General features: G+C 45.4%; 2 protein-coding genes across 6 annotated transcripts in view; both read right to left on the bottom strand.

The window, feature by feature from the left end:
- Positions 1-35,194, bottom strand: part of BRIP1 (BRCA1 interacting DNA helicase 1) — a 445,923-nt gene extending 410,729 nt beyond the window's left edge. For 2 of the 5 annotated variants that reach the window (XM_073573207.1, XM_073573216.1), the window contains exons 1-5: positions 35,051-35,194; positions 32,511-32,619; positions 31,287-31,398; positions 7,681-7,845; positions 5,637-5,752 (exon numbers count right to left, since the gene is read on the bottom strand). In XM_073573207.1, the coding sequence (XP_073429308.1) occupies positions 5,637-5,752; positions 7,681-7,845; positions 31,287-31,398; positions 32,511-32,603 (486 nt within the window). In that variant the 5' untranslated portion in view covers positions 32,604-32,619; positions 35,051-35,194. Of the gene's footprint in view, positions 1-4,254; positions 4,408-5,636; positions 5,753-7,680; positions 7,846-31,286; positions 31,399-32,510; positions 32,620-33,695; positions 33,715-34,631; positions 34,654-35,050 lie in introns of those variants that run through there. The other 3 variants (XM_073573186.1, XM_073573198.1, XM_073573190.1) reach the window with 3 other exon arrangements.
- Positions 35,195-52,043: 16,849 nt separating this feature from the next.
- On the bottom strand, positions 52,044-142,865 carry INTS2 (integrator complex subunit 2). Its single transcript, XM_073573184.1, has 25 exons — positions 142,604-142,865; positions 140,870-141,019; positions 137,656-137,959; positions 135,618-135,756; positions 134,186-134,288; positions 133,979-134,092; positions 122,833-122,963; positions 122,566-122,739; positions 122,208-122,428; positions 121,419-121,544; positions 114,026-114,097; positions 113,803-113,917; positions 113,093-113,161; positions 112,781-112,915; positions 97,555-97,837; positions 66,901-67,005; positions 65,413-65,577; positions 61,217-61,418; positions 58,962-59,087; positions 58,675-58,879; positions 58,408-58,590; positions 57,549-57,656; positions 57,189-57,294; positions 56,495-56,671; positions 52,044-54,173 (listed from the first exon to the last, which is right to left on the bottom strand). Exons 3-25 carry the CDS (start codon positions 137,946-137,948, stop codon positions 54,001-54,003), a joined length of 3,525 nt encoding a protein of 1,174 aa, XP_073429285.1. The 5' UTR covers positions 137,949-137,959; positions 140,870-141,019; positions 142,604-142,865; the 3' UTR covers positions 52,044-54,000.
- Positions 142,866-144,179: the final 1,314 nt, after the last annotated feature.

Genomic DNA, 144,179 nt, shown 5'->3' with positions numbered 1-144,179 from the left:
CCACAATTGTGTTTTTGGTTTTGTTTAAAAAGTGTTCGTTTGCAATCCACAAGCGGCTGTTAACATGCTAAATTCCAGATTGACAGCGGTATTTAACATACAATACAAGAGCTGTAAGCGCATCACAACCAACCCATCGGCGCTCCTCTCACATTATAGCGGGGCGCCAATGGGTTGACGTGACAACCAGGGGTCTGCAGAAGACCCCCATGCTATGGCTGGTGTTCTTAGCAGATGATCATTTCTGCTACACATATCAGGGCTCTGTAGCACAAACGATCAGAAGATTGCAGCTTCAATTCTCATAAGAAGACTACTGAAGCAAGTAAAAAAAAAAAATAAAAAATAGTTACAAATATGAATAAATTTGTAAAAGCTCAAATCACCCCTCTTTTACCACATTCAAAATACAACAATAAAAATACACACACTTGGTATGGCTGAGTTCAGAAGTGCCCGAACTATCAAAATATAAAATTAATCCGATCGGTAAAAGGGGTATCAGGAAAAAATCAAAACTGCCAGAATTACGTCTTTTTTAAGTTGCCACAACACTACAATAAAATGCAACAACGAGCGAACAAAACATCGTATCTATCCCAAATGGTATCAGTAAAAACGTCAGCTCGGCGAACAAACAATAAGCACTCACCCAGGTCCCGAAATATGGAGATGCTATGATGCTATGAGCCTCGGGTTTTTTTGTATGTGTTTGGTATTTGCAAACTCATAATGACCTGTAGAATCATAATGGCAGGTCAGTTTTAGCATTTAGTGAACAATGTAAAAAAAAAAAAAATGTGGCACTGCAGCATTTTTTGCAATTTCACTGCAGTTGCAATGTTTTTTTTTTCCCCATTTTTCGGTACACTATATGGTAAAATCAATGGTGTTGTTCAAAAGTACAACTTGTCCAGCTACAAACAAGCCCTCAAATGGCCATATTAACGTAAAAATAAAAAAAAGTCATGGATCTGGTAAGAAATGGAGCAAAAAACTCAAACTGAAAATCCCAAGGTCGTGAAAGGGGTTAAGTGGTGAAAAATAAAAAAGTGAAATCATTAAAAAGTCAATGGTGTTGCCGTTTTCTGAGAACTGTAAAGTTTTAATTTTTGGTCTATGGGGCTCTGTGAAGATTTGTTTTTTTGCATCATGAGCAGACATTTGTATTGTTACCATTTTGGGATAATGTTTTGCTCTAAACACATCTTTTTTCAAGCGTTACAGTGACCAAAGAACCATAATAGGGTAAATTAACTTTTATGCTATCAGAAGGAAGAGGAATGCGGCACTCACCAAGTTGAAAACATTTTTTCAATGTCCTTTATTGCGCCATTTGCGGCCTAGACAAAGTATCGGGCGTCCAGTTTCAAAGAGGTATGTCCTTTCTCCCTGCATGCCTCTTTGAAACTGCACGTCCGGTACTTTGTCTAAGCCGCAAATGGCGCAATAAAGGACATTGAACATTTTTTTTCTACTTGGCGAGTGCCGCATTCCTCTTTCTTCTGATTGCATATATATATTTATATTTTCTATGCTGAGCACCAAATACTAGTGGAATGTTACCACTTGTCTTCTGTCAAAAAATATCAATCTACTGCACATGCATAGACTATATTCCTCTGATGCCGTTCATTTGTTTCCTTCTACTTTGAATATGTTAAATTAACTTTATATTTTCATAGATTGAACTTTTCGGCACATAGCTATACCACATGATTTTTTTTCTTTTTAATTCTTTATTTTTAATGGGAGAACAACGGCATGAGTTGGACGATTAGACTTTAAAAAAAAATCATATTTTTAAAAACTTTTTTGCTTTCTTTTGAAAGGTTTTGTAGTTTCTTTAGGGGACTTGAACCTGAAATTCGCTGATTGATTGACCACAATACTGCTGTGCATAGCAAAACTTATTTCCTATGAATGCCAGCCACGGACTGGCTTTCATAGGAGTATCGTCATAACAAGCATTAGGAGTCTTCTGCAGACCCTTGGTTTTCGTGACATCCCATGGTTGGGTGGCACCGATGGGGAGTTAGAGCATCACATTCCCCTGGGCTGTAAATGGCGCCGTCTCAGACTGACAGTAGCTTTTAACAGGTTAACAGACACGGGCTCCGTTGTTAGACATAGATGTTGGTCACAAAGCTACGGCTCAGTTACTGAGCCCGCAACAAATGCAGGGAGCCGACGTGACCTACCAGTACAACCTATATTTGTAAGGGGTTAACAATCAAAGACCTCACAGCTGAAATAAATTTGACCATCAAGCCGATTTGTATCAGCATGATTTTTTTTGCAATGTCCCCTCTATAAGAGCAGATAGCAACAGATTCGGCTCATTTATTAGCAAAAAGGCTAAAAAGTAAACTAAGCGTTCATTTCTTCAAAGATATTGTATATAAATGGCTTTCAATCAGCTGCTTTTTCCAGTTTATTTGCTTAACTTCAGCTGCATTGATAACAGAACATACTAATTTGGAGAATTGACACTAGGAAAGAAAGGGTCAGCAGTTGTGTGCAAGCTTGTCAGACTCCTCATTACGTATTGTATAGTATACCTTAAAGGGACGCTGCGTGTAGGATCAACCCTTCTAAGGGAACGTAGATCATAGCAAGCAGAATAAAATAATACCTTGATAGCTGCGATCAAATGTCTTGTTCCAGAGAAACCCATGTTTTTCTTATATTTAAAATGAGCTGTTAAGTTCTATGGGTCAGATACTGATTTTCATGAGAATCTGCCTCCAGAGATTATTTTATATGAAAAAGGCATTACCAATGTAAGAGGTGTAACTAACAGTAAAACTGAGCTTTGTCCCCTTACAAACAAATTTGCTGAAGCTCTCACAGCCATGCTGTACTGCAACACTGGATGCTTGTGAGATGGAATCTGGAGAACTGAGAGGAACCTGCAGATCTGTTTAATGTTGTCATGTGTCAGTTATAATCAAACACAGCTCTGCAGTGAGATCAGTAAAGCACAGGGTGCTAGTGGAAGTAAATCTAAGGGCTCATACTCACTTGCGAGTCTCTCACATGATTCTCATGCGAGTCTCTCGCATGAAAACCCGACACTGCCGCCGGCACTCGGAACGGAGCGTGTGGCTGCATAGAAATACATGTATCCGCACGCTCCGGTCCGAGTGCCGGCGACAGTGCCGAGTTTTCACGCGAGAGACTCGTGCGAGTCTCTCGCAACTGAGTATGAGCTTACCAAATGGCTGCAATAAAACAAAGAGTGAAAAATTTAAAGGGGTCTGAATACTAAGGCTTCCATTACAGATGAAATCAGGCTTGGACAAGTCTGCAACAGGAGATTGCTCTGGTAAGACCAACATTCAAGGGAAGGGGGAAGGGCAGAGACACACTGGTGTATTTCTCCTGCGATAATCGCATGGCACTGAATGGACTGGCCGGCACCTCTCATGACCTGAGCATGACAGCATGATGGATTGCTATGCAGCTGTCAAGCTCAGGTCAGGAGAGGAGACAGCCATTGCGAGTTTTACAATGCGATTCTCGGACTAAAAATACGGCAGTGTATCTCTGCCCGATGACACAGATACTGACCCTTTCACTGCCATCTTCAGTACAAAAAATGAGCATATTCTGATATCAATGCATCCAAATAGATTTACAAGGGAAATCAGGTAAACTTAAGAAATCTCTCCACATATCAAACACAGTTTATGAATTGCCAGCTAAAAGCAGTACAGAAAAAATTTCAAAATTAGCACAAAAAAAAAAAAAACACTGTCAAGTATCATAGCAATTATTATTTTAAATATCTAGTATCTGTGCAAAGACTGATCGATTGGCTTTGCCACACAAAGAAGATCTAACATAACATAACACAGCCTACAGCACCCTCTTGTGCCATCATGCAAGATATTCAGGCACTTTTTTAAAATTCTTCAATTCTATTTCATAGCTTGGTAACAAAACTAAGAAGAAACATGACTTTCTTTTATCACCAAAAGCAATAGAATAAAACACAGAACAAGAGAGACACATTTTTGCATTTACAATTTTGAGCCAAAAGAAGTAAATGCGACGTTAAATGTAAAATCGGTGTCAGGAGGTCCATTTTATGAAAATTTTTGATCAAAATGAATCATTCAGATGCACTAGTTTAGTTTGCTGATGAATTTACTCACCTATGAATGTGCAAAAGTTGCAACAGCTGTCACTTCATAAGGCCCACTAATCATACTGTTTATGAGGATTCAGTATTCGTAAGTTGCTACTAACCTGCTTCGAAGAAGATGGCGCCGAATCATCTGAGGCATTTGGAACAGCAGATTTTTGCTGTTTGCAAAAAGTATTGGCTAAACTGCTATTGCCATTATTTTCATCTTCATCAATAAACTGTACGCCTTTCTCAAAGCAGGGTCGCTTTCGCATCTGCCAAACAAGTATTTGCCAGAATTGTAATCATACGATTGACATGTCACATAAAACCCTAAAGGTACTGTCACACTTAGCGATATCGCTAGCAATATCGCTATAACTTGTGACGTTATAGCGATATTGCTATGTCTGATACTTACCTACGACCCGCTCCCCCACTGGTTATGACTGATCACGCGAGAACGTCCTGGACTGTTTCTCGTTGTCAGCTTCCTGCGGCGCTTCCTGTGGATAGACGAGCGACGAGCGTGGAGCCGGGCGGGAGGACGCAGGATCGCCTAGTGTGACAGGTAAGTAGCGACCCCCGTCCCCAGCGATGTCGCTGGTGAGATCTGCCTGTGTGGCAGCTCACTAGCGACCACTTAGCGATGTACCAGCGATCCTGACCGCGTCATATCGCTGGTCGGGATCGCTGGTGCATCGCTAAGTGTGACAGTACCTTTACTTAAGTTTTTATCTACGGTAATAAGAAGTTGGCCTTTGCATTTGCCCACATCATGATACTGCATGAGGATATACTGTACTATTTTGAAAGATATACTGCTCAAAAGGAACAAAGAATAAACTTTTACAGTCAAACAGCCAGCTTCACAATTAAAGCAGTGGGCAATGAGTACATTTTATAAAAGAAATAGACCACTGATGCGGAGAGAGGAGACGCCCTTTTTATCTTGAAGGTTTCCTGTCCTTGAAGGGCGGATCCCCTCTCGTTGGTGCTGTCATGGGTGACTGGAAAATGGTGATAGACTTCATACAGCTGCGGGCTGACAGCTGCTTCTTGGCATGCATTTTCAATGAATATAGGAGAATAGGCCAGTGCCATCTTTGAAGAGGCATGGCAAAGTTTTTAAATGAACACACATTTTATTATATGTGTACACTAACAGGGATCATAACAAGTGACAATTGTCCCATTATAAGTCATTGTGAAACTGACTGTATCACAAATGTCATTTTTTATTTTAATTAAACATTAGCAAAATAATGTTAAGGGAGTAACAATTAAGATATAGGCTGCGGTAATTCACCATCCATTGTCAAATCCAAAGTCGTTAGTCTCTCTGACACATCAATGTGCAAAGCAATAATGAGGTCATTTATAATTGGGAGCAGTAACTAAATATGACAGATGAGGTGTGGCGTGACCCGAATAAACCACAAGTAACCAAGAAATAAAGTAACACATTTATTATATACTCTCCTGTGAATACCATGACTATTACCTGCTGCTCACTGGGAGAAACCCGGCTTCGTTTTCTGTCAGCTTGAAAATCATCGTCTTCAGCTTTTCTCATTGCCGATAACTTTGAAGAAAGTGAAAGTGGGCTACTGAACGATTCTACAAATAATAACACAGAATATATGATTATTTTGACTTTAAAACACTAAAAATGCGTAATGTACACAGCATCATGATTCACTACAAACATACTGCTCTTAGGTTGTACTCACGCCTGTGTTTCACAGTCTGAGTACAGAACGTGATATCTGGACCGGCTGTGGCATCCCTCACCAGCCTCATATCCATATAAGAGGCTGTTGAGTTCAGGTCCGGAGACCAATGACCATCTAGAAATCATGATCTGTACACAGACTATGAAACATGGAAATGTAAATGCGGGCTTACAAGAACAGCTTATTTTAAAGAAGTTGTTCACTACCCTGACTCAGTTTCTGTTTTGCCATAAATGCTTAAGGATGATGCCCCTAAAAATCCCCATGTACATTTTCTGCTAAGTTTCATGTAGCTTTCTGCCATTCTGCTTCACTTCTTGCTCCTTGGCCCCAGCTCTACTCTCACAGCCATCACTTCTTCAGAATCCTCTGCTTCCTTGTGACTACATTTCCCATCATTCCTTGTGCTGGGCTGCAATCCAGAAGTGAGCACACCACCATAACTCTGCTTAAACACCTCCCACTCCTCCCTCAGGGTCACCAACATCTTCGCCATGATCTCCTGCACAGGAAACTGTTACAGGGAATAGAAATAATGCACAAAGCACCATAACAGCAGACCTGACAATAATCATCCCTTACTCCCCATCAATGACTGACTGACTGAAGGATGGATGGATAGGTAGACGAATGAGGTAAGAGAAATGAATGTATTCATATAATAAAGAGTATACAAAAGGCTGTATATGCCTTACACAGGGTATATAGCAATGTATATAGACTCTGCTATATACATACAGATACTAGCGAGAGCTGGGTCTGCAGCAGCATGCACAGGAACAATGTGAACTCAGCGGAAAGGAGACCCACCCACTCATGCCATACTGCTAACCATGCCCACCCATCAGTTTCTAGAGCCCGGAACGGAGGAAGATGTTGATGTCATATCACAGGAAGCCAGGAAAGTCTTAGGCAGGGATAATGTGACTAGGAACGAAGCTGAGGTTGCAGAAGGATTTGTAGTATTTAGCAAAGCGAGTCTCTGTATCAGTTAGTTCACATGAAAGGGACATGTAAAGTAGTGGCCAACTTCTTCAAGTAATACAATATTAAATGGTTACAATTCCGAGGATTTTAGACAAGTTGAGTGCTACCAATAGGATGGAATTAAGAACCTTAAAGAAAGCTTTATTCTAAAGCTAGCTATAAGGGCTCATGCAGACGAGCGTATAAATCAGACGTGTGCCATTTGATTTTTAATCTCACAGTACACAAAAGCACATTAACTCATGTTATTCAATAGGACTGTTCAGATGAATGATTTTTTTCCTCGGCCCTGCCGTCCATGAGAGAACAGTCATCACATGCACTATTCTCTTCCAGGTCTCCGATGAGACTCACCTATTCAAGTCTATGGGTGCGTAAAAAAAATATCTGAGTGGCATCCATTTTTCACAGATACTTTTCTATTATAAACCTAAGAAACTGTATTTGATCATGTACATTTTTTAGTATAGATGCATGAAAACGGATCAAACACCTAGGCCGAATGGCAATATTACTGTTCCTTCCAATGCAGAACTTGGTAACTAAAGATATACAGTAACTTATTCTACAAAGATTCTTATGTGATAATAGCAGAGTATGTACATTTTCCCAGATATTTTTGGATTACTTAAAAAAAGGTCATAATTATTGTCATGTTAAATAAAAGTATATGCAATGTCTAAACGCAAAACACCATAAACTGTACCTGTATGAATGTTAGAACAAAAAAAAAACAAAAAAAAACAGTAGGGGTTTGTAATGCGCTGTGGAAAGGATAATGTCAACCAGTTCAGTACTAACAAAAGTGCAATTGAATTTTATTACCATTTGCAGTTGATGAAAGACCACTTGAGGATGAGCCAGCTTTACCCCCAGATGTAGAAGCGGATGCTGCACTGGAATGGGGAGTCTTTGAATGACATGTGCAGCTACAATGTGAATACTCCTCTTTTTTCCATTCTTTTTCACTTGCACTGTCAACAGGCTTTCCTACAAGAGAAATATACAGAAACAATTATTTTTCGAGCAACGTATAGAATTCAGAAGCTGTTCAAAACAAGTAAAAGATAAACGAGCCATCTTTATTTCTCAGAGATGTCCTGGCTTATTCAAGTAGGTTTTATAAGAAACCCAAAAACACTCAATAGCAAAGGTATAAACCCCTCCACCCCGAACCCCCATACAAAAAAATCATAAAAACATTTATTTTTCCATCTGAATTTCCTATAGGGTTGTCATGGTTCAGTGTACAGAGTCTGGTATTTTCAGAGTCTCTATTGTATTGCAGTTTTTTGCAGGCTACTGGGTGTTGGATTAAAGAGATTTCACTTATGATATGTTCTTACTATAAGTTCAAAGGATGTAAGGGGTTCGCTTACACAAGTAGATAAATGTTTAAACGAAAGCTTGTAACACAACCAGTGAATGATATCAGGCAAGTGTTTATACAGGATGAAAATTTTGAATAAAATGATTGAATAGCGATTGTTACATTGCAACATCGAATATCATGGAGTCTTTTTCACATACACATATAACCTTATTTAGGACTTGAATTTCCACTTTTCCTTTTTGTTGGTCAAAACGTTGAACAAGCGAACAATCTCCATCTGCATTACCCAATTTCATAGGTCAAATAAGAATGTTTCAACCAACTAAACAATTTCATTAACGGCTAACCTGTTTACGACATATGACATACATTTACGTCATACAGTTAGGTCCATATATATTTGGACAGACATTTTTCTAATTTTGGATCTAGACATTAACCCAATGAATTTTAAACAAAACAATTCAGATGCAGTTGAAGTTCAGACTTTCAGCTTTCATTTGAGGGTATCCACATTAAAATTGGATGACGGGTTTAGGAGTTTCAGCTCCTTAACATGTGCCACCCTGTTTTTAAAGGGACCAAAAGTAATTGGACAGATTAAAAGTCTGAACTTCAACTGCATCTGAATTGTTTTGTTTAAAATTCATTGTGGTAATGTCTAGAACCAAAATTAGAAAAATGTCTCTGTCCAAATATATATGGACCTAACTGTATGTCGTATCCCTGCCTTTGATATGGGCAAGACGAGCTCGCATCTTTCCTGGCAGATGATGGCTGATTTATTCAGCCATCATCTGCATCTACCAGCCGCAGGTGGACCAATCATGTTAACATGTTAAAATGTTGCTGTTTATTTCTAACAGCAGTATTTAACACCCACTGGTGCACCATTTCATTTGCGCATTGGCACACCTGTGACCTGAATGTTGGGTGGCAATGGGTTGGCACGATAGTCAAGGATCTGCTGAAGACCCCCATGCCTGTAGTTACGATACTTCAGCGAAAGCTAGCCTTCAGCTAGTGTTCGTAGCAGATCGTGATTTTAGCTACACACGGCAGTGCTGATGTAGTGCTATAACTAGCACAAGCGATCGGATGATCACACCTTCAACTAGCCTAATTGGACTAACAAGTACAGTAAAAAGTGAGAAAATTTTTTAAAATAAAACAATTAAAATAAAAATACACATATTTGGTATTGCTACATTCAAAAAAGTCCCCAAAAGCCCGCTCCGATGCACGAACAGATTATTGCACCAAAACTTCTATTGGTGATCAAAGAATAACCAGATTTCTACAGTGAAGGTATCTATTAAATAAGCATCACAGTGCCATTATCCTGTGCCTTTAGTTTATCGACTTTTAATGTTCGGCATACCAGCCTGTGCTATGTCTTGGAGTTTGCAATAGAATACAATAAAGGTTCTATGTCTATTCCTCTACCGTTTGCCTGTTTCGCTATCAGAATATTTTGAGCTCAAGTCCTTTTTCTTGCTAGCACCTATTCCTGGTTTTAATTTGCTTTTAACCCTGCTATTCTGTTCGTTTCCACTATACACTTGTACTACTCTGGTCATTTTTGACCGGACCTATTAAAATGCTGTTTTAGCTACTTAAAAAAAAATTTTTGAATACCTGTTGCATTATTATACTGTATGTGAACATGGTTGGTCATTATATAAAAAAAAATACACAAAAAAACTCTATTTATTTTGTGTTTATAAAGGTTACAAGGGCTTATTGAATTCTGCACAGAAATTACAAATTTGAGCTTAACTAACTAAAACAACTACTACTGCTACTATAACAACTATAACTAACTATAACTAAAATTATCTATAGTATAAAATGCGTGCAAACATTTTGAAAAAAATAGTAAAAATAAAAAAAATCAGTTTTTTTTCAGAAAATCTTCACATAATTCTATTGTTCACAAGAAAAAGAGAAAAAAAATTGCACAGAACTGTACTGAAAACCAATGTGTATGGTTTGTACTGAAAGCATGTGTAAATCTGCACCTAAAGCAACTGTTTACTTCATAAACAATAGTAGATGCAATAAGTAGTCTCAAAAGAAATTATAACTCATTTGTTTTACTCAAAAAATGGCTGAAATTAGCATAAAATGCTATTCGGTCATTTTTGACCGGGACAGTACAAGTGTAAAAAAAAAAAATGTGGTGCAAAAACTAAACAAAAAAAAAAAAAAAGTACCCTTAGAAAGAACCCCTCAAATTAGGAAAATATAAGTAACCACAAGTTTCAGAACCGCATAATGAATTTTTTAAAAAATATCAAAGTTCAAAAACGGTCATTTTTGACCGAACAGAACAGCAGGGTTAAATTAATGATGATTTACTAATAAAAATGTAAGTTTTATAAATGATCATGTGTCACTTTTAGTTGTTACCATGGTGAAACCAGACACCTGTGAGCTTGCATTTAAATGTAATATTAAGTAGCAGCGCTGCCCATATATCAAGGGCTATTTGGTATTGAGGACAATTACTACTATTAAACTTTAGTTTATCATGCCTGATCTACATGACAGGTTCTCTTTAAAAAAAAAAAAAAAAACTATACATGTTTAGTATCTGCATAATTGTTCTGTCCTGTAGAATCATATTGCCAGGTCAGTTTACCATATAGGGAATGTCGTAAATAAAAAAAAAAAAAAATTGTGAAATTCATTTTTTATTTGCAATTTCAACGCACTTGGAATTTTTTCCCCGCTTTCCAGTGCATTACATGATAAAATCAATGGTGTAATTCAAAAGTACAACTCATCCCGCCAAAAAGCAAGCCCTCATAAGGCTATGTGGACGGGGGAAAAAAAAAAAAAAAAGTTATGGCTCTTGGAAAAAGGGGAGGGAAAAAAATGAAAATGAAAAAACTGAAAAGAGCTAGGTCATAAGCGAGTGTTTCTGGACACATCATTTAGTCGCTCAACACATTCACATCACACAACTGTCATGAATGATGGCTCATTATCATTAGTACCAGACAGATTATCGCTGCTGTAAAAGGACCTTTAGTTTTAACACAGCTGAGGATTTGCTAACCTATTTGAGAACACATACCATAAATGTCTGGCTGTAATCTAGCAGACAGGTTGGGTGCCTGGCTCTCAGAGACAACTGGCTTTCCAAGGAGAAAATAGAACTGGTTTATAACTGTTAGTGTCCTCCCTTTTGCAGCTTACATAGCATATGGTGACCACTGGAATTATTAGTATTATTTATTTGATAGCACCCTCAACCCCCTTCATGATCTTGGGACTTTCCGCTTTTGAGTTTTCATTTTTCGCTCCCCTTCTTCCCAGAGCCATTGTTGTTTTTTTAAATGTTCTCATCAATATGGCCACGTGAGTACTTGTTTCTTGTGGGATGACTTATACTTTTGAACGTCACCATAGACTTTACCATATAGTGCACTGAAAAAGAGGAACAAAATTACAAGTGCGGTGAAACTGCAAAAAAAACCTGCAGTTCCACAATTATTTTTTTTTTATCATGTTGACTAAATGCTAAAACTGACCTGCCATTATGATTCTCAAGGTTATTATAAGTTTGTAGACACCAAACATGTCTAGGTTCTTTTTTTATTTAAGCCCTTCACCCCCAAGGGTGGTTTGCACGTTCATGACCAGGCCAATTTTTACAATTCTGACCACTGTACCTTTATGAGGTCATAACTCTGGAACGCTTCCATGGATCCCGGTGATTTTGACATTGTTTTCTCGTGACATATTGTACTTCATGTTAGTGATAAAATTTCATTCAAATAACTTGCGTTTGTGAGAAAAACGGAAATTTGGCGAAAATTTTGAAAATTTCGCAATTTTCCAACTTTGAATTTTTATGCCCTTAAATCACAGAGATACGGCACACAAAAAACTTGATAACTAACATTTCCCACATGTTTACTTTACATCAGCACAATTTTGGAACCAAAATTTTTTTTTGTTAGGAAGTTATAAGGGTTAAAAGTTGACCAGCGATTTCTCATTTTTACAACACCATTTTATTTTTAGGACCACATCACATTTGAAGCCACTTTGAGGGGTCTATATGATAGAAAATACCCAAAAGTGACACCATTCTAAAAACTGCACCCCTTAAAGTGCTCAAAACCACATTCAAGAAGTTTATTAACCCTTTAGGTGCGTCACAGGAATTTTTTTGAATATTTAAAAAAAAATGAATATTAACTTTTTTTCATAAAAAAAATACTTCAGGTTCAATTTTTTTTATTTTACCAAGGGTAACAGGAGAAATTGGACTGCAAAAGTTATTGTGCAATTTTTCCTGAGTACGCAGATACCTGATATGTGGGGGGGAACCACTGTTTCGGTGCATGGCAGAGCTCAGAATGGAAGGAGCGCCGTTTGACTTTTTCAATGCAAAATTGGCTGGAATTCAGATTGGACGCCATGTCACGTTTGGAGAGTCCCTGATGTACCTAAACAGTGGAAACCCCCTACAAGTGACCCCATTTTGGAAACTAGACCCCCCAAGGAACTTATCTAAATATGTGGTGAGAACTTTGAACCCACAAGGGCTTTACAGAAGTTTATAACGTACAGCGGTACAATTAAAAAATCATATTTTTTCCACAAAAATGATCTTTTCACCCCAATTTTTATTTTCCCAAGGGTAACAGGACCCTAAAAGTTATTGTGCAATTTGTCCTGAGTACGCTAATACCCCACATGTGGGGGTAAACCACTATTTGGGCGCATGGCAGAGCTCGGAAGGGAAGCAGCGCCATTTGACGTTTTTGGCTGGAATTGAGATCGGACACCATGTCGCGTTTGGAAAACTCCTGATGTACCAAAACAGTGGAAACCCCCCACAAATGACACCATTTTGGAAACTAGACCCCCTACGGAACTTATCTAGATGTGTGGTGAGCACTTTGACCCCCCCAGTGCTTCACAGAAGTTTATAATGCCCGGGCGTGAAAATAAAAAATTCGTATTTTTTCCACAAACATGATCTTTTAGTCACCAATTTTTTATTTTCCCAAGGGTACCAGGAGAAATTGGACCCCAAAAGTTGTTGTCCAATTTGTCCTGAGTATGCTGATACCCCATATGTGGGAGAAAACTACTGTATGGGCACACGTCGGGGCTCGGAAGGGAAGTAGTGACGTTTTGGAATGCAGACTTTGATGGAATGGTCTGCGGGTGTCATGTGTGTTTGGAGAGCCCCTGATGTACCTAAACTATTGAAACTCCCCACAAGTGACCCCATTTTGGACACTAGACCCCCCACGGAACTTATCTAGATGTGTGGTGAGCACTTTGAACCCCCAAGTGCTTCACAGAAGTTTATAACACTCGGACGTGAAAATAAAAAAATCATTTTTTTTCCACAAAAATGATATTTTTGCCCCCAATTTTTTATTTTCCTAAGGGTAACAGGAGAAATTGGACCCCAAAAATTGTTTTGCAATTTGTCCTGAGTAGGTTGATACCCTACATGTGGGGTAAAACACTGTTTGGGCGCATGGCAGAGCTTGGAAGGGAAGGAGCAACATTTGACTTTTTCAACTCAGAATTGGCTGGAATTGAGATCAGACGCCATGTTGCATTTGGAGAGCCCCTGATGTGCCCAAACAGTGGAAACCCCCCAATTATAACTCCAACCCTAACCCCAACACACCCCTAACCCTAATCTGAGCCCTAACCCTAGCCCTAACCCTAACGGGAAAATGGAGATAAATACTTTTTTTTTTAATTTTATTATTTTTCCCTAACTAAGGGGGTGAAGACGGGGGGTTTGACTTACTATTTATGGCGGTTTTTATATTTGGCAGCTGTCGCACGCTAAAAGACGCTTTTTATTGTAAAAATAGTTTTTGCATCACCACATATTGAGAGCTATAATTTTTCCGTATTTTGACCCACCGAGTCATGTAAGGTCTTACTTTTTGCGGGACGAGTTGACGTTTTTATTGGTATCATTTTCGGGCACGTGACATTTTTTGATCGCTTCTTATTCCTATTTTTGGAACACAGAATGAACAAAAACCAGCGTTTCATGAATTTCTTTTGGGGGGGTGCGTTTACACCGTTCCGCGTGCGGTAAAATTGATAAAGCGGTTTTATTCTTCGGGTCAGTACGGTTACAGCGATACCTCATTTATGTCATTTTTTTATGTTTTTGTCGGTTTTATGCAATGAAAACTATTTTATATAAAAAATAATTATTTTTGCATCGCTTTATTTTGTGAGCTATAACTTTTTTATTTTTTCGCTGATGATGCTGTGTGGCGGCTCATTTTTTGCGGGACAAGATGACGTTTTCAGCGGTACCATGGATATTTATATGCGTCTTTTTGATCGTGCGTTATTACACTTTTTGTTTGGCGGTATGATAATAAATCATTATTTTTTGCTTCGTTTTTTATTTTTATTTTTTAAGGGGTTCGCTAAAGGGGTTAACTAATGGGACAGTTTTATAGGGCGGGTCATTACGGATGCGGCGATACCTAATATGTGTACTTTTATTGTTCTTTTTTTTATTATTTCCAAAAAATTGATTTATTGGGGGAATATTTTTTTTTTTTTTCTAATTTATTTGGCGATTTTTTTTTAATTATTTTAACACTTTTTTTTATTTATTTTTTTACTTTATTAAATAGTCCCAGGTGGGACATCACTGTCCAGTGACAGATCGCTGATCTGTCACATCACAGATCACTGTGACAGATCAGCGATCTGACACAGGCACTGCAGAAGGCTTCCTCATGCCTGCGCTTTGCAGGCACTGAGGAAGCCAGCTTCCTCAGGCCCCCGAAGGCCCCCGTCGCCATCTTGGATCCGGGGGCCTGGAGGAAAGGAGTCCCCCGCAGCAGCGCTGCACATTGCGCTGCCGTGGGGGGCTCAGGGAAGCACGGAGGGAGCCCCCTCCCTGCCGATGCTTCCCTTTAACCCCCGGTACACCGCGATCATGTTTGATCGCGGTGTGCAAGGGGTTAACGTGTCGGGGGCGGTCCGTGACCGCCCCTGACACATTGTGCCGGGTGTCAGCTGTGATAATCAGCTGACACCCGGCCGCGATCAGCGGCGCTCACCACGTGGGCGCCGCTGATCGCGCTAGACGTACTATCCCGTCCATGGGCATAGGGTCCCGGGTCCCATGGACGGGATAGTACGTCTCATGTCAGGAAGGGGTTAAGTGGTGAAAAAAAAATCCAAAGTTTGTAAAAAAAAAAAAAAATGCCTTATTTTCGTAGACCTGTAGCATCTCCATTTGTCAGGATCCAGGGCTTGGCGAGAGCTTACTTTTTCATGCTGAGCTGACATTTTATTCATACTATTCTAGGTTAGATACGATGTTTTGATCGCCTGTTATTGCAATGTTGCGTTGACCAAAAAAAGGAGCTCTGGCGTTTTGATTCTTTTTCACGTGTCGACGTTTACCAATCGGATTAATTGTTTTATATTTTGATAGATCAGACGTTTCTAAAGCGATACCAAGTTTGTGTATTTCTTTTACTGTTTTATTTTGAATGGACAAAAGGGGGTTGAGTTGAACTTTTATTTTTTTTAATATTTCTAAAAAAAAATTTTTTTACTTTTTACTTGCTTCAATAGTTTTTTTAGGAGACTTGAAACTGATTGCTTGTGCTACACATACCAGGACTTTAGCCCTGCTATGTATAGCAAAAATCTTCATCTCTTGTGAACGCCAGCCATGGGAAGGAGTTCATAGGAGATCTGCAATGACAAGCACGGGGGTCTTCTGCCAATCCCCAGTTGTTATGCCAACCCATCAGCTCCCTGCGTTCATGTGATAGGAGCGCTGATAGACAGGGTTTGTAACGCACTTCCTGTAAGCACGAGTTAAATGCCACTGTCGGAGCTTGACAGCAGCATTTAACATGTTAACAGCTATGGCCAGATCACGATTTCACCCGCAGCTGTTAGGGGCACCTAACAGCTGATCAAATTAGATATGGGATTAATCTGCAGATTAATAGCATTCTGAACGCATGCGTCATGCGTCCCCTATCTTTATCACCGTGCGCAGTATGCGTTTGGCGGCGCCTGCGTCCTTTTGACGGTGCGCCGACCAGCGCCAAACGCAAGCTGTTGCAATTTGGTTGCGCTCGGCGCACCGTCAAAAAGACGCAGGCGCCGCCAAACGCATACTGCGCACGGCCTGCGTCCTCAGTGATAAAGATAGGGGACGCATGCAGCGTCATGCGCCCGGAGGCGGAGCTACCAGAGGAGGCGCGGCAGGGGCGGGGCTTAGCGGCAGCAGTGCGCAGGCCGACTCTGCGGCCCTAAACGCAAATGTGAAACCGGCCTAACTGAGGCTCCTGCTGATGACTCAGTTAGAAAAAAAATGAAAATAAAAAAAAGACAAAAAGGTGACCATCAAAGCTTTTTTTATTACCTCATGGGGACATATTATAATAAGAAAAAAAATATATATAAATTGATATAGATACACACAGACTTACAAAAGTAGTACAAAAAAAAAAACAAAAAACTAAACATGGCAGCAGAAACTATATCACACCAGACTGATTCACCTGAGAATACAAAAGACATACCTAGAAATAAAAATAATACTAAATAATATAAAAAGGTAGAAACGCTAAACCACCACATGCAAAGTTTTAAAACAGGCTGTTTTTTAGGACCAAAGCACTCTCATTTCTCACTTTCATATAGCAATATGATAAAAAAAAGCTCGTCTTCAAATCCTCTGCAATTTCAACACAGTTGTTCCAGAATTCAGTAAGCGATGATGTGACATTCAACTTCACTTGAACACATCAGCCAGTAACTGAACTTATGGGAGCTATCACAGCACAGCACACCTATTAAGGTCCGTTATTAGCTACAGATAAAGCACATAAGATCACATTTGCTGACAAAAAAAATAAGATGTGAAAGTCAAATTATGATTATTTCTCTTTCTTTTTATATTGACCGCGGTTGGACAACCTTCACAAAATAAAGTCAAACCCCCTTAATTAGCTAATGAGTCAGTCTATATTCGCAATGCTAAGTACATTTACACGTCTTTGTGAGTCAGCATATTAACATATACAACAATTAATCATACCCAAAAGAACTGTTCTGAAATGGTTAAATGTAGAGAACTTACAGGGCCTGATAATAACAGTGCAGAACATAATATCAAACCCCAATGTACCAATAAAAGGGTGACATTCTTCTGTTTATGATGTGATTGAACTTGAAGGCAGAAAGGTGAGCATGTAATCTCAGATGTTTCCCAACAGCTCTTGAGATTTAGCATGTGTTGGGCCTGTTTGGTTCAAGTCACAGTAAGATCTCCCCACTACAGGAAAACATCTGAGGATATAAGGTCCACTCATTAGGTAGATGCCTACACACGTAATCCCCAAAGCTGTCATAAAATGTAACACGTGTAGCCTCCTAGTAAATCTTAGAAAGAGAGAAGACAAGAAAAAAGCCTATGACAACACATATCTTCTTGCCTTTAGTTCAGGAAACCACATTCCCGCATTTCACCAGGTTTTGGGGTATTTAACTAGGGACAACTGGATAAAAAAACAATACAATATCCCATTATCATCATACATACTGTATATATTCAAAGTGGAATAAATTAATACAATTTCCAAACTTTGGATTTTTATGCCCTTAAAAACAGATGGTCAGACTACACAAAATAGCTAATAAATATTTACATGTCTACTTTACATCACCATTTTTTTTTTTAAATTTCTTTTACGAAGTTAGAAATTATTACCCTCACCCGCAAAGCCCTCCATGGCTCAGCACCACCCTACATCTCCTCCCTTGTTTCAGTATACCACCCTACCCGTGCCCTCCGTTCTGCTGATGACCTGGGGTTAGCATCCTCAATAATCAGAACCTCCCACTCCCGTCTCCAAGACTTTACACGTGCTGCGCCAATTCTTTGGAATGCACTTCCCAGGTCAATACAATTGGTCCCCAATTCCCACAATTTTAAGTGTGCCCTGAAAACGCATTTATTCAGACTGGCCTATCGCCTCAACACATTAACCTAATCTATCCCTGTGTAGCACAGCCAAAAGTTTTACCATAACCAGGTTCCCCGCATCATGTTCCCACATGCTTTATGCATCCATTAGCCCTCTGTGTCTGTACAGATACACACTTAACATTATGGCTGGTCCATACAATCAGGGCAACTGTTACCACCCACCTTTCGTGTCTCCCTTTTTTTTTTTTCCCTTCATAGATTGTAAGCTTGCGAGCAGAGCCCTCATTCCTCTTGGTATTTGTTATAATCTATGTGATTATTGTTATGCTGTAATGTCTATTGTCTGTACAAATCCCCTCCGAAATGTAAAGTGCTGCGGAATATGTTGGCGCTATAGAAAATTTATTATTACTATTATTATTATTATAAAGGGTTAAAAATGTACGCAATTCTTAATTTTTCCAACAAAATTTACAAAACCAAATTTTTTTAAGGACCACATCACATTTGAAGTGACTTTGAGAAGCCTATGTGACAGAAAATTCCGAAAAAAGCATTTTAAAAACTGCACCCCTCAAAGTGATCAAAAACACGAAGAAGTTTATTAACCACTTAAGTGCTTCACAGGTATTAAAGCAGTGTTGAAGAAAAAAAATAACAAATTTCTCACAAAAATGTTGATTTAGCCCCAATTTTTGCATTTTCACAAGGGTAACAGATGCAAATGGAGACCAAAAATTTGTGCAATATATCCTGAATACGCAGATACCCCATATGTGGTGGAAAACTACTGTTTGGGCACACGGAAAGGCTTGGAAGGAAAGTGGCACCATTTGACTTTTGGAGTGCAAAATAGGCTGGAATAGTTAGCAGATGCCATGTCTTGTTTACAGAGCTGCTGATGTGCCAAACCAGTGAACACATTGACCCCATTTTGGAAACTACACTCCTCAGGAAATTTATCTAGAGGTATGGGTGAGCAAGTTGAACCCACAGATGCTTTGCTGAATTTTATAACGTTGAGCCGTGAAACTGAAAAATTAGATTGCTTTAGTTAAAAAAAATGTTGCTTTAGCCTCAAATTTTCAATTTAGAGAAGGGCAACAGGACAAAATGGACCACCCAATTTATTGTGCAATTTCTCCTGAGTACGCTGATGCCTCATATGTGGGGGAAAACTACTGTTTGGGTGCACGGAAGGGCTTGGAAGGGAAGGAATGCCATTTGACATTTTGAGCGCTGATTAGGCCGGAATAAACTGTGAACACCACCTTGTGTTTGAAGAGCCCCCAAAGTAGCAGAAACTCCCCACAAGTGACCCCGTTTTGGAAACTACACACTTCAAGGAATTTATCTAGGGGTGATGTGAGCATTTCGAACCCATAGATGTTTAAAACATTGGACCGTGAAAATTAAAAATGAATTGTTTTCCCAAAAAATGTTGCTTTATCCCAAATTTTTAATTTTCACAAGGGTAACAGGAGAAAATTAACTACCCAATTTGTTATGCAATTTCTTCTGAGTATGCTGATGCACAATATGTGGTGGAAAACTACTGTTTGGGCACACAACAGGGCAGATTTGGCAGGAATAGACTCGGCATGCCATGTCGCATTTGAAGAGCCCCAGACCTAAATAAGGTTCACCAAGACACACAGCTGGGTCTTGGTATTAAGACATCAGTATTGCTAAGACTTTGACTTGCTCCATACACCTTGATCTTCTCCACTGCTCTCTGCAGTCTCCTGGGTTTCTACCCCTGCCAGCGATTTCCAGCATTCCTCCTGCCTCCCTGCAGTCTCTCACCTGTCACAAACTTTTATACCATTGGGAGGAAGATTTTATGGCTAAAATACTGATTTAGCACCAGATTTTTCATTTTCACAAAGGGAAAAAAGTAAAAAGGCCCTATAATTTGTTATACAATTTCTCCTGAACATGGCAATACCCACATATGTGGCTGTACAATACTGTTTGGCGACACGGCAGGGATTGGGAGGGAAGGAGTGTTATGGACTCAACTTGGGACTTGGTTTTTGTGAGTTGAGTTGAAGCTTGTATTGGTAGCATTTACAAAACATTTTGGATGAGTTCATATTTATCTTGTGCTGTACGCTGAGCATATACAATCAATGTTTCCATTAAAATCTCTGATGTACCGTAAAAAATTATGTTGTGATACCGTGTTAGCCAGAAAAAAATCGATGTAAATACCTTTATGCCCAAAAATGACAAAAGTAGTCTAGGAGTGACACCTTTATTTGCTAACCAGAAAAGTTACAGTATATTTGCAAGTTTTCATAGCACAGAAGCTCCTTCTTCAAGCAGGTTTACAGAAAAAAAACGACTTCTTCCAGACCTTGATTCCCAAATGAGGGCTCTGGATACAGAAGAGAGATGGTAATAAACTGTCTCTGCTTGCGCTACAGGTAGTCCAGCTGTCTTTGACAGCTAGCACCACATTCTGCAACTGCACAATCTCTGTGCAGCTGTTAAATCCAAAATGTCCTTAAATGTTGGGTAGTCTGCAACAGGAAAGATATATATCTTTGTGCCGTGTTAGCCAGTAGATAGAAGAATATTTAGAATTGAGAGTCCTCAATGGTTGACACCTTTTAATGGCTAACTGAAAAGATGGTAAGGCTATGTGCACACGCTGCAGATTCACCTGAGGTTTTTTCGGCGCGGAACCGCAGGTAAAACCGCAGGTAAAGTGACCTGCGGTTTTGTCTGCGATTTTGCCCTACGGTTTCACACCTCTATTATGTTAAAGGTGTGAAACTGCTGCGGAAACCGCCCAAACAATTGACATGCTTCGGTTTGCAAACCGCAGGAAAAACCGCACCGCCAGCACAGCGTTTTTGAAAACCCATAGGGTTTCATTGTACTGTACTTGGTCTGAGGAACTGCTGCGTTTCCGCAGGACCAAAACTGCTGCGGAAACGCAGCAGAATCCGCACCGTGTGCACATAGCCTAACAAGATGCAAGCTTTCAAGACTATGCAGGTCTCATCAGGCTACAATAATACAAAATCTGAAGGATTACATATTTATACAAAAGACAGCACAGAAATAACCCAATAGCTAAAACAAGTGATGTGAAGTGGAATAGTCATTATGGGGGAGTGATAAGCATAAATATTCGAACAGTTCATAGATAAGCAGTGTGAAGGTTTTATTGCCCTCTGATTACATCTGTCTGGTTCTGTGTTGTGATGACCCCAGAAGATCTAAAGAGCAAATTCCTTAATTGATGTAAAAAGACATAAATCCGTGTGACACATTCAATCATTCCTGCATATTAAAGCTCTGTAATTCTTAACCCCTTAAGCCCCAAGGGTGGTTTGCACGTTCATGACCGGGCCAATTTTTACAATTCTGACCACTGTCCCTTTATGAGGTTATAACTCTGAAACGCTTCCATGGATCCTGGTGATTCTGACATTGTTTAATCGTGACATATTGTACTTCATGTTAGTGGTAACATTTCATTCATATAACTTGCGTTTATTTGTGAAAAAAACGGAAATTTGGTGAAAATTTTGAAAATTTCAAAGAAGCCCAGTAAGTGATAGTTAGGTCCAGAAATATTTTGAACAGTGACACCACTTTTTGACATTTTTACTTACGTTTAAAGCGCCACTCTAGAGGTGAAAAAACAAAAGGCTGGAGTGAAGCTTTAAATATCCAGATAAATTCTAGAGAACACAGGCTAGCTCCAAGCTGGCTAGTAAACACAATCATGCCTTATTCCTGACGCTACCAGAACTACCAGCAGATAAAAGGGGTTGTCTATGACTGGAAAACCCCTTTTGAATAGCTCTAAGGATCATAAAATTAAGAAATTCTTCACTTAGTTCCTGGACTGGCGCCATACCGCTGAAATCAGCGTTGTGCCAATTTATATTACATGACCACTATTGCCAATCGGCTAGAGCCTCCACTTCTGCGTCAGAAAATATATTCTTTCATTTGCCACAGTGAGCTAAAGACTGCAACCACACACTGCTAATATCAGAAGAATGGCACTGGTCAGTGTGGCAAGTATAGCATTTTTTTAAATTTTTATGATGAACTGAGAGATTCAGAATGCGTTGTCCAGTAGTGGAAATTTATTTAATGCTAGGAAAAGGAGTTGAGTGAGGCAGTCGAGCATACTGTGCAGCTTGTCTAATTGTGGATCTAACACCAGATTTCACAATATTAACTGTATGCATTATTGAAAAGATCTCTTAAACCTAATGAGGCTGGTGTACTAATTGTGAAATCCGTGTCAGAAAGACTGTATGTTTTTTTCCATTAAAGTTTACACTCAAACTCTGGCCATCTAGCCTGATTAGCAGTTTCTTAGTGTCCCTCCTGCTGCTGAGATCTCACGCTTGCAGCTACCAGTCAAGGAGGGCGGACAGAGATTGCATATAGTTGGTATTGAGCAATTTAATTCTAAAGCCAGACTCATAACACACTCATCATAAGAGCAGCGTTATACAGCAATTGTGAAGCCGACACCTGCTTCAAACAGCAAAGCTTAGGGTTAGCTCCAGTCACTGATATTTAACCACATGGTGTGCTAAAGAACAAGACCATTCTGGAAACCATTGCCCGCCAATACATACACGGTATGCTGTTGTAAGGAAGGTGACCTGACGGACGGACTTATTAGTAAGAAGGAAGGAGGGTTTTGCACAGTTTAGGCAGATAGCAGTTATGACAGTGGGGAAACAGCTAGGAAAGTGTAGATGACGTGCAGTACCTTGGGTTGACCACTAGATGGCAGGGAGGAGTGTAAGTTCAGGACTTAAAGGAAAGGTGCCGCAATTTTATATAATTTGCAAAAAAAGAGTAAGTAACAAAACATGTTACAGCAAATGTTGTACTAACTAGGATTTATGGTTTGTTTGTAATAATGTTTTAATGTAGCCACTGGGCGCTGCCATCTTGATTTGCAGATCTGTGGAGGACTCATACAGTCTGCAAATATGGCCGTCCCTGGACATAGGAGACTGCGGACGGTTCCCGACCCCACCATGCAGCCTCATTAGCAGTGAACTGGGCACGCCCCTGTGGGCTGCACCATTCACTGCTGTAGGTGTGGCTGGGCGCCATTTTACTGTAGCCCAGTGCTATCTGCTGAGCTCCAATTTCTGCACCGTGCTTCCTGCTCCACTGTCCTCCTGCTCTGTCTCCGCCTCCTCACTCACACACAGCCCCAGTGATCTCCGGTAATCTGATGCCTTCCTTTTTATGACAGCTTTTATGGCTGTCTGAGGAGGACAGTGACATATACAGCCCATAGTCTAGTGTATAATTGGGGGGGGCTGGAAGATTCACCAGTGTGGGCATATCTGTAATACTGTCTCCTGTGATACTGCCTGCCGAGCCATGTATCTAATCCTCTCATGTGTGATACTGCCTGCTGAGCCGTGTATCTAATCCTCTCCTGTGTGATACTGTCTGCTGAGCTGTGTATCTAATCCTATCCTGTGTGATACTGTCTGCTGAGCTGTGCATGTAATCCTATCCTGTGTGATACTGTCTGCAGAGCCGTGTATCTAATCCTATCCTGTGTGATATTGCCTGCTGAGCCGTCTATCTTATCCTATCCTGTGTGATACTGCCTGCTGAGCCGTGTATCTAATCCTATCCTGTGTGATACTGTCTGCTGAGCTGTGCATCTAATTCTATCCTGTGTGATACTGTCTGCAGAGCCGTGTATCTAATCCTATCCTGTGTGATACTGCCTGCTGAGCCGTGTATCTAATTCTCTCCTGTGTGATACTGTCTGCTGAGCCGTGTATCTAATCCTCTCCTGTGTGATACTGTCTGCTGAGCTGTGCATCTAATCCTCTCCTGTGTGATACTGTCTGCTGAGCTGTGCATCTAATCCTATCCTGTGTGCTACTGTCTGCTGAGCTGTGTATCTAATCTTATCCTGTGTGATACTGACTGCTGAGCTGTGTATCTAATCCTCTCCTGTGTGATACTGCCTGCTGAGCTCTGTATCTAATCCTCTCCTGTGTGATACTGACTGCTGAACCGTGTATCTAATCCTCTCTTGTGTGATACTGACTGCTGAACCGTGTATCTAATCCTCTCTTGTGTGATACTGACTGCTGAACCGTGTATCTAATCCTCTCCTGTGTGATACTGACTGCTGAGCCGTGTATCTAATCCTCTCCTGTGTGATACTGACTGCTGGACCGTGTATCTAATCATCTCCTGTGTGATACTGACTGCTGGACCGTGTATCTAATCATCTCCTGTGTGATACTGTCTGCTGAGCCGTGTATCTAATCCTCTCCTGTGTGATACTGTCTGCTGAGCTCTGTATCTAATCCTCTCCTGTGTGATACTGTCTGCTGAGCCGTGCATCTAATCCTCTCCTGTGTGATACTGACTGCTGAGCCGTGTATCTAATCCTATCCTGTGTGATACTGACTGCTGAACCGTGTATCTAATCCTCTCCTGTGTGATACTGTCTGCTGAGCCGTGTATCTAATCCTCTCCTGTGTGATAGTGTCTGCTGAGCCGTGTATCTAATTCTCTGCCGTGTGATACTGCTCTCCTGAAATACTCTGTGCTGCTGTCACCCTGCTGGTTTTATGTGTGATCTACATGGTGGTATTGTGTATGATCTATATGGCGGCATTGTGTGTAAAGTATATGGCGGTATTATTTGTGATCTGCTAAAAGGGGACCCATTCTAGGGTGGTTCTGGCTGAGCACCTGCACACGGGTCAGGGGTAATAGGTGCAGTCAGGGGAGGGCTGGTGAGGCAGCGGTAGAGAGGGGTCTCATTTTTATCGTTACTGTATGGCTACATTTTCCCCCCATCCTGCTTCCCAGCGTCACCCCGGACTGCGCCTGTCGCCTCGCTTTCACACATCACCAGGACAGGATCTGAGGAGGGGAATGGGGTCTTTGCATGCAAAGTCTGGATCAGAACAGGCCATCAATCAGCAGAAATGTTTCCTGGATTTCTGTGCTGCTGTCTCCCTGCTCCTCCCCCATATATCTCCCTCTGTGCCCCCCATAGACCAGCCACTGCTCTCCTGAAATACTCTGTGCTGCTGTCACCATGCTCCTCCACCATATATCTCCCTCTGTGCCCCCCATAGACCAGCACACTGCTCTCCTGAAATACTCTGTGCTGCTGTCACTCTGTTCCCTCTACCATATATCTCTCTGTGTGCCCCCATAGACCAGCACACTGCTCTCCTGAAATACTCTGTGCTGCTGTCACCCTGCTCCTCCCCCATACATCTCCCTCTGTGCCCCCCATAGACCAGCACACTGCTCTCCTGAAATACTCTGTGCTGCTGTCACCCTGCTCCCTCCACCATATATCTCTCTCTGTGCCCCCCATAGACCAGCACACTGCTCTCCTGAAATACTCTGTGCTGCTGTCACCCTGCTCCCTCCACCATATATCTCTCTCTGTGCCCCCCATAGACCAGCACACTGCTCTCCTGAAATACTCTGTGCTGCTGTCACCCTGCTCCCTCCACCATATATCTCTCTCTGTGCCCCCCATAGACCAGCACACTGCTCTCCTGAAATACTCTGTGCTGCTGTCACCCTGCTCCCTCCACCATATATCTCTCTCTGTGCCCCCCATAGACCAGCACACTGCTCTCCTGGAATACTCTGTGCTGCTGTCACCCTGCTCCCAGAATCCTTGCTGCCTGCCATCCTCGGTGACCGAAGACCCCATTCCTCTCCTCAGATCCTGTCCTGGCGATGTGTGAAAGCGAGGTGACAGGGGCCTGATATATGGAGGAAGGAGCAGGGTGACAGCAGCACAGAGTATTTCAGGAGAGCAGTGTGCTGGTCTGTGGGGGGGCGCCCTGTTCGGTGCCAGGGAATGTACATAGAGTGCTGTGCTTTATACACATGGATGGACTGTCTGCTCCACAGAAATCCAGGAAACATTTCTGCTGATTGGTGACCTGTTCTGATCCAGACTTTACATGAAAAGACAGTCAGTAACTTTGCAGGCCCCATCAAAATGGCTTCTCACTGTGTTCCTAGATGTCATCCTCTCTTTTCCCTTAGCAAACACCCAGAAGGGGAGGAGAGGAGTGACACCACACCCATGTCAGCAGATTCCGCCCATACAGTGTCCATTTTAGGGCATGATCATATATCAAAATCAAACATCATGGACACTGTACGCCCATAATTACTGCAGGACAGTAATGTGAGCTAGTTGTACACTAGGTTTTTGTGCCAAATTTCAGTATCTGCTCCCCCTAGTGTTAACAAGTGGAAATGCCAAACTTTGTAAAATTATTTTTCATATTTTACAAAATTAAAAACAAATGATAATATTTTTTAAGAAAATGTAAACATTAATTCTTTACATTTTTTTCAATTGCTGAAAAATTTTTTTGGGGATGGCACCTTCCATTTAACAGCAGCTTAGGGCTTTAGAAACCGTTGGTCATGGAGGGCGGAGTTACAGGGAATCGTGAAAGTTATAAATTTGACAGGAGGGTTCCAGAAAGTTCCAGTCCCCGGGAGGTGCTCAAGAGACAAGGAGTCTGTGACAGTTTGTGTGCTGTGAGGAGAGCCAAACCAGGGGACTGAGGAGAGAGAAAGTCAGGGGGGTGGTCCTGACAGGGAGTACCGCAGTACAGACGAGGCCCTGGAGAAAAGCGTACCGTATTGAAGGCGATAACTGACCAGTAAAAGTGCTGATAGTGAACGGGCCTAAGGCAGCCACAGTGACTGCGCTGACAGGATCGTCACTAAGTGAAAAAGGGACGGTACGTATAATTACGTCCCTGGTGGAAAAGTACGGTGTGTGAGTGTGTAACGGGGCCTGGACACGGAGGGCCGTGAAGAGAATTGTGGTGTATCGTGAGGGCCGTCAGTCGGACGGCGGAAAATAAACTTGGACCTGTTGCACCTGAAATCTGCCTCCATCTTTTGTCTGTACGTCACTGCGCGGTATACAGAGGGACCACCCCCCCAGCCCAGCCCACGACCCTACACTTGGCGTAGTCGGCAGGATCGCCGCCGCTAATACAATATCTTCTGCGGCAGGCCTGCCTCTGAGGAATGGAAAAGGATTTGGACTACTCGGTTTGGATTATAAACACCTGTGGATTACAAATTACTAATCTGTGGATTACAAATCGGGAACGCTGTGGAGGATCTGTGGTGCTGGCAGAGGATCCTGGGCGGTACCAGGTTCTGTGCAAGATGGCGGTGTTGCTCCAACACAGGAGAGAGATCCGGGTGTTTGCAGTCGTCCCGGATGGACTGGGGCCCCCGCCAACGTACCCCTGGGAGAAGCGATATGTACCAGGGAGCCGATGCTCCCACATACTGGGTGGAGAGGCCTGCCATCGCCCCACCCAGAAGAGGGAGTGACGCGGATTAAGAGATTGGCTGTGGCTGCTTGGCGCCATTTGATTGCTGCCCACCGGACGGGATGCGACACTGTGGTTCTCGAGGCATCGGGCGCCTGGAGTGGCGATGGCGTCGGGAGAACGATCCTAGCCGGAAGACTTATCTCTGACTCATGGGCAGTCGCTCGGATCTCGGGCAGAGAAGTAGAACAATTGCGGGCCCCGTGGGAGTGGCCGCCAAAGTGGACATCGGAGTGCCTCCATGCGGAACCCCCGTGCCTGAAGGCTAGCCCCGCCAGACGGCGGGGTGAAGGACGGAGATTGCGGGAGGAGCCGCGGGATGTTATGACAGAGGCAGCGGTGCCGAGGAAGGTGAAAGTTCCCCCGGCGGCTCCACAGGCGGCTCCCACCACTCGGCCGCAGCACGCGGCCTCCGGTGTTCCTGAGGGCCTGACTGCAGAGGGCCCTACGATCTATGCTGAGCTGAGTAAGGCCCCTCGCTCCCGTCCCCGAGCCACCCCGCCCGGTGTCACCAGTGCGGAGCTTGTCCGCGGAAGGCGCTGCTGCGTTCCCCCTGCCAGTAACGACCTCATCACAGAAACCGGCTGATATTCCGGCCCCAGCTGCAATTACAGGTGCGGCCTACCCCGCGGCCACGTCTGTGCCGGCGCTGGAGACGATCGCGGCCTATTTGTCAGGCTCTGCGGCCTATTCAACAGGAACTACGGCTGATCCTCCTCGCCGTCCAGTCCCAGCGGCTGCTGGGCCGCTGACATCTACGGCCGCCTCTGCCCCACACTCGACCCCGGCTGAGTCCCGCCCACCGGACTCCAGGGCCTATACCGGACCCTCCGTCTGGGTCGCGGAAGTCATCAAAAAGAAAAAGGCCAGGGAGCAGGAGATTTGGAACCTGCTCCATGAGAGGGGAGAGGCTGGCATGGCGGCTACACGATCTTTGGAACGGATTGTATACACCAATATATCAAAGGGGTACGGGTTTATCCGAGACCTTGCGACCGGCCAGAAAGTATATATCAACGTGGCATCGATCCGCCATGGCCGGGCCTTGCAAGAGGGGGACTTGGTATCCTATTACAAGGAATATTGTCCTCGCGGCTACTATGCAGTAGCCGTGCTCGCTGAACCCGAAGATCACGAGCCCCCGTAGAAAGGACTTTAAGGACACTCCCTGCATCCCGGGAGCTCCACGGCTGTGGGGTCCCTTGTTACCGGCCACCAGGAGATGGCGTGGACTGTCAGGAATTCGTTGTAACGTTAGGCAGGTCATTGGGACAGTTTACGTTAAGAAAAAAAAAAATTGTTTTTGTTTTGCTGAAATTGTTGCAGTTGGTTTGCCTGACATGGCGGGGGTGCATATAAAAAAAAAAGAGGGAGTGCCAATGTTAAAGGAAGGGGGAGAAAGCCTGTTGGCTAAAAGGAAAAAAAAAAAAAAAGAAGCAGCAAATGAAAAAAAGGGGTACTTGTGTCATATTATAAAGTTTGGTTTAATGTATAGTATGCATAAGAAGATTGCAACAGGTCCGAGTACGGGGGGGGTCTGTGTGACCAGAAGGAATGTGAGACCAAAGCGGTCTACGAGATAAGAGGGTCTGTGTGACCGGGGCGCCGACCATGACTTGTTATTGAAGGAAAGGTAAAGAGATGGAAGATGTGAGATGGATAGAAGTCACAAGTCAGGTCCCTAACACCACGGACATTCCCGAAGAAGGAAGCGGACGCTGGCAACGATCTGGTAGGTGTAAGACCTCGATCATGGCGTACCGGATAGTGAAAGGTGGCAGAAGGGGAGAGTAGGGGAAGGTACACGCCGTAGAGAGAATCCGGGTGTACCTAGCCCACTTTGAGAGACGTTGTCATATAGCGTGCGCGCTGGCAAGTGGCGGTAGGCTGCTCGGAGCATGGTGCTCCCGTTTTGGTTCAGCCCCCGCGGATGGCGGGTATGGCCCAACTACCGGTCCGACAACAAAAAATAGGGGAAGTTTTAGAACGACTAAGGCAGGGACGACAATTGTCGAGGACGACAACAGACAAAGGAAGGGAGAGTGTAGGGAACGTGACCTGACGGACGGACTTACTAGTAAGAAGGAGGAGGGTTTGCACAGTTTAGGCAGATAGCAGTTATGACAGTGGGGAAACAGCTAGGAAAGTGTAGATGACGTGCAGTATCTTGGGTTGACCACTAGATGGCAGGGAGGAGTGTAAGTTCAGGACTTAACAGCAGCTTAGGGCTTTAGAAACTGGGGGGTGGTCCTGACAGGGAGTACCGCAGTACAGACGAGGCCCTGGAGAAAAGCGTACCGTATTGAAGGCAATAACTGACCAGTAAAAGTGCTGATGGTGAACGGGCCTAAGGCAGCCACAGTGACTGCGCTGACAGGATCGTCACTAAGTGAAAAAGGGACGGTACGTGTAATTACGTCCCTGGTCGAAAAGTACGGTGTGTGAGTGTGTAACGGGGCCTGGACACAGAGGGCCGTGAAGAGAATTGCGGTGTATCGTGAGGGCCGTCAGTCGGACGGCGGAAAATAAACTTGGACCTGTTGCACCTGAAATCTGCCTCCATCTTTTGTCTGTAAGTCACTGCGCGGTATACAGAGGGACCACCCCCCCCAGCCCGGCCCACGACCCTACACTGTTAGGTTGACATGGCAGCCAGGTGCCTAGTGAAGACCCCCATGACTGCTATCATTACACTCTCAGACTGGGCTTCATAGGAGATCGCTATTGCTACTATATACTGCAAACTATTGCAGGTTAAAGTTTCCTAAGGGAACTAAAAAAAATAAAATAAAAAAAAAGAATAAACGAAATGTTTTTAAACAAGCCTGTTAAAAAATTCCCAATTTATGTTGAAGCTAAACTGAATACCAAATATGAGTCATTGTTAGGCCTGTTTCACACATCCGTTTGTCACCATCAGTCAAAATCTGCCGTTTTGCAAAAAAAAAACGGATCCGCCACTTTTGTTGGTGGATCCGTTTTTCCCCCATTGACTTGCATTGTCGGCGGATTTTGACTGACGGTCGGCCGTTGCATCCGTATTTCTGCGGATCCGCCAACATTTTGCTGTCCGCTGACATCACTGGACGGACAATGCAACGTTTTTTCTGTGGCCGGATCCGCATTTTTGCCATTTGCTGGAGAATTAACCCTAAATCCTATTGTGGCTGCTGAGACGGAGACTGAGACTCTCTCTCTCTCTCTCTCCTCATCCCACGATATCCCGGCTCTCGTCTGCTACATCGCTGGTATTTTTTTTTCAGCGCGCCTCCTTTAACTTTCCCAGATCGGCGGATCCCGGCGCACCAATGGTACAGTGATTCCCGTTGGTATTTCGACGGCTACGGATCCGTTCTCCGCCTTTTTGGCGGATTACAACTGACAAGAAAAACGTAAGTGTGAAACAGGCCTTAGTGATGAGCGAGTATACTCGTTGCTTGGGTTTTCCCGAGCATGCTCGGGTGTCCTCGGAGTATTTTGGCGTGCTCGGAGATTTAGTTTTCGTCGTCTCGGCTGCATGATTTGCGACTTGTAGACAGCTTGAATACATGTGTGGAATGCCTGCTTGTTAGGGAATTCCCACATATATTCATCCTGTCTACAAGTCGCAAATCATACAGCTGAGACGACGAAAACTCCATCTCCGAGCACGCCAAAATACTCGGAGGACACCCGAGCAACGCGTATACTCGCTCATCACTAGTCATTATATTTACAAAGAAGTATAAAAGAAACTGCTCACCATACTGAGACTGCTGCCATGCAAGAGCAGAGCACAATAATGCTAAACTCTTCCCACTCCCCGTCGGACTTTCCAGCAAACAATGCTGTTTGCAGTTCAAACCCCTCATAATCTGAAAAAAAAAAGAAACATTTTCAACACTTTTGGCTCTAAAATGCTGTCATATACAAAAACAGAATGAGATAAGTTTGGTGAAATTCTCATTTTCACCTATAGCAAAAAAGGGTAAATGAAGGGAAGGATTCGGTAAAAGTTGGCAAAGCTAAAACAAAATTAGAGGAAACCTGTCATGCGTAAAAATTACTATTTCCCTGCCCATATAGGGGTAATCTGCGGTTAGTTTAAATCCTGTTTAGCCAGCTTATTGGAGCTGCGAGTACAGGGAGAAAATGAACTTATATCCTTCTTGTAGCCGCTCACGTTCAGTTACTGGTAGTGCAGGGAGGGGTTAGTCACCGTTCACTATAAAGTGAGAATAGCTGTCATCAGTTCCTGGCAATTTGATTGACATCCTGCTTTGCACGCACACACACTGCAGAGTAGTTTGTCAATCTAATGCTAAGGAATGATTACATCTGTGCTCGCAGTATAGTGAGCATTGACTGTAACTGCCCCAATGACAAAGCAGCTACAGGGAGCACATAAGTTCATTTTATCCCTCTAGTTGCTGCTCCAATAAGGCGGCGTGGCAGGATGCGAATGCTATTTACTTGCCGATTAACCTTAAATATGTAGGTAAACAGCATTATTAAATATGACAGGTTCCCTTTAAAAGAAAAGTTGTCACTATCAGATCACGATGTTGGAAAAAGTATGGCCACTTCATACATGGTTTCTCCAAAAAATCTCAGAATACCTTTATCGCTGCTTTGAAGCTGCAAAACCGATCATTTGGCATGAGCTGCTGTGTGCTGATCCATCACTTCCCCTCCTATCTGCCTAAACTGCCCAAGAATACTTGTGCTGGCATCCAAGCCAGCATTAAGAACAGCCACTGTACAGAGCACCCACCCGCCCAGAAGTTCTACATCAATTCAGTAGTAACTGAGCTGCTGTACCCTGCAGTGGTCGGTAAACAGTCTATGAACCTACAGTGTTCCCGGTCTGTACACTGTTGCTTCTATCCGGCCGCCGGGGGAGTCGATAATAGTTGATTACTTATCCTAAGGACAAGTCATACATTTTAAAGTAGTAGACAACCCCCTTATAGACAAAAGTACTTACTGAATTCATCATAGCAAGCTGGGAGGGATATGCCTTGCATGGAAACAGAATCTTTACTCCACCAATTGTATATTCAGAACACGTGGATGACATTTTGCCTATAAGGAATCTAAAACAAAAATGTAAAAATAAACTAAATCAATTCATACATTAAGTTAAACAAAGTATAGTTAGCACACAGGCCCAATTATCTGCATGACCCATCATTTGTGCATCATCATGGCAACATTTCTAAAGCCTAGCATCCAAGAGTCTAGAAATTGTAATAATCTAGGCATTTATTTCTAGTAGAAAACTGTATAATAATCTGGATTTACACAAATCTCTTATGGCAGAATGATGGCAGATATTAGCTAGGACACGTGCACCTGTCTTATAATTCAATATAAGGCAAGGATAAGTGGATATTCACTCAGAATTGGGTCAATTATAAAATTCACACTGATCAAAGTTTGATCAGAGTGGGATCCCAGTGTGCTCTGATTTTCCTGCATAAGAAGGAGAAAAAGAATTCTCTATTCTGTCAGTCCGTCGATATCGGACTGCACTCAGATGTCATCTAATTGCAGTCCGATGGTTTCCACAGACTCTTGTTGCTTGCATTGCTGAGTGTGAGACAAAATCAGCAATTTTTATCCTTGGACAGCCTCTGAGGAAAAAACTGACATGCTCACATTAATAGATCTGGGTACAATCTGATGTTCTATTGGATCGCACTCGGACAGAAAATACGCTTGTCTGCACCTGTCCAACCTGATAGGTTTAAGTGACACTTAATGAGAACCTGTCACCTGATTCATGCTGCTCAAACCACAGGCAGCATGAATCAGAGCATGCCGGTATGATTGCAGACAGGTATGTTTTCCTCTGAAATGGCTGGATACCATATGCAGAGATCAAACTAGTCTGGTTTATCCCCTGTCCAGCTTCTCCCCGTACTGTTCTAGTTGATTGACAGGTCTATCCCACGACATCGGGAGGGACCTCCAGTATTGTTTATCTCCTCCGCTTCAGAGAAAAATATCGGCTGACATACATGCTGCCTATGACTTGGGCAGCATGAAACAGCTAACAAGTTCCCTTTATAGTCTATGGGTATAAAAGAAAACACTAAGTGCCTCTTACTCGGTCCCATATCAATAGGCTTTCCAATCACAGCACATTACTAGCATATCTTACACTTACATATAGAGTTGGTGCAAATCAGTGTTGCAGGATCCGGCCCATCGGCTATGTCAGTAATCTGTGGCCATTGGACAGGAGCCCTGTAACCTGCCTCTTACCTGCATCCACTATTCCGCTTTTGATTAGCTAGTCTTGGGCAAAGTTGAGGCGCTATGTACATGCAACATTGCACTGGCTAAACTAATTAACAGTGGTGGATGCTGGTAAGTAGGAGGCAGTTCTCAGAGATTCCTGACGTGGCCGACGGACAGAGCCCTACGGATCAAAAAGCACCATCTCTACTGACAGTTAAAAATGTAGAACTATAAACATTTCTAAACTGCCCCAAACCCTGTTGATTTACTAATAAAATAATATTAATATGACAGGAGACCACCAATAATATTGCTGATGTACTTCCGTCTTCGGGGCATGTCAGGAATGCATCGTACTACATTTCCAAAACACTGTTCCAAGAACAGAACTTACGGTACTAACAGTAGTCCTGCTACACTAATCATATGTTGAAAACTAGCCCTGTCCCGGATACCCCACATATGATGGCGCATGCATTGGGGCAGTGGGCACACCTGATGGCTTAGTCAAGTCGCAGAAAGACCGTTTAAGGAGATCCTGTCACATTGCACATGCAGTTCAAGCTGGAGACACGGCAGAAAGAAAGGAGCTGCGGAGCAGAATGATATATTTGGAAAGGATTCCGGATGACTTGTATTTCATTCATTTCAATACTTGGTGTCTATATATACATACAAGTCCAGTGGGCGGTCCTGCGAGTGACTGACAGCTGGCTGCATCCACAGTCATACAGGGAAGACTGTCAATTACAGAGAGGACCAGCCACGCTTGTGCATAGAAATACCAGGGATCTCAAAAACTAAGATGCAAGATCTACTGAAACTTTTCCCCCAATATATAAATCTGATCAGCTGCTCCTACCTGTAGATCAGATTCCATTCTGAGCACGCCAGGTTCCCTATGTAAAAATGCACTTTCAGGAACCAAAGGCACCATAGAGAAAATTAGGGATGTATAGGGGAGGGGGAGAGACAAAATATTACTATGGTAACTGCACTATGTTCCTTTGTATTCATTGGATAAATTGACTTTAAAGTTACTTTATTATCAAACACTACGTTCTCTAGAGTAAGAATAGCAGCTGCGAGCATCTGCTGGCTCCTGACACAATGCTGGCTGTTATAACCTGCCATGCTTGCTGCTGGGTTATACTAGTCCAGCACAGCACTGTATTCATGCCCAGCATGCTCCCTAGCAGGCAGCCATCGTGTAGCATGCCCAGCTGCACACAGACACTGCGCGTGTACCACAGGTGGAATAAATGACAGGTGCTGTCATACCTCGCACGGATGGCCGTACCCGCTCACGGAACTACCACTATCACGGAACCGATCAACACCACCCAATTCTTCCCGGGTCTCACTCAACACACCCACTTTCCGTCTCACAGCCAATAGACGTCCTGGTTTCATTCAACCAATAGTTGTACAGAATTTCCGAGCACAGTACTTTGAAAAGCGGGCTCTTATTGGCTGGGTGTAGAGCCTATAAGAAGTCGCTGCTGCAGCGCTGTGAGGTAAAACAAAAATGCGCGGGAACAGCTGGAGGAGGAGGGAGGCACTGGCAGAGGAGGTGTTAATTGGCGCTGCACAGTCCTCACAATGCGTCTATGTGCGTTAACGTTTAGCTATGAAGAAATTCGGTTTTTATTTTACCATGAAATGCGTTAAACTCCGGCCTCAAATACTGGTGAACTGCTCAGTATGGATTACCCCCTAATTTTGCCTTTAGGGGCATAAACTTGCAGCTGGCATATTATTATTATTATTAAGCATTTATATAGCGCCAATTATTCCATGGTGCATTACATGTGAAAAGGGGAAATATAGACAAGTACACTAGACGTGTAAGACAAGGGACACACAAGTACATAAGGAGAGGGGACCCTGCCCGCGAGGGCTCACAGTCTACAGGGATGGGTGAGGATACACTAGGAGAGGGTAGAGCTGGTTGTGCAGTGGTTCAGTAGACTGAGGATCATTGCAGGCTGTAGGCTAGTCGGAACAGGTGGGTCTTCTGGAAGGTTTCCATTGATGGTGAGAGTGTGATGTGTTGTGGCAGAGAGTTCCACAGTATGGGGGAAGCACGGGAGAAGTCTTGTATGCGGTTGTGGGAGGAAGAGATAAGGGGAGAGTAGAGAATGAGATTTTGAGATGATCGAAGGTTGCTTGCGGGTAGGTACCTAGAGACCATGTCACAAATGTATGGAGGAGACAGGTTGTGGATGGCTTTGTATGTCATGGTTAAGGTTTTGAATTGGAGCCTCTGGGCGATAGGAAGCCAATGAAGGGCCTGGCATAGCGGGGAGACAGGTGGATTAGTCGGGCAGCAGAGTAAGGATGGAGTGGTGCTAGAGGGGAGGCCAGAGAGTAGGAGGTTGCAGTAGTCGAGGCGGGAGATAAGAGCATGCACTAGTGTTTTCGTGGTTGAGGAATGAGCGGATCTGGGAAATATTTTTGAGTTTGAGGAGGCGAGGGCTTGAATATGTGGTTTGAAAGAGCGCAGCGTCGAGGATCACCCCGAGGCACCGAGCGTGCGGGACTGGGGAAAGTGAGCAGCCATTGACATTGATGGATGAGTCTGGTGGAGGGGTAGAGTGAGATGGGGGAAAGATGATGAATTCTGTTTTGTCCATGTTCAGTTTGAGAAAGCGAGCAGAGAAGAACGCTGAGATAGCAGACATTGTGGAATTTCAGTCAGTAAGGAGGTGAGGTTGGGTCCAGATAGGTAGATCGGCGTAGAGGTGATACTGCAAACCGTGGGATACATACAGATAAGTCACATCTGAAAAATAGCAGCATAGTCTGCATAATATGGCCTTCCCCAACTTTGACTCTTTTCTGTATAAAGTACTCATCTATTTTTGCATTTGGGTCTCTTTTATCGTAATTTTGGTATTTTGTGCCTTTTTTTGGTCACACCAAATTCACCTTTCATTTCTGTTTTCGCCTGACTAATCTGTGACTTTTCAAGAAACTGCTAAATTGCTCCAATTCCCTGACCTAGAGTGAGTCTATGGACACCAAATATGTTTTCATTTTTTTTTTTTGCAAAAATGTGCGACTTTTTATGCAAATTGAAAGGTGGTTAAAGCCAGAAAAGACACAAAAAAAAAAATGAGCCACATCAGGGAACACAACAAGGCAAAAGAAAAGTAACTTTAAGGCTATGTGCACACGATGCGTTTACGTGGTGTTTTTCTCCGCTCGGAAAAGGTCCAAAAGCGCAATGAAATCCTTATGCAAGGTAATTCAATGACAATCCTGAAGTGTTGTGCACGTGATCAGCAAATTTCTTTTTGTGTTTTTGCAGCATTTCCGCATCTATTGACTTCAATTGAGTCAGTGAAATCCGCAGCAAAACCACAGGTAGAAAAATGTTTGCGGATTTGATGAGTTTTTGTATTGCGTTTTACCAGCTTCCTATGATGTTTCCCATGCTGTCATCTGTGTGACAGCGTGGGAAACACAGGCGCAGTGGTTCTTATCGGCAGTAACGTTACTGCGAGTCAGAGTGCTGCAGGATCATGCTGGCAGATGTCAGCATGACCCCGCAGCTGTGACTGTCACCCACGGTAACGTTACCGCAGACTGTCCGTCAGAGAACGGCGGGATCATGCTGGCAGATGTCGGCGTGATTCTGCAGGTGTGACAAAACAAACTAGTGATGTAAATGAGAGAATCAGAATAATGAAGATGTATAAAAAATAAAATAAAACATACATAATAAAATAAGCCTTTATTGTAAATTTGGCCAGACAACAACAACGGCAATAAAAATATATGTGTATAAAAAAAGGCAAGAAAAACCGCTCATTGAATTAATCAACAAGTATCTATGCTTATAATAATATCACCACTGTATAGCAAAAATAGTTCAGATAAAGCATATGTAACGTTCCCCATGTTGAACAGCAAAGAGACATATATAATAAGTGTAATAAATGGTGAAGTGATAATAATGACAATAAACAATAAACATCATAAAAATAAAAATGAATGTATGTGTATATATAAATCAATGTTAATAAATAGTGCAAAAAATGCTGTGAGAAAATTGTGTATAAGAACGCGCACCGACGCGCGTTTCGGAAAATCTTCGTCAGGGTAGATTTTCCGAAACGCGCGTCGGGGCGCGTTCTTTAGGCACACCGCTCTCACCACTGTCTGCCTTATTGCTTTTCAGGTAATACATTATGTTGCATTGCGCTGTATATCTTATTGTATAGGCATTGTATTAGGGTATGTCCCATTAGTATATCGGTCCCATCATTGCATGGTCAATTGCCTTGTGGGCAGCACACTGCGCTGTATTGTGCTGGATTATTCGGGCCGGTTCCTCGTTTCTCCGGTTTCCAACAGGCGCCTTATTATCTTTTGCGCTTTTTTGTGCTGGGTCTGTATTTGATTCGGCCCTTTTCCATTGTGCAGCGTTGTCCAGCGTTTGTGCTGCCTGATTCCTGTCTTTGGCCCATTTCTACTACATAGCGCCTTGCATGATTTCTTTCAGTGACCTTTTGTATAGTCATTATATGGTGCACATTTACTATCTATTTTATTAGTGCGCCATTATTTTAAGAATATTGGATTTATCCCTATATTCAGCTTATTGTCTACAGCGCTATTTTTATTATTGTTTAGCGTATTTTGTGGTTGTTCAGCGAAGAGCCTTGTCGTTATTATTATTGCTTTTACCATCACTGCTTTCACTTCTTTTTTCATTTTTTCACCGATACGGTCTGTCAGGGCGCTGCAGGATCATGCTGGCAGATGTCAGTGTGACCCCGCCAGCTGTGACTGTGACCCGCAGGCTTGGGCCGATGAGACTACTGCTCTCATTGGGCTACGTCTGCTGTCAGTGACAACAGGTGTAGCTGATGGGAGTAGTCTCATCAGCCAGCACCTGTGCTCACAGTTAAAAAAAAAAAAAAATTAAATTTCATATTCAAATAAAAACCCAACACCCAATCCCTGATGCCCTTGTCTCCAAGAAATAACTTAAAATAATAAACCAACCTATACTCACCTGTCCTCTGTAATCCGAGTATCCCACGGCGATCTCACGTGTAGAACAGTCACATCGGGAGATGTGAACTCTTATGGCAGCTCAGTGATACACTGACAAGAGGTAATCGCTCCCGCAGTGTATCGTCGGCTGTCTTTGAGAACAGTCACATCACTGATGTGACTGCTCTCAAAGTGATCAGGATCGTCGTGGGACATTATGGATTATCTTCACAGCGGTCAGGTGCGGAATATTTGTGGTTTATAATTTTCTTTTTGTTATAGAAGCCGGTGGATTAGGCGTTCGGTAAGTATGGTTTAATTAAGATTATTAAAGGAGTCTGTGTCATTATTTCAAATAAGGGACTATATTCTGTGTGTGTTTTTATACAATATCACTATGGGGTTACTAATGGATAGGTGTCTTATAGACGCCTCTCCATTACTAACCTGTGGGCTTGATGTCACCTGGCAATACAAAGGTGACATCAACCCCACAAATATGAAACCCACTTGCCACTGCTACAGGGCAAGTGGGAAGAGCGAGGCTAAGCACCAAAATTGGCGTATCTCATAGATGCGCCTTTTCTGGGGCGGCTGAGAGCTGATGTTTTTAGACTGGGAGGGGCCAATAGATTATTATCAGCCTTCAGCTGTCCGCATAGCCTTTGCTGGTTATTAATTATAGGGGCACTCCACATCATTTTTTTTTGGGGGGGGTCCCTCATTTTAATAGCAAGTAAAGGCTAAGTATACAGCAGTGAGATGATATTAATAGCCAGGGATGTTCCATGGGTATTACCACCTTCCCAGGCTATAAACATCTGCCCCTAGCCATCGGCTTTCCCTCTGCTGGTTATTAAAATTATGTGGGAGCCCACACCATTTTTTCATTTTTTTTTCTTTAAAATTAACAGTTGCTGTCTGGTTACAGCCAATGTACGTTCAATCTGTTAACGCTCCTACATAGGCTGGTGACAATGTGAGTGTATCGGCTTAGTAATAAGGTCCGTTGGGCTGACGCCATTTCATTAATAAGCCTAGAGATAGGTGTCATTGACAGCTGCTGACCCATAGCCCTAATTCCATTATTCTGATGCCACTGCATCAGCATGAAAAAGATGGTGTTGAATCAATAAATTACATAACAAAACTTTTTTTAAATATCTTTGTTTAGCTCAAAAACGCATTCATTGCTGTACAAAAACGCATACAAAAGCATACAACTGCTGCGTTTTTTTCAAGCATTTTTATGAGCATGCATGAAAAAAACGCAGCGTTTTTATGCGTTTGTATGCGTTTTTAGTGCGTTTTTACCGCGTTTGCGTTTTTTCCCAACATTAGGTGGCCCCTCACACTAACCCAAACCATGACTTTACTAACCCTAACCCTGACCCTAACCCTTAACCAAACCATACTTAACCCTAACCCTGACCCTAACCCTTAACCAAACCATACTTAACCCTAACCCAAACCCTAACTAACCCTAACCCTGACCCTAACCCTTAACCAAACCATACTTAACCCTAACCCTTAACCAAACCATACTTAACCCTAACCCAAACCCTAACTAACCTTAACCCTAACCCTGACCCTAACCCTTAACCAAACCATACTTAACCCTAACCCTGACCCTAACCCTTAACCAAACCATACTTGACCCTAACCCTGACCCTTAACCAAACCATACTTAACCCTAACCCTGACCCTAACCCTGACCCTAACCCTAAACCCCCTTAACTAACCCTAACTCTAACCCAAACCCCTAAATTCCATGGTTAACAAAAAAAAACGCATGTGCAAAAAAACGCATACATAAGCATGCCAATGCGCACATATGCGCACCCATAGACTTATATTGGGTGTCTTGCTGTAAAAAAACGCATTGCGCGCATGCGTTTTTTTGAGGCAAATCGGACTCACAAAAAATGCAACAAGTTGCATTTTGTGCGCCCGAGCGCATACCGCAAAAAAATGCATGCGCGGTAAAACGCGTACAAACGCATGTGTATGCGCACATAAGCGCATCCCATGCAAAGTATAGGAAAAAAAAACGCATGCGCTATTTAGCGCTAAATTACCGCGAAAAAAACGCAAATGTGAAACCAGCCTTAAACGCACGTTTTTGTCGCAGCGTTTTTCCTGCCAAGAGATGCAGAAACCTTGCAGAAATTTCTGCAAATACTCAACGTGCAAACATAGCCTTAAGAATCTGCTTACAAAAAGCAGGTTTTTGGTGCTTTTTTCGGCGTTTTTTGCCACGTTCTTGTGTAGATTACACACCTTATTTGTCATTAGTATATATTTAATAAATTTAGGCCACATTCCCACGATAAGTGTTAATAGCGTTCTGGACTATTTTTGCTGTGTCCAAAATGCTGCATTGCACAGTGGATGGTATTAATATACAGTTAGGTCCATATATATTTGGACAGAGACAACATTTTTCTAATTTTGGCTCTAGACATTACCACAATGAATTTTAAACAAAACAATTCAGATGCAGTTGAAGTTCAGACTTTCAGCTTTCATTTGAGGGTATCCACATTAAAATTGGATGAAGGGTTTAGGAGTTTCAGCTCCTTAACATGTAAATATTACGTCATCGCGATCAGCGGCGCCCACGTGGTGAGCGCCGCTGATCGCGGCCGAGTGTCAGCTAATTATCATAGCTGACACCCGGCACAATGTGTCAGGGGCGGTCACGGACCGCCCCCGACACGTTAACCCCTTGCACACCGCGATCAAACACGATCGCGGTGTACCGGGGGTTAACGGGAAGCATCGGCAGGGAGGGGGCTCCCTCCGTGCTTCCCTGAGCCCCCCACGGCAGCGCAATGTGCAGCGCTGCTGCGGGGGGCTCCTTTCCTGCAGGTCCCCGGATCCAATATGGCGACGGGGACCTCCGGGGGCCTGCAGGAAGCTGGCTTCCTCAGTGCCTGCAAAGTGCAGGCATGAGGAAGCCTGTGCAGTACCTGTGACAGATCGCTGATCTGTCAAAGTGATCTGTGATGTGACAGATCAGCGATCTGTCACAGGACAGTTATGTCCCCCCTGGGACATTGTAATAAAGTAAAAAAAAAATAAAAAAAAAGGGTAAAAATAATTTTAAAAAAAATCGCTAAATAAATTAAAAAAAAAAAAAAAAAATATTCCCCAATAAATTCATTTTTTGGAAATAAAAAAAAAACAAAAAAAAAAACAATAAAAGTACACATATTTGGTATCACCGCGTCCGTAACGACCCGCCCTATAAAACTGTCCCAATAGTTAACCCTTTAAGCGAACCCCTTAAAAAATAAAAATAAAAAACGAAGCAAAAAATAATGATTTATTATCATACTGCCGAACAAAAAGTACAATAACGCGCGATCAAAAAGATGCATATAAATATCCATGGTACCGCTGAAAACGTCATCTTGTCCCGCAAAAAACGAGCCGCCATACAGCATCATCAGCGAAAAAATAAAAAAGTTATAGCTCGCAGAATAAAGTGATGCAAAAATAATTATTTTTTATATAAAATTGTTTTCATTGCATAAAAGCGCCAAAACATAAAAAAACGACCTAAATGAGGTATCGCTGTAACCATACTGACCCGAAGAATTAAACCGCCTTATAAATTTTACCGCACCCGGAACGGCGTAAACGCACCACCCAAAAGAAATTCATGAAACGCTGGTTTTTGTAAATTCTGCATCCCAAAAAACGAAATAAAAAGCGATCAAACAATGTCACATGCCCGAACATGATACCAATAAAAACGTCAACTCGTCCCGCAAAAAAATAAGACCTCACATGACTCGGTGGGTCAAAATATGGAAAAATTATAGCTCTCAATATGTGGTGATGCAAAAACTTTTTACAATAAAAAGCGTCTTTCAGCGTGCGACAGCCGCCAAACATAAAAACCGCCATAAATAGTAAATCAAACCCCCCGTTATCACCCCCTTAGTTAGGGAAAAATAATATTAAAAAAATGTATTTATTTCCATTTTCCCATTAGGGTTTGGGCTAGGGTTAGGGTTAGAATTGGGGGTTTCCACTATTTGCGCACATCAGGTGCTCTCCAAACGCAACATGGCGTCTGATCTCAATTCCAGCCAATTCTGCGTTGAAAAAGTCAAATGGTGCTCCTTCCCTTCCAAGCTCTGCCATGCACCCAAACATTGTTTTTCCCCCTCATATGGGGTATCAGCCTACTAGGACAATTTGCAAAACAACTTTTGGGGTCCTATTTCTCCTGTTGCCCATAGGAAAATAAAAATTTTGGGGCAAAAATATCATTTTTGTGGAAAAAATTTTTTTCTTTATTTTCACGCCTGGGCGTTATAAACTTCTGTGAAGCACTGGGAGGTTCAAAGTTCTCACCACACATCTAGATAAGTTCCTTGGGGGGTCGTTTCCAAAATGGGGTCACTTGTGGGGGGTTTCCACTGTTTTGGTACATCAGGGGCTTTCCAAACGCGACATGGTGTCCGATCTCAATTCCAGCCAAAAAAGTCAAATGGCGCTGCTTGCCTTCCGAGCTCTGCCATGTGCCCAAATAGTCATTTACACCCACATATGGGGTATCAGCGTACTCAGGACAAATTGCACAATAACTTTTAGGGTCCTGTTACCCTTGGGAAAATAAAAATTGGGGGTGAAAAGATCATTTTGTGGAAAAAATATGATTTTTTAATTGTACCGCTGTACATTATAAACTTCTGTGAAGCCCTTGTGGGTTCAAAGTTCTCACCACATATCTAGATAAGTTCCTTAGGGGGTCTAGTTTCAAAAATGGGGTCACTTGTGGGGGGTTTCCACTGTTTAGGTACATCAGGGGCTCTCCAAACGCGACATGGCGTCCGATCAGAATTCCAGCCAATTTTGCATTGAAAAAGTCAAACGGCGCTCCTTCCCTTCTGAGCTCTTCCATGCGCTGAAACAGTGGTTCCCCCCCACATGTCAGGTATCAGCGTGCTCAGGACAAATTGCACAATAATTTTTGCCGTCCAATTTCTCCTGTTACACTTGGTAAAATAAAAAAAATTGAACCTGAAGTAATTTTTTTTGTGAAAAAAAGTTAAGTTAATTTTTTTTAAATATTCAAAAAATTCCTGTGACGCACCTGAAGGGTTAATAAACTCCTTGAATGTGGTTTTAAGCACCTTAAGGGGTGCAGTTTTTAGAATGGTGTCACTTTTTGGTATTTTCTATCATTTAGACCCCTCAAAGTGGCTTCAAATGTGATGTGGTCCGTAAAAATAAAATGGTGTTGCAAAAATGAGAGATCGCTGGTCAACTTTTAACCCTTATATCTTACTAACAAATAAAAATTTTGGTTCCAAAATTGTGCTGATGTAAAGTAAACATGTGGCAAATGTTACTTATTAACTTTTTTGTGTGCCATATCTCTGTGATTTAAGGGCATAAAAATTCAAAGTTGGAAAATTGCGGAATTTTCAAAATTTTCGCCAAATTTCCGTTTTTCTCACAAATAAACGCAAGTTATATGAATGAAATTTTACCACTAACATGAAGTACAATATGTCACGAGAAAACAATGTCAGAATCACCGGGATCCATGGAAGCGTTTCAGAGTTATTACCTCACTTTTCGGGATCTGAGGCTGGGTGAGGGCTTTTTTTTTTTTTGCAGAGCTGAAATTTTTATTTTTACCATTTTTGTGTAGAAACAATGTTTTCATCGCCCATTATTGCATTTTAATGCAATGTTGCGGCAAACAAAAATATAATTCCTGCATTGACTTTTTTTGCTATGCCGTTTACCGATCGGATTAATTATTTTTATATTTGTTGAACCTGTTGCATTTTTGGTCCGTCCAACCTGTGTCAAAAAACCACATGGGCACGGAATGTGCACAGAATGCGCCAAAAAATCACATTACAGTCTATGGGAAAGCAGGTGTGCGCATGGACATGCGCACGCCTGCGTTTAAAATAACATGCGTTTTAAGAGTTAACATGGCTAGAAACTGGATAAAACGCATGCGCCTAAAAAAAGCAAACGCATACAAAACGCATGATGCGTTTTTTGCATGCGTTTCTATTGCGCACGAAGCGCTGTGCTAAAAAAACGCTATTGTGAAACTAGCCTTAGTGACACACTTCCAGTGCAATCCCATTAAATGCTGCTGTCAGAGATTGACAGTGGCACTGAACAGGTTAACAGCTGCGGGTGGATAGTGATAGGGGCACAAGTCAGCTGTTCATCACCAGAGCCCACATCAAAGGGAGAGACACGACATGCACAGTACATGAATGATGCATGTCGCGAAGTGGTTAAAGGCATTTACCTTGTGAGAAAGTATTCTAGTACAGGCTGTTATAAATGCAGCGATACCATGTAATGTAGGGGTTGTTTTTTTGTCAATTAACAACGATTTTTTTTTTCTAGAATAATACTTAACAGTCCTGCAAGGGGACTTCAACACATGATCCTTTGATCACACTGATAGGCTAATGTATATGGCAGACATGAAGGCTGCGGTTAGGCAGTGATGTTTTTCTGTCAAACTCCTCACATGCTGTTGCGACTCTCAACAGCAGCATCTGAGAGATTAAAGGGCTGTGATCGGAACTAGGTACGGTGCCAGCAAACACAGCAAGAGCTTAGCTGTGTATAAGAGACGGAGTGATGCTCTTGCTATTCCTGGGATGTCAAAGTATGTTGGATTGACGTAAATTTCTTGAAATCTGGATGCACAGTTATGTTTATTGGCAGGGAAGAGGTTACATTTGTGTCCTTACACATAATATGAAGAACAGAACTCCCAGACTGGAGATGCTGCAGTCATAAGTATTTTTGAATGATTGTGAATACTACATGACTAGAAATATGCAAATTTCTCATTCGCCTTATTGGGAGACACAGAGACCTTGGGTGTATGCTGCTGCCACTAGGAGGCTGACACTATGCACAAAAAAAGATAGCTCCTCCTCCGCAGTGTACACCCCACCGACCAGAGAAATCCCCAGTTTAGCTTAGTGTCAGTAGGAGGTGGACACGGGTCTTTTATTAGACCCATATCTACCTCGTCGTGCGTCGTTCCTTTTCAGGTTCTACGGAGGGATACAGAGTGAAAAGTCACATCTGTACTCCCACATGGAGTCTGCAAGTACGGCGTGTACTGCCACCCCGTATCCTTGCAGTTCTCCGCGGCAGGACCAGCCAGACGGACGCCGACACCAAGACGTGCCAGCGACTCCAGGGGTCCTTGTCGCCAGTCTCCCTCCCACTCGCCTACCAGAGCCTGTCGGTTGGATGAGACGCAAGACTTCTTCAGACAGGTAACGGATCGTGGATGGGTGAGTATTAGGCCCCGGCTTCATATTTATTTACCTGGCTGCCCATTCCCGACGGTCACCTCTTCAATGGTCACAGGGGTAGGCGCTGCGGTCGCTCGCAGTCGCCACAAGGCTATAGGCAGCTCAATGTTGCTGGGAATCCCCCCCCCTTCCTTCCCCCCTTTCTGGGAACAGGGTTTTTTCCCATGGGGAGCGACTTGCGACTGCGGCGTCCCACCTTTTCGGACCTCCGCGCCGACCCCCTGCTGACAGGCGGCCGCCGCAACTAATTTAGGCCCCGGCTTCAGTTCGGGCCTACCGCTGCGCCGCGGCCACGCCCCCCGCCCCTTTCTTCTAAGCGGGCTTCTCTCCCGCTCTTCCCAGGCCCTTCCACCGCCTGTCCTTCACCTGCCCAGCCTGTTATTGGCTAGAGGGCGGTGAATCGTTAACCCTGCGTGGTGCTCCGCCCTCCCTCCTCTCCTAAGGCGCGCTTTATCTCAGGACGGCGCCATTTTCCCAGCCTGTTAGCCGGGCACCAGCTCCTCACTGGACAGCATCTTCTCCAGCTGGTTTTTCAGGTGGTCTGTCGGCCGGATTTCGCTCTGACCTGCATCCACTGACAGGTCGCAGAGCATCGCTTCTGGGGACACCGGACCGTGAGTAGCTCTGCACTGCAGACTGACCCTTCTCCGCCCTCTGTCCCCCAACCTTCCGGCATTACCTCAGCTTTTCACTATGTCTAAGTCTGATCGTACCCGCTCTACCGTCCCCCCCTGCACTTTAGTCAAGTACTTTGCATGTTCTTCGTGCAATCGCAAACTTCCCTCAGGCCAGTCCACTCCCCTCTGCCTGGATTGTAGCAATCCAATTCAGCCTGACGCCGTCCAGGAGCCATCTGCGGCCCCAGGTGAGAGTGAGCCCCCCATGCCTGGCTGGGCCTCCTCGCTATCTCAATCAGTGGCAGACCTCACCAGGGTGTCTCAGTCCCTGGTGGCCGTTCTTGATAAGTTGCCCCTGGACTCTTCAGCAGGGCCAAGCAGGTCCCAAATTGTTCCATCTGAATCAGCCAGCGGTAGTCGCAAAAGACCCAGGCAAGATTCCCAGCCGGAATCCTCTCCTAGTCCCTTCTCACCGCATAGCCCTTCTCACCAGTCTCCCTCTCGGGCCTCCTCTCCCGAGTCAGGGGAAGCGCTTTCGGACAGGTCATCTGAGGGGATTTTAGAGCTGGATTCAGACCAGGATGCAAGCATGAAGGTCACAGTGCAGGACCTCATTGCTGCGATCCATCATACCTTCGATATTGCTGACTCCCCTGCGAAATCCTCAGATCAGGAGGTTTCGTTCAGACGGGCAGAAACTCCCTCCAGGGTTTTTCCTTTCCATTCCCAGTTTGGGAAAATTTTTACCAAGGAAAGAGAGGATCCGACCAGACGCTTTCAAAGAGGAAAACGTCTCGGCATACTCTACCCATTTGCTAAGGAGCTCACGGACAACTGGTCGGCCTCTCCCTCGGTCGATCCGCCCGTGTCCAGGCTATCCAATAACACGGTTCTCCCGCTTTCAGGCGTGGCGTCCCTAAAGGATTCTAATGACAGGATTATAGAATCCCTGGCGAAGTCTGCCTTTGAAGCGGCTTCAGCGGCGGTGTGTCCAATCTTTGCTTCATCCTGGACAGCAAAGACCATAGCCACGTGGGCAGACGACCTTCGGCAGGGCATCTTAGATAAGGCGCAACCGGAGCATTTGGCCAATCTCGCCAATCAGATCTCCCATGCTGGGGACTATCTTCTCTCCGCTTCCTTGGATGCTGCATCCTGTGCAGTTCAGGCGTCAAGCAACGTTATTGCAATTCGACGTACACTTTGGCTAAAGGCATGGCAAGCGGACTTGTCTTCTAAAAAGTCCCTCACTAACCTGCCTTTTCAGGGGGTGCGCCTCTTTGGGTCCCAATTGGACCAGATTATTAAGGACGCCACCGGAGGCACGAGTTCACTCCTCCCTCAGTCCAAGCCTCGCAGACCCCCACTAAGGCGTCAGTTTCGACCCTTTCGGACTTTCCGCCGTTTCAATACGGCGGACAACTCCTCCAGCCAACAGAGACCGCAGGCTCGCCAGGAGAGAAGGAAAGTTTCCTTCAGGCCCACTCCTTCCTGGCGACCCCACTCCTCCCAGGGCAGACCGTCCAGATCTAGATCTGGACGGTCTACTTCAGCATGACTATCATCGGGCACGCGAGGGTCCTTTCCAATTGGGAGGTCGACTTCTTTCCTTCAGGGACGTTTGGCTGGCCGCCGTGGAGGACGCCTGGGTCAGGGAGGTCGTATCCTCAGGATACAAGATAGAGTTCGTCTCTCTCCCACGGGATCGTTTCTTCGAATCCTGGCCTCCAAAGGATCCAGCCTTGATCCCGGGGTTCTCTACAGCTATCGCCGCTCTCCTCAGTTCCGGGGTGATTGTGCCCGTTCCCGAATCGGAGCGCTTCACGGGGTTCTACTCGAACCTGTTTGTAGTGCCGAAAAAAGACGGCGCAGTTCGACCCATCTTGGATCTCAAGCTGCTCAACAAGAGGGTCCGCCTTCGCCACTTCCGCATGGAGTCGCTTCGCTCGGTCATCGCCTCCATGGAGGAGCAGGAATTCATGTGCTCAATAGACATCCAAGATGCCTATTTACACGTTCCAATTTTCTCCGGACATCAGAAGTTCCTGCGCTTTGCGATTCAACAGCACCACTACCAGTTTGTCGCACTGCCCTTCGGTCTTGCCACCGCTCCCAGAGTCTTCACGAAGATCATGGCTGCGTTGATGGCCTTGTTGAGAGTCAGAGGCCTCGTTCTTTTCCCGTACCTAGACGATATTCTGATCAAGGCTCCCTCATTCCAACAGGCTCACCAAAGTTTGTCAATCGTCCTAGACACTCTTTCCAATTTCGGGTGGATCGTCAACAGGAAAAAGTCCTGTCTGGTTCCTACCCAACGCCTGGTCTTTCTAGGTCTTCTGTTCGACACTCGTCGGTCAAGGGTCTTTCTCCCACAAGAAAAGATTCTCTCTCTGCAGCAGGAAGTACGATCGCTGCAGACCTCGCGATTCCCATCCCTCCGTACAGCCATGAGGGTCCTGGGAAAGATGGTCGCGGCGATAGAGGCAGTTCCCTTTGCCCAATTTCACGCCAGGCCTCTCCAGCAGGCCATTCTGTCGAAGTGGAACAGGTCGCCTCGGTCCCTGGATCGCCCTGTCCATCTTTCTTACCGGATCAAGCGGTCTCTCAACTGGTGGTTGTCGTCACCTCTCATTCTATCGGGTCGATCCTTCCTTCCCATTCACTGGCAGATAGTAACCACAGATGCCAGTCTCCTCGGTTGGGGTGCTGTGTTCCGCAACCACACTGTTCAGGGTCGATGGTCGGATCGGGAATCAGCGCTACCGATCAACGTTCTGGAAATTCGAGCGATCCATCTTGCTCTGGTCCACTGGGAAAGGCTCCTCAAGGGACTGCCGGTACGGATTCAGACAGACAACGCCACAGCGGTGGCATATGTCAACCGCCAAGGGGGAACACGGAGTGTTTCAGCCCTGGAGGAGGTGTCCAAGATTCTTCGTTGGGCGGAGATTTCCGTCCCGACAATTTCCGCGGTTCACATTCCCGGCGTAGACAACTGGGCCGCCGATTTTCTCAGCCGCGAGGGTCTCGCGGCGGGAGAATGGTCCCTACATCCGGAAGTGTTTCATCTGCTCTGCCTTCGGTGGGGAACCCCGGATGTAGACCTCATGGCGTCTCGCCTCAACAGGAAAGTCCCACAATTCGTGTCCAGGTCTCGGGACCCTCTGGCAGTGGGCGCCGACGCCCTGGCCGTTCCTTGGTCCCAGTTCGAACTTCCCTACCTGTTCCCTCCTCTGCCTCTTCTTCCCAAGCTGTTGAAGAAGATCAAGGCAGAAGGACTTCCGGTCATTCTCATCGCCCCGAATTGGCCCAGAAGGTCTTGGTTCGCGGACATTGTCAACCTTCTCGCGGACGCCCCCTGGAAGCTTCCAGACAGAACAGATCTGCTGTCTCAGGGTCCGATTTGCCAATTCTCGGCCGCTCAATTTAACGGCGTGGCTGTTGAGACCGAGGTTCTGAAACGAGCAGGATTTCCCGACCACGTAATTCAGACCATGATCCGAGCCAGAAAGCCATCATCTTCCAAGATTTACTACCGTACTTGGAAGGCCTATTTCACTTGGTGTGAGACCAATGACGTCGCGCCCATGTCCTTTTCGCTCCCTTCAGTCCTAGCGTTTCTTCAGGCAGGATTGGATGCGGGGCTTGCCCTCAGTTCCCTGAAGGGTCAAGTTTCAGCGCTGTCCATTCTGTTTCAGAAAACGTTGGCTTCCCGTCCTCAGGTTAAGACCTTTCTTCAGGGCGTGGTTCACACGGTCCCGCCGTACCGGGCGCCCGTGGATCCATGGGATCTTAATCTGGTTCTTGAGGTTCTGCAAGGTCCGCCCTTTGAACCCCTCAGGGATATTTCCCTTTCTCTCCTTTCTTGGAAGGTAGCCTTTCTGGTGGCCATCACCTCCGTCCGGCGCGTGTCGGAATTGGCAGCTCTTTCGTGCCGCTCTCCCTTTCTGGTTCTCCACCAGGATAAGGTAGTTCTGCGGCCTCTGCCCTCGTTCCTTCCGAAGGTGGTGTTCTCGTTTCACCTCAACGAGGATATCGTGCTACCGTCCTTTTGTTCGAATCCAACTCATCCCCGAGAGCGGTCCTTGAACAAGCTGGACCTGGTTAGGGCGGTAAGAGTCTGTCTAGGACGACTTCCTTGCGAAAGACAGAGTCTCTTTTCATTATCCCTGATGGAGCGCGGAAAGGTCACCCGGCGTCATAAGCCACCATTGCTCGCTGGATCAGATCGGCTATCCTGGAAGCTTACCGTGTTAAGCGTCGCGGAGCCCCTCCGGGTATCTGGGCCCACTCTACTCGAGCAGTGGGTGCCTCCTGGGCGGTGCGCCACAGAGCTTCCGCACTGCAGCTTTGCAAAGCTGCAACATGGTCATCGGTTCACACGTTTGTGAAATTCTACGGACGCCAGCCTAGGTAGACGGATTCTGCAGGCCGTGGTGGTGAGTCCGCTGGCCTGATGGAAGTTTGTTTCCCACCCCAGGGACTGCTTTGGGACGTCCCAAGGTCTCTGTGTCCCCCAATAAGGCGAACGAGAAAACAGGATTTTTGGGTTGCTTACCGTAAAATCTGTTTCTCGGAGCCTTCATTGGGGACACAGCACCCTCCCATGTCTTACAGCTCCTGTTCTTACTTTGGTTGAATGGTTACAGTTGAGTTGTTTATGTTGTCAACCTATTCCGTTACTTCTCCTACTGCTTTCTCACTAACTGAGGATTTCTCTGCCGGTCGGTGGGGTGTACACTGCGGAGGAGGAGCTATCTTTTTTTGTGCATAGTGTCAGCCTCCTAGTGGCAGCAGCATACACCCAAGGTCTCTGTGTCCCCCAATGAAGGCTCCGAGAAACAGATTTTACGGTAAGCAACCCAAAAATCCTGTTATTTTTACCCAATTTGCTGTGCAGATGCATTCGAAAATTAATTCTTAGGCTTGAGATCGGCTTACGGTAAATTTATGGAAATATATTACTAATGATAATAATAATTTAATTGGCGCACCACATACCGTTCATTCAGCTGATCTGCATGGCTATCGAGAGTCGTATCCTAACTGATCAGATATTAATGTACTGAAGACCTTTAGAATGTTACACATAGTATAGTAACCTAGCTAATACACAGCATAGTTATACAAAAGACAATTTCATCAACTTGATGTAAAATTGGATCTTTTAAATCTAAAAATAACAATATGAGCAGAAATATTGATACATTTGCTGGTATGAGGAGTCCTACAATTGGCTGTATTTTATTAGTGAAGATTTTTTTTCCCCCCCATTTTCCATGTTCAACATAGTACCAAACAAAAAATAAAGATACAAAATTACAATAAAAAATATAAATTTATTTTACAATGCTTCACATTAGATTTTCTACATGGTGGAAAAACTGAAAAAAAATTGTTTTTGGTGAAGATGTGATGTAACATTGTCATATTTATAAAGTTAAATACCAAATATCAATTTATTTTATACATACCAATAAGAAAATTTAATGAAATGCAACATAGTAGGCATGGTCAACAACTTCAGATTTGGAAGACACACTTAATATATTCAGCTTATATCCAGAGTGCAACTTTAAATTGCATTTTGTTTTACCCATTCACAAATGCATAACAAACATACACACGTGGTCAAAATTGTTGGTACCCCTCTTATAAAGACAGAAAAACCCACAATGGTGACAGAAATAACTTGAATCTGACAAAAATCTATGAAAATGAACAAATGAAAGAAATAAAAACAAATTTTTTATTATTACTTTTGTCAGACAAGTTATTTCTGTGACCATTGTGGTTTTTTTCTGTCATTAAACGAGGAGTACCAACAGTTTTGACCACATATGTATATATACAGGGAAATATATATAGAGAGATATTATTGCATGAATTTAGCATTTGTTGTCAATTGGTTTCCATAAAGCATTTTGCTGCAGCATTCGCTGTAAGGCCAGGGTCACACTTGCAAGTGTGATGCGAGAAACTCGCATCAATACCCGGAACTGCCATCAGCACTCGGGACCGGAGTGTGCGGCTGCATATATCTCTATACAGTCGCACACTCTGGTCCCGAGTGCGAGTTTCTTGCATCACACTCACAAGTGTGACCCCGGCCTTACAGTGAATATTTTAAAAGGCAAACTGAAAGATAAATTCTGCTATGAATAAAATGGTTTCCTTCTCAGGTTGTTGGTGCACATGTAAAGATACTAGTGATATTGTTATTACAGCACCCATGTGTTTAGCCAAAAGCACAGCTAGAAGGCTATGGTAGTTGTAAAATGTTCACATTACACAAAATAAAAGCAGATCTTTCGTGATGTCTCCTACTATGCTGAATAAGGAAGGATAACTTAGAAAAAAAAAGTTTGGTAACTTTTTTTTGTAATTAATAATTTTGTCTAGTGTGGAAATTAGGAAGGTTTGCAAATCACTTTTTAATGAATTTTATTAAGGTAAAAAAAAATAATAATTGCACACAGGTGTCCTTTTTTCCTGATTTGCCTGCCATTAGCTGATGGCAGTGAAAGGGTCATCTTGGTACCTGTCTCTCACCAACTCTGGGGATAAGTCCTCAGAGAGATGTAATTCGCATTGCACAGCCTGAATGAGTTTCTCCTGATCCAAACCTACAGCACAATACAGATTTATGAAGCTGCAACTCACATCCAGTTCATATATTGCGTTCCGTATACGGACCATGAAATATGATCGTCTGAATTCAGCCTAAGCCGAGATTGTTCTGAGTGGAGGAGACAGGTGCCATCACCAGTACTCCAAATGAGTACGTTGTGATATCAACGCAGCTGAAGTCAAATAGACTGGGAAAATGCAGGCGTTTGTAAGACACTCCCATGCATATTTCCTTAAAGGAATGAAAACAAATTCCCCAATAATGCGATTTGTGAACTTAACTTACCATGCTGGACAAAATTACTCTTTAAAAGGAATGGCTACATACTGTGCTGAACCAGGAAAGTTTCAGTTGCATTTTGGAGCAAAACATAACAGGTTTTCATAGCTCTGCTCCATGGCTGTGGGCAAGAAGGGGGCAGCTTATATAAGCTGATAGGAAGATTCAATGCAGGATTCAATGCAGAAGACAGTATTTCTGAGATGTAAATGAAATCACAAATCTCCAGCGTGTCGCTGTTCTCAAGCATCACTATGTGATGAGCTACTGAGAAACATCGTGCCAGCACTCTTTTCTGCATCGATCTTCCTCATCATTTTCAAGTCTAAAACAGTAATGGAGTAATAAAATCTAAAGAAAAAAACTTTACACGCCAGTAACACTCATATTAATTACATCAATGATAGTATTTTCCACTTGATGACAAAGCTGGACATCTGGATCCAGGCTCTCCAGATCCTTTACTGCAGAAACCGGAAGTGGGAAAAGGCTAAATGCATCTGCAAGTTCCTTTGGTTTCTCTTTAAGTTGCTGCAAACCTATTGGGAGAAAGAAAAAAAAAAAAAGATGACGCAACATGAACAAAATAGATCCATAATGTATTGTAACAAAGATACTGAATGAGCGACCTGACCATCCCACTAAACATTTCCTAGATGCATTTACAAGATCTTAGCATTATACTGTAATTGCATTGTACCCCTTTTGGGTGTTCTGGACTTCTATCCTAAAATTATTTTTCAATTAAAGTTTATGTTGAACCTTTATATACGGTAACTGTAATAGATCGGTAAGTGCATTGTTGCATTGTTTTCGGCAGCTCGAGTCCTATTTACACGTGATGATCTGCTGCTAAGAATGATAACCTTTTGAGCTGCAAAAAAGATAGTTCAGCTGATGAAAGAGTACTTTGCTCCATCAGTGGGTGAAGGGCAGCCTGTTTACAATTGATGAATATTGTTTAATGAGAGTTCATAGGAATGTTAATTCACAATAATCTTGCATTGTGAATGCACCTTAACATTACCAAACTCATCTTATACTATTTCATGTGTCAGATATTATAGGTGCACTTCACAAAAAAGTAAAATAACTAATGCAAGATCTAGACCCAAGAATAAATTCACAATTAAAATTCTAAATATCAAATACAATTATCCTAATGACAAAGAGAGCTTGAAGTGATAATATGAGGCTCTATGGCATTCAAAAAATAGACTTGAATCCATAGTGGCATTTGCAATTTTTTTTAATCCACAAACTTTCAAGCACCACTGGTGAGTCATTGAACGTGGTATATCTTAATTTTTCCAAAGTGTTTGATACCATGCCACACAAGAGGTTGGTACACAAAATGAGAATGCTGGGTCTGGGGGAAAATGTGTGTAAATGGGTAACTGACTAAGTGATAGAAAGCAGAGGGTGGTTATAAATGGTATATTCTCCAACTGGGTCGCTGGGACCAGTGAGGTACTGCAATGGTCAGTGTGGGATCTATTCTCTTCAACATTTTTATTAACGATCTGGTAGAAGGTTTACACAGTAAAATATTGATACTTGCAGATGATAGAAAACTAAAAAGCAGTCAATACAAGAGAAGATAGTATTCTGCTACAGATGGCTCTGGATAAGTTGGAAACTTGGGCCGAAAGGTGGCAGATGCGGTTTAACAATGATAAATGTAAGGTTATACACATTACACCCTGAACGAGAAACCTCTGGGTAAATCTGACATGGAGAAGGACTTTGGGATCCTAGTTAATGATAAACTTACCTGGAGCAGCCAGTGCCATGCAGCGGCTGCCAAGGCAAACAGGATCATGGGGTGCATTAAAAGAGGTCTGGATACACATGATGAGAGCATTATACTGCCTCTGTACAAATCCCTGGTCAGACCGCACATAGAGTACTGTGTACAGTTTTGGGCACCAGTGCTCAGGAAGGATATAATGGAACTAGAGCGAGTACAAAGGAGGGCAACAAAATTAATAAATGGGATGGAGGAACTACAATACCCAGAGAGATTAGAAAAATTAGGATTATTTAGTCTAGAAAAAAGACGACTGAGGCGCAATCTAATAACCAAGTATTTAAGCGGACAATACAAATATCTCTCCAAGGATCCTTTTATACCAAGGAATGTGATATTCACAAGGGGGCATACTCTGCGTCTGGAGGAGAGAAGGTTTTTCCACCAACATAGAAGAGGTTTCTTTACTGTTAGGGCAGTGAGAATCTAGAATTCCTTGCCCGAGGAGGTGGTGATGGCGAACTCAGTCAAGGGGTTCAAGAGAGGCCTGGATGTCTTCCTGGAGCGTAACAATATTGTATCTTACAGTTATTAGGTTCTTTAGAAGGACGTTGGTCTGGGGATTTATTCTAATGGAATACAGGCTGAACTGGATGGACAAATGTCTTTTTTAGGCCTTGGTAACTATGTTACTATGTCAATGTATGTGTCAATTCCTTTTGTGAGGACTGTGATGGTGAGGAATTGACACATCCTTTACTACACTACCGCCTTACCTAATTATCTTAAGCAGTCGGACTGACGAAGGCCAGGTTGTTGGCCGAAACGTTTTTGCAGACTGCCTAAATACAATTCTTCTCCAATCTCATGAATACTACAAGTTGAGTGCCAAGTTATTTTCATTATCACTTCTTGGTTTGGGTAACCTACTTGTACACCCTGCAGCAGTGCCACGCTATACTTCACAACACTATGTCAATGTATGTCCGCGTAGAATTAAATTAGTATACAATTTACTACAATCTATGCAGTTCTATAAGGCTGCCATTTATGGATCAACCACCACAATTTTATTTATATGCTAAATCTCTCTACTATGATTGAACTTACGTGCAATAATTGGGTCAACATCTCTGGTCTGAGTGGCCACATTTGATGCACAGACCTGCCCAATCTGTATTAGAAGTGACATGATATCTTCATATAATGGAGGGAATGCTTGGCAGAACGGTACCAAACAAGGCAATGTAGGCATAAAAAACACAAAACGCTTGGCTTGAGTTAACACTGCAAGAAGAAATTAGAATACAGAAAAATTGTTAGTTTGCAAATTCCAGATGATCCTATAAAAAAAGTGTGCTTAAGTTAGAAAATGTTTCTAATTCTAAACAACAAGCTCTCCAAGCATGTTTTGTGGTCTACAATAACTGAAGTGACATTTTATTTTGCACTGGGCATTACAGGGAATAGCAAGGTGATTAGTGTTACCGAGCTGTACAGTGTAAGTTGCCAAATTGGGCCTTTTCTCTAACATCGCTTCCTAGAATGCTGAAAATACTGAGTGATCTGCACAATTTTATCTACTTTTTCTAGAATTTGGAGCAGAATGTAGTGAATTACCAGCCAGGAGTCGAGTGCTCTTGCTACAAAAGCAGTATGTGCAGACTACGCGGTACTACTTTACCCAGTAGCTGCAGAACTGAAAGTAATGTGGCATATTCTATGGTACACAACAGATTAGCTGTAATATTTATTACATTTGTTGCATTATAAGTTTACTTTTTATAAATGTAAAACAAATTACCTGTAAGGAGCGTTCCCATTACATTTACAGCCAGACGAGCCATACTGAGAGATTTGGGTAATGCATACTGAATACACAAGTGTGAAAGAAGTTGGATTGCAAATATCTGAAATTATAAGAATAATGACCTCCACATAAATCTCTCTAAAATAACAAAAGAAAATGAATTGTGTGTATATAGGAATAGTCACCAGATGTGTCATATATTAACACTGTATATATGGAATGTAAAATACATATAATTGTAAGCAATAATACAAGAGCTACACAATAATTCTGCAACACTACAGAAACAAATTTTGTTTATATAATAGCAAATTGTTGCTTTTTTTGTTAGGGACAATATTCAATTCTTGTTACCTGTTTCTCCAGTTCTGGCTGAGCAATAAGTTCAGGGATAAAATCAAGACAGATGTGCATAGATGGGATTCCTGCAACTGTCAGAGACAGAAGTTGACAAGGGTAACCCTGGTGGAAATGGTGGAAACCGGAAAGAAAGTTTAGTTGAAGTTTACTGTAACATTTCAGCATCAGCAGAAAATCTATCAAATTGAGAGAACGGACCACATTTAATAATATTGAAATATCATATGCCAGTGTGTTTGGTTAGGTTAGTTGGAAAGAATTATGCTAAATTTAAAGAAAGCTGCAAACCTCTTAATAAATATTGCACATCTGGAAATTTCTACCCTTTGAATGTTTTTATTCTCTACCAGCTTAACGTCTTCCAAGTACACTACCGTTCAAAAGTTTAGGGTCACTTAGAAAATTCCTTATTTTTGAAAGAAAAGCACATTTTTTTCCACTGAAGCTAACATTAAATGATTCAGAAATACACTCTATACATTGTTAATGTGGTAAATGACTATTCTAGCTGCAAACGTCTGGTTTGTAATGCAATATCTTCATAGGTGTATAGAGACCCATTTCCAACAACCATCACTCCAGTGTTCTTATGGTACTTTGTGTTTGCTAAGTGTGACATGCTCCATTGTGCAAAAAAACATGCAAAGCACAAAATCCTGATGACCAAAAAAAAGTGTGTGTGTGTGCGTGTAAGATTTCTGAAATCTCAGACATAGCTAGTACAGTAAAACACAGCTGAAAATTTGCATTAATAACCGCATCAAAAAACGCTGCAAAAACGCCTAGTGTGAACTTAACCTAAATCTTGTGCCAACAAGTCCATTTTTCTGATAAAACATCACACTGTACATACCTGAAAATGAACAAGTTTTGCAATGTTTGGATCGGCTATGAACATCTGATGCAAGAGACAACAAATGAGACACTGTACTTCTCGAAGATTGCAGAGCAGACTGTCTTCTTCGTCCTGTAGCTCCTGTTTTTTTTCCTCTGATGGAAGGCAGACCTCCAGCAAGATTTGCACTGCGGCACTATCCTAATATGACATTTTTGCATGTTTATGAAAGAGTAGTGCACATGATGATAGACAGTAAGGCACCTTGTAGTTGTTGCTTATTACCTGGGCTGAAAGTAGAGCATTTTTTAACTCTTCTCTAGTAACTTCCATAGTTTCCGTCTGACCTGTTAGAGCCGCCATTGCATTACTGGGAGAAGGTTTAATATCTTGATCTGCAGTTTCTTTAAGATAAGAGTTCAAGTAAGCTTTGGATGCTAAAAGGTAGCCATTCAACATGTGTAATGTAATATCCATCAGAGGTGGGCACCTGGCAACACAGAAAATGCATTATGACATAAATCCAAAAGAAGCAAATAACTTATGCCTCTAAAGAGAAAATAGAAGCTAACCTCAGGACCCGGGCATCACAGCGCAGGACAATTAGAGGGTCAATCATCAGATCATTCTGAGTGTACTTATGACTCCGAACTAACTTCAGTGAAGGCTGTAATGCATTCACAGTCATCACCCACAGCCTGAAAATGAAAAAGAATGGCAAAAGTAGGTCCTATTTTCTTACAGCTACAGATACACGAAGACTAATACATTTGATACGAAGACATAGCATCCTGTATTTACTATCCATTAAATAGCACACACATAAATCAATCACTGAAAAGGTGAATACACTGAAAGAATAATTAAAAACTGTTCTTCATTAGTATGCAGTAAAGTGGCAAGACACCACAAGGTCAGTAATCAGATAAAGACTCCGTAACATGGGGTACAAAAACAAAACATATCATGCAATATATTCATAAGCCACAAGATGGCACCATAGGGCAGGGAAAACGAAAGTCAATTTAAATTCAAAGAAGCTCAGAAATGGACAGGTACAGAAACTATCGACCATGAGAACCAGGGCTAGTGGCACAATCTTATATATAGATTAACCCACTCTCTTGCATGCTACCCAATGATCAAGACAAATGGCAGTATCAACCAGAAACAACACTAAAGAGAAGTACAAGTACAACAAATGGTGAGGCAAGGACCCTCCAATTCTGGGTGTATGTATCATATATACAGTACATAGTATCAGAAATCGCTGGCCATTTGGGTTAATTATGCATTAGAGAGAACCAGTCATCAGGGTTATGCAAAGTAAACTAAAGGTATGCCCATAATGGTGCGGTTATACTGATTTAGTACATACATTCAGTTAAGTAGTATGTATTAAATCAGTATAACAGCGTCATTATGGCAATGCCTTTTGTTTAATGTGCATAGCCCTGATGACTGGTTCTCTTTAAGGATGCGTAATCAAACCTAGGTTATGCATGGATACACGTCCTATTTTTTTCATATCTTATGTGACTGAGTAAATGGGCAGTAGATTTAATTTATGGGGGAAAATATATATATTTGAATTGAAGCTTAAAGCGTGCCTAACATTGCAGGTGTAATTTCTGGATGTGCCCTGTGTGTACTTGACTTTCTAAACTTAATGTCACCTTTATCATGTATTGTTTTTTTCCATCAATTTCTCCCCTTTTCAAACTCCATCACTAATTACTTACAAGCTAAACTTCAGAAAAGGTGAGCATTACTGTCTATGAAGTTTTTCTAAACTGCACTATACCCTGCCCCAAACATACAATTCTGTGTCCTCTACCAGTGAGCTAGTAGTCTTCTGATATATTCCCAATAATGTGATAAAATCAATTGTCCTAACATATGAGAACTGGCCGCCTGTTTGGAATTTCCTTTTATTGCGCTCTGGCAGGAAGAGCAACAATATAAATCATATAATGTTACATGGAAAATACTGAACACTCTTCCTCACCAATACCTGGCCACAAAACTAATATACTGGCACCTTACACAAGAATTATCCGTGCTCATCTATAATACTAAACAATCACTCTTGTCATGGAGAATTGATGTGCGAACGGTCGTTCATCAGTATTTGGAACATGTGTTATGTCTGTCTATGCTACATCATGCAGAACATTGGTATTGGTAAGTCTGGCTGCATTTTTTCTTTGTTTATGAGTTTTTAGTTTTAGCATATGGACTCAAGACAATGAGGACCCTTGACAGGAGTTGTAAGCGTGCGTGTTTTGTCCAAAGTATCAACTAATACCTGGTGCATTTTGTAATTTTTGCAGGATGAAGTCAGTCCCTGTAGTTTTAGTGTGAGGAATTAGGGTGCTTGTCCTTGTGAAGTGCTTTTTTAGAGTGCTGGGCATCCACCCGATATATTAGTAAGGGCTGGAGCTTTAGGACTGGTGCACTACACGTATCTGTGTGACTGGTACCTTATCTGTGCACATAAGTGGTTGTTTCTCAGCCTACTGCATACATGCTACTTCTTTCTTATGATGGGAGCACAGCTGCATACTGCAGTACATTAGTACCGTGACCTAGTATAAATAAGTATGGCTGCTTTGTTTCCAGCTAGGTTCTTGGATTTCATGTCCTTTTTGGTGAATTCCCTCCTCCCACACATTACCACAGTTCTGTTATGTGTACATGGATTGGTACACTTTTTTCCCCCACAGTGTGACTATAAAGCAAATACATATATAATGATAGCTTAGAAAACAGTCTGAAACAAACACAATACTCCTGTAACCTAAAGTTAGTAATCTAGAATCTTTACCTTCTTGGCATTACAGTGTTCAAGGTCATCCAAAGCTTGTTGATTGTCTGTAGGATCCTGCGTGGGACACCAACATTTAAGAGTTGGCTCATATTGGCAGTGATAACTTCTGCATATGGGATAAGGTCACTTGCACTAAGAAGGGTCAAGTGCTCTAGAATTTGCATCACCTGCGTATGGTTGCTTTGCAGCTGCAAAAATGCTAAACAAAAAACCCCTTTACATTAAAACACATTACTAATGACCACAAAACTACAAAAGGTATCATACCATTTGATGATACAGCACAGCATTTGAAAGCGATTCATAATATAATAAATATGTAATATATAATTTCTTAAATTAAGCCAGGTTGATCATGGATGGACAGAGACCCTTGAAAAGCCAACTTCATAATTCAAACGTTTAACAAAAATAGAAATATAAATATACAGTGGCTTGCAGAAAGTATTCACCCTACTTGGCTTTTTAATATATACTGAGATTAAGAACACATTTCGTGTTCGAAACACAGCCGGTTATTTTTATACCCACTTCTCTCCTCTCAGGCTATCCTGTGCTCCACACACGGACAATGTGAAGTCCTTCATGAGGGTGAGCTGAACAATACTTTGTTTATACAGTGAATTAGTTATACGCAATGAAATAATATATATACACACACACACACACACACACACACACACACACATACACACATATATCCACACACACAGTTACCGTCCAAAAGTTTAGGGTCAATTAGAAATTTCCTTATTTTTGAAAGAAAAGCACAGCTTTTTCCATTGAAGCCAACATTAAATGATTCCGAAATAAACTCTATACATTGTTAATGTGGTAAATGACTATTCTAGCTGCAAACATCTGGTTTGTAATGCAATATCTTCATAGGTGTATAGAGGCCCATTTCCAACAACAATCACTCCAGTGTTCTTATGGTACTTTGTGTTTGCTAACTGTGTAGAAGGCTAATGGATGGTTAGAATACCCTTGAAAAAACCCTTGTGAAAGTATGTTGGCACAGCTGAAAACAGTTTGGCTGATTAGAGATTCTAAAAACCTGACTTTCCTTTGAGCTAGTTGAGAATCTGGAGCATTATATTTGTGGGTTCCATTAAACTCTCAAAATGGCCAGAAAAAAATAACTTTCATGTGAAACTTGACAGCCTATTCTTGTTCTTAGAAATGAAGGCTATTCCTTGCGAGAAATTGCCAATAAACTGAAGATTTCCTACAACAGTGTGTACTACTCCCTTCAGAGGAGAGCACAAACAGGCTCTAACCAGAGTAGAAAGAGAAGTGGGAGGCCCCGCTGCACAACTCAGCAACAAGACAAGTACATTAGAGTCTGCAGTTTGAGAAATTGACACCTCACAGGTCCGCAATTGGCAGCTTCATTAAATAGTACACGCAAAACACCAGGGTCAACGTCTACATTGAAGAGGCGACTCCGGGATGCTGGCCTTCAGGGCAGAGTGGCAAAGAAAAATCCATATCTGAGACTGGCTAATAAAAGGAAAAGATTGGGCAAAAGAATACAAACATTGGACAGATGAAGATTGGAAAAAGTGTTATGGACTTACGTATCCAAGTTTGAGGTGTTTGGATCACGCAGAAGAACATTTGTGAGACGCAGAACAACTGAAAAGATGCTGGAAGAGTTTCTGACGCCATCTGTCAAGCATGGTGGAGGTAATGTGAAGGTCTAGGGTTGATTTGGTGCTGGTAAAGTGGGAGATTTGTACAAGGTAAAAGGTATTTTGAATAAGGAAGGCCATCAGTCCATTTTGCAACGCCATGCCATACCCTGTGGACAGCGCTTGATTGGAGCCAATTTCATCCTACAACAGGACTCGGACTCAAAGCACACCTCCAAATTATGCAAGAACTACACTGCCCAAAAAAAATAAAGGGATCAACCCCCACCTGTGGACATCGGGCACTCAGACCATTTGTGCAGACACATGCACATTTGTTGCCTGCTGGAGGTCATTTTGCAGGGCTCTGGCAGTGCTCCTCCTGTTCCTCCTTGCACAAAGGAGGAGGTATCGGTTCTGCTGCTGGGTTGTTGCCCTTTTACGGCCCCTCCACGTCTCCTGGTGTATTGGCCTGTCTCCTGGTAGCACCTTCAGCCTCTGGACACTACGCTGACAGACACAGCAAACCTTCATGCCACAGCTCGCATTGATGTGAAATCCTGGATGAGCTGCACTACCTGAGCCACTTGCTCACGAGTGTGAAAGCACAACCAACATTCAAAAGTGACCAAAACATCAGCCAGAAAGCATTGGTACTCAGATGTGGCCTGTGGTTCCCACCTGCAGAACCACGCCTTTATTGAGAGTGTCTTGATAATTGCCAATAATTTCCATCTGTTGTCTATTCCATTTGCACAACAGCATGTGAAATTGATTGTCAATCATTGTTGCTTCCTAAGTGGACAGTTTGATTTCACAGAAGTTTGATTTACTCGGCGTTATATTCTGTTGTTTAAGTGTTCCCTTTATTTTTTTGAGCAGTGTATATTTTTTTCATTTGCCACAGTGAGCTAAAGACTGCAACCACACACCGCCAATATCAGAAGAATGGCACTAGTCGGTGTGGTAAATGTAGCATTTTTTATTTTTATGATGAACAGAGAGATTCAGAACGAGTTGTCCAGTAGTGGAAATTCATTTAATGCTTTATTAAAACCTCCATCTTGGTCTCATTTGTTCATAAGAGGCATTCCCAGAAGGATTTTGACTTACTCAAGTACATTTTTGTAAACTGCAGTCTAGCTATTTTATGTCTCTGTGTCAGTAGTGGGGTCCTCCCACATCTCCTGCCATAGTGTTTTGTTTTATTCAAATGTTGACAGTTCATGCTGACACCAATGCATACTGAGCCTGCAGGACTGCTTGAATTTTTTTTGGACTGGGGCTGCTTATCCACCATCCGGACTATCCTGCTTTACAACTTTACATCAATTTTTCTCTGCCGTCCACAATCAGGGAGATTAACTACAGTGCAATGTAAAATATCTTGATTATGTTCAAATCCATGAACAAAGGAACATCAACATCTCTAAAGATGGACTTTTAACCTTGAGATTGTTGATGTTTTTCAACAATTTTGGTTATCAAGTCCTCAGACAGTTCTCTTCTCCTTCTGTTGTCCATGCTTAGTGTGGCATAGACACACACACACAATGTAAAAATTGAGTCAACTTCACTCCTTTTTATCTGGTTTCAGGGGTGATTTTCATATTGCCCACACCTGTTACTTGCCACAGGTGAGATTGAATAAGCATCACATGCTTGAAACAAACTTGTTTACCCATATTTTTGCAAAGGTGCCAACAATTTTATCTGGCCCATTTTTGGGGTTTAGAGTGAAATTATGTTCAATTTGCCTTTTTTGTCCAGTTTTTGTTTTGTTTCAATACACACAAAGGAAAAAACGTGTATAACAAACCACGTGAAATTGCAATTATTTTATTTGAGAAATACATCACTTTCCGGAAAAGGGTGCAGAGTAAAGGCTTTCAATCAAGTCCACATATCAATAAAATATCAAAAACTGTAGCAGCACTAGAAAATCCGAATGAAGAAAAACATTGTGCCTTTATTAGCCCATGTGGTTGGTTACAGCAATGTTTAAGTTCCTCCTAACTTAAAATAAGTTCCAGGAAGATCTGAATTGTTGTAAGCACATGACTTAAAGGGGATGTCCAGACTTAAGGCTCATTCAGATGTCACTGATTTTTCATCAGTGTTTGAAAGCCAAACCATGAATGGAAAAGCTTTAATTGAAAGATTGACACCTGTGTTTTGGAGACACTCCTGATTTTGGAATACAAACACTGATGAAAAATCACTGATGTCTGCAGTCCTTAAAATTACAAGTCACTATCTGCATGCAGACTTGTGAATCCGCACATTGCATGTACGTTGCACTGTCTGATGGGAACAGTGGACGTGTGACAACAAGTATGTGATTTGCATACGTTTTTTCACATGCTGACTAGATGAGTGCAGCATTTCTCAATGCAAGTGTATTGAGCAAGGCCGGATACAGTCTAGTCGGAATGTGGCTGGAAGTATGCATGTGTAAAATATATATATAATGCTACATTCTACAGAAGAACGTTAAAATATTACACTTTTACTGCTATAAACTGTTCAAACTCATTCTCATTCATTTGATAAGCTCACCATCCTGCAGTTGCTTTGGGGAATGATTTTTGGTAGAAATTGTCATCAACATCCTCCTTAAAAGAGCATCTGTCCCAGTAATTTCCTCCTCACATATCCAGTCATCCACAATGCACAGGTGGGGGTAGTTGGTGGCAAGCAAGCGCAGGAGGGCAGAGTGTAAACCTAAAGAACAAAAAGCAGTAATAGCACGGTAATTCATCCTCTCTCTAAATTCCTACTGGCACCAGCTTTCACATACTTGTATGAAAATCTTACTCCAGTGCCGGACTGGTGCAAGATTTGTGGTGATGTGCACATGGAGACGCACACCACTTTTCAGACATAATGGATTTATTAAGAAGCGTGCACCTCTTAATTAATCAGAACATCCGACTGCACCACACCCCCTCATCAAAATCGGCATGTGCTGGAATCAGGGTCTTGGTGTTTATATGTGCAAGTCCAGTGGGTAGTCCTATTCATTGACTGACAGTCTTCCCTGTATGACTGAGCATTCAAACATAGCTGTCAATCACTGAGTAGGACCACCCACCGGACTCCTATATCCAAACACCAGGTATTTCAATGAACAAAAAGTTATACTGAATCTTCTCCAACGAACCTATATATAATTTTGCTCAGCTTCTCCATTATACCCTGCTAAGCACAGACCAGAATGCATGTGCAAAGTAACAGGTTCACTTAAAGTCAATGTTTCTGGAGAAAACAGTCATTATTGAACAGTTACTTTTAAGGACATCCAGGTCGGTAATCCCAATAATGAACATACAGGCAACAATGCCCTATTCTGCAAAAAGCTGCTCAAACACTACTTTAAGCTTCCGTTCACATTTCCTTTTTTGATTCAATATAAGGTATACGTCGTGTATTCCCCGACATATACTTTCAAAGAAAGCCTGCAAAATAAGCCAATATAGAGGTATTTATTAACCACTGACTGATGTGGCAGAAACAGTTTTCATATTATCCAAGTGCATGCGGACCTATATACCATGGGACATTTCAAAGTGCATAATCCAGTATGTAGTTTAACCCCTTCATGACACGGTAATTTTTCGTTTTTTCCTCCCCTTCTTATAAGAGCCATAACTTTTTATTTGTCCATCCACATAGCCGTATGAGGACTTGTTTTTTGCAGAGTGAGTTGTAAGTTTGAATGACATCATTCATTTTACCACATGGTGTACTAAAAAAATGAGGGGAAAAATTATAAGTGCGGTGAAACTGCAAAACAAAAAGTGCAATTCCACAGTTGTGTTTTTTTATATTTATTATGTTTACTATATGGTAAAAGTGACATGGCAATAGGATTCTCCAGGTCAGTACCAACTATGCAGATACCAAAAGCAAGGGGGAACAGGACATATGACATACATATACGTCAAATGTTGTGAAGAAGTTAAGAGTGTTGTGAACAAAGTCGAATAGAAACATTTAGCTCCACCAGGAATAGATATAATGCATAAACACTTACCGGTCACTTACCTCCAAGTTCTTGCTGTAGTCCTTGTGCCTGCCTGATAAGGTATTTTATTGGAATCTGATCCATTAGTAATGAAGAGTAAGATTTTGGTTTCTTCTGCATAGCAGCTGTAATTACAGCAAAAATAAAGCATATGAGAAATGTTTGTTGTTTAGCATTTCTCATTTAAACAGATTTAGGTTTGGATAAGCCCCTTCCTCTATTAAATTACTAAGGTTCATCAAAAGTTCAAACTCTCCGATCTCAAGCATTGCAGCAGGTTGTTACAGCTATAACCCAGTGTGGATGGCATGGGTACAACTATGTCTACATCGTACATTTATAGTGTTGTGCAGGTACCACATTCTGCCAGAGTAAATGTACAGCACGATACATGTAGGGGTTTAACGTATAGGCAGTATTTAAAAAGAGAGCATGACATCTATATACGGTTTATAGCAATTATTTACAACAGTCTAATATAAGGATTTTTGTGTACTCACTGTAAAATCCTTTTCTCCGAGCCACTCATTGGGGGGCACAGACCATAGGTGTTATGCTGCTGACACTAAGTTGATACAAAAAAACTTAGCTTCACCTCTGCAGTATACACCCTCATGCTGGCTCCAAGAGAACTAGTTCAGTGCAAAAGCAGTAGATCATTATCATATCTTATCATATCAGAGAACATCACATTAAACTCAAGAAAACAAGAATAAGCCAAAAGTCTAACAGGGTGGGTACTGTGTCCCCCAATGAGTGGCTTGTAGAAAAGGATTTTACTGTGAGTACACAAAAATCTCTATTTTTCCTTCACCTGATTGGGGGACACAGACCATGGGATGTCCCAAAGCAGTCCATGGGTGGGAAACAACTTTACAGATCGAACCCCATATACCAACTGAGATGGATAAAGATGCGCTACCGCCACTCGCAGAATATGTCTGCTAAAGGCAGCATGTGCAGAAGTCTGAATGTGAATAACGTAGTGCTTCGAGAATATGTGCAGGCTGGACCAAGTCGTAGCCTTGCAGACTTGTTCTGCAGACGCCTGATGCCAAATGGCTCAAGAAGCGCCCACCAACTGAGTAGAATGTGCATTAAACTCCACTGGGATAGGCTTGATGCGGTAGGACTCCTGAATAGCTGAGCGAATTCATTTGGCTATTATGGCCCTGAAGCCAACCCTTCCTGACCCTCAGGAAGCACGAATAGGGCTTCCAACTTAAGGAAGGGCGCCGCCCTCGAGATGTACTTTCTGAGAGCTCCTTCCACCCGATGTACTAGTGCTGGACAAAAAGAGGAAAGGACAATGTCTTTGTTAAGGTGGAAAAACGAAACCACCTTGGGCAAAAGAATGGAGACGAAAACCACAAAAAAGAGAGTACAAAAAACCTGTATATAGTGTCAAAAATGTACCAATTTTGCCCCCTGAGGAAGCCCAAGCGAAAAGCGCGTTGGGGCCGCTTTTGCATGTGGTATACTTGGACTCAATTGGTAAGAACTTTCCTGTATGATTGCTGTATGGCACCTTGGAATATGTGGAGCTAATTTAATTACAATTAATGCACATATATTTAGGCTAGTCTCCTTTTTCCAACCGACCATAAATAAATGGGATAAGACCTTATGTGGATTTTATAGATAATTTTATCTGGATTTTTCTATACCTAGTCCTTTTATGTATTAAATTGTCTACCACATTGTACTGTTCATGTCCTTCATATTTTTAATTCTTGAATGATGTGTTATTTTGAACTATGTGTTGTCCTAATAACATTTTTATAAATTAATATTAATAAAATTGGTACATTTTTGACACTATATACAGGTTTTTTGTACTCTTTTTTGTGGTTTTGATCTATTGTTTTGAGTATTCCTGTTTTAATACGGTGCTATTATAGTATTTGTTCTCTAGGTGTTTCTTAAAAGAATGGAGATGGTCTGAGGACCACCTTGTCCTGGTGGAAAATCAGGAAAAGAGCTCGACAGGCCGATCAGCTAGCTCTGAAACTTGCCTGATAGACGTCACTGCGACAAGAAAGTCTTAGTTACTCACCGGTTAACGGTATTTTTCGGAGTCCATGACAGCACCACCTGAGAGAGAGGGATCCGCCCTTCCTAGGAACAGGAAAACCTACAGATACAAAAGGGCGGCACCTCTCCCACGCATCAGTTGGATTACAGAGCATAAAAGAGGACCTCCAAGGTTAATGCATGATTATATGTACAACAATATTAATACTTAAAATTTTTATCACCCGTGGATATGTACAAAGGGAAGACGTGCACACCCAAATTGACTAAGGGAAGGGAATCTATGGGTGCTGTCATGGACTCCGAAAAATACCGTTAACCGGTGAGTAACTAAGACTTTATTCGGTCGTCCATGACAGCACCACCTGAGAGAATTACAGAGAGTAATCACTACTTTAGGGGGGGGGACTACAGCCTGCAGAACCCTGATACCGAAGGAGAGGTCTGCAGAAGCACCCAAGTCTAGCCTATAATGACTATAAAAAGTGCTCGGAGAGGACCAAGTGGCCGCCTTACAAATCTGGTCGATGGAGACTTCCGATCTCTCGGCCCACGAGGTCGCCACGGCTCTGGTGGAGTGCGCCTTCAATTTCTCCAGAGCTACTCTACCTTTTGAGGTATAAGCTAACGAGATTGCTTCTCTAATCCATCTGGCTAGTGTACTTTTGGACACCCTAAGACCTTTCCTAGGGCCTTGGTAGGAGACAAAGAGGGCATTGTCCTTCTTCCAGGGATCGGTAGCCGCTAGATACTCCAAGAGGCATCTCCTAACATCTAAAGTGTGTAGCTTCTCCTCTTTCTCATTAGTTGGTTTAGGGAGGAAGGATGGAAGGACTATTTCCTGCGACCTATGAAAGCTGGAGGCTACTTTTGGTAAATTCGCTGGGTCAGGTCTAAGTATTACCCTATCCTCTTTTACCTGAAGAAAAGGTGGGCGCCTAGACAATGCCTGAATGTCACTTACCCTACGGGCTGACGTTATGGCTATCAGGAAAGCTATCTTGAGGGACAGGCTCCTAATAGAGGCTGACGAGATGGGTTCAAATGGCACTTCTGTCATAGCTGTGAGGACTAGGTTCAAATCCCATGGCGTGAGTCTATTCTTTACTATTGGTCTGGATCTACTCGCTGCTTTGATAAACCTATTGACCCAGTAATTAGCCGCGATGTTGCAGCTAAAGAGGGCCCCTAAGGCGGATACCTGTACTTTAAGGGTACTGGTGGAGAGACCCAGGTCCAGCCCTTTTTGTAAAAATTCCAAGATCTGGCCTATAGGGACGGAATCATCAGTATTTATATTTGAGCTTTGGAGGAATCTTTTCCAAATTCTGACGTAAATCTTAGTTGTCACCACTTTCCTACTTTTTAGTAGAGTGTCAATTAGGTCTGGGGAGAAGCCTTTACTTTTTAGCAGTGACCGCTCAAATTCCACGCCGTGAGATGTAGGCCAGCCACCTGAGGGTGGAAGACCGGGCCTTGGGACAGAAGGTCCGGGATGTCCGGGAGAACCCAAGGATCGTCTACCGACATGATCCTGAGGTTCGAGAACCATGCTCTTCTGGGCCAGAACGGGGCGATGACTATGACCCTTGCCCTGTCCTTCCTGATCTTCCTCAACACCAGAGGAAGTAGAGCTAGGGGAGGAAAGGCGTAGGCTAGCCTGAAGTCCCATTTTATCAGTAGCGCATCTACTGCCAGAGGAGTCTCCCTGGGATTTAGGGAGCAAAACTGTCTCATTTTCGAGTTCTCCTTGGTGGCGAATAGATCCACCTCTGGTTGACCCCATCTCTGCACGATCTGAACGAAAATGGAGGTGTTTAAGGCCCACTCTCCTTGTTTTAACAGATTGCGGCTTAGGAAATCTGCCGCGACGTTCTCTTTTCCTCTTATGTGAAGAGCCGTGAGAGATAAAAAATGCCGCTCTGCTAGCTGGAACAACTGTCCTGCCACATTCATCAGAGTTTTGGATCGAGTTCCGCCTTGGTGGTTGATATAGGCCACGGCCACTCGATTGTCCGAGAGAACTCGTACGTGATGGCCCTGTAGATACATAAGGAGCTCTTTAGCTGCGTGTACCACCGCTGTCAATTCTTTCAAATTAGAAGACATTTGTATCTGATCCCGTTCCCATAGGCCCTGGACCAGAATTTCCTCCATATGCGCCCCCCAACCGGAAGGACTTGCATCCGTGGTGACCACGCGGGTAATGTTATACTCCCAAGGGACCCCTCTAGACAAGTTATTTCTTTCTAGCCACCACTCCAGGGACTCTATTGTGTTTCTGGATAAGGTCAGTCGACCTTCTAAGTTACCCCCAAGAATCCTCTGATACCATAAAACTTCGCCCTGTAGAGTTCTCGTATGAACTTGGGCCCACTGGACCGCGGGAATGCAGGATGAGAGGGAACCCATCAGGGACATGGAGGGGTTGTTGGAAGCGTTCAGGACCCAGCCATGCAGGTGCAGCAGCTTCTCTGGGGGCAGACGGCATTCCTGCTTTTTAGAATCTAGGGTTAGGCCTAAAAATTGTTGAATTTTTAATGGCTGCAAACGGGATTTTTTGATATTAAGTAGCCATCCCAACCGCTCTAGAGCCGCCGTTGTTTCCTGTAATTGTTCTAAACACTGCTCGGCTGAACTGCCTATTATAAGGAGGTCATCTAGATAGGGAACGACTAGAATGTTTAGCTCGCGCAGATGGGCCATTACCTCTGCCATCACTTTGGTGAATACTCGGGGCGCAACTGCCACCCCGAAGGGTAAGGCCGCGTACTGGAAGTGCTGGATTGACCCCTCCAACTGAACCGCCAGTCTAAGGAAAGGTTGGTGTGCTAGACATATGGGTATATGGTAGTAAGCGTCTTTCAGATCTAGGACCACCATGAAGCAGTTTTGAAACAGCATCTTTATTGCGGTGTTAATTGTTTCCATTTTAAACGGACGTACGACCAGGAATTTATTGAGGGCTTTGAGGTTAAATATAGCCCTAAATGAGTCGTCCGGTTTACGGACCAAGAACAGGGGGGAATAGAAGCCTTTCCCCCTCTCTTCCTCTGGAACTCTCGTCAGGACTTTTTTGTCCAGTAGCTCGAGGACCTCGGTCTCCAGGGCAGCTTGTTCTAGCGGGGAAGATTTGAGCGGAGTTACCCTGAACCGATCTTGGGGAACGCAGGAGAACTCTAGGTGCAGTCCTGTAGCTATCACCCCCAGTATCCAGCTGCTATTTGAGATTCTGGCCCAGGCTGGGTAGAAGGCAGATAATCTTCCTCCTACCGGAGCCACTAGTCATTGGGGCGGCTTCTTATTATCTCGTGATGGACCTTCTTGGCGCCCACCTCCTCCGAACATGAAGCCCGTACCTCTGGTTTTCTTGTTGTCCCATCTGTTCTGATCTCTGGCCTGCCTCCTGCGGGAATACCCTTTCCTAGAAAAGGGACGTCTCCAGGATGTATTCGGCAGACTCGGAAATTTCTTTTTCTCATCCCCGGCTTTCTCTAACAGTTCGTCTAGGACGGGGCCGAACAAGTATTCACCCTCACAGGGGATAGAACAGAAACGGGACCTGGCTTGGATATCTCCCGGCCAGCATTTTAACCAGAGGGCTCTTCGGGCCGAATTAGACAAACTTGCAGACCTGGCCGCCATTCTTACTGAGTCTGCCGAGGAATCTGCCAGGAAGGCAGCAGCATTCTGGATAATTGGAAGAGACTTACGGATGGAAGCTCGCGAGGTTCCATCCTTTAGCTGGGAGTCCAATTGATCCAGCCAAACCATCATGGATCTGGCTGCGCACGTGGCTGCTATTGCTGGCCTTAGGGCACCTGCTGACATCTCCCATGTGCCTTTTAAAAAGGAATCTGCCTTTTTATCTAGGGGGTCTTTAAGGGAGGCCATATCGTCGAAGGGTATAGATGACTTTTTTGAGGCCTTAGCTACCGCTGCATCCAGCTTGGGGGCCTTATCCCATCGACTTACTATTGGGTCCTCAAAGGGGTATCTTCGCTTGAAAGCAGGCGGCATAGAACCCCTTTTTTCCGTTTTTTTTTCCACTCCCTGTCTATCAGGCTCTGGACTCTTTCGTTTAATGGAAAAGTCCTTTGCTTTCTGGGGTCTAGACCCCCGAACATAATGTCCTGAGCAGACAGTTCTGTCTTTTTTTCTTCTACCCCCATGGTTGACCTTATGGTTTTAATTAATTTATCCATTTGGTCCAAGGGAAAACAGAACCGGCTGGAATCTTCTTCGGAAGAAGAAGAGGAGGCCGAGGACTCTGAGGAGATATCTTCCCTCCTAGGGCCGACTGAAGATTCTGAGCCTGAAACACTAGCCCGTCTTCTTTAAGAAGAATCTTCTTTTGATAGGGCTTTTATTTCAGTCCTGATTAATTGCCTCAGGTCTGTAGCGAAGCTTGGAGCTTCTTCCGCTACCTGCATAAATAGGGAAGAGTGTAAGAGTCTGATACTCCACTCACGTTCTACCCCTCATCTCCGTCCCTACCGTCTGTCTCACGCAAGACTGACACAATCTCTTAGGGTGGCCATCTGGTAAGGGGCAACTACAGAGGGCACATTCCTTGTGCTTCTGCTTCCCTGTGGCCTTCTACCCCTGAGAATCAAACACATAAGGGGACACTGCATTAGGGTACATTCTCGCAGATCTCTTACCCTTGCAGATGACAGGTACCGGATCATGGGGGGGCTGCAGGAGGATCCTTTGGCCTAGAGGAACTACTGTGGCTCTGTCCACTCGAACGTCCCTCCTTCCGCCTCTTAGGCTGGTCACTGGGGTGCTTTGCCACGGGCTGCACCTCTTGTGGGTCCATGGGGGCTTCTGTTGTGTCCATCGCTGGGCCTCCAGAAGCACCTCAGCAGCAATGCCTTCTGTCTTAAGAAGGCTTCCCCTCCGGATCAGCAGGAACTCCGTCCTGTGTTTGGGCCCCCCATTGGACCGCTCCTCGCAATCCTCCCCCTCCCCTTCAGTCCTGCCCGGCCCCCTCAGGCGGCGGGCGCGCATCGGCGCGTGTCCACAACAACCGGAAGTCGACCGGCATCCGACTTCCGGTTTCGGCGCTAGGCCCCGCCCCCTCCGCCGCGTCACTTCCGCCGCGCGACAGAGGCCACGGGGACGCGCGGCAAGGGGCTAGCACTGCGCCGCCGGCTCGGAACCGCCGCTCCCTTTGTGGGACACCGCCGGCGGTGCCCGCCCGAACGGGCCGCACCCCCAGGGGAAGGAGACACAGGGGGACACCGCTTACCTCACCGGCCCCATGGAGAAGGCGCCCACCGGACCCTGTCTCCGCCTGCTCTTACCACTGCCGTGGAAATCCTACCCGGACCCACCGTGGCGCATCCAGGGCCCCCAGCGAGACCGAGGTAGGAGAACCCCCCGCTACCTGAGTCGGTCCGCAGGCCTGGGAATTCGGTTATCCATGACGGACGATCTGTAGGGAGTTCTGTCCTTGTTAGGAACAGGAAACCAACTGATGCGTGGGAGAGGTGCCGCCCTTTTGTATCTGTAGGTTTTCCTGTTCCTAGGAAGGGCAGATCCCTCTCTCTCAGGTGGTGCTGTCATGGACGACCGAATAAATGTGACTTACCAAGACAGAACTGTCAGCGAGATTTTCTGCAACGATTCGAAAGTCTCCTGAAGAGCACCCGGGACCAAGTTAAGGTCCCAGGCCTCTATCAGCATTCTATAGGGGGGGATGACATGGGAGACTCCCTGAATGAAATTCCTCACTTGCAGTTTGGAAGCAATCCTGCGCTGGAATAAAATGGATAAAACCGAGATCTGGCCTTTGAGGAAGCTGAGCGCCCAACCTGATTGCAGACCAGTCTAGAGAATTCGAAAATGGAGGGAACAGAGAAGATACGAGGAAGACACCCGTTGTCCCTGCAACATGCGAAAAAGGTTTTCAGGTGCGGTGATAGATGTAAAATGATGCAGGCTTCCGAGCGCTAATCATAGTGGAAAAAACCTGATGAGAGAAACCAGCTTGAGTTAGAACCCAGGCTTCAACGGCCAAGCCGTTAACACAAGACCCCTGAGTTCTGGTGGCAAAATCAGACCTTGGCAGGGCGGATCAGGATGATCTAACTCTGCATACCACACCCGGCGTGGCCAATCTGGGGCGACTAGGATTACTGGAACCCCTGCCTCCTTGATGTTCCTGAAGACCTTCAGAAGGAAAGGAAGCGAGGGAAACAGGTACGGAAGACGAAACTGATGCCACGGAGTAACCAGTGCCTCCACCCAAATGGCCTTTCGATCCCAAGACCGAGCTATGGAGTTGGGTACTTTGGCGTTCAATCTTGAAGCTATCAGATTCACATCTGGAGACCTGCAGATGAAGTTCCCACTATCCCGAGGCGAGACCTTGACGCTGAGAAAATCTGCTGCCAAGTTTCCCATGCCTGGGATGTGCACTGATGAAAACACCGAGTGGTTCCTCTCTGCCCAACGGAGAATGTGGGTTACTTCGTGCATGGCCACCCTGCTACGGGTACCCTTGTGATGATTGATATATGCGACAGCCGTGGCTTTGTCCAATTGAATTAGGATGGGGTGACCCGCCAGGAGATAATGGAAACTGCTGCAGGGCTAGCCTGATCGCTCGGATTTCCCGGACATTGATCAGGAGGCTTGACTCCCGAGTTGCCCAGCGCCCCTGAGCAGTGTGGTGACAAAAGACTGCTCCACCGCCAAGGAGACCGACATCAGTAGTCACCACTAGCCACTGAACTTGGAGAATGGATTTTCCCTCGGAAGAGAAAAGACCTTGCCTGACCCGTCGGGGCAAGCGGCACCGGCGGTCGAGGGAGAACGGGTTCCTGTCCTAAGCCGCCAGAATAGCATGCTGCAGGGGACGAAGATGCAGCTGAGCGAAGGAGACCGCTTCCATTTTTGCCACCATTTTTCCCAGTGCCGTCATGGCAAACCGGATGGAATGACGGGATGAGCGGCAAAGTGCGCAGGCTCCTTGTTGAAGGGCTAGGACCTTGTCTTGAGGGAGAATCACTGACCCTCAATGGTGTCCAGGGTCATTCTTAAAAGGGATATCCGCTGAGCTGGAATGGGGGAAGACTTGCTTACGTTTATCAGTGAATGTCTAGTGAGGGGAAAAATCGGAATATGGCGGCAAGCATCCCGAATGTCGATGGATGCTAGAAACTCCCCTCTTTTATCAAAGTAATAACCAAACGGAGAGACTCCATCCAGAAAAGACGGACCTTGACAAATTTGTTTAGAAGTTTGAGATCCAGTAAGGGTCTTATGGCACTGCAAAGGGATTCAAGTAGAACCCCTTGAGCCTTTCATTTTCTGGGACCGGAACAATGATTCCGTCTTAACGCAGTGAATCTATGGTGTTGAGGAAAAAACAATCTTGTATCCGGAAGACACCAGGTTTCTAACCCATTCGTTGTGAACGACGGAAAACCAAGCCTGTCGAAACAGAAGTAGGCGGCCGCCTACATTACTGGTGTCGACCAGCTAACGCCAGGAGTTACTGGGCGAAAAATCTCTGGGACCTAGATCTGTTAGATCTAGACTGTTTGGGTCGACCGTTCCACTGCTGGCTGGACCTAAAGGAGACCTGGGATCCTTTGTCCCTGCGTGGGGAACGCCTAGATCAGGAAGAGGTAGTGATAGTGGACCAGCCCGGATTGGTGAGAAAGGACCGAAACCGGATTGGTTGTTGACGCTGAAAAAAGGATGCTTAAGCCTTGCTGCGGAAAAGATTTGCTCTTTCCTCCCATAGCATCAGAGATAAGCTGAACCAGCTTCATTGTAAATAAATGGCAACTCTGGTAAGGAAGAGATGTCAGAGACTTTTTGCACGCAGAGTCGCTTTCAATTCTCTGAGCCATAATGCCCTTCTGATCGTGATGGCATTTGCTGCTGATAGTGCAGAGCAGCTAGCCGTATCAAAAGAGGCATCCAGGAGCCCATTGCTTTACCTACCCACGCCACAGTAAATTATGGCTAGAGTGCTGAACCCAAGGCCTTAAACACGGAGTGAGCCAGATTCTCTGACGGTCCGTGGGTCTTTTAATTGAAGATCCATCCGGCCACGAGAGAAGGTTTCTGGATGCCAGACCAGATACTGGTGGGTCTACAGCAGGAGTTTCAGCTCAATCTTTCCGCAGATCAGCTGAAAAAGGGGTAGCTCTGAAGAGGCTTCCTGTGAGGCATTATCAGGTCGCTCTGAGTGCCGGTTAACTATAACCCGAACCTCCGAAAAAGTGGCAAATGCTGTATGAGGACGATCAATCCTCTTGAAGGACACTGCGTGTTCCGGTACAGAACCAGAATCCCCGTCAACCTTCAGAGTTTTGTTTGCTGCAAATCTCTGGTGAGGGAGAGAGACAGAGCTAACGGACGCCAAGGCACATGATTGCTCGGGTAATGTACTACAGATCCGTTTCTAGATGCCTGTACGCTTCTACAATACTTGCAGCCCCTGCTAGCCGACGGCTCCTGTGTAGGAGAGGATCCATTTATATCGGTCCTGCGAACACTCCGATCCACAGAGGGATCACGGAGGGATTCAAACTCTTTGGCCAGAGAAGCCATGGATTGCTACAGTGACGAAGCCCACTCAGGGGGACTAAGTACACTGGGATCGGTGGCGGTGGGGGGCTCCTGAGCGCATTTGGGGTCACAAGCTTTGCGGTATGAAGACAACTGAAATAGTCTTATTAGACTCTTTGGACTGGGACATGGAAACTCCATATCTTATGTGTGGTGCTGAAGTGAGCACTGTATTCCTAGCAGACCGGGTAAAACTGCAGGGGGATACTGCAGGGGGGAGGGAGCAATGCCTCCTTACCCGGATCCTGTATCCCGAGTCCTCATTGGATTAGCGCTATCCTCAGCGCTGAAAACCGCCGGGTCCAATGCAGCAGCCGCTTCCGGATATCAACTTGTGTCCGGAAGCGGCAGGAGAATGAAAATGGCCGCAACGATTTGGATTTCTGGATCACGGAGTGAACTACTTATACGATGGACTACTTGCTAGAGATGGGGTGCACCTTACGAAGACTGGAAAGCAGGTATTTGGAAGTCGCCTTGCTACACTTGTAAGGAGAGCTTTAAACTAGAACAACATGGGAAGGGAAGCAAAAGACCAGAAAAAGCCATACACCTGACAAATGCTACTGAGAACTCTGCTATTAGAAGTGGAAAGGAAGAACAAAGACGAAAGAATCTAATTAAAAAAAATATTGGAGAAAGAGAAACCAATCACAAACTAAAATGTTTCTATACTAATGCACAAAGCATGGGCAACAAACAAGGAGAATTGGAACTACTAACACAGGAAAAGAAATATGATGTCATTGGAATCACTGAAACTTGGTGGGACAATACACATGATTGGAATACAAGACTAGAAGGATACAACTTATTTGCAAGAAACAGACTTGATAAACGAGGAGGAGGTGTCGCATTGTATGTTAGAAACGCGTATATCTGCACAGAGATTGAAGCTTCAGAGACTGGGAGTTCTGTGGAAACTGTTTGGGTAAGAATACAAGGACAGAACAATGGAAAGGACACCATTGTAGGCATTTACTACAGGCCGCCTGTGCAAGCTGAAGATATGGATGAACTCTTTATGCATCAAATGGCCAAGTTCTCCAAAAACTATGACATAGTTGTCATGGGAGATTTCAACTATCCAGACATTTGTTGGGAATCTCTCTCAGGCAAAACTAACAGGTCAAGGAAATTCTTATCCTCTCTTGCTGACAACTTTATCTTCCAAAAGGTAAAGGAGAAAACAAGGGGAACTGCTACCTTGGATCTAATCCTTATAAACAGGGAGGAAATGGTTGAGGAGGTAAAAGTGGCTGGGACCCTAGGAGGTAGCGACCATGCTATTTTAGAATTTTGGATAACTAGAGGCGGAAGACCTGTGAAGACTCAGACGTCAAGGTTAGATTTCAGAAAGGCAGATTTTAAGGGATTCAGAAAGAGAATTGGAGGGATCCAATGGCTGGATATCCTTAAAGACAAAAATGTCCAGGAAGGATGGGAAATCTTGAAAAATGAAATTCTCAAAGCACAGTTGTTAACAATTCCGAAAAGAGGGAAGAATAGGAAGCATTTAAGGAAACCAGGATGGATGAACACAGAACTTAAGCACATGCTAAAAAGGAAGCAAAAAATGTTTATAAAATGGAAAGAAGGAGGCATATCTAAAGAAGAATATAATGCTGTCTGCAGAACCTGCAAGGCACAAATCAGATTATCTAAAGCTGAAAATGAATTGAGGCTTGCAAGAGATGTCAAAAGCAATAATAAAGGATTTTGGGGATATGTCAAAAGTAAAAGAAAAGTCAAAGATGCTATAGGATTTTTACAGGATGAAAATGATGAAATGGTAAGACAGGATGTTGAGAAGGCTGAACTTTTAAATTCCTATTTTGCATCTGTTTTCTCTCAGAAAGGAAATGTAACATCAACTGTTATTCACTGTCCTATTAAGGGAATAGAAGAATCCAGGATATCTATAAACAGAAAGATAGTGAGGAAACACTTAGCTAACCTAAATGTATTCAAGTCTCCAGGTCCAGATGAATTACACCCCAGAGTACTGAAGGAGATAGCAGAAGAAATTTTTGAACCCCTCTCCATAATCTTTGAAAATTCTTGGAGAACAGGAGAAGTGCCAGAAGACTGGAGAAGAGCAAATGTTGTTCCTATCTTCAAAAAGGGGAAGAAGGTGGACCCAGGCAACTATAGGCCGGTGAGTCTGACTTCTATACCAGGAAAGATCTTTGAACAAATTATTAAACAACATGTATGTCAATACCTGGATAAGAATGAAGTGATTAAACAGAGTCAGCATGGGTTTGTAACTAATAAGTCATGTCAGACTAATTTAATTTCCTTCTATGATGGTATTACTGATTGGGTGGATCAAGGAAATGCTGTAGATATAGTATATCTTGACTTCAGCAAAGCATTTGACAAAGTCTCTCATACAATCCTTATTGAAAAAATGACTAAGTATGGAATGGACAAGGCAACTGTTAGGTGGATTCATAACTGGCTTAGTGATCGGACCCAAAGAGTGGTCGTAAATGGCTGCACATCCAGTTGGAAGAATGTCTCAAGTGGGGTACCACAGGGCTCTGTCCTGGGCCCTGTATTGTTCAACATCTTTATCAACGATTTAGATGAAGGAATTGAGGGTAAACTGATTAAATTTGCTGATGACACAAAGCTAGGAGGGATAGCTAATACTAGAGAAGAGAGAGAGAGGATTCAAAAAGATTTAAATAAACTGTAGAAGTGGGCAGCAACTAACAGAATGGTTTTTAACAGGGAGAAATGCAAAGTACTACATCTGGGCAATAAAAATGAAAAAAGCAGATATAGAATGGGAGGAATAGGGCTAAGTGACAGCACATGTGAAAAAGACTTGGGTATACTAATAGATCACAGACTGAATATGAGTCAACAGTGTGATGCAGCAGCAAAAAAGGCAAATGCAATTCTAGGATGTATTAACAGAAGCATACAGTCTAGATCACGTGAAGTAATTATTTCCCTCTACTCCTCTTTGGTCAGACCTCATCTGGAATATTGTGTCCAATTTTGGGCCCCACATTTTAAAAAAGACATCAACAAACTGGAGCAAGTTCAGAAAAGAGCGACCAGAATGGTGACCGGTCTGCAAACCCTGTCTTATGAGGAAAGGTTGCAGGATTTGGGAATGTTTAGTTTGCGAAAGAGAAGACTGAGAGGAGACTTAATAGCTGTCTACAAATATCTAAAGGGCTGTCACATTGTAGAAGGATCAACTTTATTCTCATTTGCACAAGGAAAGACTAGAAGCAATGGGATGAAGCTGAATGGGAGGAGACACAGATTAGATATTAGAAAAAACTTTTTGACAGTTAGAGTGATCAATGAGTGGAACAGGCTGCCACGAGAAGTGGTGAGTTCTCCTTCAATGGAAGTCTTCAAACAGAGGCTGGACAGACATCTAACTGGGATGATTTAGCGAATCCTGCTTTGAGCAGGGGGTTGGACCAGATGGCCCAGGAGGTCCCTTCCAACTCTACGATTCTATGATTCTAAGATCTGCATGGGTTCTTCTCGTCCTGTAAGAGAAGCGCCGAATTAGTGGGCGAAGCCGCAAGAGCGCATCATAGCGCAGTCGGAAACTCCGGCTGTGGTCTGCACAAGGCCGAAGCCAGGGGCTAAATTTTCTGTGCCGGCCAACGCCGAACAGGAGAAGGCCAGATATTCTCCTCCCGCTGCAAGGATGGGACCTCAATGCCAGCGCCGCCCCGGACCGCCTGGTCAGAGCCCTCCAGTCCCGGGGCACTTACCTGGAGAAGCTGACGGATGGCAGGTAACGCAGCTGTATGCAGCAGGTCCGGATGCAGTCAGTCATCCTGCTGTCACTGCTGTCTGGATGATGCATGGAACCCTCAATCCACCATCCCTTTAATAGGGAGGTGGAGAGGGACCGTCCGGCTCCTTGCATCATCCGCTTAGCAGTGGTGATGCAGTGGGGGCTGCACGGACGCCAAAAGGGTGTCTCTGTATACCCAAGGGGTTCAATCCCCTAGGATGGGACAGGGCTGGTTGTCTGGCATTAGGCCTGGCTGCAGAAGAGGCTACATGAAGGCTACAATCCATGTGCTCTTCTGTTGATGGTGCAGGGAGGTCAGTGCCCTTTAAGGGACCCGTCTCCCCTAAAAATCAGCCCAGGCATGGCGTCCCACTTCGCAGGAGAGGATACGTGGGGGCGACACTCTACGTGCTCACCTGTTATTGGGTCGGGGAGATTGGAGCCTTGAAAGGATCCGTCGCCCCTTCATCCGAAGAAAAAGGTAAAAAAAAATAAATAAATAAAAAAATAAAAATAAAAAAGGATTTTTGGTCTGAAGACCAGACCCGTGTGCCTCCTACGGACACTAAGCATGAACTGGCTCTCTTGGAGCCAGCATGAAAGTGTATACTGCAGAGGAGTTTTTTTGTATCAACTTAGTGTCAGCATCCTAGTGTCAGCAGCATAACACCCATGGTGTGTGTCCCCCAATGAGGCGAAGGAGAAAAACAGTATTGTATATTTTCGTCCATATGATAAATTTAAGGGAATCTGTAAGCAGTTTTTTTGCCAGGCCAGCACGGTGGGTCAGTAGTTAGCACTGCAGCCTTGCAACGCTGGGGTCTTGGGTTCAAATCCCACCAAGGACATCTGCAAGTTTATATGTTCTCCCTGTGTTTGTGTGGGTTTCCTCCGGGTTCTCTGGTTGCCTCCCACACTCCAAAGACGTACTGATAGGGATTCTAGATAGTGAGCCCCTATGGGGACAGTGCCAGTACTCATTGTAAAGCGCTGTGGAATTAATGGCGCTATATAAATGAGCAAAATAAATAAAATGTAATCTGAGGACAGGAGAGATAAGGACTGAATTCAGCGATGTGTCACTTGTCAGGCTGCATGTGGTTTACTTACAGTGAAGGAGATCATCACTGATGGACTACAGCAGCATGGCCACACCCCCTCTGACCATACACCCTCCTGTGATAATCAGCTCACTGTCAACAGACTAGGAACATAGCCTGGCGTAGGTTATCTTTCTGAGCTCTTCCACATGATACATCTAAGAACTCTGATAGTTTACTTGGTGAAGCAGTTGTGACACAAAGTGATATTGTTGGAATAAGGATCTCTTTTCCTACATTATGCTGCTCTCAGATGAGGTAGCAACAACCTGGAGACATAACCTATTCACCCCCGAGCCTATTTTCATCTTAATGACCAGGCCAAATTTTACAATTCTGACCTGTGTCACTTTATGTGGTAATAACTCTCGAACACTTTAACGTATCCCAGTGATTCTGAGATTGTTTTTAAGATATATTGCGCATTATGATAGTAGTAAAAGTTGTTCAATATGACTTGCGTTTATTTGTGAAGGTATCGGAAATTTGGCAAAAATTTCGCAATTTTGAAACTTAATTTTTATGCCTTTAAACCAGAGCGTTATGTCACACAAAATAATAAATAACAATTACCATATCTACTTTACATCTGCATTTTTGAAACTTTTTTTTGTTGTTGTTGTTAGGAAGTTAGAAGAGTTAAAAGTTAATCAGCAATCTCTCACTTTTCCAACAAAATTTCCAAAACCATTTTTTTCTTCTTAGGGACTACATGATAGCTATAGTGACTTTGGGGGTCCTATATAACAGAAAATACCCAAAAGTGACACTGTTCTAAAAGCTACGCCCATCAAAGTGCTGAAAACAACATTCTAGAAGTTCATTAAGTTCAGGTTCTTCACAGAAATTAATGCAAAGTGGAAGGAAAAAGTGAACATTTTACAAGGGTAACAAGAGAAAACAGAACCCAAAATTTGTTGTGCAATTTCTCATGAGTACGCCGATACCCCATATGTGGGGAAAAACTACTGTTTAGGTGCACAACGGGGCTCAGAAAAGGAGTGATATTTTTGGCAGGCAGACTTTGATGGAATGGTCTGCGAGTATCATGTAGAGAATAGGAGGGATCCAAAATCCAGAATGTTTATGGCAAGAGACGATTCCTGGGTGGCCCATCATTCCTGGACTGTTAAGTTCTGAAAATCTGCTCAATTGAGAAGACTGGCTTCTGTAGAAGTGATCTTCCAACATGGTGTGGGAAAGATCTTCCGCAATTGACTAGAGGAGATTAGGTCCACCAGTCTAGAGACATTTATCAGGAGAGGGACGTGATTAGTCGATACAGGAAGTAAATCTACCAGTCCCATCTTGATGGCAGAAAAAAAAAAAAAATTTGAAAAGGACACGTATGAAAGTAGGCAAATGGAACTGCTTCCATTGACGCAACCATTTTACCTAGGATGCTCATGCAGAAGCGGAGCGAACGTGCAAATGTGCCTCTGAGAAAGAGAGTGATAGGATTGAAGGTTTTTGCTTGGGTAGAATAAAAACTATTGCTCGTGATGTGTCAAACAGCATTCCCAGAAAAATCAATATGATGGATGGGGCCAGAGACTATTTTGGGATGTTGATAACCCAGCCAAGATGGGAGAGGTGACCAGAGTGCAATAAAGAGAAAGAGCCCCAAACTCCTTGGAGAGGAGTCCGCGGCAAGATCTGAACTCAAAATCCAGGTGCCAAGGAACGACAGTGTGGAGCAGAGAGCCAGAAAAAAAATACATGAATGACGAAAAAGGACGATGCTGATGTGGACTCTATATCGCTTTGAGAATGACTGGTCCAGTTTAAGGAAATTAGTACCGATAACTTGAGGTATCTTGGTAGCTCTTGATCGATTCAGACCATCTTAGTAAGGAAGTGGGTAAGAATCCTTACATGTGTAGCTGCTTACTTTGATGTAAGAAAATTCAAAAAAGGCAGTATGCCTGGCACAGGAAACAGAAAAGGCGGAGACAGAGTCACTGACGCAACCAGTTGGGCACAAGTGCTGACCCTGTGACTCGCAGAGTCAGACATAGCCAGGGATTCCCAAAGTTGGAATGGGCTGTCCAGGTGAGACAGAAGTGGCCCCGAGAATTGTAATTTAATCACCGAGAGGGAAAATGCACAAGATTACAACAAAGTGCTATCCAATCTCTGTAAGAAAGACGCAAGTACAGGAACAGACAAAAGAACGGAGATCTCACTAGACTCCTTGAACTGCTCAAAGATCAGCCATAAGGATCATTGCAAAAGTAGGACACGACTCACTGGATAGTGGACAGAGCACTAGAAATGCTGCTGCTATAAGTCATGTTGGGTCTAACTACTGGCTAGTGGGTATCGCAGCTGAACTGCATTGCGGATAGCACTGTGGTTAACTGTAGAAGGAGGTGCTGACCTGTTGGACAATTCTTGGCAAATCGTATTCACCAGATGGAGGACAAGGCCCCTGGGTCATAACCATAATCAAGGTTGGGTTTACTTGGTAGATAGTGAGTAGGACTCGCTGGATAGCGGGCAGAGCATTTGGACCACTGTTGCAAGCGGTCATATGTTACATGATAGAAGGAGTGACTGACTTACCGCATAGCGGAGAGAGCACTTACATATTCTGCTGCGATCAGCCATGTGGTACATGGGAGATGGTGCATCCAACTCACTGGATAGTGGGCGGAAAAGTGGACCACTTCTGCAAATGACCAAGAGGAACGTGATAGGTGGTGCATCTGAGTCACTGGATGGTGGGCAAGAAACGTGGACAGCTGCTGTCACTGACCAAGAGAAACATGGTAAATGGTACATCTGACTCACTGGATAGTAGACAGGAAATGTAGACCACCAATACAAACGACCATGAGGAACGTGACAGGTGGTGCATCTTAGTCACTAGATGGTGCGTGGTAATGGTACTTCTGACTCACTGCATAGTGGGCATGAGACGGACCACTGCTGCATTCAACCATTAGGTACATGCTAAATGGTGCATCTGACTCACCGAATGGTGGACAGAACACTAGTACGGCTGCTGCAATCGACCAGGAGGTACATGGTAAATAGTGCATCTGATACACTAGATAGTGGCCAGAAATCTGGACTGCAGGTGTGATTGACCATGAGGTACGTGGTAAAAGGTACATCAGACTCACTGGGTAGGGGACCAAGTACAGTTGTGGCCAAAAGTATTGATACCCCTGCAATTCTGTCAGATAATACTCAGTTTCTTCCTGAAAATGATTGCAAACACAAATTCTTTGGTATTATTATCTTCATTTAATTTGTCTTAAATGAAAAAACACAAAAAGAATTGTCCTAAAGCCAAACTTGGATATAATTCCACACCAAACATAAAAAAAAAAAGAGGGTGGACAAAAGTATTCGCACTGTTCGAAGAATCATGTGATGCTTCTCTAATTTGTGTAATTAACAGCACCTGTAACTTACCTGTGGCACCTAACAGGTAGATATCGTAGGATATCGTCTAAGTTCTTCCCGAATAAGAACCGGCCATCACAGAGGAGAGCGCACAGTTTAGCTTTAGACTGCAGGTCACCTCTGCCGCTGCTCCTCGTTTAAATGCGGCCTCCGTCCTGGTGGGTGTCTCCTCCCCTCCCCCTTGCGACCGCCGGTCAACCTCTTCAGAAAGCCGGCCGGCGTCGCACTCGGCGCCATGACACCGTCGCCTTTTGCTGACGTCAGCCGGAGCCACCGGGATACCACCTGCGCCCACACGAACCCGGAGCTACAGGTAAGACTCCTGTTCTTCCCGCGCCGGGATGGGCCTGGGTTTTTTCCTTTTTTTTTTTTCCCCCTTGTTTCTTCGCCCATGACAGGCACCGCCGACAGTGGGAATCCTTCCAGGACAGGAACCCAACTGAAGCGGGGGAGAGGTGCCGCCCCTTATATCTCAGTAGGTTCCTGTTCTGGCGGGGCGGATCCCTCTCTCTCAGGTGTGCTGTCATGGGTGAAGGGAAAAATCTGTTTCTCGGATTCTTCATTCGAGGACACAGGAACCATGGGTGTATTGCTGCTGCCACTAGGAGGCTGACACTATGCACATAAAAAAGTTAGCTTCCCCTCTGCAGTATACACCCCACCGACTTCAACTAAGTTAATCAGTTAGTGAGAAAGCAGTAGGAGAAGCAACTAGAAAGAACAAACAAACAGACAACTCAAACTCTAACAATAGCACACAGAAGAAAGAACAGAAGTTGTAAAACATGGGAGGGTGCTGTCCCCCCCAAAGAAGGCTCTGAGAAACAGATTTTACGGTAAGCAACCAAAAATCCTGTTTTCTCTATCGCTTCATTGGAGGACACAGGAACCATGGGACGTCCCAAAGCAGTCCCTGGGGAGGGAAACTGCAGAAAAACTCCATTCAGGTCGGAGAACTCACCACTGCCGCCTGCAAAATACTTCTGCCTATGCTAGCACCCGACGAAACGTAGGTATGGACCTTGTAAAATTTGGCAAATGTGTGGAAGACCAGGTTGCCGCTTTGCAAAGTTGTAGGACGGATGCCCTATGGTGTACCGCCCAGGAGGCGTCCTCTGCCCAAGTAGAGTGAGCCTTAATCCCAGGGGGAGGCACTCTGTTCTTAACCCGGTAAGCCTCCAAAAATGCAGTTCTGATCCAGCGAGCAATTGTAGCCTTGAAGGCCGGCAGGCCTCTTCGCGCACCATCCAGAATGACGAATAGGAAATCCGTCTTCCTAAAGGAGGCAGTCCTAGCCAGATAGATCCTCACCACCCTGACCAGGTCTAGCTTGTTCAATGAACGCTCCAGAGAATGAGTCGGAGCAGAGCACAAGGAAGAGAGGACAATAGTCTCATTCAAGTGAAAAGTGGATACCACTTTGGGAAGGAAAGAAGGCGGAGTCCGCAACATCTTATCCTGGTGAAGAACCAAAAAGGGGGGGGGGCGTCAGGAAAGAGCCGCCAACTTTGAGACGCATCTGATGGAGGTGATAGCCACAAGAAACACCAAGGTTACTTACCGGTAGCCGGTTTTTCCGGAGCCCAAGACAGCACACGAGAGAGGGGATCCGCCCAGCCAGGACAGGAACCCTACTGAAGATAAAAAGGGGCGGTACCTCTCCCTCGCTTCAGTTGGTTTACAGAGTATGAGAGACCCCCCGGGTTAGTACACGTGGTAAAACTATCACCACATTATATCTTACTAAAAAAAGCACCCAAACTATAGTGCACACCAAAGGAGTGATAAGGGGGGGAATATACAGGTGCCATCATGGGCAAAAACGGCTACCGGTAAGTAACCTTGGTGTTTTCCCGTCTCCCATGACAGCACACATGAGAGACTTTTGTAGAATAAGACACCTTAGGGAGGGACCACCGCTTGCAGCACCCTTCTTACCAAAGGTTAGGTCAGTAGAGGAAGATATATCCAGATTATTAAGGAGGCCATCGGGGGCACGAGTTCCCTCCTTCCACAGTCCAAACCTCGCAGGCCTTCCCTAAAGCGGCAGTTCCGCTCTTTTCGGCCCTTTCGCCGTTTCGCGGCGACGGAGGATTCCTCAGGTCAGCGCAGGCCACAGACCTACCAGGTCGAGAAAATGGCTTCCTTCAAGCCCACTCCTTCGTGGCGTCCTCATAGCTCCCTCAGTAGGTCCACCAGACCCAGACCTGGCAGATCTACCTCGGTATGACTCGTGTCCAGAGCCCAGCGTATCTCCCAGTCTAGGCTGTCATCTCCTGTTTTTCAAGGACGTTTGGCTCACCTCGGTGGAAGACGCATTGGTCAGGGAGGTAGTGTCCTCAGGATACAAGATAGAGTCTTCGTATCCCCGAGATCAGTTCTTCGAATCCCGTTCTCCAAAGGATCCTGCTCTGGTTCCAGGTTTCTTTGTGTCCATCGCCTTCCTTCTCAGTTCGGAGGTTATCATTCCCGTCCTAAAACAAGAACGCTTCACCGGTTTCTATTCAAACCTGTTTGTAGTGCCAAAGAAGGGTGGCGTGGTTGGGCCCATTCTGGATCTGAAGTTACTGAACAAAAGGGTCCGCCTGCAACATTTCAGGACAGAGTCCCTCCGCTCAGTAATTGCTTCCATGGAGACTCAGGAATTCCTGTGCTCCATAGACATCCAAGACGCCTACCTCCACGTTCCGATTTGCCCAGCTCATCAGAGGTTCATGCGTTTCGCAGTACAGCAGAACCACTTCCAGTTTGTTTTTAAACTGTCCTTGATTATGCTCAGGACCCATGTACTGGGGGAGATATTTTGCCCAGGCGGGAAGGAAGAGAAAAAGTCCTCCCCCTACCTCCGACCTGATGTCATTGGGGAGATTTTTTGGAGGAAGTAGAGGGCCCTTTAAACATATAGCCCGATCCTCTCCTTATTTTAAAGTCCTAATTTTTCCTATCTCCCGTTGGATGACCCCTGCCACATGCTCCAAAATTTCCTCTAGTTTTTTCCCGAAGAGGAACTGGCCGTCACATGGAATGGAACACAGTCTATGTTTTGATGGCAAATCCCCCGGACACCCTTTAAGCCACAGGGCTCGCCTTGTCGCATTTGATAAGCTTGCCGCTCTAGCTGTTACCTCAGCAGATGCCGAGAGGTTATCTGCTAGGAAAGCCACTGCTCCGTGTACCAGTGTCAGATTAGACAGTATTTCATCCCTAGGAATTTTATCCCTGATCTGATCCTCCATTTGTTGTAGCCAGACCATGAGGGCATGAGCGGTACAAGTACCAGCTATTGCTGGTTTTTATCCACCTGCCGCTGCTTCCCGGATATGCTTCAGGAAACCATCTGCTTTATTATCAAGCGGGTCTTTCAGCACGCCAGAGTCCTCTAATGGTAGAAATACCTTTTTTGAGGATTTAGCTACGGCACCATCGATCTTTGGGATTTTTTCCCAGGTTTCTGAGTCTTTTTAAATGGGTACCACCTTTTTGATGTAGAAGGTAAGGCACCCGACCTCTCAGGGTTTGTCCCATTCCCTGTCAATTAAGGCCTTTATCTTATCATTTACAGGGAAGGTGCGTTTTTTTTTTTTTTACCTTTCCTCCAGTCCTCCAAACATAACCTCCTCCAATGATTTAGGAGTCTTTTCCTCCTTAAGGCCCATTGTAGACCTGACAGTTTTGACCAGCTTTTCCACGTCCTCTGTTTGGGAAACACAGACGGCCCCCTATATCGCTGTCTGAGGAGGCTTCTGAGGACTGAGTAGAGGAAGAGGAGGTGGAGGGGGACAGGGATTTTTCACGACCTTTTTGCACTAGCGAGGCCTCTGAATCCCTTTTACGGCTTCTTTTATTCGCCCTTTTAAGGGCTGCCTTTAGGGAGCCTTTCACCTCCTCTTGTATTATAGCCCTAAGGCTAGTCACCAAATCAGGGATTTCATCCCGTATGGCTTTGTTTATACAGTCAGCATAGAGATCTTTCTGCCACTGATCTGCCAGCGGGTGTCTGCATAGGGTGCATGCTCTATTTTTGCTGCTAGCAACCCCTAGTGATCAAACAGAAAAAATGGAACCCCATTACCATAAGGGTGACATTCACGTAGATCACTCACCACCGCTGTCAATCAAGGGTACCGATCTCGGAGGCTCCTCAGATGCACTCGTGACGTTTTTCCTGGACGTCTCAGAGTCATGCCGGTCGTGTTTACAACTGCCACTCCCACCACTTCAGCGGCTACTTCTGGTATGCTGGCGGCTCAGCACTGCATCTGGTGAGAGCTCTTGCTGCTGCTGCTCTCCTGCCCCACTTCCCTTGTGAAGTTTTTTGGGCATGAGTGCGTCTTCTGTGGTCATCCCTCTATCCAAGAGGGATCCACTGCACTCTCAAGCCTCCTCCGGTGCCCATTCCCAGCCCCTCACCCCTCCTGCCACGCCGCCAGGATGATCTTTTGCCGGCCAGCGGTTTTCCCATGGGCGCTGCCATCTTGGATTCCGGCGCCGCCCCCTACGTCACCTGGGAGCGGCCGCCCTTCCTGGAGCTCCTGAACATCGGCAGAGGGGGGAGGGCAGCGCGGCAGCCACGGAAGAGCCCCTGGACCCCTTACCGTGCTGCGCTGACGCCCGCTTGGACGCTGAGCCCCTAGGGGACCCGCGGACGGCGCTTCCACCCCCGACGCCCAGAGCACAGGCTCTGCCTGATCTTCCACGCTGGCACGGGGGTGGGCAGGTACAGACATCTTGACACGCCGTCTTCAGCACACGGGTCCCTGTCAGGACAGCAAACCCAATTGAAGCGAGGGAGAGGTACCGCCCCTTTTTATCTTCAGTAGGGTTCCTGTCCTGGCTGAGCGGATCCCCTCTCTCGTGCCGTCATGGGAGACGGGAAAACGCCACCTTCCAGGACAGCCACGGGAAGGGCAGTCTCCAATGAAGGAAACCACCTATGCCAAAACATGGTATCCATCCACAGACAGCTGTTTCGGGGTTTTACCCCTCATCAGTGTGGAGTAGGAAACTGGCTAGTAGGAGCAATGCCTAGTAAAAGACTGTGAAAAATGAGGGATGGGGGCATTGCTCTAGCATCACTGCGTTGAGAAACATGGCATTGCTCCTACTAGCCAGTTTCCTACTCCACACTGATGAGGGGTAAAACCCCGAAACAGCAGTCTGTGGATGGATACCATGTTTTGGCATAGGTGGTTTCCTTCATTGGAGACTGCCCTTCCCGTGGTTGTTCCTTCCCGGTGAAAGACCTGGCTAGTCATTGCTTGCGTTGAGAAACATGTGATGGTGTCTCCGCGGCTCTTGATTTACATGTTTTTGCATATTTCCCATAAGGGATGGGGGCATTGCTCTAGCACCACTGCGTTGAGAAACATGTGATGGTGTCTCCGCAGTGTTGGATGTTGAACTCCATCAGTTCATTCATCCTCATTTTTCACCTTCCAGGACAGAATGGACAGGGAGACCACTGAGAGGTTCAAAGGGAGAATCCCTCATAACCTCGAGAACAAGACTGAGGTCCCAGGGGTCCACGGGATTCCGGTACGGGGGAACCACATGTGCCACTCCTTGAAGGAAAGTTCTGACTTGAGAACGGGAGGGCTGAGGACTTCTGAAAGAGGATGGACAGGGCTGACACCTGACCCTTTAGAGAACTAAGGGCAAGGCCAGCATCCAGTCCCACCTGTAGAAAGGCCAAAAAGGAGGAAAGCAAACTCATCAGAGTGTCATTGGAAATAGGCTTTCCAGGGCTGATAATAGACCCTGGAAGACGACGGCTTTGTAGCCTGGATCATGTTGCGTATCACCTGATCGGAAAAACCAGACGCTCTTAGAATCGCGGTTTCAACAGCTACACCGTCAAATTGAGCGACCGAGAACTCTGGTGGCAGATCGGTCCTTGTGACAAAAGATCTTGGCCTGTCTGGGAGCCTCCAAGGGGCGTCCGCCAGAAGATTGACAATCTCCGCGAATCAAGACCTTCTGGGCCAATCCGGTGCGATCAGAATGACTGGCACCCCTTCCGCTTTGATCATCTTCAACAGCCTGGGAAGCAGGGGAAGGGGAGGAAACAGGTAAGGGAGCGACCAGGGAATGGCTAAAGCATCGGAGCCCACCGCAAGAGGGTTGCGGGACCTGGAGACGAACCGTGGAACGTTCCTGTTCAGCCGGGACGCCATGAGGTCCACATCGAAGGCAAATCTGATGGAGACCACTCTCCTGCCATGAGACCCTCGCGGCTGAGAAAATCGGCGGCCCATTTGTCCACGCCAGGTATATTCACTGTGGATATTGCCAGAACCGTCGTCTCTGCCCAGAGAAGGATCCTGAATACCTCTGCCATTGCCAGGGGACTCCTGGTCCCTCCCTGGTGATTGACGTATGTCACTGCTGTGGCATTGACCGTCTGAATTCTGACTGGCAGACCCCTGAGAAATCTTTCTCAGTGACGGAGGGACAGAAGGATGGCCCTGATTTTGAGGATGTTAATTGGTAGTGAGAACTCTTGCGTTGACCAACGCCACTGAACCGTCAGATGGGGAAAAACTGCTCCCCCTCCCCAGCTGAGTAGGCTGGCGTCCGTCATCAAAACCTGCCAATGGACAGGAAGGATCAGCCCTGGAGGATGAGGGGGGATGACAGCCACCAGCTGAGAGACCGCATGACTCAGGAAGGGAGATGAAGCGGACGATCCAGCGACAGGACAGACTTGTCCCACTGCGAAAGGATGGCCCGCTGAAGCAGTCAAGTGGAATTGCGCAAAGGGGATTGCTTCCGAGGCTGCCACCATTCTGCCCAGGACCTTCATTGGTGAACGGAAGGAAGCTGAGGGCCTTGCAGAGAACGAACTCCCTGCTGGAGGATTGTTCTCTTCTCTTTGGGGAGAGAAACGGGTGTCGAACAGCATGCCTAGGAAAACAAGACGCTGAGTCGGAACAAGGCAGGACTTTTTCCTGCTGACTAGCCACCCGAGCCGGGCCAGGGTGTCGAGGACGATGGACACATTTTCCTGGGCCTGAGAGAGAGACGGAGCCTTGATGAGGATGTCGTCGAGGTACGGGATAAGCACTAGGCCCCTGATCCTCAAAATGGCCATCAATGACGCCATTATCTTTGTGAAAACCCTGGGAGAGGTCGCGAGTCCGAACGGCAGGGCAACAAACTGGAAGTGGTTCCGCTGTACTGCGAAACGCATGAACCTCTAATGAGCTGGGCAAATCGGAACGTGGAGGTAGGCGTCTTGGATGTCTATGGAGCACAGGAATTCCTGAGTCTCCATGGAAGCAATTACTGAGCGGAGGGACTCTGTCCTGAAATGTCGCAGGCGGACCCTTTTGTTCAGTAACTTCAGATCCAGAATGGGCCCAACCACGCCACCCTTCTTTGGCACTACAAACAGGTTTGAATAGAAACCTGTGAAGCGTTCTCGTTTTAGGACGGGAATGATAACCTCCGAACTGAGAAGGAAGGCGATGGACACAAAGAAACCTGGAACCAGAGCAGGATCCTTTGGAGAACGGGATTCGAAGAACTGATCTCGGGGATACGAAGACTCTATCTTGTATCCTGAGGACACTACCTCCCTGACCAATGCGTCTTCCACCGAGGTGAGCCAAACGTCCTTGAAAAACAGGAGATGACAGCCTAGACTGGAAGATACGCTGGGCTCTGGACACGAGTCATACCGAGGTAGATCTGCCAGGTCTGGGTCTGGTGGACCTACTGAGGGAGCTATGAGGACGCCACGAAGGAGTGGGCTTGAAGGAAGCCATTTTCTCGACCTGGTAGGTCTGTGGCCTGCGCTGACCTGAGGAATCCTCCGTCGCCGCGAAACGGCGAAAGGGCCGAAAAGAGCGGAACTGCCGCTTTAGGGAAGGCCTGCGAGGTTTGGACTGTGGAAGGAGGGAACTCGTGCCCCCGATGGCCTCCTTAATAATCTGGTCCAACATGGAGCCAAACAGGCGGTATCCCTGGAAGGGGAGGCAGGTAAGCGACTTCTCTGACGAAAGGTCCGCCTGCCATGCTTTGAGCCAAATGTCCCTCCGGATGGCCACCATATTGCTGGACGCCTTAGCAGCGCAGGACGCGGCTTCCAGGGAGGCAGATACCAAATATTTCCCTGCATAGGAAATCTGGTCTGAAATGTCTGCTAGCTCCTTTGGAGGAGCTCCCGCAACGATGCCCTTATGAAGCTGTTTGGCCCATCTGGCTATGGCCTTTAAGACCCAGGTAGAGGCAAAGGCCGGGCATAATGTAGAAGCCGCCGATTTTGCCAGCAATTCTATAATTCTATGGTTGGAGTCCTTGAGGGACACTACATTAGAAAGCGGGAGGACCGTGTTGGTGGACAGTCTGCAGACTGGCGGGTCCACAGCAGGGGAAGTCGTCCAGTTAGTGGTGAGCTCAGGGGAAATGGAATATAGGATGCAGAGGCGCTTCCCTCTTTTAAAGTGTCTGGTAGGATGCTCCCTTTGCCTCTTGAATACCTCCACAAATTCACTGTGTGGGGCAAAGACCTTGGAAGGTGGTTTTGACCGTCTAAACGAAACCGCCTGATCTGCAGGTTCCGTAGAGGTATCCTTGATGCCTAAGGTCTGGTTGACCACTACAATAAGGCTCTGGACCATATCTGTCATACTGGAGGCCTGTTCTGAATCTAGGTCCGACTCATCTTCTGAAAGCGCATCCGGAGACACCTCCCCTGATTCGGGAGGAGGATCCGGAAGAGGGATCTCGCCGTGAAAGACCAGATGGTGAGATGGAGCGGGAAGACGACCTAGAACGGTGCTCCTCTCTTGCGGCCTGAGTTGGAAGGGCCGGATGGAGAATCCTGTGACCCACTGGCAACTGTGGGAGCTGGAAGGGGCAATCTGTCTAGCACGGACACCAGGGTCTCTAATACCCTGGTGAGGTCTGCCACAGACTGCGACAAAGAGGAAGCCCACCACGGGATAGGGGTCTAAGTCTCGCCTGGGGTAGAAAGGGACTCCTGGGCAGTGGGTACCGTGGGGTTGCTGTAGGTCTGACAGAGGGGAAGGACTGACCTGAAGGGAGTCTGCCTTTGCAAGAAGAGCACGCAAAGTGTCTGACCAGAGAAGAGGTAGAAGAGGAAGAGGAAGCTGGAGGACGAGCAGGCTCTCATTTGTGCTTAGGCATGGTGAGCAGACCCACTAACTGATGCCAGAAGGTTAGGGGACAGAAAAGATGAAGAGAAGAGTGTCAGTCTGCAGGGCAGAGCTACTCACGGTATCCTGTCGTCTGCTCCTAAGAGGTGAGGAGCCGAGCGCAGGACCAGGCAGGCAAGCAAAAACAAAAAGCACAGATCTTCTGAGTGAAAAAGCCGTCTGGAAGCACTAGCCGGAAGATGGCGTCTAGCAGGGGACCCCAGCCGGTGAAAGCGCGCGCTGCTGAGAAGGATCCCGCTCTCAGCAGCCGGAAGAGGGGCGGAACTAAGTGCAGAGTCCGAGGGGAGCAAGATGGCGGCGCCTCCAGCTGGCTGTGGAGGCTGATTAGTGGGCGGAGCCTCAGGCAGCGTGCAGGGAGAGAGAAGGGCAGGAGAAAAGCCTACCCGGAAAGGCTGAGAGGAAAGGGGCGGAGCCAGCACTGTAACTAGGCCCGAGAGAAGCCGGAACCTAAATTACAGGCGGTGACCGCTGGAGCATGGGGGGAGGGGGGAGCGGAGGTCCCCATAGTGGCCCAGAGGTTCCTGCGGTGGCGCAAACAAAGTGCCAGGAACAGGCTGCAGAAAACCTCAGATCTCCCACAAGGAACCATGGAGCTCGTGCCACCTGCAGCAGCGCTGTCTCCAAAATGCCGCAAAAAAAATGTATGCCCGGTGGTCTGAGAAATAAAGAGGGCATACCCTCAAATTTTTTTTTCTTGATCTTCTTTTGGCGGCGACTCCAGCCGCCTCGAGGGTTCTTCGGCCAGGGGGGGGTAAAAGGTGAATGGAAGAGAGAGAAAAAAGGTACCTCCCAATCTCTGAAGGTCAGACGTCCGGGATCCGTTCTGCGGGACATCCACGTGTCCTCAAACCGACAGGCTCTGGTGGGCGAGTGGGTAGGGGGACGTGGGCAGGACCAGGTCACCTGAACACGCTTCTGTGTTAGGCTGGGGTCACACTGCGTGGAGGCAGTCCATTTAACGGACAGCGTTACACCGCGGTATAACGCAGTCCGTTAACACTGCCTTAGACCCCCATTATGTGGTGCATCGCGACGTATGCCGTAAAGCGGCACGCGTTCACGATGTGCCGTCAAACACTGACGGAGCCTTGGACGCGGGCTGCGGCGTCTGAGGCTCCGTTGAACGGGCTGTGTTAATGCTATGTGAACCTGGCCTTAGTGGTTGGGGTCCTTCCGGACAGACGTATGAGGATACGGGGTGGCAGTACACACTGAACTCAGTCTCTACGTGGGAGTACAGTAGTGACTATTCACACTGTATCGCTCCAGAAACCTTAAAAGGAATGACGCACATTAGGTAGATATGGGTCTCCAGAGAGATCTGTGTCCACCTCCTACTGACACTATAATCACAAGCTGTATCTGAAAAACAGAGATTAAAAAAATCCTAAAAGGTAGATACGGGGCTGAGAGCAGCCCTGTGTCCACCTCCTACTGACACTAAGCTAAACCTGATGAGCTTCCTGCCAGTCAGTGTGGTGTATACTGCTGGGGAGGAGCCAACTTTTCTTGCATAGTGTCAACCTCCTAGTGGCAGCAGCATACACCCATGGTTTTCTGTGTCCCCCCAATGAAGCGATAGTTTTCTCTATTTCATAGAAAAAAAAATATTTTTCATTCACTTTATTCTGAGAGCTATAGCTTTTTTATTTTTCTACTGATGGAGCTGTATGATGGCTTGTTTTTTTGTGGGACAAAATGACGCTGTCAGCAAGATCATTTTTATTTACATGTCTCTTTGATCGCATTTCATTCCACTTTTTGTTCGATGGCATGATGAAAAAGAATCGTTTTTTTGCCTGATGGCAGCATTTAGCAGGTTAAGCCACTCCTCGCAGTGAGAGTCGGGTGTCAGCTGTGATGTCGTTGAACATCCTTGACGGTGATCGCACAGCTCTTCTGTGCGGGTGATCGCCATGACGTATATACACCTGACAGGTCAGGAAGTTCCTGCCTTCCATTATTCATCACACTGGTAACTCCCCCTTCTATTAAAAATAAGATCTGGAGACAGATTTCCATGCAGATCAGTGTCTGTCCCAAAGCCCTAAGGATCTCATTTACATATAAGAAAAAGTTGTATTCTCTGGAATAAGACATCAGCTATCAGGGGGTCATTTTATTAAGCTTTCCATGACCTGCATGCCTATGTACAGGAGTTAAGAAAGTTGATCCTACTGACAGATTCCCTTTCACATTGAATGTTACAGCTCTATGAAGTTTATAACTTCCTCCAATTTCTGTGGGTTTTTTAGTGTTACTCTGATTTCCAATAGGTTAGATTTCCTGAATTTTATAGGGAACCAAAAGTGGCACTACTGAGGTGAGTGATTATTATGTATATATAAAAAAACAAAAACAAAAGTGGTCGGAATTAGAATACATAAACTCAAAAATGTACACATTTAAAAAAAAAAAAATAGGATTAAAGGGGTGAAATGTTGTCAGGTCTAAGACTAAGAAAAGATCTACTGTTAGTGGTATATTGGCACAAGATTTCACTGCATATATATTTTTACTATTGAAAATAACCAAATAGATAAGATTTTATGAACAAATATAATAGAATTTACCTACCTAATGTTTTTGAATTAGCTAGTAGAGCTTCTTCATAAGAGAGAAGATAATAGAGTAAAAGCAACTGAGTCGTAATTTTGCTTCGTTGGTTTTGACGCAAGTTCTCCCCTGTATGACCCTGGAAAACCTTCAATATTTCTTGCTCTGTGATTGGTTTGTTGGTGGCCTCTGGGCTGGATTTTGAGGCAGGAGTGATTATTGAATTAATGTACACATCAACCAGTGGAATGAGCTGCTGATGTAGAGGAGTAGTTGTCTCACAAATCTGAGTGTAGATCCAGTCCTAAAACAATTGATATAATAGTAAGACATCATCAAGGTTAGTTTCATTCACAACTACAATATATAATTTTTTCTCATCAGTACTAGCCTTAGGGGCACTAAAAGCCTATGAAAACCTTTGTGAATACTATGGTATTTTCCGGAAAGAAAATTTATAGTTCAGTGTGTGATCAGTAGCTGATCCACAATTGTCCCACCAATGAGTAGAAACACAGGACCTCACCATGGTCCCTTCCTTGCAACATTCACAAGTAACAGGCTCCTTAATGTAGCTGATCTAGAATGCAATAAATAATGGTTATGAATTGGGCTGTGAAATTTTATTAAACTGGGCTGTGCTGCGTAGCTTCTCTAATGAACAAAGCTCATGAATTGGGCTGTGCTGCAGTAAAGAAATTCTATAAAACTTGATCTGTGTTCCAATGAAAAATTAACCCCTTAATGACCCCAGCTTTTTTTCAATTTTGTGCTTTCTTTTTTCGCCCCCCATTTTCCCAGAACCATAACTTTATTTTTCCGTCAATATGGCCATGTGAGGACTTATTTTCTGCGGGATGAGTTGTACTTTTGAACAACACCATTGGTTTTACCATGTCGTGTACTCGAAAACGTGAAAAAAGTTCCAAGTGCGGTGAAATAAAGTGCATCCCACACTTGTTTTTTGTTTGGATTTTTTGCTAAGTTCACTAAATGCTAAAACTGACCTTTCATTATGATTCTTCAGGTTAATACGAGTTCATAGACACCAAACATGTCTAGGTTCTTTTTTTATCTAAGTGGTAAAAATTTTTTCAAAAGTTTGATAAAAAAAAGAAAAATATTGCGCCATATTCCGATAGCCGTAGCGTCTCCATTTTTCGTGATCTGGGGTCAGATGAGGGTTTATTTTTTGTGCACCGACCTGATGGTTTTAAGGATACCATTTATCTGCAGATGGGCGATCAAAAGATCCTGTTATTGCATTTTAATGCAATGCCGCGGGGACCCAAAAAACCATAATTCTGTCGTTTTGATTTTTTTTTCCCGCTACGCCGATTAGCGATTGGGTTAATCTTTGTTTTATTTATAGATCGGGCAATTCTGAATGCAGGCGATACCTAAAATGTGTATGTGTGATTTTTTTTTATTGTTTTGTTTTGAATGGGGCGAAAGGGGGGTGATTTAAACTTTCAGATCTTATTTTTTTCATTTTTTTAAAAAACATTTTTTTATATAAATTTTGGCATGCTTCAATGGGAGGCTAGAAGCATCCACAACTCGATCGGCTCTGCTACATATAGGTGATGAGCAGATCACCAATATGTAGCAGAATTACAGCATTGCTATGAGCGCTGACCACCGGGTGGCGCTCATAGCAATGCCTCATGAACAACCATAGAGGTCTCGAGGAGACCTCTGGTTGTGATGGCAACGCATCTCTGACCCCCAATCATGTGAAGCGCTGGTTAAATGCCGCTGTCAGCATTTGACAGCGGCATTTAACTAGTTAATAGGTGCGGGTGGATCACTATTCCACCTGCGCCTATTGGGGGCAAGTCAGCTGTTGACAACAGCTGACATGTCCCGGTTTTGATGCAGGCTCACCGCCGGAGCCCTCATCAAAGCGGGGGATCTAACCTCGGACGTACTATTCCGTCCGAGGTAAGAAAGGGGTTAAATTGGGCTTTTCTGAGAAGAAATGTCATGATTAGAGTTGAGCGAATTTATGTCTGATGATCGATTTCGAACATATTCGGACATTTCTAGTCCCACTGACTAATGATGTTCAGCGAATATTGCAAAAACAATATTCGACGCTGATTTTTATCGGTACCAAATTTTGAAAAAGTTGCTCAACTCTAATAGGGATGTGCTGCACTGAAGAAATGTAATGAATTGGGCTGTGCTGCAGTGAAGAAATGTCATGCCCAAAGCACGCAGAAACTCCACTAGTGCTAAAAAAATAAATAAAAGCTTTGAAATTTTGTTCTCTACCATAGAATCACATTTCTGCAATTTTAATATATAAAATTGGTCAAAAGGGGGATTTTGGGTTCTTACCGTAAAATCTCTTTCTTGGAGCCTTCATTGGGGGACACAGATAACCATGGGTGTATGCTGCTGCTGCTAGGAGGCTGACACTATGCAAAACAAGAAACTTAGCTCCTCCCCGGCAGTATACACCCGACAGGCACCAAGCACCTCAGTTGGTGAAAAAAGCAGTAGGAGAAGCAACCAAAAACCATAAACATATGTACCAACTCAACAAGGGACTCTCAGACCCAACACAGTACTACTTAAACAGGGAGGGTGCTGTGTCCCACAATGAAGGCTCCAAGAAAGAGATTTTACGGTAAGAACCCAAAATCCCTCTTTCTTTATCGCCTTATTGGGGGACACAGATAACCATGGGACGTTCCAAAGCAGTCCCGATGGTGGGAACAACAATAAAGGAACGAAATAAGAAAGGGCTTAGGTCGGTCGATGCGCCACCGCCACCTGCAGAACCTTCCTACCAAGAGCTGCATCAGATGAGGCCTGGGTATGAACCCTGTAGAACCTCGCAAAGGTGTGCAAAGACGACCAGGTCGCGGCCCTGCAGAGTTGTAAGGCCGAAGCCTGGTGCCGCACAGCCCAAGAAGCCCCTACAGCCCGGGTGGAGTGGGCTTTCACTTCCGGAGGGGGCCGTTTCTCCTGAAGACAGTAGGCCTCCAGGATGGTAGACTGAATCCAACGAGCAATTGTGGATTTGGAAGCCGGAAGACCTTTCCGGTGACCCTCAGAAATGACAAACAAGGAATCAGATTGGCGAAAGGAAGCGGTCCTGGCAAGGTAAACACGCAAGACCCTCACTACATCCAGTTTGTGGAGCGACTTTTCCAGAGGATGAGCAGGCGCAGGACAAAACAATGGAAGGACGATATCTTCGTTAATGTGAAAGGGAGATACCACTTTCGAAAGGAAAGAAGGAACTGGCCTGAGAACAACCCTATCTTGGTGGAGGATAAGGTACGGAGAACGACAGGATAAGGCCGCCAGCTCAGAAACTCTCCTGATGGATGTAATGGCGATTAGAAAAGCCACCTTCCATGAAAGAAAAGACAGAGGGATATCCTGGATTGGCTTGAACGGCGCCTTCTGGAGAGCGCCAAGAACAAGATTGAGATCCCATGGATCTATCGGAGAACGATGAGGAGGAACCACATGGTCGACTCCTTGGAGAAAAGTCTTCACTTGCGGTAAGGAAGCTAGATCCTTCTGGAAGAGGATTGCTAGGGCAGACACCTGGCCTTTGAGGGTACTGAGGGATAGGCACACATCCAAACCGGATTGGAGGAAACCAAGAATGGGAGGAATGGAGAATGATAGTGGAAAAACATCGTTCTCGTCACACCAACGAAAAAAGGCCTTCCAGTACCTATGGTAAATGCAGGAGGAAGCCGGCTTCCGAGCCTTAATCAAGGTCTGAATGACCAGGTCGGAAAACACCAAGGTTACTTACCGGTAGCCGGTTTTTCCGGAGCCCATGACGGCACACATGAGAGAGGGGATCCGCCCAGTCAGGACAGGAACCCTACTGAAGATAAAAGGGCGGTACCTCTCCCTCGCTTCAGTTGGTTTACAGAGCATGAGAGGCCCCCCGGGTTAGTACACATGGTAAAACTATCACCACATTATATCTAACTAAAAAACACCCAAACTAAAGTGCACACCAAAGGAGTGAAAAAGGGGGGGAATATACAGGTGCCGTCATGGGCTCCGGAAAAACCGGCTACGGGTAAGTAACCTTGGTGTTTTCCCGTCTCCCATGACGGCACACATGAGAGACTTTTGTAGAATAAGACACCTTAGGGAGGGACCACCGCTTGCAGCACCCTTCTACCAAAGGTTAGGTCAGTAGAGGAAGACAGATCAAGTCGGTAGTGTTTAAAAAAGGTGGAAGGTGAGGACCAAGTAGCGGCTTTACAAATTTGCTCAATCGATACCTCAGCCTTCTCTGCCCAGGAGGTAGCCACGGCTCTGGTGGAGTGAGCCTTGATGCCTTCTGGAACCGGAGCGCCACTTGCGGAGTAGGATAACATAATGGCCTCCCTGATCCATCTGGCAATGGTACTTTTAGCTACCCCGTGCCCCTTTCTACTACCCTGAAAGGCTACAAACAGGGTCTGATCTTTCCTCCACTGACTAGTTATTGACATATATTGTATTATGGCTCTTCTTACATCTAATGTATGGAACTTTTGCTCCCCCGGGTTTCTGGGATTGTTACAGAACGAAGGCAAGGAGATCTCCTGAGTCCTATGAAACTTTTGGACTACCTTGGGGAGATAGGCCGGGTCTGGTCTTAGAACCACTCGGTCATCCAAGATCTGTGTATAAGGAGGACATATAGACAGAGCTTGTAGGTCGCTGACTCTTCGGGCTGACGTTAAGGCTACCAGTAAGACCGTTTTAAGTGTAAGTAGCTTTGGTGACAGCTCTAGTAGTGGTTCGAAGGGATCTTTGGTTAAAGCCTCCAAAACTAGGTTCAGGTCCCAGGGTGGTATCTTTGGGATAATGACCGGCCTTGACCTGCCACAGGACTTAATGAACCGGGACACCCACCTATTGGCTGCTAAATTGCAGTTATATAGGGGACCAAAGCTGAGACTTGAACTTTGAGTGTGTTAGTGGCTAACCCCAGTTGCAGCCCCGACTGTAAGAACTCTAGGATAGGTCCCACTGGAGCTACATCCCCTAAAGGTTCCCCCAGGAAGTCTAGGAACTTTTTCCACGTTCTACCGTAGATTTGGGATGTTATTGGTTTCCTACTTTTCAACAGGGTGGAGACTAACCCTGGAGAGAATCCCTGGCGACTCAGTAGCGCCCTCTCAAATTCCAGGCTGCTAGATGGAAGCCCTTCACCTGAGAGTGGACCACTGGTCCCTGGGAAAGCAGGTCTGGAATCTCTGGTAGTATCCATGGATCTGTCACTGACATGAGCCTCAGAAGGGAGAACCAAGGCCTTCTCGGCCAAAAAGGAGCTATAAGAATTATTCTTGCCCGATCCTCCCTGATTTTCCTGACTACTACTGGGATCATTGTTATCGGGGGAAATGCATAGGCCAGGATGAACTTCCAGGGTATTTGTAGGGCATCTACTGCGAAGGGGTTTTCCCTTGGATTTAGCGAGCAGAACTTCCTGACCTTCCGGTTGTGTGCGGTAGCGAACAGGTCTATTTCTGTTCTGCCCCAGGCCTGAACTATTTGTTGGAAGACTCGGGAGTTTAGGGACCATTCCCCTTGTCTTAGATGCCTGCGACTCAGGAAGTCTGCTTGTATATTTTCTGCCCCCTTTATGTGCAATGCTGTGATGGATAACAGATGTTGTTCTGCTAGCTGGAAGAGTAGATCTGATATTTGCATGAGGCCCCGAGATCTCGTTCCCCCCTGATGATTGATGTAGGCTACTACTGCCTGATTGTCCGTCATGACCCGGGTGTGGCGGCCCTGAAGTAAGGGAAGGAAATGTTTCACGGCTTTTTCCACTGCCCATAGTTCTTTTACATTTGAATTCTGATCGCTTTCTAGTGAGGACCAGGTCCCCTGTATTGTATGGGATCTCAGGTGTGCTCCCCACCCTGTGGCACTCGCGTCTGTCGTAATGATGTCCTCGACTGGTTTTTGCCACGTGACACCAGCTGTTAGATTCTTTTCTACAGTCCACCAGAGCAGGGAATCTCTTACAGCCACTGAGAGACATAGTTTGCCTTCTAAATGCCCTTTTAATTGTTTCTGCGCTGACAGGACTTCCCACTGTAGTTGCCTTAAGTGGTACTGCGTCCATGTTACTGCGGGTATACATGATGTCAGTGAGCCTAAATGGGACATTGCGTTCCTCAGTGTCATATTTGGCCTTTGTATTGCTGTGCGAGCTAGGCCTCTTATCTTGGTCACTTTCCTCTCTGGTAGGAGGCAGCGTTGTTGCTCGGAGTCCAATATCAACCCTAGGAAGGATTGCTCTTTTACTGGGGTTATCCTTGACTTGGGGATGTTTACTATTCATCCTAGTCCTACTAGAGTTGCTATTACTTCCTTCACTTGAAGTGTGCAGTGGGATTCCGACCTCCCTATTATCAGAAAGTCGTCTAAGTATGGGACGATCACTACGTCCCTGGATCGCAGAAAAGACATTACTTCGGCCATCACTTTGGTGAATACCCTGGGGGCTGTAGACAGGCCAAACGGAAGGGCTGCGTATTGGTAGTGTCTCACCTGCCCCTGGATATAGAGCGCTACTCTCAAATATCTCTGATACTCCCGATGGATTGGGATGTGATAGTAGGCATCTTTTAAGTCTATCACTGCCATGAGGCAATGCTGGAACAGGATCTTTGTGGCCGTGTTGATTGACTCCATTTTGAAGGAGCAACTGTCTATCCACTGATTGAGTCTCCTCAGGTTGACAATGGTTCTCCAAGAGCCGTCTGGTTTTTGTATTAAGAAGAGGGAGGAGTAGAACCCCCTTCCTTCTTCTTGCGCTGGGACTTCCTGTAGGACTTGTTTTTTCACTAGTCCCAAGACTTCCGTCTCCAGGGCCAGCTGTTGCTCTTGGGCTTTCCTTCTGGGTGTTATTATGAAGGTATGCCTGGGCGGACAGATGAATTTTATTTTTAAGCCGTCCTTGATTATATTTAGGACCCATGTACTGGGGGAGATATTTGCCCAGGCGGAAAGGAAGAGAGAAAGCCTTCCCCCTACCTCCAGCCCAATGTCATTGGGGAGATTTTTTGGAGGAAGTGGAGGGCCCTTTAAACATATAGCCCGATCCTCTTTTTTCTTTAAAGTCCCAGCTTTTTCTATCTCCCGGGGGACGACCCCTTTTAAATCTCCTCCTCCGAAAGGGCTGCTTCTTAGGTTCTCCCGGAAATCGGGGAAAGCTTTTCTTCCTATCCCCTGCATGCTCCAAAATCTCTTCTAGTTTTTTCCCGAAGAGGAATTGGCCATCGCATGGAATGGAACATAACTTGTGCTTAGAGGGTAAATCTCCGGGACACCCTTTAAGCCACAGGGCTCGTCTTGCCGCATTTGACAGGCTTGCTGCTCTAGCTGTCAATCTTGCGGAGTCTGCAGAGGAATCGGCCAGGAAAGCCGCTGCTCCGTGCACCAATGTTAGATTAGCTAGAATTTCGTCTCTAGGAACTCTATCCTTGATCTGGTCCTCTATTTGTTGCAGCCAGACCATGAGGGCACGAGCGGTACAGGTACCGGCTATTGCTGGCTTCAATCCCCCTGCTGAAGCTTCCCAGATGTGCTTCAGAAACCCATCTGCTTTCTTATCAAGCGGGTCTTTCAACACGCCAGAATCTTCTAATGGTAGGGATACCTTTTTTGAGGATCTGGCTACAGCCCCATCAATTTTTGGGACTTTTTCCCAGGTTTCTGAGTCCTTCTGGTCAAAGGGGTACCTCCTCTTTGATGTGGAAGGTAAGCCCCCTGACCGCTCTGTCTTTTTCCATTCCCTGTCAATTAGCGCTTTTATTTTATCATTTACAGGGAAGGTACGCTTTCGCTTTTCCTCCAGTCCTCTAAACATTACATCCTCTAATGATTTGGGAGTTTTTTCTTCTTTAAGGCCCATTGTAGCTCTAATGGCCTTGACCAGTTTTTCTACGTCCTCCGTTGGGAAACATGGACGGCCGCCTATATCGCTGTCCGAGGAGGATTCTGAGGACTGCGTAGAGGAAGAGGAGGTGGAGGGGGACAAAGATCTATCCCGCCCCTTCTGCTTTGGTGAGGCCTCTGAATTGGAGCTCCTTCTACGGTTTCTTTTCTTTTTAAGGGCTACCTTTAGGGAACCTTTCACATCCTGATGTATTAACTCCTTCAGACTAGTCACCAAATCAGGGGTCTCCTCCTGTATAGTCCTGTTAATACAGTCAGCGCAGAGATCTTTCTGCCACTGATCTGCCAGCGGGTTTTTACATAGGGCGCATTCTCTATTTTTGGTTTTGCTGCTGGCCTTCCTCGCCCCCTAGTGATCAAACAGAGAAAATGGAACCCCATTACCATAAGGGTGACATTCACGTAGATCATTCACCACCGCTGTCAATCAGGGGTACCGATCTCGGAGGCTCCTCAGATGCACTCGTGACGTTTCTCCTGGACGTCCCAGAGTCATGCCGATTGCGCTTATGACTGCCGCTCCCACCACTTGAGCGACTGCTCCTGGTATGTTGGTGGCTCGGCCTGGCATCTGGCGAGAGGTCTTGCTGCTGACGCTGCTGCTGTCGCTGCTGTTGACGCTGCTCGTCTTGCCCCACTTCCATTCTGAAGCCTTGGGCATGAGTGCGTCTTCTGTGGTCATCCCCCTTATGTAAGGGGGATCCACTGCACTCTCCGCCTCCTCCGGTTACCCCCACAGCCCCTCCCCCCCCTGCCATACCGCCGGGCTCTCTCTCCACCGATCGGCGTTCTTCACCATGGGCGCCGCCATCTTGAATTGTCGGCGCCGCCTCCGACGTCACGCGGGCACGCCCCTTCCCCAGCGTGCCCTGCGCGTGACGTCAGAGGAGCGCGACCCAGAAGTGGCCGCTCCCTCAACGCTCCTGAGCTGCTCCAGAGTAGGGAATCACCGGCAGAGGGGGAGAGGGCGGCGCGGCAGCCACGGCAGAGCCCCAGGACCCCCGCCGTGCTGTTCCTGCGCCCGCTCGGACGCTAAGCCCCGGAGGACCTGCGGACGGCGCTTCCTCCATCCCGACGCCCAGCACTCAGGAGCCCAGCCTGATCTTCTACGCCGGCACGGGAGAGGGGCAGGTAAGTGTGACCTGCTGTCTTCAGCACGGGTCCCTGTCAGGACAGGAAACCCAACTGAAGCGAGGGAGAGGTACCGCCCTTTTATCTTCAGTAGGGTTCCTGTCCTGACTGGGCGGATCCCCTCTCTCGTGTGCCGTCATGGGAGACGGGAAAACCCTGATTCCCTCAGAATCGCGGCCTCAACGGCCATGCAGTTAAACTCAGAGACTGAGAACTCTCGTGGAAAAGGGGGCCTTGCGAGAGAAGATCTGGACGGTCTGGAAGCCTCCAGGGGACGTCCGCGAGCATGTTCACCAACTCCGCGTACCAAGGGTGTCTCGGCCAGTCTGGAGCCACTAAGATGACTGGGATGCCCTCTGACTTTATCTTTTTGACCACTCTTGGGATCAGGGCAAGCGGAGGAAACAGGTAAGGTAGTTGGAACTGGGACCACGGAATTACTAGGGCGTCGTAACCGACGGCTAAAGGATCCCTGGACCTGGCTACAAAGTGAGGAACCTTGTTGTTCATCCGAGATGCCATGAGATCGACGTCCGGGGTGCCCCAACGCTGGCATATCTGACTGAAGACTGTGGGATGAAGGGACCATTCGCCTGACGCTAGACCTTGGCGACTCAAGAAGTCGGCTGCCCAGTTTTCCACCCCTGGAATGTGAACGGCGGAAATCGCCGGTACGTGACGCTCTGCCCAACGGAGTATCCTTGCCACTTCTGACATCACCTGCCTGCTGCGAGTACCGCCCTGGTGGTTTATGTATGCCACGGCCGTGGCGTTGTCTGACTGAATGCGGACCGGTTTGCCTACGAGAAGATGCTGCCAACGAAGGAGAGCGAGGAAGATTGCCCTGATCTCCAGAAGGTTGATGGGCAGAAGAGTCTCCTGGGCATTCCAACGCCCTTGGGCCGTTCTCTGATAGTAGACCGCCCCCCATCCTAGGAGACTGGCATCGGTGGTGATGACCTGCCACCGAGGCGGGAGAAAGGATCTTCCGCGGAGAACTGACGCCGGCAACGTCCACCAAGTCAGCGATTGTCTGACTCTGAGCGGAAGAAGAATGGGGCGATCCAGAGAAAACGAGGTCTTGTCCCAGACTGACAGGAAGAACAGTTGGAGAGGGCGAGAGTGGAATTGTGCAAAGGGCACTGCTTCCATAGAGGCTATCATCTTCCCCAGGACTCTCATGCAGACCGAAGGGACATGATCCTCGAGCGTTGAAGGGACTGGATCCCCTTGCGAAGGGTTAAACTTGTCCCTCGTTAGAAACACTCGGGCTAGATTCGTATCGAACTCCATGCCCAAAAAGGTCAGACGCTGGGTAGGGCGCAGAGTGGACTTGTCCTTGTTGACTATCCATCCGAGGCGTCTGAGGGCATCCAAGGTTATGTGAAGACAGTCTTGGCGGGACGAGCCCTTGATCAGGAGATCGTCCAGGTAAGGGATGATAAGAATCCCTCTGGATCGAAGGATGGCCATGACTGTTGCCATCACCTTCGTAACGACACGAGGGGCGGAGGCTAGGCCGAAGGGAAGGGCCGCAAACTGATAGTGATTGTTCTGAATCGCAAAGCGGAGGTATCTCTGATGCCGCAGAGAAATGGGGATGTGGAGGTAGGCATCCTGTATGTCCACCGAGCAGAGAAACTCTCCGGGCTCCATCGAGGCTATTACCGAACGCAGAGACTCCATCTTGAAGTGGCAGATCTTCACGTGGCGATTGAGCAGCTTGAGGTCCAAAATTGGACGAAGAGAAGCGTCCTTTTTCGGGACTACGAAGAGATTCGAGTAGAACTCTAAAAACCGTTCGTTTGTAGGAACGGGAACGATGACCCCGGCGGAAAGGAGAGAGGAGACGGCCTGAAGGAACCCTGGAACCTGTGATCGCTGTTTTGGGGTTTGATACAGACAGAAACGACTGTTTGGGAGGGAAGAAAACTCGATCATGTGTCCGGATGTGATGATTTCCCTGACCCAAGCGTCGTCGACAACGGATAGCCACGCGCCCCTGAAAAAGGAAAGTCTGCCTCCCACCCAGGAAAGCTTTCCAGGTGGGGGTGACCCGTCACTTAGATGAAAGCCTTTCGGATCGAGAGCCTGAGGACCTGGAAGGCTGACCTCTGGATCTCCAGCGAGGGGCCGGCTTATAAGATGGCTTTCTCCGGTCCCTGAAAGTAGTGTTCCGGTCCTGCTGGGATGAACCTTCTGCGGGAGAGAAGGGGCGAAAGGACCTAAAAGGCCGAGAAACCTTCCTGTTAAAGAACCTCTTAGGGCGGGACTGGGGAAGGGAAGTGCTCTTTCCACCAGTGGCATCCGAGATTATCTGATCCAGCTTGGCGCCAAAGAGCCTAGTACCGTGAAATGCCAGGTTGGTGAGCGACTTCTTTGAGGTGGTATCAGCATTCCAAGACTTCAACCAAAGGATGCGGCGTACGGCCACAATGTTGCTGTTAGCTCTGGCTACGCACCCAGCCGCGTCCAAGGAGGCGGCCAAAAGGTACTTGCCTGCATGATTAATTTGGTCTGCTAAATCTGCCAGCTCGTCCTGAGGAGCTGCTGCTGAAATGCCCCTGCGCAGAATTTTTGCCCAAGCCGAAATGACTTTCGCCACCCAAGCGGATGCGAAGATAGGACAGAGGGATGCGCCGGATGCCTCAAAGACTGACTTGGCCAACGACTCTATTTGCCTGTCTGATGGGTCCTTAAGAGAAGCTCCGTCCGGAAGGGAAAGAACCGTCTTAGAGGAAATACGAGAGACTGGTGGATCTACCTCGGGAGCTTTGGTCCATTTCGTGACTAGATCCGCATCGAAGGGATAAAGTACATCTAAGTACTTGCGGCCTGAAAAACGTTTCTCAGGATGTTGCCAGTGATTGGCTAAGGAAGTGTCCAAATCCTTGTTATTAGGAACGGTTCGAGATGTAGGCCTCGCTTTCTTAAGGGAAACAGAACATTCCTGAGGGGGGCCTTATCCTTCTTTATCTTGAGTGTTTGGTATATAGCCGATATGAGACTATCTACCTTATCCCGAGTTCTAGCTATATTGTCCGCCTCGGAGTCTGATCCAGATTGTGAATCCTCGTCTGACCCAGGATCGTCTGCCGATGAGGGAGACGAGGAGCGTAGCCTGAGAGAAGCGGAGGTACCCTGCGAACTGGAAGAAGAGCCAGACGGGACCCCTTCCTAGAGCCCCTACCTGGTCTGTCCGTCTGAGGGTCACGGTCCGGTGCTGTCGACTCACTATGAGAGGCGGTCGGTGCACAGGTGACTGCAGATAACTGAGGTAACCGCTCTAAGACCTGGACCAGCGATTGAGACACTTTTGTCAGATCAGAAACTGACTGAGACATCGCCACGGCCCATTCAGGGGGTGGGGTGGTCTCCACCCGGGGTTCGGAGTGCTCCTGAGGAGCAGACATGGTGGAAGGGCTGCAAGACAGGCAGAGGGGAGACGACTGACCCGAAGCCCACTTCTTTTTACAGCGCGCGCAGGCGTAGTGAGTAGCGTGGGGTCTGGAGCAGAAGGCCCTTGCCGGGTTGGGCATAAGTCTCAGTGGTAGAAACACTACCTGAAAGAAACTGCGGGGGGGGGGGAGCTAAGTTAAGCGTCAGGGAGAGTCAGAGTCGAGCCTACAGAGGTTCAGAAGCAGACACACTAGCGTTGTGGCCCCCAGGCAAAAATCCAGAGAGAAAGAGGAAGAAGCTCCGGAAATCCAGGAAGAGAACGCTGGCGGTGGGCGGAGCTTAGCCCCCGCACTGGGCGATTGGCTGAAACCCGGGGAGGGGGCGTGGTTAATGACACGCTGACAGGGCTAAAGAGAAAGGAGCCCTGAGATAGGTTGTAGAAGCGCGCGAAAAAAGCGCGCGCACAGGGAGAGGGAGGACCGCTTTGAAAATGAAAGTGAAAGCGCTCCCTCTGCTTGCACTAGCGATGGCGCGCCCGGGATGCCTACTACCGCAGTTAAAGGAGAACTCCCTCTGGGCTGAATACTGAGGACAGGGGACGCAGACCGAGGCAGCGCCCCCCCCCCCCGGCAGAAACCCCCCCCCGCGACAGGAGGGCCGCGCGTCAGAGCGCCGTATCAAAAGGAGGAGTGAGGTACTCGCTGTACTTGATTGCAGAAGTCCTTGACAGGTCTATGAGAGCGGGGCTGAAGGGAACATTAAGAAGTTTACCTGATGTCCCTGACGATGTCCACGATAGAGCGCAGGCCGCTGGGAGAGACGATCCTCAGTACCCGCACCATCCGTATGGTGCAGAAGACGGCTCCAACCCCAGTGTCAGGGGAAACGTCACCGCTGGCGACCGCCGTCTTCCTCTCAGCCCTGTCCTAGGAGAGGGATTCAGAATCCTGTTGACTGATTCTATAAAAGAATCAAGTGACTCTTAATCAGTTGGGGGATTCTGAGGGGCTGACGTGTCAGATTCGAATTCAGAATCGTGCTCGCTAAGAACTCCAGGAGAGGGAGAGCGAGATACAAGAGTCGCAGATGCAGAGGCGTGAACGGGACTAGGGGAAGCGTCATGGGTCCGCTTTCTAGGGACCTGACCATCCCTTGAACGAGTACTGCCCCTGCTGGTGGACGGTTCCCGGCCGACGCCAGAGCCTTCCTCGGGGAGGGAGGACGCCTTCTGGCTTAAAGAGTCAAATAGCCTGGATCAGAGACTCCACCGACCGTGACAGGGACGCAGCCCACTCAGGGGTACTAAACACAGGAGGCCCGTCAGCAGCGGCGGCGAGGGGCTATTGAGCGCAGGTCAGGGCGCAGGCCGGGTCGCAGTCCGTGCATAACGGATTAGTCTGTGCACTGGGTAAGGCAGACTTGCAAGTGGTACACACGGTAAAAAATGCAGTGTGCTTTTTAGCAGCCCGTTTAGCCTCCTTAGACTGAGACATAGCGCTCCTGAAAGGGTTAACGGCAGAGTCTGCTGCAGGGAACGTGCCGGGAAGGGGTTAAGCTTTAATCTGAGGGCAGATGCAGCTTACCCGGTCCTATGCTGTATCCCCCGGGAGGAATAGCGGTGGCCCTGCAGTGTCACCCGGTATCCAGCAGAATGTTCGCCTCACAGCTCGTGTCCAGAGCAGGCTGAGGTAAAAAGACATGGCCCCCGAGATTAGAATTGCGCGTCTCGTCAGGGATGACAGGCGCCAAGGCGAGGGGGCAACGATAATAGCGCGGGCGGCGCTATTCAAATTGCGGCTTAGTAGGCAGGAAAAGTCGGGGGCTAAATTTTTGAGCCTACCCGCGGCAGGCGCCGGTGGGCGGGGCGGCGCTAGTAGGTGGCGCTATTGAAATTGCGGCCTAGCAGGCCGGAAAACCAGGGACTAAATTTTTCGGGCTAACCGCGGTAGCGCCGAGGGGGGGGGGGGGGGTCGCGATGGGGGGCCGGTGCACCACCGCTGATGCTACGTCAGCGCTTCTCCTGGGGGCCAGGACCCGACCCAATACCTCCACTCCAGTGCTCAGTGCTGTCCGGCTATCGATGCAGGCTCTCATCCTCCTGGGCTGATGTAGCAGAGCTGGATGAGTTCTTAAAGGGGCCATGCTCAATCGATCCTCCCTATGATAGGGGGATGGAGAGCTATGGGGCTGATTCAGGGCCTACGTAAGCGCTGTCCAGTATTCTCCATTCCGTGCGCCTGCCCTCATATCCGTGGATTACCGGACTCCGGTCGTAAGGATCATCGCCAATTGCTAGAGGAATCAGCCCCAAATGTCGCAGGAAAGTGTACGGGGAGTATACTCCGCATGCTTGCCTGTTGTTGGTTTGGGGGAGAGCGGGCCGTAGAAAGGAACCGTCGCCCCCCTTCACTCCGTTAATTAAAAAATAAAAATTTACAGAAAAATTCAAAAATAAAATAAAAACAGTGGGGTCTGAAACCAGACCCAAGTGCCTCCTACAGACACTAAGCATGAACTGGAGATATCTCATCCAGCGAGAGGGTGTATACAGCAGGGGAGGAGTTAGCTTTTTTTTCTGGTTTACTTAGTGTCCTCCTAGTGGAAAGCAGCATAACACCCACTGTCTCTGTGTCTCCCAATGAGGCGTAGGAGAAAATCATCCAAAAGCAGGGAGCGATATAATGTAATAAAAAAACAAACACCTGTTTAACTTCCTACAGATCATGCACCCATGCTCCTCGCTGGTCTTAGTTTACTAGGCGCATCTTACCTTTATAGACACTTTGTGCTTAGTGAAAGCACGACTTCTCAGCAGCTGATATATACAGTGGATAGGTAGAAAACCAGTAATGTTAGCACTCAGATTGCTTGTGACGGGGACCCGAACTGCATGGGCTGTGACAACCTGAATAGAAGACACAATCAACAACAAAAATATTATTGAAGAAAAAAAAAAAGATAGCAAGTAAAAAAACAAAAAACAAAAACAAGGAAACTAAAAACAGAGGCAGGCGTCAGGTAATTTTTAGGGGATAGGAGAGGCAATTTTAATTCCTTGGTATAGGTAGTGACAATATTTAACCTGCTCTGTAAAGATCTCCTGAGTGAAAATGGTCTTCATTCTACTAAGAGAACTTGGTTTGATGACAATCTGGAAAAAAATAAAATGAACCAGTTATACTTTCCACACTGCTGTTCGAATACCAATACAAAAAGATTAGAAATATTAACAAATTTTACAACATCTGATCCAAAACAGTTGTCGATCCACTTTCCTACTGAAAAGCAAGTCAGAATTAGATATATAGTGAGAGCTCCTCTGACTCTATATCACTGCAGAGCTAAACCAGGTAGCTAATCGGGAATTTGATAAAGTGAATCTGGTTAAGTGATAGGGGCAATCATTCAGCAATCACCAAGAGACTGCATTTCTTTGCACTAAAGAAATAGAATAACAATGACGTAAATACTTCTACAACTCCCCTTCAGTTCCCACCACATGTAGTGTCTTACATTCTGTCCTCTAGACCTTTTCCCTACATAGACTGGACAGTTTCAGTAAAGTAGAGGACAGCCAAGAAATATCACAGCCCTAGGCTATACAAGAGGGCAAGGCATTGTTCTGATGATTTTATCATGGACATATTTACGGGGATTAGTCTACAGAAATGTTTCATGAAAACATAAGCCATAATTGTCCTCTATGCTCTTCTGCACACAGTGTAAGAGTATAAAAGTAGAAAAATGCAGCACCCTGCCTACATTCTGTACATATAGCAATGTTCTATGTACCTTCATTCCCAAAGTGGAACAGACTAAATCAATGATGGCGCTCAGTTGATTGCTATGGAAATACATGGCAACTAAGAGCAGCATTTCTCCAAATGAGGCAGACACTCCAGCTGTGCTGTAAATGACAAGTTAGTAATAGTTTAAGATCACTTATTACTCTCAAGATTAATCATTTTACCTAAATTACATTTCCAGACAACTTTTTTTCCCCAGAAATACCCACCTTTCAAAGTAAGCTTCTTCTTTTATCATCCAGCTAAGCCACATCAACATCAATTGTTCCTGTTCTGGGGTACTGAAACAAATCAGCAAAATTAACTTCTAAAATAACGCAATAAAGGAATATGCCCTGCCACAATTCTTACAGTAATTGGGTTTGCTTGCAGGACCATGCATGATGTGACACACTGCATTTTGTGTTGGTCTGCAGCTGAGAACGTTTTCTTCATAGTCCGATCCCTTTAATAGTGGCTTACTGTAGTTTATGTTGAGCAGTTGTCAGCTCCATTTTTTGTATGTAACATTTAGAAATACTTCATGTCCTGCACATATATGGATGGACGGCCGCTTAGGTAGTAGTACTACTGATAATATAGGACACCGCTCCATGTCAGAGAATCTAGCGAAGTCGCTCGCTCCATTAGTGCTGGATGTGCACTTTTGTAGGCTGTCCTCAATCCGTTTTTTATAGAAACCACAGAAAAGTTATTAAAAAAACATATATATATTGACACACAACTGCAATGTTACATCTAATGCCAAATGACAACAGTGATATCAGCTAACAGCTGTAGAACTATAGTGCTCCTTATCTTTTTAGTTTGGAGTTTTGAATTGCTTCTTTCTATACAGTTAAGTTGTGGAACTGATGTTTTTCTCCCCACTGACATAAATGAAGAAAAAAATGATGCAGGAAGAAATATGACAAGATAAAAGAAAAAAAAAAGAAAAAGGGAAAAAGGGAACTTGCTGTGTTTTCCCCAAAACGATGAAAAGCTTGGAGTGCTAGCTAACAATAGAAAAGACAGAGAAAGGATTCAGAAGGATCTAGATAAGCTTGAATAATGGGCAGCAACTAACAGAACAGTATTTAACAGGGAGAAATGCAAGATTCTACATCTAGGCAAGGAAAAAAAAAACAGGATTTTGGGGTTGCTTACCGTAAAATCTGTTTCTCGAAGCCTTCACTGGGGGACACAGACAATCGGGTTATGCTGCTGCCACTAGGAGGCTGACACTATGTACAGAAAAAGGTTAGCTCCTCCTCCGCAGTATACACCCCACTAACCGGCACTATTTTCCTCAGTTAGTGAGAAAGCAGTAGGAGAAGAAACAAAACAGAATGAAAACAGGACAACTCAACTGTAATCAACAAACAACATAAGAACAGGAGTTGCAGAACATGGGAGGGTGCTGTGTCCCCCAATGAAGGCTTCGAGAAACAGATTCTACGGTAAGCAACCCAAAAATCCTGTTTTCTCTATCGCTTCATTGGGGGACACAGAGACCATGGGATGTCCCAAAGCAGTCCCTGGGGAGGGAGAAGCAAACTTCCATTAGGTCTGAGGACTCACCACCGCCACCTGCAGGATCCTTCTGCCTAGGATGCCATCCGCCAAAGCGTAGGTGTGGACCTTGTAAAATTTGGCAAACGTGTGGATCGCAGACCAGGTTGCCGCTTTGCAGAGCTGCAGCGCGGAAGCTCTGTAGCACACCGCCCAGGAGGCACCCACTGCCCGGGTAGAGTGAGCTCTAATTCCAGGAGGGGGCACTCTATGCTTGACCCGGTCGGCTTTCAAAATGGCCGATCTGATCCAGCGAGCAATGGTAGCCTTGGAGGCCGGCTGACCTTTCTGCGCACCATCTGGAATGATGAAAAGAGAGTCTGTCTTCTGCAAGGGAGACGTCCTAGCCAGATAAACCTTCATCGCCCTGACCAGGTCCAGAGGGTGGATTGGACCCGGACAAAAGGACGGAAGAACAATGTCCTCATTTAGGTGGAAGGTGGACACCACCTTAGGAAGAAAGGAAGGCGGGGGCCGCAGGACCACCTTATCCTGGTGAAGCACCAAGAAAGGGGGGCGACAAGACAGGGCCGCAAATTCCGACACGCGCCAGATGGAGGTGATGGCCACCAGAAAGGCTACTTTCCAGGAGAAAAAAGATAGGGAGACCTCCCTGAGCGGTTCAAAGGGCGACTGTTGAAGAGCCTCCAGGACCAGATTGAGATCCCATGGGTCCACGGGAGCGCGGTACGGAGGTGCCTCATGAGCCACTCCCTGAAGAAAGGTCTTGACCTGCGGACGGGAAGCCAACGTCTTCTGAAAAAGAATGGAAAGCGCCGAGACTTGACCCTTCAAATAGCTGAGGGAAAGGCCCGCATCTAGGCATGCCTGGAGGAACGCCAGGATAGAGGGGAGAGAAAAAGGACATGGGCGGAACATCATTGGCATCGCACCAAGTGAAATAGGCCTTCCACGTACGATAAATTCTGGAAGACGATGGCTTTCTAGCCCGGATCATGGTGAGAATAACCTGATCCGAAAAACCTGACTGTTTCAGAACCGCGGTTTCAATAGCCACACCGTTAAATTGAGCGGCCGAGAACTGGGGTCGCTGATTGGGCCTTGAGACAGCAGATCTGCTCTGTCTGGAAGCTTCCAGGGGGCGTCCGCGAGAAGGTTGACGATGTCCGCGAACCAAGCCCTTCTGGGCCAATCCGGAGTGATGAGCATGACTGGTACCCCTTCCGCCTTGACTTTCTTCAACAGCTTGGGAAGAAGAGGCAGGGGAGGGAACAGATAGGGAAGCTTGAAATGAGACCAGGGAATGGTCAGAGCATCGGCGCCCACTGCGAGAGAATCTCGGGCCCTGGATACGAACTCAGGAACCTTCCTGTTGAGGCGAGACGCCACAGCAGATCCACGTCCAGAGTCCCCCAACGACGGCAAAGCTGATGAAAGACGTTCGGATGTAAGGACCACTCTCCCGCCGCGAGACCCTCGCGGCTGAGAAAATCGGCGGCCCAGTTGTCCACGCCGGGAATGTGCACTGCGGATATCGCTGGAACCGATACCTCTGCCCATTGGAGAATCTTGGACACTTACGCTAGAGCCGAGGAGCTCCGAGTCCCCCTTGGTGGTTGACATATGCCACCGCTGTGGCATTGTCTGTCTGAATCTGGACCGGCAGACCCCTGAGAAGCCCCTCTCAGTGAATGAGAGACAAATAAATCGCCCGTATCTCGAGGACGTTGATCGGCAAAGTTGTCTCTTGAGTCGACCACCGACCCTGAATCATCTGGTTTCGAAACACAGCTCCCCTGCCGAGAAGGCTGGCGTCCGTTGTCACAATCTGCCAGTGAATCGGAAGGAATGACCAGCCGAGGGAGATGAGAGGAGATGTCAGCCACCAATTGAGGGACTGTTTGACCCGGGACGAGAGGCGAATTGGACGATCCAGGGAGAGAATGGACCTGTTCCACCGAGACAGGATGGCGTGTTGAAGCGGTCTCGTGTGGAATTGAGCAATGGGAATTGCTTCGGTCGTCGCCACCATCTTTCCCAAGACCTTCATGGCTGACCGAAAAGATTGAAGCTTTGGTCTCTGCAGCGATCGTACATCTCGCCGCAGGGAAATCAACTTCTCTTCCAGGAGAAAGACCCTCGATCGAAGGGTGTCGAACAATAAGCCTAGAAACACAAGACGTTGAGTCGGAACGAGGCAGGACCTCCTTGTTTACGAGCCACCCGAAACTGGATAGCGTGTCGAGAACGATAGTAAGGCTTTGGAGAGTCTGGTGAAAAGACGGAGCTTTGATTAGAAGTCGTCAAGGTACGGGAAAAGTACGAGACCCCGGATCCTCAACAGGGCCATCAACGCCGCCATGATCTTTGTAAACACTCTGGGCGCGGTGTCGAGACCAAACGGCAGGGTGACAAACTGGTAGTGGTCCTGATGAATCGCGAAACGCAGGAATTTCTGATGTCCGTGAAAGATGGGGACAGGCAGATAGGCATCTTGAATGTCTATTGAGCACATGAATTCCTGCGTCTCCATGGAAGCGATCACAGAACGAAGGGACTCCATCCTGAAATGTCGCAGGCGGACTCTCTTGTTCAGCAGTTTGAGGTCCAGAATGGGCCGAACCGAGCCGCCTTTTTTCGGCACTACAAACAGGTTTGAGTAAAACCCTGTGAATCATTCTGTTTCGGGAACGGGCACAATTACCCCAGAACTGAGAAGAGAGGCGATGGATGCAAAGAAGCCCGGAACTAAGGCGGGGTCTTTTGGAGGTCGAGACTCAAAGAAGCGATCTCGGGTCCGAGAGACGAACTCTATCTTGTATCCTGAGGATACAACTTCCCTGACCCAAGCGCCTTCCACCGAGGCAAGCCAGACGTCTCTGAAAAAAAGAAGTTGCCCGCCCAGTTGGGGCTGCACCTCGGAACCTTGTTGATAGTCATGCCGATGTGGACCGTCCGGTTCCGGACCTGGAGGGTCTGCCCTGGGAGGAGTAAGATCGCCTGGAGGGAGTAGGCCTAAAGGAGACCTTCTTCCTATCCTGGCGTGCCTGCGGCCTTTGTTGGTTGGAAAAGGTTTCTGCCGTCACGACGCGGCGGGAGGGCCGAAAATGACGCCTTGGAGGGGGTCTACGTGTCTTGGACTGAGGGAGAAGAGAGCTTGTGCCCCCAGTGGCATCTTTAATAATCTGGTCAAGCTGGGATCCGAAAAGACGTGCTCCCTGAAAAGGCAGGTTGGTAAGGGACTTTTTTGATGACAAATCCACCTGCCAAGCCTTGAGCCAAATTGTACGCCGGATTGCAACTACGTTGCTGGACGCTTGAGCTGCGCAAGACACGGCATCTAAGGAGGCAGAGACCAAATATTCCTCTGCATGGGAGATCTGGTTGGCCAGCTCGGCGAGTCGCTCTGACTGGGCTCCATCAAAAATGCCCTGGCGTAGATCCTCTGCCCAAGTAGCAATGACCTTGGCTACCCAAGTGGAAGCAAAGGTTGGGCTTAGCACCGTCGCCACCGCTTCGAATGCTGACTTTGCTAAGGATTCTATGATCCTGTCGTTAGAATCTTTTAGAGACGCCACACCTGAAATCAGAAGGACTGTGTTGTTAGATAGTCTGGAGACAGGAGCGTCTACAGAGGGAGAAGCCGACCAGTTGTCGGTGAGCTCTTGAGAAAATGGATACAGCACGCCGAGACCCTTCCCTCTTTGAAAGCGTCTGGTCGGATTTTCTCTTTCCCTGGTAAGGAGCTTATCAAACTCAGAGTGAGGAGCGAAGACTCTGGAAGGTGCTTCTGCCCGTCTGAACGAAACCTCCTGATCCGAGGGTTTCGCATGAGAGTCTGTGATCTCGAAAGTGTGGTTAATCGCTGCAATGAGGTTCTGTACCGTAATCTTCATGTCCGCGACATGGTCCAAATCAAGCTCTAAGACCTCTTCGGATGGCGCATCCGAGAACGCTTCGCTTGACTCGGGTGAGGAAGGACGGGAAGGAGACTGCTGGGGGGGACTATGCGGAGAGATGGGGCGAGGGGAGGAATCAGGACGGAGATCCTGCCTGAGCCTTTTGCGGCTCATGCTGGCTGGTTCAGAGAGAGGCTCTTTAGCCCTGCTGGACCCTGCAGAAGTGTCCAGGGGCAACCTATCAAGCACGGCCACGAGGGACTGAGAGACCCTGGTGAGATCTGCCACTGATTGAGATAGAGAAGAGGCCCATCCGGGAATGAGCATGCAAAGTACTTGACTAAGGTGCAAGAGGAAGCAGGAGGACGAGCACGGTCAGACTTAGAGTTAGACATAATGACGGAAAGTCACTGAAGCAGTGCCGGAAGGTTGGGGGACAGGAGACAGAGGAGGGTGTCAGTCTGCAGTTGCAGAGCTACTCACGGTCCGATGTCCTGTAGCTGCTTCCAGCAATTGAAGATGCATGGCTCGTCTGGGCTTGCAGGGGCACGGCAGAGGGAACAGCGTCCGGCTGACAGGCTGTGAAAATGGCAGCAGTCTGAGAGGGACAAAGCAGGAAGCGCGCACTTTCCTGCAGTGACCGAGGAAGAAGATGGGCGGGACTAACCGCCGATGCTAAAGATGGCGCCGCCCGCTGAAAATAGCCAGGCTGGGGGTGGGTGGAGAGAGCGCCGCCTCAGGGACGTCTAACATGAGGGGAGAAGGTGGTGGGCGGACTAAGAGCGGGCGGGAGAGAAGCTCGCCTAAGGAAGAAGGTGAGGGGGGCGTGGCCGCGACGCAGGACAAGGCCCCAAATGAAGCTGGGACCTAGATTAGATGTGGCGGCCGCCAGGAAGCGCGGGGCGGCGCGGAGGCCCGCAGAACAGCCGCGGCGCCCGCTCCCAAAGAAACCCTGTGTGGAGCCTGGCTGCAGGATAAATAAGTAAGAGCAGCCTGGGGAAAAACGGGGGCAGGGTGACAAGAAGCTGCGCATGGCAGTCTGTGACAAAGAGAGACCCCCTGTTGCTAGAGATGGGTGCCGTGATCCTATATAGCGATTTAGGGGCCCTATACTTACCCACCGTCTTGATCCGTTCTTCTGAGCAAACCTGGAAAGGAGAGTACCTTGATTATCCAGCGTACGTGCTTCCTGTAGAGGGATGTCCGCGTCTCATCCTAACCGACAGGCTCTGGTAGGCGAGTGGGTGGGAGACGGGGGATGAGGACCAAATGGCTGGCACACACCTGTGTTAGGCTCTTGGTCTTGTTGTAGAGAGCTGTGAGGATACGGGGTGGCAGTACACGCCGTACTCACAGTCTCTGTGTGGGACTACAGACGTGACCATTCACTCTGTATCCCTCCAGAAACCTGAAAAGGAACGACGCACATTGAGGTAGATATGGGTCTAATGAAAGACCCGTGTCCACCTCCTACTGACACTAAGCTAAACTGAGGAAAATAGTGCCGGTTGGTGGGGTGTATACTGCGGAGGAGGAGCTAACCTTTTTCTGTACATAGTGTCAGCCTCCTAGTGGCAGCAGCATACACCCCATGGTCTCTGTGTCCCCCAATGAAGCGATAGAGAAACTAAGATTACATCTATAGAACGGGAGAAATAGAACTAAGCAACAGTACATATGAAAAAGGCTTGGGTATATTAATAGATCACAGACTGCACATGAGTCAACAGTGTGATGCAGCAGCAAAAAAGGCAATCACACGTTCTAGGAAGCATAGAGTCTAGATCACGTGAAGTCATTATTGCCCTCTACTCCTCCTTGGTCAGACCTCATCTGGAATATTGTGTCCAGTTCTGGGCAACACATTTAAAAAAAAAAAAAAAAAAAAAAAGACACTGAAAAACTGGAGCAAGTTCAGAGGAAAAAAAAAAAAAAAAAAGAGTTACCAGGATAGTAAGCGGCCATCAGAGTAAAACAAGATTGAAAAAAAAATATTATCATTTGGAGAAAACTGTCACTTTAACAATGCAACAAGAGCATTGGATCCCACTGTGTCACTCCATAGACTATTCTTGCAAGCAGCAAAATCAACCTGAAATACAGCATACTGCAAGGCAAAATTAACTAAACTACACCTTCAAATACCACAACATGCATTAGTCAATACTAAGAACAGCAATGCACAACTCACCTTACTAGTGTAGAAAATGCTAGCAGCATACAGAAGGAAAGTGAGACGAAGCGCACTCCTCCAGGAGTCGCAGGTGGACGGCTGGTCATGAGCTGAAGAACCTGCTCGGCTTCTTCATCTGTTGGCCTGATATAAAAAAATACCCACATGGTACGGTTGAGGAACTTTGATACATCTTTCCCCAGCATCATGCTCGTCTCCAGGTACATGCCCAAACACGAACCGTACTCACACTATAAGACCCGGCATGACTGCCGGATTTCCTGACCTAAGCTCATAGGCACACGAGGCAGTTGACTCAGGTCTGAAGTCCCCGGCAGCCGGGCCCCGTACTGTGATGAGAACACATGACGTGTTTCACAGACATGTGAAACTGGCCTCACAGACATTACGTATAAGATAACTGACTATCCAATCAGTTGTGGAGGGATCTAACGTTCCCCTATGTTTTGAGCTACAATCTTTAATAGATATACAAATATGAAGAAATAAGAAGAGAATGAGAATCATCAGTTGATTATTAAAATTTCTCCATAGCCAGAATAGAGTAATTTTACTTACAGGTATAAACATATATGACACTTCTTATATGTGGTACTTGTATGCATTTCTTATATATTACACACAAAGGGGTTGTCCGTTATATCCATGTGGTGAAGAAACACAACTTCTGGATCAATATGTTAGGATTATAGTTTGAACTTAATTGACCTGTGCCTTTTATACCCTCAACTACTATGAAGTGATTAATCCCAGTCCCGTGTTACAGTGGGAAAAAGAGATATTTACTTAAGGCCAGCTATTCCCATCAAAGCACAATACAGGCGAAGCAGGGCACTGGCTTTGACTACGTGCTCCTCTTTGAGTCCACAATAGACAGGTCCTCCAAGGTAAGTGTCTCCACACTTTGATATCTGTGGTTTTTTCTCAGTTGGAAGGATGCTCATTAACTCAGAGAGGAGCTGCCGCCTCATTTGCCACAGAACCGAGCTGCTGTTTTCTCGTCTTCTCTAAAATAGAAAAAGATAAATTTCCATTGACAGTACACATTGTAACAGTAATGGATAAAGTTATAGTCACCATATAAAAAGTGGAAATTACTATTTAATATCTAGAACAAGACCGTATATAAATCGGGATAGCTTACCAGTTGACCATTGCGAATAAAGGTGCCAAACCAGGTCCTAACTTTTGCATTGGTCCCAAGGAGTAGCCCGCTTACAAAGCACACCATGTTGCTCACACCATCATCACCAGCCTCATTTTTGGTATGGTCCAAGGTCAAAGCTACACCAAGCCCTGGAAGGTGACATTCCTCTACCTGACAAGTAAAGCACAAACCAAAAATGTCCTCAACCGTCTAGCAAACATACTGTCAGTATAAAGAATTGGTGCAATACCCAAAGCTACTTACCACCATGCCTCGAACTTTCAGGGCTTGTGATGGATTCATCTTGCACAGTTGTCGGAGAGCTTCAGTTCTGCGCCTCCCTCCAGTACTTTCTTCATCTTGACGTTCTCCATTTTTTATCAAGCTCCTACAAACTATACAAAATATGATGAGTATGCAATGGCGTTTTAGATTCACGCATAAAACAGGCAGATTTTTATATTTTAATACTTTAACTGTATTTTACCATGCTGATGTATTTGCAGACAAAAGATGCAAACTTATCTCGGTAGTTGCTGTGTTTTCATTCAGGTCATGCAATATTAATGAGGATTAGTTAAAGGGAGATTACAAAGACATTGAAAAAACAATGTTAAAGCACTTTAGTCTATCACCACTGCATTGGTGGGGGGGAATCATTCCACTTGGAGAATACCGCTTTTATGCAGACCTACTGTATGTTACTGTGTAGACCTGTAGTTATAGGTAAGAATTACAGTTTCCACATTGGCCACTAGGTGGCACTAGTTACATAGGGGTCATGTTTGCAGCCATTATAGTGGATCCAAAGAAAAGCATTGCTTGCCATATTTAATTTACTTTACTAATTTATATAATGCCCAGAACTTTCATGCAGGACTGTAGGGGGGAGAGAAGTTGGTCGCTTTAGAATACGGATCCCCTGGTGGAGAGAAACTTTTCCCTTTGGAAGGAATACACGGGCTTGAGCCGTGTCGAAACTCATGCCAAGAAACGACAGGTGCTGAGCTGGGGTCAGAGAGGATTTCTCTCTGCTGACAATCCAGCCGAGACGCACCAGAGTGTCCAAGGTGATCTGAAGACTCAGGCTGTGTTCACACACAGCGTTTTTTTTTGCGGTTTTTCCCGCGGATTTGCCAAAAAATCTGCGGGAAAACCGCGAAAAAGAAGCTTCCCATTCATTTCTATGCATTTTGCACTTTTTGTGCACATTGATGAGTTTTTCACCGCGAAAAAACGCATCGCGGTAAAAAACGCAGCATGCTCATTAATTTCGCTTTTTTTTCCGCGTTTCTGATTAGTTCAATGCGTTTGGAAAACGCACGGAAAACGCGCAAAAACGCGCTGTTTCTGGGAAGGGAGTCCTGTTTTCAAGCAGAAATTTTCTGCTACGTGTGCACTTAGCCTCAGGTCGCAGCCTCGGCGGGACAGCCCTTTGATCAGAAGATCGTCCATGTAAGGGATTATGAGAATCCCCTTGGAACGAAGGACCTTCGTGAATACTCTGGGAGCAGAGGCCATGCCGAAGGGTTGAGCCATGAACTGATAGTAGTCCTAAAGGATCGCAAACCGCAGGAATCTCTGATGCATGTCAATGACATTGTGGTGTTCCTGATGAAGAAGTCTGGTACTTTGAAAAGCGTTGAATAAACCCACAGTTGAATGGCTACATGTTTTGGACCTTGAATCATTCAGCAGCGCAGATGAAATCCACATTTTACCCATTTTTTTATCTCTGGTTGAGGCACAAGGTCTGAAATAACAACGGCTATGCTGATTACAGCAAGCATGATGCAGTGTGGTGGGCGTGACTGAACTGCCGGCCGGTGAAAAAGTATGCCTCTGATTGGCTCACACGCCGGGGGGCGTCAACAGCTAGAAGGATCTGCCAGCCTGTAAGAAGCAAAGTGCCCCTCGGATTGGTGAATCGCCGGGGGCGTGTACCGGCAGGGAGCTCCATGATAGGAGAGAAAAAAGGGTGTCAAGGAGACGCACGCGAATCGTGGGAAATGGCCAGATCAGAGCAGAAGAATCTATGACCCGGTGAGACCTCCTATTGGTCCAAAACAGCACGAAATTCAAATGCCCAGTGGGGAGTGCCCGGGGAAGCCAGAGAGAGGCACGCCCCGGAAAGAATGGAGGTGATCCTGTTATGAATGGGTCACCGAGGAGGAAAACAAGACCAAGCCAAGTCACAGAAAACCAGAGAGGTTGGTAACTACACGGATTGCAGACCCCTGATCCTAACCACACAACTAACAGCAGCCGTGGAGCGTAACTACGATGATTCTAGATGCCTCGTCACAGCCGGAGGACTAAATAAGCCTAAAGCAAGAAAAGGGGAAATCTAAAACTGCCCCAGAGCAGACCCCAAAGGAATAGACAGCCCCCACACATGTATTGATGGTGAGACAAGATGAAAACATGAACACAGGTAGGAAAATAGGCTGAGCAAACGATGGGGCCCACACTAGCTAGAAAGGACAGGAAAGGAAAGATACTTTCTGCAATCACGCCAAAAAACCCTGCAAAAATGTCCAACACTTCTGATAGCAAAAAATACCCTGAAGTCACTAGACTTCTCCCACTATATCAGCACTCTGGCATATTCTGAGAACAGAGCAAAAAAGAGGCCAATCTAATAAGGGACAAAAAGCAAACTGGCACATACAGTGACATAAGAGTGGAAATTCAGCACAGCCCCAGCCGGGGCTGGTTGACCACACAAAAAACTGAATAGACCAAACCAAATCAAATGTGAACATTAGCAAAGACAACTTAGCTTGAGAAGGCAGGAACTGAGCTGGAAACTAAGACCTCAGGAGGCAGGAAAAAAATCACCAGCATGGGAATAAGGAGTCGGCTGTCAAATCCAGTCTGAGACTCCAGATGTCCACTCCTCTTCCTCATTATCAGGTGGCAGATCGCTGTTAATTAGATCAGCTTCACTACCTCCTGCCACCACCAGAGGGAGCCTGGAAAGAGAACTCAACTCCTCTGTCAGCACAACCAGCTCCCTCACCAGAAACCAGAGATAGACCAGAAAATGAGTTCACAACATGATCCCCAAGGTCTGGGACCGGCAATAGGAAAAATGGCCACAGCTGTGCAGGGAATAATGCACTAAAGCCGCCCTGCCCCGTTAAGGTACGGAAATGCTGACAAGTCCTGCCATGCGCCTCTGCGGGGAGAAAACATACATATCTGCAAGGTGGGGCCACGGTTCTTCTTCACTGATGAGGATCACATAAGGAGTCCTCGGGTGGGTGAGGGTCGCTGGAATCAGGGATCCTCCTTCCGGCACGTCTCCAGACGGTGCAGAAGACGGCGTCAACCCCTTACGAGAAGGGGGAGGTCACCAATGGTGACCACCGTCTTCCTCCCAGACCGCTGCTCCTTTGGCCATGGGGCTTATGTAAGGTTGGAATCACACAAGCACCTTTTTTTTAGCCAAAGGCAACTATGGATCCAGCATAAAGGTAAAGTAGAAGTCCTTTGTTAATATTTACTATTGCTTCAAAAATCACTCCTTACTCTCAAATCTAACACAAACCAGATTAAAAAAAAAAATTGGTAAAAAGTTATACTTAAAAAATCATATTTTTATTCAAAATTACCAGAACATATGAAAATTAAAGAACAGATTCCTCATGACAAGAATAGCCGAAATGCGCGTCGAGGTGGAGAGACGCAGGAAGGGTCCTGCACTGGTACTGGTTCCAGGTAAAAGCATATATCTTGCATTTGGATGATGGTATCTCTCTATATATTATACGGGCATGCGTTTGTATTGTAGGTATGCACTTGCACCAAATACTTCCTATATATCTGAGAGGCCTATACATGTGCAATAATATATGCACAGAAACACTAATTAGATTATTTACTTCTTAAGGCATTGAGCCAGATTTGGTTAGCTTATTTTTGTATTACCCTGTATTCTAAGTATGATAAGCAGATACACTGCAAGTTTGCATTTAGGATGAGAATATTTTTTTCCTTATGGGCATGCTGTTGTACTTTGATATGCATTAATGCTTTCTACATATCTGAGAGACATATACATATATATATATATATATATATATATATACACACACACACACACACACACACATACGCACACACACACATACACACATGAGGCACCTGTTTAATAATATTTTAATTTTCATATATTCTGGTAATTTTGAATAAAAACATTGTGATTTTCCAAGTATAACTCCTTTTTTCCGAGTTTTTTTTTTAATCTGGATTATGTGTTAGATATGTTGATAAAGAGTTTTTGACTGTGTGGTTGAACAGGTTATGGACTAATATGCATGTCCTTACTCACAAAGAAGAGAATCAAAAATGGACACCCTATGATAGTCGGCATAACAATTGAATTCCAAAAAAAACAAAAAGGATGATGATGATAAAGACTGACAATATCTGTTTTTAATTAGTAAAAATATAGGTACAACAATAGCTTCTGAACAATAATGTGTTTTTTCCCTTTGCTACCAGAAGTGGACTGTATGATAATCCCATTAGAAACAAAAAACAGCAGCATATCATGAAAGGAAGATTGCCATTAATCTACGTACAATTATAGTCTATTCTCCCTACAGGTACGTCACTTAGCTTTCCACAGAACCTTCTTACCTCTGCACATAGCATTCACTTGGCACGTCACTCAACTAACCCCCTGCTTTACCCCCCAGTATTATTTATGACCTTGTTTACTTTGGCTTGATCATATGCATCTGGTCCACTCTTAATTATCTGACCAAGAGGAGCACAGACCACTCCTCTCAGCTTCACACCTGAATGCACTTTGTAGCACATATATTGCATAGCACAAGTCTGCCAAGACTTTAGTCTGCAGTGTGTATCCTAGAAGTGTGAGATATGAAAATATGAATTAATCCAGAATTGAACCAGAAGGGAACAGAAGGTAACTGGAAAGAGTCACTGTAAACAATGTTTTTGTTTGTCTCCACTCTGACCCCTATAATCCTTCACTTTCTGCTAACCCCACTAATCCCTACACCAAGCAAGATGTATATCTTTGTACCGTGTTAGCCAGTAGATAGAAAAATATTCAGAATTGAGAGTCCTCAGTGGCTGATGCCTTTTAATGGCTAACTGAAAAGATGGTAACACATTGCAAGCTTTCGAGACTACTCTGGTCTCTTCTTCAGGCTAGACTAATACAAAATCTGAAGAGTCACATATTTATGCACAACACAACACAGAAAAAATGCAATGGATAACACAAGTGACGTGAAGCAGAACTATCAATATGGGAGAGGGAGAAACATAAATATTGGACCAGTACATAGATAAGGAGTCTGGATGTTTTATAGTCCTCTGATTGGGGTCTCCTAATGTGTTGTGATGCCCCCACCAGGTCTTGAAAGCAAATTCCTTAATTGATGTAAAAAGACATAAATCCATGCGCGACACATTCATTCCAGCACTGAGAGTGTCAAAGGTCGTCATAAATTTATACTCCCAAACACGTCTCTCTCTCTGAGATGTGAAGTTACCTTTCAATACCAGTAATTTCATATCCATGTTGCTGTGATCAGGGATACAAAAATGTTTTGCCACAGGTAGATCCATTCTTTTTTCTCTTATTGTGTGACGATGAACATTCATCCTTGTTCTAAGCTTTTGCCCTGTCTCCATCACATACAGACCCCCAGTTGGACATTTAGTACAAATAATTAAGTACGCCACATTAGATGTAATGCAGCTGAAAGTACCTGGGATCTTGTAGTCCTGATGTGAGTTGGGGATCTTTATCTTGTCCGTGGTCATTATAAATGGACAAGTTTTACATTTTTTCTCGTTGCAAGGAAAGGTTCCTGCAGCTGTTGGAGAGGACAGGGAGCTTCTGACAATGATGCTTCTTAAATTTGGGGGCTGCCTAAAACACAGCAGTGGGGGGTCTGGAAAAATGGATTGTAATCGGGCATCTTTTTTTGGTGAAGGTTGTAATTTCCGGGCAGCTCCCCTTAGCACTTCCAGATTTGGGTTGTAGGTGACTACTAGAGGCACCCGGTTATTTTCTTCTTTAGCTTTGTAATGTAGCAGGTGATTCCTTGACATTCTGGTGGCTTTTGTAATTTGGTTTTCAATTGTTCTTGGATGGTAGCCCTGATTCAAAAAGGTCTTTTTGAGGCGACCAAGGTGTTTGTCTCTATCCATGGGGTTGGAACATATACAATTGTATCTGATGGCTTGGCTATAGATAGAGTTCTTTATGTATTTTGTGGTGTGTGGTGAAACTTATAAAATTCATCCTCACCCACAATTACTTTGAATTTGACAACAAGATCTATCTACAAGAGACTGGCACAGCTATGGGAAGTAAAATGGCTCCACAGTATGCAAATCTTTTCATGGCCAAGCTTGAAAGCGACTTTTTGTCCTCATGCCCCATCAGGCCCCTGGCCTACTATCGCTTCATTGATAATATTTTAATCATCTGGACGGAGTCTGAGCAACAGCTAAAGACGTTCCACGAACAGTTTAATCAATTTCATCCCACCATCAATTTAACACTCAACTACTCCAGCACTGAGATTAACTTTTTGGACACCATCATTAAGCTAAAAAACAATGAAATAGAGACATCCCTGTATCAAAAGCCAATCGACCGTCCAACATACCTTAAATGGGACAGTTTCCATCCAAAACACATAAAGAACTCTATAGCCAAGCCATCAGGTACAATTGTATATGTTCCAACCCCATGGATAGAGACAAACACCTTGGTCGCCTCAAAAAGACCTTTTTGAATCAGGGCTACCATCCAAGAACAATTGAAAACCAAATTACAAGAGCCACCAGAATGTCAAGGAATCACCTGCTTAATGATGATGTCCAAAAAGTTAATCTCAGTGCTGGAGAAGTTGAGTGTTAAATTGATGGTGGGATGAAATTCGACATTAGAGCAACTTCTCCCAACCGTCCAAGAGCAGTTTGGCGATCAACAATGCCTTTTTCAACATGATGGAGCACCTTGCCATAAAGCAAAGGTGATAACTAAATGGCTCAGGGAACAAAACATAGAGATTTTGGGACCATGGCCTGGAAACTCCCCAGATCTTAATCCCATTGAGAACTTGTGGTCAATCATCAAGAGACGGGTGGACAAACAAAAACCTTCAAATTCAGACAAAATAAAAGCATTGATTTTGCAAGAATGGACTGCTATCAGTCAGGATTTGATCCAGAAGTTGATTGAGAGCATGCCAGGGAGAATTGCTGAGGTCCTGAAGAAGAAGGATCAACACTGCAAATATTGACTTGCTGCATTAACTCATTCTAACTGTCAATATAACCTTTTGTTACTCATAATATGATTGCAATTATATTTCTGTATGTGATAAAAAAAATCTGACAAACACATAAAAACCAGAGGGCAGCAGATCATGTGAAAATATAATATTTGTGTCATTCTCTAAACTTTTGGCGATGACTGTAGACCTCATCTTCACCCGCCTCTGCTCCCTATCTAGCCTCTCTGACCACAACCTACTTACATTCTCTTCCCTCTCCTCCTCAGGTCCACAATCCCCACCTCAAAAACTCGCACACCCTCGCAGAAATCTTCAACACCTCGATCTACACTCACTGTCTGAATCCCTCCTCCCTCTTACAGACATAAGTTCCCTACACAATGCGGATGCCGCTCTATATAACACCACAATAGCTGTAGCTTTGGAATCAGTTGCCCCTCTCAAACATACCAAAGCTTGCAAAATTAACAGACAGCCCTGGCACACCATTCTGACCAAAGAACTGAGGCGGGCTTCCAGGGCTCCTGAGCGGAGATGGAAAAAATCCCACTCCAATGAGGACTTCAATGAGTCCCTCACTACTTTCAAGGCCACACTCGCTGCAGCAAAACAAACCTACTTCTCATCTCTCATATCCTCCCTGTCTCACAACCCTAAACAGTTATACAACACCTTCAATTCTCTGCTCCGCCCCCCAGCACCTCCTCCCTCTCCACTCATCTCAGCTGAAGACTTTGCCTCATTTTTCAAGGGGAAGATTGATATCAGAGACAGTTCTGGTCAACAATCCCCACAGTGCCCTTCCTCCTACCTACCCTGCCCTCCTCCCCCAAAACCAACTTCTCCACCATTACAGAAGATCGACTCTCCACTCTACTCTCAAGATCACATCTCACTACCTGTGCACTTGACCCGATCGCATCCCTAACCTCACCACAGTCTTCATCCCAACCCTAACCCATCTCTTCAACCTATCACTAACAACTGGTGTTTCCCCTCAAGCTTTAAACATGCCTCAATCACACCTATCCTCAAAAAGCCCTCCCTTGACCCATCCTCTGTATCTAGCTATCGCCCTATATCACTTATAATAATAATAATCTTTATTTTTATATAGCGCTAACATATTCCGCAGCGCTTTACAGTTTACACACATTTTCATCACTGTCCCCGATGGTGCTCACAATCTATATTCCCTCTTTGGAGTGTGGGAGGAAACCGGAGTGCCCGGAGGAAACCCACGCAAACACGGGGAGAACATAAAAACTCCTTGCAGATGTTGTCCTTGGTGGGATTCGAACCCAGGACTCCAGCGCTGCAAGGCTGCAGCGCTAACCACTGAGCCACCGTGCTGCCCACTTCTCCCCTATGCCTCAAAACTACTGGAACAACACGTCCATCTTGAACTATCCTCCCACCTCTCTTCTTGCTCCCTCCTTGACCACTTGCAATCCGGCTTCCGGCCACACCACTCCACTGAAACTGCCCTAACTAAGGTCACCAATGACCTAATAGCCGCCAAGGCCAAGCAACACTACTCTGTCCTCCTCCTCTTGGACCTGTCCTCTGCCTTTGACACAGTGGACCATTCCCTATTACTACAGACCCTCTCATCTCTTGGTATCACAGACTTGGCCCTATCTTGGATTGCGTCATACCTAGCAGACCGGACATTCAGCGTCTCCCATTCACACACCACCTCCTCACCGCGCCCCCTATCCGTCGGAGTCCCGCAAGGTTCAGTCCTAGGGCCCCTGATCTTCTCCGTTTACACCTTCGGCCTCGGACAGCTTATAGAATCTCATGGCTTTCAGTATCATCTCTATGCTGATGACACACAGATCTACATCTCTGGACCAGATATCACCTCCCTACTAAACTGAATCCCTCAATGTCCGTCTGCTATTTCATCCTTCTTCTCCGCTAGATTTCTAAAACCTAATATGGACAAAACAGAATTAATCATCTTTCGCCCATCTCACGTGACCCCCCCCAACGGACCTATTCATTAAAGTAAACGGCTGCCCACTCTCTCCAGTCCCACAAGCTCGCCGCTTTGGGGTTATCCTTGACACTGATCTCTCTTTCAAACCACATATCCAAGCACTTTCCACTACCTGCCGCCTTCAACTCAATATTTCACGGATCCGTACATTCCTCAACCAAGAATCTGCAAAAACCGTAGTCCATGCCCTCATCATCTCCTGCCTTGACTACTGCAACCTCCTGCTCTGTGGCCTCCCCTCTAACACCCCTCCAATCTATTCTTAACTCTGCTGCCCGACTAATCCACCTGTCCCCCCGCTATTCCCCGGCCTCTCCCCTCTGTCAATCCCTGCACTGGCTCCCCATTACCCAAAGACTCCAGTTCAAAACCCTAACCATGACATACAAAGCCATCCACAACCTGAGTCCTCTGTACATCTGTGACCTAGTCACCCGGTACTTACCTGCACGAAACCTCCGATCCTCACAAGATCTCCTTCTGTACTCCCCTCTTATCTCCTCTTCCCACAATCGCATACAAAATTTCTCCCACGCATCCCCCCTACTCTGGAACTCTCTACCACAACATATCAGACTCTCGCCTACCATGGAAACCTTCAAAAAGAACTTGAAGACCTACTTCTTCTGACAAGCCTACAACTTGCAGTAACCACCGATCCACCAAACCGCTGCACGACCAGCTCTACCCTCGCCTACTGTATCCTCACCCATCCCGTTGTAGATTGTGAGCCCTCGCGGGCAGGGTCCTCTCTTATCCTGTACCAGTCGTGACTTGTATTGTTTAAGATTACTGTACTTGTATGTATTATGTATACCCCTCCTCACATGTAAAGCGCCATGGAATTAATGGCGCTATAATAATAATAAATACCGTAATAATAATAATAGTATATGGTAGACAATTAAGGGGTTTTCTCACGTTTGCAAATTATCCCTTATCCACTGGATCAGACCGCTGGGAAAGCCACGGATCCCGAGAATCAAGGCTCTTCCTGGAAGTCAATCATACACACTGTGGCTCCATTCATTTTTTTTGGGAATGCCGAAGACCAGCTCACAGCAATGCTCAGCAATCGCTGGCAGTCCCATTAAAAATGAATGGAGATGCATTGCACATGATCTGACTGCCATGGATAGGGGATTACTTCCAAACTTGAGAATACCCATTATATGTGGCCATACACTGTTGGCTGAACAGCCAACTTCCTCTTCCGACTCCTGCAAACATATGAATGCTCCAAGTTCACATTTTTTCAATGGACACATGGGTACAAAAAAAAAGTCAAGATACTTGTTAGCAGCTAATTTCCTTTGACACCTATTCACAGGATAGAATATAAATTAATAATTGCTGCGGGGTGAAGCCCCCACAAAGTACTCTGAATGATGGCCCAAGATCCCGTGTGAACTCAGTATGAACATTGACTTCTCCATCGACTCCCACAGATCGTTAATGAAGCAGTGGATGAACATAGACGGTAACACGTACACACAAGTGACATTGGTACCCTTGTTCTAGTGATTGGTGGGATCCCAATGGCCGGATCCTCAGCTATCAAGTGAGAGAACAGACTTCACTTTGTGTCTGTGGTATCCATTTTCTCTTATAACTCCTGTTTCATGGTGATCAAATAACACCGTTGGGCGAAGAAGTTTCAAGTGTCTATTCACATCCCTAAAGTTCCTATTGGCTACATATTTTGGAGAGAACTTTCCTTTGTCTGTGACACTACTTAAAGGGACTACATGTGCATTAATAAAGCAGAAATCCTATTTAGAACACCATACAAGCCTGCACTCTACTGATTTCCCTATATCTCAAAACATATTTTATTATTTGGAGTTCAAAAGGCACAGAAGAGAGTGAATTTTGCTCACAATCATATTTACTGTGGTTAAGTGGTATATGTGGTTTATTGGACATAATTGAGGGGGGCTGGGTGAGAGAGAAACATGTACCCTTAATATGCAAGAGCATTTCCCCAACCCTGACCATGTGAGGCACATTACTGGAAATGTTATACTAAAGGTGAAGACAGAATGGTAGGATTGATCAGACATAAACCAAACCAAAAGTCAGAAAAAAAAACAAAAAAAAAAACACTCACCTTCATTAAAGCTGTCTGGAACATTGGCGACCAGCAAACAAAGGAACCAAGCTCCATTGCGAACATGAAGGAGAGCTTCAGCCATGTCCGTGATAGGCAGCAGTGTGTGCAGCTCTAAAAAAGAACAGCATAATGGTGAATGTAGTTCAATACTATGGGATGCTTTTACAGATCTCAGAGTTTCAATGAGCAGAAGACAAACTATACCAGCTTGTAAAATGCAGAGTACATCCGCAGCTTCCTCTATGTGCACAGGACTTTCAAAGAGCTCTGATGACTTCAGGAAATATTCACCATTAGAATCGGCCACCTATAAAAGAACAATAATCAAAATACACACAACCTGCACAAGATGCATACTGTAGTTCTCCACAAAACCTCCACTGAACCTGTCAAAGACTGAACTCCTTGTGTTTCCTCCCGCTACTAATGTACCTACACCCGACATTGCCATTTCCGTGTGTGGTTCCACTATTACTCCCCAGCAACATGCCCGCTGTCTTGGGGTCATACTTGATTCCGAGCTTTCCTTTGCCCCCCACATTCGATCACTGGCTCGCTCTTGTCATCTGCACCTCAAAAACATTTCTAGAATTCGACCTTTTCTTACTTTTGACTCTGCAAAAACTCTTACTGTTTCTCTTATTCATTCTCGTCTCGACTATTGTAACTCTCTTCTAATCGGTCTCCCTCTTACCAAACTCTCCCCTCTCCAATCTGTCTTGAATGCTGCAGCCAGGATCATATTCCTCACCAATCGTTACACCGATGCCTCTACCTTGTGCCAGTCATTACACTGGCTACCCATCCACTCCAGAATTCAGTATAAACTTATTACCCTCACCCACAAAGCCCTCCATGGCTCAGCACCACCCTACATCTCCTCCCTTGTTTCAGTATACCACCCTACCCGCGCCCTCCGTTCTGCTGATGACCTGAGGTTAGTATCCTCAATAGTCAGAACCTCCCACTCCCGTCTCCAAGACTTTACACGTGCCGCGCCAATTCTTTGGAATGCACTTCCCAGGTCAATACGATTAGTCCCCAATCCCCACAATTTTAAGCGTGTCCTGAAAACGCATTTATTCAGACTGGCCTATCGCCTCAACACATTAACCTAACCTATCCCTGTGTGGCAGAGCCAAAAGTTTTACCATAACCAGGTTCCCAGCATCATGTTCCCACATGCTTTATGCATCCATTAGCCCTCTGTGTCTGTACTGTTACACACTTAACATTATGGCTGGTCCATACAATCAGGGCAACTGTTACCACCCACCTTTCGTGTCTACCTCTTTCCTCATAGACTGTAAGCTTGCGAGCAGGGCCCTCACTCCTCTTGGTATTTGTTATAATCTACTGTATGTGATTATTGTTATGCTGTAATGTCTATTGTCTGTACAAATCCCCTCTGAAATGTAAAGTGCTGCGGAATATGTCGGCGCTATAAAAATAAAATTTATTATTATTATTATTATTACAAAATACAATGTCAAGAATGAAGTGTTCATTGTCCCCAAGACTAAAGCGATCTAAAGAATGGGAGCAGCCTGAACTCAGGCTAAAAATCAGTCATTTTATCAGTTACTAGTGATGTCTACATCCGGACGTACTATATACACCTATATATATTACATACCTTATTGATTATTGCCAGTAGCTCACTGAGCACTAGTCGTAATCGACGAGGAGAATCACTATGCTCAAACTCCAAAGTCAAGCCATGCTGAAGTTGGGACACAAGGATACTTTCTCCCGTACCTCCCCCAAGCTTATGTCTATGGGGAAGAATATATCAATTAAATAACTAAAAAGGAGTCATGAACAAAAGTGAAAGACAGACAACAAAATATATTACCACTGCCCCAAACAAAATAAATATTATGTGCACGGTATTATATATGTCAAGTATATTCATATTAAAGGGCGTCTGTCAGTAGCTTTACTGCTATTATTTATATAGCACCATTGATTCAATGGTGCTGTACATGAGAAAGGGTCACACAAACAGATATCACTTACAGTAGATAATGGTAGACTGGTACAGAGGGGACAGGACCCTGAACTTGCCGGCTTACTATCTATAGGATGATGGGGAAGGAGACAGTAAGTTGGGGGGTTCTAGTAGTGGTGAGGAGGCAGCGGGGCCATTGCAGGCTGTAAGCTTTCTTGAAGAGATGGGTTTTCATGTTCCATCTGAAGGAGCCGAATGTGGTGGATAATCGATGTGTTGGAGCATAGAATTCCAGAGGATGGGGAATATTCTGGAGAAGTCCTGGAGGCAACTGGGTGAGGAGCGAACAAGTGTGAAGGAGAAAAGGAGGTCTTGGGAGGACAAGAGATTACGTGAGGGAAGGTATTAGGAGATTAGTTTGAAGATGTACAGAGAAGTCAGGCTATGGATGGCATTGTTATTCAGTGTGAGTAATTTAAACTGGATACGCTGGGGGGTTGGGAGCCAATGAAGGGATTTACAAAAGGGGATGAAGAGGAGTAGCGAGGAAAGAGATGAATTAGTCGGGCAGCAGCGTTAAGGACGGACTGGAGAGGTGCGAGAGTGTTAGCAGGTAGGCCACAGAAGAATGTTGAAGTAGTCAAGGCAGGAGATGATGAGGGCATGCACAAGCATTTTAGTAGAGTTAAGGTTGAGGAAAGGACGGATTCTGGAAATATTTTTGAGCTGGAGGCGACATGAGGTGGAAAGAGCTTGGATTTGAGGATTGAAGGAAAGGGCAGAGTCAAGGGTTACCAGAGGCAGCGGATTTCCAGTACTGGGAAACGCGTGATGTCATTTATTGTGATAGATAGATCAGGTAGGGAATATATGCAAGATGGAGGGCAAAGATAATGAGCTCATTTTTGTCCACAATGAGCTTGAGGAAGTGCGAGGAGAAGGGGGATATGGCTGATAGACACTCCAGGATTTGGGACAGCAGAGAGGTGATGTCTGGGCCCAAGAGGTAGATCTGAGTGTTATCAGATGGTACTGGAAGCCATGGGACTTCATGAGTTGTCCTAGGCCAAGTTTATAGATGGAGAAGAGTACTGATCAGTACAGATGCCAGGTGTTGTGACCACCTCCAATCTGATAATGACATGTGTTCAAACATACTCATGTGGGTTCAAATCAATTTAACAATCAAGATAAATTAATTTTGCTCTGTTTTGTATGCCAGCATGGCAGGTGACAGGAGGGCAATCCCAAACTACACCAGTGTGTCAGCATTCCTCACCCTAAGATTTCATAGACCGTGAAATCACCTATACACCTCACTGTGTTGTATAGTGAAATATCAGGTTTGCATATTGCGCTTCCGGCACAATACATGTGAGGTACTCACTGACATGAGCATTAAGTCAATGAGCCTGAACCCTGCAGAAGGGACAGCACAGCACAGGTGCCTGGCCAAGAATATACGCCGAATGCCCTATAGCACAGTATAACACAAAGTAAGATGTCACAACAGTGGCACATGGAAAGAGGAACCAAGACCTAATTGCACTATCCCCTTTCCATTGAGTGGCAAGAACGTATGAAAACCTATTTTTTCCAAAAGGATTGCATTGTTAGCAAACTAAGGGGTGTGGATTGGGCCAATGATGATAAAAGGGTACAGAGGCGTAAAATGCAAACAAGATGATGAGTAAATATACTATAAATGTAACATATAACATACCTTAGTTGTTGTTCTTTGTTGGCATCCTGCTCTAATGCATGGAAATCTACAGAGAGCAAGGCCACAATGGAATTAACAGCCTCTACTCCTGACAGTAGCCGGAGAAGCAACTTTTTGTCCTGAGCCCAACTTTGGCTCTGGTCAGCAGGGGCACACAAGGCCATGCGGACCAGACATGGTAGTAGCAGTCTCAGCTCGGGATCACTCAAGGCAGCCAACCGTACTACATCCACTTTCTGCATTGCTTCAAATGCATAAGGGCTGACATACTGAAGACATGAACTCTCACCCATTGTACTTACTCCTGGAATTAAAGAAAAAAGAGATTTAATAGCGTTTTCTGCCATCAAAAAATTGAAAAATTGCATATTGGCAGTAAATGCCGAAAAAAAAAAACCACACAACTTACCTGATGATTTCCTGGCTGCTGCATCATAGCACTTCTCCTTATCTGGTCACAGCTTACTTCCCAGCAGACATGCCATCTACAGGCCCCAACCACGGAGCTCCGAGCTGACGATCTGGCCAATTACTTCAAAGAAAAAATTGACCAGATCCGACAGGAAATTATCTCCCAATCACCTCATACCATGCACTGTCCTCCCTCCCCCACTGCACCTAGCTCACTCTCTGATTTTGAACCAGTCACAGAAGAAGAAGTAAGCAGGCTCCTTGCATCTTCTCGCCCAACCACTTGCACCAGTGACCCATTTCCGTCACATCTCCTCTAGTCCCTTTCCCCTGCTGTCACCGCCCACCTAACTAAAATATTTAACCTCTCTCTCTCTTCTGGTATCTTTCCCTCCTCATTTAAGCATGCCACCATACATCCACTACTTAAAAAACCATCCCTCGACCAAAACTGTGCCGCTAACTATAGACCTGTCTCTAATCTTTCCTTCATCTCTAAACTCCTGGAACACCTGGTCCACTCCCGTCTTATCCGTTATCTCTTTGATAACTCTCTTCTCGACCCTCTCCAATCCGGTTTCCGCTCCTTACACTCTACTGAAACTGCCCTTACTAAAGTCTCTAATGATCTACTAACAGCTAAATCAAATGGTCATTACTCCATGCTCATTCTCTTGGATATCTCTGCAGCATTCGACACTGTGGATCATCAGCTCCTCCTCACTATGCTCCGTTCCATTGGCCTCAAGGACACCGTTCTCTCCTGGTTCTCCTCCTATCTCTCTGACCTCTCCTTTATTGTATCTTTTGCCGGTTCCTCCTGCTCTCACCTTCCCCTTACTGTTGGGGTTCCTCAAGAATCAGTTCTAGGCCCCCTCCTCTTCACCTTGTACACTGCCCCTATTGGTCAAACAATCAGTAGATTTGGTTTCCAGTACCATCTCTATGCTGATGACACCCAATTATACGCTTCTTCTCCTGACATCAAGCCTGCCTTTATAAAGAAAACACTTGCAATTGTCTAAACGCTGTGTCTAACATCATGTCCTCACTATATCTGAAACTGAACCTGTCACAGACTGAACTCCTTGTGTTTCCTCCCTCTACTAATGTACCTATACCCGACATTGCCATTTCTGTGTGTGGCTCCACTATTACTCCCAAGAAACATGCCCGCTGTCTTGGGGTCATACTTGATTCCGAGCTTTCCTTTGCCCCCCACATTCGATCACTGGCTCGCTCTTGTCATCTGCACCTCAAAAACATTTCTAGAATTCGACCTTTTCTTACTTTTGAGTCTGCAAAAACTCTTACTGTTTCTCTTATTCATTCTCGTCTGGACTATCGTAACTCTCTTCTAATTGGTTTCCCTCTTACCAAACTCTCCCCTCTCCAATCTGTCTTGAATGCTGCAGCCAGGATCATATTCCTCACCAATCATTACACCGATGCCTCTACCTTGTGCCAGTCATTACACTGGCTACCCATCCACTCCAGAATTCAGTATAAACTTATTACCCTCACCCACAAAGCCCTCCATGGCTCAGCACCACCCTACATCTCCTCCGTTGTTTCAGTATACCACCCTACCCGCGCCCTCCGTTCTGCTGATGACCTGAGGTTAGCATCCTCAATAATCAGATCCTCCCGTCTCAAAGACTTTACATGTGCTGCGCCAATTCTTTGGAATGCACTTCTCAGGTCAATTCGATTAGTCCCCAATACCCAAAATTTTAAGCGTGCCCTGAAAACGCATTTATTCAGACTGGCCTATCGCCTCAACACATTAACCTAATCTATCCCTGTGTGGCACAGCCAAAACTTTTACTATAACCAGGTTCCCCGCATCATGTTCCCACATGCTTTATGCATCCATTAGCCCTCTGTGTCTGTACTGATACACACTTAATATTATGGCTCGTCCATACAATCAGGGCAACTGTTACCACCCACCTTTCGTGTCTCCCCTTTTTTTCCTCATAGACTGTAAGCTTGCGAGCAGGGCCCTCAGTCCTCTTGGTATCTGTTATAATCTATGTGATTATTGTTATGCTGTAATGTCTATTGTCTGTACAAATCCCCTCCGAAATGTAAAGTGCTGCGGAATATGTTGGCACTATAGAAATAAAATTTATTATTATTACCCACGTGAGCCCTACAGGCAGACACTAGCCTCAGAGTATATGGTGATTTGGTCCACCCAAGAACACTGCGGCTATTGACGGGATCAGTGGTTATTATGTGGGTAGATGGCATGTGGCTGTGGCAGAGAAATAAACAGTGCAGGGAGTGTCAAGATTCATCAGATTAGTCATGGTAGTTGTACTATTTTAAGGCATTTATTGCCCTTAGCCAAAATTTTTTGCAAGTTCTCTGCTAAATGTATCCTAATACGTGTGAGCAATAATGTTCACAATATTGCTTTGTTAGTCAATCATTAGCAGACCCAACATTTCTTTATTATACTCATTTATATAGCACCATTAATTCCACAGCATTTTACATACATTATCATCACTGTCCCCATTGAGGCTCACAATATAAATTCCCTATCAGTATGTCTTTGGAGTGTGGGAGGAAACTGGAGAACTGGGAGGAAACCCACGCAAACATGTTGTCCTTGGTTGGATTTGAATCCAGGATCCCAGCGCTGCAAGGCTGCAGTGCTAACCACTGAGCCACCGTGCTACCCAGCCCATAATACTTAATGAGTTAAATAGACCAGATTTAACCACATTACAAGAAGTGCATAATATGGCCTACTTGCACACAGCTATACCTCCAGACTGCCCCATTCACTTACACGATCAATTCAGCCACACAAACGTGTTCTCTAAGCAGGAGTGCTGAAGTCGCTGCCGGCACCTTTGGTAGGGGCTTATCTGGAACGCCTTTCCTTATAAGAGTATGTGCACACAACGTCCTTTTCTGGTAGATGCAGAACGGAACACTCCTAAAGAAAAAAAAAGTGGTAAAAACAACACTACAAAGAATGAACATAACGCATAGCAATGTAAAAGTGATTTGCAATGAAAGTCACGCCTTTTATCCACTTCAGGCTTCAAAAGCCGTTAAAAGCTGTAGCAGGTTCATTCCTTGGGTGACTTCTGCTTGGAAGCTGCTCGCTATTTAAAGTTTGTACAAGAAGAAAGACGCCTGCGGCAAAGACGTGTCAGGAAAATCACTGCCGGCGTTTTACTGAAAACTCTTCACACTGGAAAACTTAGCAAGTAAAACGGCGTGTGATAGACGCTGAGAGCACAGACCCCAACTCTATTTTCTTCTTCCAATACATTTATAACAACTAGGTGTGACTACTCTCCTTGTCGCAGTCTGGTGCCTCCCATCTTCTAATGGTGACATCCTCTTCTCCCATCCTGTTGAGGGCAGAGCAGAGTCCTGCAGTGCGCAGGCGTCGGGAGAGGTACGGCACTTGCGCACTGCAGTATTCTGCTCTGCCCTCAACATGGCAGAGCAGTGCGCCTGCGCAGGAGCCACAACAGGCAGCAAAGAGGACGTCACCGTTAGAAGATGGGAGGCGCCGGACAGCAACACCCATCGGACCAAGACCGGACCCCCGGTGAGTATAACCTAAAGGGCATGTCACACTAAGAGATATCGCTAGCAATATCGCTATAACTAGTGACGTTATAGCGATATTGCTAGCGATATCTCTGTGTCTGATACTTACCTACGACCGCTCCCCCGCTGGTTATCGCTGATCGCGCGAGAAAGTTCAGGACCGTTTCTCGTCGTCTGCTTCCTGCTGTGAGGACGAGCGACGCGTGGAGCCGGGCGGGAGGACGCAGGATCGCCTAGTGTGATAGGTAAGTAGCGACCCCCGGCCCCAGCGATGTCGCTAGTGAGATTTGCCTGTGTGGCAGCTCACTAGCGACCACTTAGCGATGCACCAGCGATCCTGACCGCGTCATATCGCTGGTCGGGATCGCTGGTGCATCGCTAAGTGTGACAGTACCTTAACTCTTTTTTCTTATCTTTTAGGTTACATCGGGGAGGGGATTATCTACAGCATTACAGAATGCTGTAGATAAGTCCCCGATGGCGGTGCCGGCAGCTAATAGTCGAAAAATGGGGTGACAGATTCCCTTTTACTCATATGTTTATCATTAGAGAGAAAAAAAAAAAAAGTCAGGACACAAAAGAATTGGTGTTTGTCAAAGAATTTACTACTACTACAAATAATAATAATAAAAAAAAAAAAATCATCATAAACTATACCCCAAAGTGGTATCAATACAAACTACAGCTCATATTATTATTATTATTATTATTATTAGAAAACCTTATGCAGCAGAAAAAAATTAAATAAAACTTATGAAATGTAGAGTACTTTGAAAAATAGGGAAAAAAAGAAATGCAAAGACAAGATAGAAAATAATGTCTCGGCCCTGCAGAGGTTAATGCTTGTTGGTGTGCATGGATGAGGAGAGTGACTATACATATATATAAGCGCCGCACACATTGCCGATAAACGGGGAAACACAATCATCTCGTGCCCCCATTGATAAGCAGGTACCTGATACGTCCAGGGGCCCTGGGAGGCCGGTGTGTGTGTGTCCGGTCCTCCCCCCCGGAGACGGGACACGCACTCAGTGCGCTTGCGCTACAGCCCAGGGCAGTGCAGCGCTCGGGTGCTGGATAGAATGAGCGCAGCTACGGGACACATCACGTGTTCTATCAGTATGGTCACTATTGGATCACTGTGGTAATACAGTGCCCGGAACCTAGGACCTAGGGTGAATGTGCGCCAAGGGACCGGAAGTAGGTAGCAGTCGCAGCGGTGCACTTCCCCGGATCACTTAGCCACGCCTCATTATTCCATACAACCATTTAGAAGCCAGAATGACACTGAACAAATAGCAGAGGGTATCTTAGATATCTTCGGCCCCTACTGTGTAAGGAAGCCTGTGGTTGGCTGACTTTACCGGCTTATTGGCTGACGTATAGAAGATGTGGTATACATGCTCTTGGCCAGAACCTGTCCAGTGGGCGTGGCGTCATTCTCTACACTTGTATGGAGCGAGTCCGCCTCTCTCATTGGCCCGCCCACCGGACGGTTGCGTCACTGTGTGGAAGAACCGATTCGTTACGAGGCAAAGGGAGCCGCCGCGTTGTTACCAGGCGGGGGAGCCGCCTCGCTCTATATGTAAGGTTTATGACAATAAAAAACAAAATATAGAAAGAACACCGTGAGCACAACTAAAGATGGTGCTAAGGTAAGGTTCCCAAACCGTTAAAGCAACAAATATGAACCTAGCACTCAACTTAAAGGTATTTGTAAGGCGTTGTGTTTGGCGCTGGTCGGCGCAGTGTCAAAAGGACGCACGAGCCGCCAAACGCATACCTGCGCACGGCCTGCGTCCCCAGTGCTAAAGATAGGGGACACAGGACGCATGCAGCGTCATGCATCTGTAGGCGGAGCTACCGACAGGGGCGGGGCTTAGCGGCAGCCGTGCGCAGCCCGACACTGCGGCCGTAAACGCTAATGTGAAACTAGCCTAAGAATACACAGATAGTGATCCCCTGCATCAAACCCAGGACTCGTCAGCTTGGCCCAAATAAGTTCAAAAATAGTCGTTAATTCAATTGTCGGGTTCTGTAAAATAATTGCTGAACCCGACAGGATATGACACTTGGTTTACATATAGTAAACCATAATGCACACATCCTCAAAAAATTGAGAAGTTAGACGAAAAAAAAAACAAAATACAAAAATTATAAAGATTATAAGGAATCTTTATTAAAGTATGAACGCATGAAATTTTTTTTTAAAAATGTTATGCATGATCAAGCTGAAGGAACAACACGAAAAAGAGGAGCACGGGAGCAAAAGATTGTACCAGGTTGTGTCAGCACTTATTAAATATGCAAAGTACAAAAAAATTATATATCCATACCTTACACCTATCTAAGGCTACTTTCACACATCAGTTTTTTGCCGTCAGGCAGGAGCCGGCTATTTTTAGAAAAAACGGATCCGGCATAAATTTTGGAGAACTGTAGAAACGGATCCGTTTTTCTGCTGGATCCGTCTAGCAGGTTATATCTGTTTCCTGGGGGCTAGCCAATTGGATCTGAGCATGCGCAGAGTT

The sequence above is a fragment of the Dendrobates tinctorius genome, unplaced genomic scaffold, assembly GCF_039654945.1.
Source record: "Dendrobates tinctorius isolate UK_male_01 unplaced genomic scaffold, ASM3965494v1 ptg000007l, whole genome shotgun sequence".
NCBI lineage: Eukaryota > Metazoa > Chordata > Amphibia > Anura > Dendrobatidae > Dendrobates > Dendrobates tinctorius.
The sequence above is the reverse complement of the archived record's forward strand: the minus strand, read 5'-3'. Positions and strand labels throughout refer to the sequence as shown.

Coding starts and splice junctions, on each gene's coding strand:
- INTS2 (XM_073573184.1), bottom strand. CDS start 137,948: ATGGGTGAGAGTTCATGTCTTCAGTATGTCAGCCCTTATGCATTTGAA. Junction 135,757..137,655: donor AACAAAGAACAACAACTAAG/GTATGTTATATG, acceptor TCTTCCCCATAG/ACATAAGCTTGGGGGAGGTA. Junction 134,093..134,185: donor ACTCTGCATTTTACAAGCTG/GTATAGTTTGTC, acceptor GTTCTTTTTTAG/AGCTGCACACACTGCTGCCT.